Consider the following 144,179-nt stretch of genomic DNA (forward strand, 5'->3'; position numbering starts at 1 on the left):
AAAATGAAGAAATAGGCCTCATTAAAGAAATGAATCTCGTGGGGCCTTACATAGTTCGGCAAATTTCTTCCTGGTTTATAAATACTTAAAAAACTTTTGCCAAAGTCATGAGATCGACGTGACTAGCATGCAGAAACAAACAAACAAAAAATGACATAACACATAAAACATTGGGGAGTAGTGCAACCTTGTGTAAAAAAAGGGAAAAATATTTTTTTAATGAAAATTAAAACTGAAAATAATAAAAATAAAGGCCAATTCAAAATATTAATAAATACTATAAGAGTATATAAATAATATTAAAATGTTCAAGGTATTCAAGATATAAGGAGATATTACTGCTTTTTCCAGTCTACACAAAGTAACACCAAAATGTATTAAAAACAGCTAAATGACAGAGTTTTACAAAGTTTAAATGGGTGAGGGAGACCCCTTCAGTCTTTGGGTTCAGTGAGGCGTAGAGCACACCAAGGTTTGAATGGCAGGACGTGACCAGCTCATCTCTATCTTGTGGGCTCCTCAACACACTCTTAATGACAGTCTGACTCTCGATTGCACAGATACATGGCAGCTGACAGCAGAATCTGATCCCCGGGTACGACTGAGCTTTCACTGACAGACTAATGGAAGCTTTCTCGTAGCCAGAGACGGAGCCTCAATGATATCTAGAGGAGCTGAGGGCCACATCAAAGAGAACAATCCTGCCTGTGATCTGCTAGTGTCCTCCAGTTCTACATGAGAGCAGAGATGAGTGACAGCCGAGGTAAGAAGAGAGGAGGGGCTCTCGATCACTCCTCAACCCCATGACAAATTACAAATGGAGGAAGATATGCAGAGGGCAACATGAGAGCCACTGATCACAATAACAAGTTGGATCTTCTGTAACATCTAAATGAGGTGTAGCAGGTTTGATATTCTCAGTCAAGAGATTTGTCCTGAGGTATATTAAAGATATATTTTATTGATCCTGTTTTGTGAACAGCCATACAACAGCTGTGTAACCACTACACAGTTACGCACCAACTGCTTCCAGGACAGGTGCCTCACCACTGGTCTTACAAGTTAGACATCTAATTTTTATTTCTTCAAGATGGGTCATAATTTTATTTAAGTCAGTTACATAAAAAGGTAAATTGGTGTAATTTGAATCTGAAAAGTAAGACTGATTAGCCCTAATGGCTAGTTCTTAGTTGCTGCTATGTTTAAGCAACTGGCAGCTGGGCTAGTTCTCACAGTTGTTTTATGTAAGGTTTTAAAAGGTTAGTTCACCCAAAAATAAAAATTCTGTCATTAATTATACTCACCCTCATGTCGTTTCAAATCCGTAAGACAATCGTTCATCTTCGTAACACAAATAAAGATATTTTTGATGAAATCTGAGAGCTTTCTGTCCCTCCATTACAGCAACATCATTGCAACTTCCAAGGCCCAGAAAGGTAGTAAAAACATCGTTAAAATAGTCCATGTGAGTGGTTCAACCTTAATATTATGAAGCGACGAGAATACTTTTTGTGTGGAAAACCCCCCAAAATAACGACTTTATTCAACAATATCTTGTCTTCTCATGTTCTCCTACTCTGTTGTTGACGTAGTGTAACAGCGCAGCGCTTCCGGGTTCTACGTCAGAACGTAGGCTCACTATTGGCCAGAATCACACGCATCACACACATGACCAGCGTCAGCCAATAGTGAGCCTACGTTCTGACGTAGAACCCAGAAGCGCTGTGCTGTTACACTACGTCAACAGTGTAGGACATGGGTCGGCAACCCGCGGCTCTTAAGCGCAAACATGACAAACATTCTAAGTTTTTCAACGTTGTAAAAATGTGTATAAGAAATATTTAATTTCAACATTTCTGTCAACGAAGAATTTACCTCATAGACTGTGACACACGTGTCTGTCAGATCGGCGTGATGCCAGACCGGTGGCTGACAAACAAACAAACCGGCGGGTGTGTCATGGGCCATGGATCCCAAGGGGAAAAAGAGAAAGATAGCTGAGCACTCCCAACGCAATAGAGTGCGGCGCGGGACTAGATTTGGTGGGCGAGTGCGAGCGCGGGCGCGTGCGGTAATGCACTCACTCTACTAAAACAAAATAGAAACGATTTACAGGCCAGAATTTCTATTCATAACATGTTTGCAGCGTTGAGCGATGTAGCCAATCACAGACATATGTGTTGATTTCTTGAACGCAATGGCCAATCAGAAGCATTTAAGATAGACTCCCCTCACGCTCAAAACTGACTTTTTTGTTCAGTGCTGAATTCTGTATGCTGGTAAATCCTCCAATTATAACGAACAACGTGTGGATATTATGAAAGATTCATTGCAGTCAGCTTCATTGATAATAACAGAGATGTGTGAGATCGCGATGAACTGTCAGCTTTTTAGGAATTATTAAGAGAGCGCACTTTGCGCGGATTCAGTCATGGCAAACCATGGCCGCATAGTAAACTGCTTGCTTTTATGTTAAATTAACAGTGGTTTGTGTTTTAATGCTTTAATAACACATAATTTATCAGGAGGATGTATGGTGGCGACACGTAGGCTAACTTGAAAGTATTTGGAGGTACAGAAAAAAGTCTATTTGCGGGCGGGAGCGGGACAAAACATAAATGTTGCGGGCGGGAAATCGGGTTCGGGCTCATAATTATGTTAAATGTGTCGGGCCGGGCTTGATTTTTTGCGCCCGATCTAAGCTCTAATTTATAGACTACTTATCATTTTGATACTAATAAAGCTAATATACCACTTACAGCATGTGTTGCCTTCATTATAAGGCTTATATAAAGCTTTTAATTTTTTGTGGCTCCAGACAGATTTTTTATTTATTTTTTGGGTCCAATATGGCTCTTTCAACATTTTGGGTTGCCGACCCCTGGTGTAGGAGAATGACATGGAGGAGAAGAGATTGTTGAATAAAGACGTTATTTTAGTTTTTTTTTTTGCGCACTAAAAGTATCGCTTCATAACATTAAGGTTGAACTACTGTAGTCACATGGACTATTTTAACGATGTTTTACCACCTTTCTGGGCCTTGAAAGTTGCAATGACATTGCTGTCAATGGAGGGACAGAAAGCTCTCAGATTTCATCAAAAATATCTTCATTTGTGTCCCGAAGATGAACGAAGGGTCTTATGGGTTTGGAACGACATGAGGGTGAGTAATTAATGACAGAATGTAAGTCACAAATCATTCTCAAGCAATGCTCATGAATGGTGGTCACAGTGACTAAAAACTGTCAATAAGGAGAATTTTTGCTTATTCTGTCACTCAAACTAAAATTCCAGTCATTTTTTATAATGATGTAATATATACATAATGTCCTTTAAAGGACACGATTATTTTTTATAAAGGTCAGTTTGGGGTATGTCACGTGTGTTGTATTTGAAATCTAATACAAATTCATAAATTAACATTGGCCAAAACAATTGTTTAAAATATTCCCTTTGAATCCTAACCTTTACATTTTTTGTTTTATTAATTTGCTTCATAATTAAAAAAGTTCAATCCATTAACTAGTCTACAAACTTTTTAAATTCAGGCATGTTGTGGAAGATGACATTTTACAATTCATATTGGTGTTCGTATTTGTAACTGTGCACTGTTAAAATGCTGCCATTGTGGCCAGGTCTCTCTTGAAAAAGAGGTTTTAAATATCAATGAGATCATCTGGTTAAATAAAGGTTAAATAAAAAAAAATATTGTAATATTTTGTATTACTGTAAATAAACGGCGGATTCCTATTGTGACAACTTACCCCATACAGTGGCAACATATAAACATCACGAAATGTTATTTCTGTACACAATATTTTGTGGTGTGTCTAAATAATAACAGTTATATTCAGTGGAATAAAGACAGGGAACTTACATTTAAGTTTATTCTCAGTGAACGAAGGTAGGTTAGGCTAAGGATTGGGAAAAAGATTTAGCCTAACTGACATTAAAAGTATCTGAACGTAAATAAGAAGTCACACTAACTGTATTGGCGGTCTGTGTGGCGTTCCGTTCATGAGTTTGGGGTTGGTGAAGACAGAGAAAACCTCGAGCGTTTGTTTGTCCCAGAGTTTAACAGCTTCCAACTTCAAAGCAGAGCTCGAGGCAACCTTACCGTTGAGTGAATTCTTTCCCCAGCAAGCAGAAACCAGAAAGTAAAGTAAACCCCACTGACTGCGACGCGGAACGACTAGAACGCCCATTCGCGTTGGACCGGCGCTCTCAAACAAGGTCTCTGATTGGTCGACTGGTTGCCGACGTCAGGATTTCTCATTTGAGTCGAATCTTTTAATAAATCAGTTGCAGTGGTTCACAATCTAATTGATTCTTTAAATTGGTCCAAGTGGTTTTTGTTTTTAAAACTCATTTGTAAACAAAAGAACAAAAAATATATTTTTTTATAGTGATATAAAAAGTATGTTTCACAACTATAGCTATAAAAGTAAAATTGTTTGCCAAGAGAAAAAGACAAAACTGATGAAAGATACATTTAGTAACCTTTTATTGATTCCACATCAATATCTGATAAATGAGTGTCAGTGTAGCTGAAACCCTGTTTTGTTATCCATAATTTTAAGCTTGATATCTTGGAACAAACATTAGCAACCATTTCATATCCATGTTGTGGCACTTCCTTCAAAGCAACTGAAGTTCATTTATTGTCCTCTGATCTCATTTCCAGATGCTCCATACACTGCTGAGGTAAAGTTCATAGCACTTTTCATAAACTTTAGAAACACTATGAACAAGAACCTGAAGACAAACACGACTTTAAGAGGTCACTGTGTGCATTACAGTAACTCACCACCATAGAGCTACATGGAAAAACAACATCCAAGGACATACAAAAACACTAGACCTTGTTAAGTTATAGGCTTTGAGTAGCCTACTTTACATTAGTAGATCTTCTAAAGAGGAAAAACTAATTAGTTCAATGATGAGCAAAGTTCATTTGCCAGGGGAAATCCTCATATGGAACCTAAGATGAATTTCTGTCAATGTATTTGTGTTTTTAATTAGTCAGTTACACAATCCCACAAGAGAGTGCAATAAAGTGCTCACAACACTTATTATCGAGTTGTCAGCCTTTACAGTAAACTGAACAAGATTTCATCATATTAACATTTTCATGTACTGATGTAGTTACAAGTGATAAGAAACCAAGCTGAGCACACAGACTCAAAATCTTACCAGAGACAATTAACACCAGACAGTAGGCAACGTTTTATATTAGCAAAGGATTGTAAATAGCTATGGCATGATAGCATGGTTTACATGGTTTAATATTCGTTGAAACAATATTTGTGGTTCTTTAAAAAGCCAATGGTATCTCTCTCAATGATATCATATAAAGGTGACTCAATGAGGTTTTTAAAAATCCATCATCATATTTGAATGATATCAATAAATAATGATAAAATGATATAAAAATAAACAAAATTAAATTATGCAGTATAATTGAGCACATAAATATCTAATTAAAAATCAGCTGTAAAATCTCTCCACATTTGCTTTCTTAAATGCATGTAAACGATAAAATCTCTACACATTCGCTTTCTTAAACACATCTGATCTTTTCATATGTGAAGCTCTTATGTCTCTGACTTTGGCTTTCTTTAAATGATTGCATTTCATGCCCTTTAAAACAGGTCAGGTTAAGTAACAATAATATTACTTACAACAACAAAGATATCTTCAAATGATTCCTGGTTTTACCACTAATGTGGTATTACTACTGATATTTAACAGTTGTTGTTTGCTCCAGAGCACCTTATGGTATAAATTACAGTAAAGAATATTTTCAAAGCACCGATATATCTGTATAAAAACATATACACAAAATGACCTGGCTCTAATGTGAGGAAATTAAAATAATCTAAAAAGGACAATATGCAAATAAAATAAACTCAATTCCAATCCTTAATGTATACAAAAATAAATTAATATAAAAATTAACATCCAGTAATAAGCGTTAATATAAATCATGACGAATTAAGCTTGAAGCAACTTGTGTGTTCCTAAACTACATTCCAGTCATGTCACTGCTTGTTCTCAATGGCCATTAAGACTGAAAGAATTAGTGCCAATTAAAAGACCCACACATGCTCTGTTACTCCTGAGGTTGTAAAAACTTCCAGTGCTGATTTTTGTGACAACTTTTCATCTTTCAAGTCTTCCTACTATGGAAACTATCCTGGCATCTGTGATGAAAGATGAGCTGAATTACTATAATCAGAATGTAATTCCAACACTGAAGACTTTTTCAAATACAAAGCGACTCAGGGCAGAAAATAACCAAAGAAGAGAGAAAACGTCACGATGAAATAGCACTTCATATCTGTTTAAAAGACAGTATCCTTTTGGGTCTGGGTTTGTTTATTCACTGATGAGTCCACAGATCTCCATTCAGGGCTGATGAATAAACGGAGGGAAGAAGGGAGTTGACTTAAACAGGATGAATGCGTGGAGGTCATGGTAAGGACAGTAAGTAAACTTGAAAAGTCTTCGTAAAAGATGACAGTAGTTGTTTTCCCCCTCAGCAAATAGAAAAGACTGCATTGGAAAAAGACGTCTTGTTGCCACACATAGCCGGAATGAAAAGATGTGCAGACAGGTATCCAACTGGTCTTTTTTTGTCCCCTGTTGGAAGTGAGTGGAAAAGTTAGACACACCATGTTGCAAGGAATCCTGTCAGGAAAAATAAATTAGTAAACATTTCAGCACCCTAAACATTATATTGCCAACAAACAGCTTTTCTTGCCACCCAGAACATGAAGAAAGTTATCTTCATGATGACTATAGGTAAAAAAGTGACCTACCCTGAAATAGATGCATAAACTCTGACAACATTTCAATGAATGCCAGATGGCACTAGAGTCTGTCCACTGTTCACTGACTTTCCCAAGCATTCTGGCGCAGATCTTTTGTAGCTATTATATCCATGTCGCTCCATCTTAGTCAAACAGTTGGCACAGTAACTAATGTTACACCACAACTTTTCAACTAGTCACTAGCGCTTCCCAGATGCATCAGATGCTGCTGAAACCTAATTAGCAGCATTTTTCAGCACTGACCCATTCATTTCAACATTAAGCCAAGCAGAATCACACCAGCTTGTGCCAAAGTCAAATTAAGAAGAAAAAACATTAATCTGAAGGAACATGACATGACTCCATAACTTAAATGAAGCAAAACATATTGTTGTAGCAGGAAAAGCAACAAAAGACAGTTTAAAACAAACATACGTGGTGTGCTTTTCACTTGTTCCTGTGATGGTACTGCAGCAGCTGCTGCTGGTGCTGCGATTGGTGTTGGTGGTGTCGTCGTGGGCTTGGGACGCCTCCTCTGACACTGTGGCCCGGTGAGGCAGAAGCCACTGAGTGATGATGTCCAGCACGAATAGGTTTAGCTACAAAAGTGAAAAAGTGTGGTTCAAAATTAAACTTACAGATAGAAATAAATGTATATGAATTTGAAAATCTCAAGTAAAGTGAAATAATTTACTTCATAATATATGGGAGACATACAGCAATGCATAAGAGTATTTGGTCATCATGTAACATGGTGGTGCTATTGAGTATGTGGCTCTCTCTACTGGAAATAATGCAACATTGAAATCTGAAGAAGAAATGGGTCTGACCGATCTGTGCAGTGTGGTTCCTCCTGGCCTGATTCTTGGCTTGGATGACCTCCTTGATGCGGTCCACCTCCTGCTGGTACTTCTTACGGTCTCTCATGGCACTTTCTTTGGCCTCTCTCAGAGCAGACTCCAGGATCTTCACACGCTCAGCAGTTGCACGGAGGCGTTTCTCCAGTTTGGGCAGCTCACATCTTAAGTCTGCATTATCACGTACCAGCTACAGATACATATAAATTAAAGAATATAGATAACTATGTACAGAACTACTAATTATATTATATTATATTATATTACATTTCAATATACCTGCTTGTGGACTTTAGTGAGCTGTTCCAGGTTGTTCTCCAGGAAAATTATTTTTTGTTTTTGTGCCAGACTTCCCCCAGATTCATCAGCGTCCAACTCCATACTCTACCAAAAAAAAAACGTTTTTTTGATACACTTGCCAGTTACACTTTATTCATTTGAACCACAGGTAAATAGGGTAAACATTTGAACTAATACTGTAGATATCACCATACTTTCCAAGTTGATTTAACCACAGTACATTAAGAAGAGGGCTTTGTATTGCAATTTTTCTGAAAGGTTATGTTTAAATATGCAATTAGTAAATTAAATTTGCACTCATGCATTTCTTGAACAAAAAACTGAACTTCATTTTTTTTTATTAAATGTATTTTGGATAAGTCTGAAAGAACATGTTTTGGAAGCAAAATCTCAAAATTGGCCAGTGCATAAAAAAACAATGATTTTGCCTGTAGTACCTTGCCTTAATGTTTTTCCTTGATATTGTCTAGTTTTGTATCATTGATAAAAACAGTTGTAACTGTTGGTCAGAGAATACTATCACAAAGTCAAGATGAAAAAAGAAAATTCATAAATGAAGGGAACAATATTTGGATTGAATAGTTTATGGAAGTAAAATAATCCCAAATGTTTTTGAAACAAAAAGCCTGTTGAATTGTACTACTTGACAAAAATATGCATTGCATTAACCCTGCTTGTATTTTAATGCATTGTATTTTAGGGCTTGCATTTTTATAGGCTGAAATTTAGCATGGTTGAATATTTAAGCTGTGAATATTTCAAATCAAATCATTTCAAACACATTTTCATTAGTAAAATTTCAATAATCCATATTCACCTTTCATATTTCATATCCCAAATATTCAAACTGATTAAAAATACAACCTATAATATTCAACAGGCGGTTTTCGGTCCATTTTATTTCGCTTTGCAAATTCGCTTCCACAAATTCAGTGGTTCAAATTCGACAGTAAATTCAACATTGACATCCAGGAGCTGCAGGAAAAGCAGTAGATTACCGAGCATAATCTCCATCTGCTGTTAGTCGACCACACCAGCAGGGGGTGCAAGCGCGTGTTGTTGACGAAGACCAGAGCAACAGTTAGTGCAAGCCATTCATTCATAAAAACTTATTTACAAAAATGTAAGTGTATTTGTGATTATTATGACGTCTGTTTTATGTGAAATTCAGTGTGTTCACGATTACTTTTCCTGTGTAGCCTACATGCATCTTTCTCTACCATGAACGATAATGTTATTCCCCCGATGCGGATGTACAGATCCAGTGTTACATTTGACATATTTCTCTTGGTTGTTTAGTTGCCTTAACCTTATATTGCAGCGATGTGCTGCATGCAGTACTAGGGTTTGGTTTCCCTCAATATGTCAGGATTCCCCTGCTGGACATATAAAACGCTTAACGTAGCTTAATGGACATAAAAGACCAAACTCGCAGGCTAGCAGATGGACTCAGAATATGAATTTAACTCGCAAAGTTTAATGCTGAGCGTTTCCCAGTGATATACTGGCATAAATTTGGTTTGACATTGGACATTCGCACATTTAGGGACCGTCTCTAAAGTTACATACGAAATTGGTATACACGTTTGTAACATAAATACCATTTGAAAAGAACGACTTACAGTCATAAAACCAACTGTAAAGTGTTCATGTAGGTGTCAGGCTCAGGCATAATGCGCAATTTATTCAAATAGATTGAAGTTTGCTATTGAAGTAAATGTGCGAATGTCAACCCAATTTTACATTTAGTCTTTTAGCTGGCACTTTTATCCAAAGCGACTAGTTAAACTAACAATATAGAACAACAATATGAAAGTGCTACTTCCCAGTTTAATCTAATGCAGTACATGTACAATACATACTTTCCAAATAAGGTGCGAGTTTGGTCTTTTATATCACTGTAGTCCATTAAGCTACATTAAGCGCTTGTCCTGACGGAATTCGGGGAATCTTTGAGTATGATGATGTATTGAGGGAAACAGATTATAATCCCGTTCACTGTAGAAAAGGCTGATAACATAAGGCTACACAGGGAAAGTAACAATGAATGAAACATAAAAACAGCTTTTGTGCCTTTATCATCTTTTCCGCATATATACTGACCCAGATAATCGTCACAAAAAACATAATGCATGCTGAGTTTTTATGAATGAATGGCTTGCGCTAACTGTTGCTCTGGTCTTCGTCAACAACACGCGCTTGCACCCCCTGCTGGTGAGGTCGACTAACAGCAGATGGAGATTATGCTCGGTAATCTACTGCTTTTCCTGCAGCTCCTGAATGTCAACGTTGAATTTACTGTCGAATTTGAACCACTGAATTTGTGGAAGCGAATTTGCAAAGCGAAATAAAATGGACCGAAAACCGCCTGTTGAATATTATAGGTTGTATTTTTAATCAGTTTGAATATTTGGGATATGAAATATGAAAGGTGAATATGGATTATTGAAATTTTACTAATGAAAATGTGTTTGAAATGTTTTGATTTGAAATATTCACAGCTTAAATATTCAACCATGCTAAATTTCAGCCTATAAAAATGCAAGCCCTAAAAATACAATGCATTAAAATACAAGCAGGGTTAATGCAATGCATATTTTTTTCAAGTAGTACAATTCAACAGGCTTTTTGTTTCAAAAACATTTGGGATTATTTTACTTCCATAATAGTTTGGATACTCACTCGTCCAATGCGACTATTGATGTCCTGGATAAACAGCTTACGCAGGTTTTGGAGAGTCTGGAGCTCTTTGACCTTGTGGAAGAGAGGACAGCATGAACGGTGATCTAAACAACTACTCCATATAATAAAAACAGCTATGCATGTTCAAAGTGAACTACTTGGAGAGACAAACTCAGGGAATGCTGGGTATTTAAATCTTACCACAGTCTCTTCCAGACCTTTGAGGTCTTCTTTGACTTGCTCTCTCTTCTCATTCAGCACGCTAATAAAAAAAAAAAAAAGTTTGATCAAAATGCATCTTTTCTAAATTGCACAGAGCTACAAATGCCTGACAGACATACACTGAAGTATTTGTCATTTTAACTGCTCAGAGATTGGTTAAAGGTGCAGTAAGCAATTTCTGAGAAATTCTGTTGAAAGTGGATCGGACCGAGCAGCACAACAAACTTGCAGCCAATCAGGAAGAAAGACTGTAGAAAGAGAGATGGCTGAGAGACATTACAAAAGAGAAAAGGTCAGAGGACTATCACTGGGAAAATAAGGGCTATGACCAGGCAAGAGCTTTAGGACCCGTGTTAATATTAGAAAAGCTTTCCAGCACTGAAGAGACTGTAGAAGATTTTATTTTTTAGAAAATAAGTAATTTAATATAGTATAGCTATATGTTTGTACACTATTATTTTCCACTTTGGTTTGACTTTCTAAAGCCTGCAGAAGGCCTGGAATGTTGCTCACAGCAGACAATTCTATTCTAGCGTCACATGGTGAAAAACCTTTACCTAAGAATATCTATAGTGTGTGTTACCATTTTTGGAAAAGGATGTATGGTATATATTTGTGAACGGGGCAAATATCTGGAGCTGTCTTTTGCAGAAGATGCTCGGCTTTGTTGTAAAATAAAGTAAAAAAATTCTGGCATCAACGATCTCTGAGAAGAGATTTTTTACAAAAGAGAGAAACCACAACAAGACCTAAGCAAGAAGGCCTGAAAACGGACATAGAGGTTGCGTTGTTTCTGCTCCATATGCGTGTAACAGTTTTGAGTGTGTGCTGCTGGTGACTAACAACAAACAACTCATTTTGGGGGTGTATCATGGAAGGGAGGGGTGTGTTTGTTTGGGTTGATTTCAAATACCAACAGTGTTTCTCAGAAATCGCTTACTGCATCTTTAATCTCTCCTAAACAATACTCACACAAGCTTCTGCAGTCTCTCGTCCTTCTTCAGTTCCTCCTGTTTGAGCTTTTCATAGTCAGACAGGAGCTGCTTCTTTTCAAGTTGAAGAGCCTGGTTCACACTGACATCAGATAACAGGATATTACTGAATAAACTGAGCAATTTTCAATTTTTGATGAGTGTTAGACCAATGCCAGTCACAAGCAGATGAATTGAAAAAAAGCCTTTTTCACAAAAAATATTTTAATATTAATAATATTCAACTATTGAAGTTACCACGAGTAGTCAGAAAATAAAGTGAGATTAAGCTCTTACTCCTTAAACTCATCCAAGAACCTCTGTTTCTCTTCAATTTCATCTCGCAGACGCGAGAGCTGCTTCTGATGAGCCTCTCTGTGGCTTTCCATCTGCTGTTCTAGGGCTTGCTACATGCAGATACACAGAGAATATACATATTTATGCTCGTATAAAAGGCACTTATTTGGCACTGTCTACAGGTATGTGAGTCTTCTAGGGCAATTTTGTGTAGAGTGTTAATCATTTAACAAAGGATTTCAATAATACAATATTTTCTTATTCTATGCAGCAAATTGAAAAAAAAATGGCCTTTTCTACATAGCTAAATAGTATCTATATAGCTTAAAATATCCTTAAATACTTTCTTCTATCCTATCCTATCCTATCCCACTCATTGTTTGGTTCCTCAATGACAACCAATGGTGCGATTTTAGGCGCCTAAGTCTATCTGACAAATGTGTTTGTGTACATCACCTTCATCTCCTCAGCGTCCTGCATCCTGCTCATGTGTTCCTTTTCCTTATCCAGGACTGAAACCTCATGCATCGTTTCTGTAAAAAAGATTATTTTAAACATACAGTGAAATCACTGTCAAAGGAACAAGTTGTGCTTTTTCTGGATCTACGGTAAATGAAACAATTTTACTTTGTAAAACAATGCATTGTTTAGTACACACAGACCCTGTGCGTGGAGTTTAGCGAGCTCCTCCGATAGTGAGTCGTGGCTTTCCTCCAGCTGTCTCTTCTTCTGTTCCATGTTCTGCATGTAGTCTGTGAGGGATTTGATCTTTGCCTGATGCTAGGTGCATTAAAAGCAAGCACACACTCTGAATCGACACATAGCCTACATACCAATTAAACGTATACACATACATTTAAAGCAATAATAATGTATCCTTTAAAAACTTTGTAATGAGTTCATCCAAAGGGACATTATACAAGATAAAAGTTCAAAGGGAGGAATCCCATATACAGGGTTCTGATCTAGAACCCCCACTAGGTGGAGCCATGCGTACCTGAGAGATCAGGAGCTGGCAGGAAGCGAGCTCCTTCTCGTTGGCCTGCATTTTGCGCACTGTGTCGGTCTGTGTGCTCTCAAGCTGTTTACTGCGGTTGACCAGAGACTTCACTTCTGACTTCATCTTACTGATGAAGAGCCGTGCCATGGTGAATTCCTCCTCCATTCCTCCGTTCATCTCTGTCATCTTAATAAAGAGAGAAACCAAACAAGCGGCATAGATCTCAGTCTGTTTCCATTCATTTGTTATTTGAATTAGCTTTGCCATGAAAAGAGACAGTATTGCTGCATCTTTGCATCTTGCACCTACTTATGCTACGCCCTAAAAGTATGTACTCTTTTTGTGAAGAAAAAGTAGATACCTTTGAGTGTGTAGCAGAAAAGTAGACAAGCTTTAGGACATACTATCACGTCATACAATTGCGTCTTTAACGGTTGCATCATGTCACAGTAAACTGGCCTCTCAATCATCTTGTCACAGTTCAAATCCTCCATATTTAATTAAATTAAATTTCCTACCATATCTGAGAGAAATACAGAAGCACGCTGACAGTCGCAGGTCTTTCATGCGAAGATTCTCCTCATATTAATGTATAATGATGCATTTAAAAGTGAATGGCCAAACGGATCTTTATAAAAGTCCACATTGTTATTGCAGATGGAATATAACACGGATAACATTAAATAAATATTTTTTTATCCGGTTAAACTTTGATTAGTCACTTAAACCTTTATCTGAACCTCTCACCGTCAGTCACGCATATCCGCCATGTTTTGTAGTTTTTTTAAACACTTTTTACTTGTGTCTGTAGTTCCACCTTCAAAGCGCAATGGGTCGTGGGTAATATTATCCACACTTCGAAAATCCACCAGAAATAGTAGACCATCCGGGGACTTCTGGCATGCTCTTTTTAACATACTATGCTTTGGGACTAGGGTTGGGTACCGAAACTCGGTGCCAATAGGGAACCGGTTCCGACGTAAACGGTAGTAACCAGACCGAATAAGAACGAAAATTTCGGTGCCTGATTTCGGTGCCTAACTTCATTAGGCACACACCACACACACACACACACACACACACACACACAAGGTCTCTCGCTCTCTCGCTCTCTCTCTCTCCGCCGTGCGTGTGCTACACAGTTTGGAGCACAGTTTCTTCTGTCTCGCATGCGCGCTCTTTCTCACAAGGTTTGGCTGCATTTCACGTGTAAAATTACGTGTCAGAACGCCCTCTGGGTGTACCGATCTGCCGATAGTCTGAATCCCATATAGAATCTATGGCGTTCCGATAGGCTCAAATATGTAACTTTGTAGCACGCACTCGTCTCAATGAACGTGACGTCTGCGTCTGCCGAACGTGACGTCTGCGTCTGCAGAACGTCTCGTCTGCGTCTGCCACATCACTCGTTCGTGTGCAGAACGTCACGTCTGCGTCAAGGGGGTTTCCATGGCTGCGTTTCCCAAAAGCATTGTAAGCCTAAGTTGATCGTAAAAACGATCGCGACTGATCTTAATATTATGGTCTGTTTCCCAAAAGCATCGTAACTTAAGTAGCACTTGAAAATCTTCGTAGAACTACGAGTGCTCTGGAGTAATCGTAAATCCCCAAGTTCATCGTAAGAAGACAGAGTTATGAGATCACCTGTAGGACAACCGGCAGATTACACTTTTATCTAGATTTAACAGACTACACTACGTGAGTATAATATACTATAATAAATATGTTTTGATTGTACTTTATTGTACACTTTGTTGTACTCGTGTTTTGTTTAAATTAATATAGGAAATAATTAAAAAGAGAAGAAAAATAGAAATACACATCTAAATTAAACGAATGAACAAAAAAATCATAAAATAAGAAATCTGGGAAATATGCTTTAAAGACTGGGCAAAATAGGGATGAATTCAAAAAATTCTGTCAACGACTTGCTGACGTGCACGAAAACCAGCCATGTATTGGGCATTTCTTGCGGACCTCCTTCCCTGATCTTTGAACACGGTTGCAGTTAGTTTGCAATGTCCTCCCAGATGTTTTGTTTTTCCTTATTTGTATCCTTTAAATCTGTTAAAAATAAAACCCCTCTATATATCTTATCTAAAAGGACATTAATTTGATCTTTTTGAAAGGTATCTTCTCTTGTTTTTTTGTTTTTGTTCAGCCATTTTGTCAGCCTGTAGGCCCTATTGGTGCTTTATATCTATATAGACTTGTCTTGATTTAATCCACAACAAATGACGATTATTAGGTTAAACGTTCAGAATACGATTCCATATAAGGTTATATTTCAGCACTTCGCGAATGGACAGCGATGCTTAAGTAGCACGTAGAACGCGTTCTCGCGCTTTCATGTTAAGTGCATTTTTGGGAAACGCGCGTGGAATTGCGGCGAGCGTTCGTAACCTTGCACGTAGAGAGCGCTCTTAAGAGCTAAGATACATCGTTATCGGGAAACCCGGCCCAGCACATTCCACACACTTATTCGTTCTTTATTATTTTCCCCCACCGATCTTCAATTCTAGCAATGAAGTGCACATTACCTTGCTTATACATAGCTTTTTATAATATAGTTAGTAGGCTAAATATTAATTTACACAAATTATCATGTTAAAATTTGTGTTTGCCATTTTTTCTTGTCAACATGTCCACATAGCCTATAGCCTACTTAATCATAAAAACATTAACCATAAAAACTAAAAAGCATGTAGGCCTATGTACTATTCACCACTAGGAGTCTCGTGACCAACACAAAATAACTTAGCCTAGTTGTAAACATTTGGGCTGATTTAACTAACAAAATAAAATGTGTTATTTGTAATGTTTAATTTTAAAGTTGTAATATTTGGTTTTTAGAGTTTCACCGAAGTTTGATTGACGCCTACTGCAGCAAGATTTCTGCGTGCGCTTGCCCATTAATTAATATAAGAAAAATCTTTAGTCTATGGCTACTCTAATCAATACATTTATTTTACATTATTTACTTATTTATTGGATATTAGTAATTAGTATCCAGTTATTTAGATTACATTAGTTGAGTTAACATGCAGCTAATTAGTAAATGAACGAATAAAATAATAAAATAAAGATTACATTAAGATGCTATGCTAACCACATATTTCTAGCATTGCTTGTTCCTACACGAAAAGGATTGTATTGTATCTTCTGTTATAAAGATGATTGACATTTCGTTAATTAAAAATAATAAGCACAAAATATATAGTAAAAATATTAAATGTAATGTTCTTTATGCCTTTTGACTAGGCTACTTTTTGTATTTTGTATAATTATATCTCTATGTAATGAAGATAGCCTATTAACAAAAAAATATTATTAATATTTTTATTATATATATAGGCTAATATAAAACTTTTGTATTCAATTATAGGCTATGGAACATTTGGAATAAAAATACGCTGAAAACCCAAACAATAGCATGTGACAAACGAAACACGTCTTGTTTATTATGCTGCTGCTACAAAAACTGAATAGGCTAAATAAATAAATAAATAAACAAACAAACGACGTCCAATAGGACATAGCCTAAACTGTTTTGTGTTCATAGCCTTGAGTTTGCAGATTGTAGTAGCCTATTATTCAGGATATCCGACATTATGTTTTTGTAACCATTTTAGTAGCCTATAGCCTAATAGTTTTATATAGGCCTATTTATAAAAAATATTATTTTTTAATTCTATTCTTCTATTTAAAGGATCTACAGAAACAGTGGTTGTGCGATCGAGTTGTCTGTTTTCTAGTTTACCAAAGTGCTGGCCTTTTAAAATTATATAGGCCTATATAAAAAAAATCCTATATATAAATCACAGACGCAGACGTGACGTTATAAGACAGACGCAAGTGTCAGGTTCATTGAGACGAGTGCATGTTGCAAAGTCATATTAAAGAACCGATCGCAACCGCTGGCACACTGCACTGAGCTGTGCTGAGTAGAGTGTTAAACCCGTGTTAGAGAAAAAAACAATTTATAACTTCACTGCTACACGTGAATGACACGTAAACGTCTGACAATACACTTCACTGCCACACGTGATTTACGTGACGTCTGCGTCACGTCTGCGTGACGTCTGCGTCACGTCTGCGTCTTAAATTGAATGGAATAAATAGCAGAATAAAAAAAAAATTAAGACGTTGAGTGAGACGTTCATTGTAACGAGTGCATGTTGCAAAGTTATATTAAAGAGCCGATCGGAACGCCATAAGAATCAAGCCAATTCATTGGCTGATGGCGCGGGCGCCGCATCGACGCAGTTACGTCGTCATACTATGTTGGCGCGCGCGCGCCATCTGCTCCTCAGATTTCTCTGCCGAAAAAGGAAGCTGGTCGGCAGCGCGAGGAGCTTGGCAGCGTCCCGTTCCCTATTGAGAGATATGTTACACCAACCAGAGATGTTCTCTTTCATAGGTTCACTCAACGCTGCGTAGCTAAGAAGCAGTGGATTTGTATTTGTAGGCTGCTGTATCACGTGCCGTTTGAACTGACGCGCTACAGCGATCTGTCGCATTTCAAAGAGCCAAAACGTTATTTATTGTGTGAATCTCGTAAAAATATTGACAGAATCTGACAGCTGTGGATTTGTTCCATATCAAAAGTAACCTTCTCTGTCTTGTCTGTCCTCTTTGTCCGCGATTTTTCTGTGTGAAAAGGGTCATTTGCGTGAGTCTCACGGTCAATGCGTGAGAGTTGGCAGCTCTGCCTGCTAGTAATCTCTATTAATCTCCAGTATTATTACATTGTTTGATACAATATTGTTTCATTTGATATTATGTAAATATGAATTTTTATTTTATATTGGTTTTATTATTACCATATGTTACTTGTATTTATATTGTTTAAAGATTTAAGTTAATATTGTGTCCAGTTTGGCCCTGTAAATTAAAGGGTATTATTTTTTGATAAAGTGTGTGCGGTTTCATTTTCTTAAGTACCGATTTAAGAACCGTTTAAGCACCGGAACCGTTTAAAAAATACCGAGTAGGTACTGGAATCGGATAAAACCCAAACGATACCCAACCCTATTTGGGACACACTTATTTTAATCTCACATACTGTTTAGGATGGATAGTTTGGACATTGAGACGCAGAGTAAGACTCTTACATTGTTACAAAAAAAATTCAATTTCAAATCAATGCTGTTCTTTTGAACTTTCTATTCATCAAATAATCTCAAAAAAATATAATGGTATTTTTTTTAATATTGTTCAAATAAATGCATCCTTGGTGAGCATGAGACTTCTTTCGGAAACATAAAAAATCATAATAAATGCTTTTTGTAAATATCCATGTTGTGATGTCTGTCTGTGTTCCCCCTGTCTTTGTGCACTTGGTTCAGTCCTGTTCCCTGTTTTCCCGCTCCCCGTTATCTCTATTAGTCTTCCCAGGTGTTTCCCGTTAACCACGCCCCCTTGTTATCCTGTTTAGATCGTTTGCCCTTGTATTTAAGCCCTGTGTTTCAGTCCAGTCCTTGTGAGTTCTTGATGTTGTAACATGGATATTGGTTGTTCTGTCCCTGAGTCCTATTTCCTGCTGTGAGTTTGTAGTTTAGTTAATAAAGTGTGCTGCATTTGGATCCTGCTTCCTCCCTTGCTTCAACCACCTTCATGACAGAAGAACTCACCGAAATGAGTCCAGCAGCCACAAGCAACCAGGCCCTGAAGAAGTTCCTTTCCTCAATGTTCCAAGATAGCCAGGGCATTGAAAGGTATGTGAAGGATTTCTGGGCGTGCTGCCATTTAGCATCTTTGGATGATGCCCAGCTCATGGATCTGTTCCGGAGCGGGCTGGACGAGAAGATCGCTCAGATGATGCCGGAGGTCTATACCGGCTGGACGCTAAAAAGGTATATCAACCTGGCCCTTTTCCTGAGCGATTCTTCATTTACTGTGGCCGTGGAGGAGGAGCTCCGTGAGCCTGCAGTATTCCCTCAGCCTGTCCTTCTCGTTACGTCAGCCTTTAAGCTTGCCAACACGTCGGTCTATGGGCGTCCAGGACTGATGTCCACCATGGCACAGCCGCCGCTGATGTCAGTGCGGAGGGCCAAAGAGACCGTCCAGCCAGAGACCGTCCAGCCAGAGACCGTCCAGCCAGAGACCGTCCAGCCAGAGACCGTCCAGCCAGAGACCGTCCAGCCAGAGACCGTCCAGCCAGAGACCGTCCAGCCAGAGACCGTCCAGCCAGAGACCGTCCAGCCAGAGACCGTCCAGCCAGAGACCGTCCAGCCAGAGACCGTCCAGCCAGAGACCGTCCAGCCAGAGACCGTCCAGCCAGAGACCGTCCAGCCAGAGACCGTCCAGCCAGAGACCGTCCAGCCAGAGACCGTCCAGCCAGAGACCGTCCAGCCAGAGACCGTCCAGCCAGAGACCGTCCAGCCAGAGACCGTCCAGCCAGAGACCGTCCAGCCAGAGACCGTCCAGCCAGAGACCGTCCAGCCAGAGACCGTCCAGCCAGAGACCGTCCACGTCACGTCTGCCCAGCCAGAGCCCGTTCACGTCACGTCTGCCCAGCCAGAGACCGTTCACGTCACGTCTGCCCAGCCAGAGCCCGTTCACGTCACGTCTGCCCAGCCAGAGACCGTTCACGTCACGTCTGCCCAGCCAGAGACCGTTCACGTCACGTCTGCCCAGCCAGAGACCGTTCACGTCACGTCTGCCCAGCCAGAGACCGTTCACGTCACGTCTGCCCAGCCAGAGACCGTTCACGTCACGTCTGCCCAGCCAGAGACCGTTCACGTCACGTCTGCCCAGCCAGAGACCGTTCACGTCACGTCTGCCCAGCCAGAGACCGTTCACGTCACGTCTGCCCAGCCAGAGACCGTTCACGTCACGTCTGCCCAGCCAGAGACCGTTCACGTCACGTCTGCCCAGCCAGAGACCGTTCACGTCACGTCTGCCCAGCCAGAGACCGTTCACGTCACGTCTGCCCAGCCAGAGACCGTTCACGTCACGTCTGCCCAGCCAGAGACCGTTCACGTCACGTCTGCCCAGCCAGAGACCGTTCACGTCACGTCTGCCCAGCCAGAGCCCGTTCACGTCACGTCTGCCCAGCCAGAGACCGTTCACGTCACGTCTGCCCAGCCAGAGACCGTTCACGTCACGTCTGCCCAGCCAGAGCCCGTTCACGTCACGTCTGCCCAGCCAGAGACCGTTCACGTCACGTCTGCCCAGCCAGAGACCGTTCACGTCACGTCTGCCCAGCCAGAGACCGTTCACGTCACGTCTGCCCAGCCAGAGCCCGCTGATCCTGCGCCAGAGCCCGCTGATCCTGCGCCAGAGCCCGCTGATCCTGCGCCAGAGCCCGCTGATCCTGCGCCAGAGCCCGCTGATCCTGCGCCAGAGCCCGCTGATCCTGCGCCAGAGCCCGCTGATCCTGCGCCAGAGCCCGCTGATCCTGCGCCAGAGCCCGCTGATCCTGCGCCAGAGCCCGCTGATCCTGCGCCAGAGCCCGCTGATCCTGCGCCAGAGCCCGCTGATCCTGCGCCAGAGCCCGCTGATCCTGCGCCAGAGCCCGCTGATCCTGCGCCAGAGCCCGCTGATCCTGCGCCAGAGCCCGCTGATCCTGCGCCAGAGCCCGCTGATCCTGCGCCAGAGCCCGCTGATCCTGCGCCAGAGCCCGCTGATCCTGCGCCAGAGCCCGCTGATCCTGCGCCAGAGCCCGCTGATCCTGCGCCAGAGCCCGCTGATCCTGCGCCAGAGCCCGCTGATCCTGCGCCAGAGCCCGCTGATCCTGCGCCAGAGCCCGCTGATCCTGCGCCAGAGCCCGCTGATCCTGCGCCAGAGCCCGCTGATCCTGCGCCAGAGCCCGCTGATCCTGCGCCAGAGCCCGCTGATCCTGCGCCAGAGCCCGCTGATCCTGCGCCAGAGCCCGCTGATCCTGCGCCAGAGCCCGCTGATCCTGCGCCAGAGCCCGCTGATCCTGCGCCAGAGCCCGCTGATCCTGCGCCAGAGCCCGCTGATCCTGCGCCAGAGCCCGCTGATCCTGCGCCAGAGCCCGCTGATCCTGCGCCAGAGCCCGCTGATCCTGCGCCAGAGCCCGCTGATCCTGCGCCAGAGCCCGCTGATCCTGCGCCAGAGCCCGCTGATCCTGCGCCAGAGCCCGCTGATCCTGCGCCAGAGCCCGCTGATCCTGCGCCAGAGCCCGCTGATCCTGCGCCAGAGCCCGCTGATCCTGCGCCAGAGCCCGCTGATCCTGCGCCAGAGCCCGCTGATCCTGCGCCAGAGCCCGCTGATCCTGCGCCAGAGCCCGCTGATGACCCCATGGCTGCCCCTAAGAAAATTTTGGGGGGGGGCAGTAGGACCCTGGATGGGACTGTGAAGGCCGCACCGCCATGGCCGCCCGAAGGGTCTTCTCCGCCATGGCCGGCCGAAGGGTCCGCTCCACCATGGCCGCCCGAAGGGTCTTCACCGCCGTGGCCGCCCGAAGGGTCTTCACCGCCGTGGCCGCCCGAAGGGTCTTCACCGCCGTGGCCGCCCGAAGGGTCTTCACCGCCGTGGCCGCCCGAAGGGTCTTCACCGCCGTGGCCGCCCGAAGGGTCTTCACCGCCGTGGCCGCCCGAGGGGTCTTCACCGCCGTGGCCGCCCGAGGGGTCTTCTCCGCCGTGGCCGCCCGAAGGGTCTTCTCCGCCGTGGCCGCCCGAGGGGTCTTCACCGCCGTGGCCGCCCGAGGGGTCTTATCCACCCTGGAAGCCTGAGGGTCCGACAGCTCCGCCCTGGATGCCCGAGGGTCCACAGCCTGCTCCGCCCTGGTCACGCCCTCAGCCTGCTCCGCCGTTGCCTCGCCCTCAGCCTGCTCCGTCGTGGAAACGCCCACAGCCTGCTCCGCCCTGGCAGTCTGTTCGTCCTGCTCCGCCCACGTTCCATGGCCCAGGTCCGCCCACGTTCCATGGCTCATGCCCGTCATTGCAAGGCCCTGGTCCCGTTCCCTGCGCGGACCTGGCCCTCCATCCCTCCCCCGGGACCGCCTCCGCTCCACCACCCTCCCGAACTGTCTAGTTTCCTGTTTTGTTGGGCGTCGGGAGCCGCCCATAGAGGGGGGGCTATGTTGTGATGTCTGTCTGTGTTCCCCCTGTCTTTGTGCACTTGGTTCAGTCCTGTTCCCTGTTTTCCCGCTCCCCGTTATCTCTATTAGTCTTCCCAGGTGTTTCCCGTTAACCACGCCCCCTTGTTATCCTGTTTAGATCGTTTGCCCTTGTATTTAAGCCCTGTGTTTCAGTCCAGTCCTTGTGAGTTCTTGATGTTGTAACATGGATATTGGTTGTTCTGTCCCTGAGTCCTATTTCCTGCTGTGAGTTTGTAGTTTAGTTAATAAAGTGTGCTGCATTTGGATCCTGCTTCCTCCCTTGCTTCAACCACCTTCATGACAATCCACATATTCACATGTGTTTGTTGTAGGCCTACTGTATGTTTTTGTGAGGTGTGTATTCTTGACGATGATGAAAATTTAGGTGCAATTTACAAATTATATAAAAAATTATATGCACTCAGAATAATAAAAAAGAAAGTTAAAATAATAATATTAATAATAATAAAAAATAAAAATATGAATAAAAATTGATATATTTTGTAAGTAAACTTGTTGTGCAGTTAAACTTTATGAAGGAGTGTATTCTTACCTTGTGGTCATTCAAGGCAATAACACTGCCAATCTCATTGAGGTCCCGGAGCAGTAGACTGAGGATCTCTGCTGATCTCTTCTTGTGATGTCCACTGAGTTCCTGCAGGGCAGACAGATCCCTCTCCACACCAGTCAGAGCGGCCTAGAAGACAACTTCTTCAGTTACATGAGCTTTTCATGATATTTATTTTCTCTCTTTCCCTTCTGTTCATTTGTACTTACGCTCTTTTGCACAAGCTCCTCTGAGATCTGTTGGTTTGTCTTGCCTCTCTCCTCCACCTCATGGCTTTTCTGGTCGTAATTCACCGCTAGCTCCTCTAAGGCCTGGAGCACCTCCTTCACCTCGCCTTTTGCTGCCTCGTTCTCATGCTGCAAACGGCTCAGATCTTCCTGGATCTTCTCATAGTCACGCCGTGTGGATGCCATTAACTGTGTGGATGCAGAATGGGGAAGTCGCACATTTATGTTAGTCAGAGGACTGTCGAATTCCTGCTTCTTTGTGGATGCCATTAATATACACTACTATTAAAGAGATAGGAGTCTTAATTAATACTTTTATTCAACAAAGATGAATTAAACTGATCAAAGGTGACAGAAACATTTGTAACAATACAAAATCTTTACTATATCAAATAAATGCTGTTCTTTTGATCTTTTCTTGTCATTATAGAATCCTGAAAAAAAATGTATCACGGTTTCCACAAAAATATTAAGCAGCACAACTTTTTCAACATTGATAATAATTAGAAATGTTTTTTGAGCACTAAATCTGCATATTAGAATGATTTCTGAAGGATCATGTGACTGAAGACTGGAGTAATGATGCTGAAAATTCAGCTTTGCATCACAGGAACACATTACATTTTAAAATATAGAACAGTTATGTTTTATAATTTTAATGTTTTACTGTATTTTATCAAATAAATGCAGCATTGGTGAGCAGAATAGACTCCAATAGACTGACCCCAAACTTTTGAATGGTATGTGTACAATCAGTGATAGGAAAACTATCGTGTTGAAAAATGTGAGGTCACTGCTACAGTATGCTGTTCAGTAAGATTTCATTAGAATCATCAGCAAAACTGATACAGAAGCAGAAATATGGGAATACAAAGATATGTCCAAATGTTTCAAAAGAGGGGAAAACCCCAACAGAGATGCTGCAGAACTGCTTCCATGGGAACAACATTTATTTCCACCTGAATAATTAGGAACAATTTTGCTTTGCAGCTGCTTGAGAGATGCTCTTTGTACCGGACGGGAATTTCTAAGTATAGGCAGTGAGATGATAGAGCTCAACAGGGAACATCAATTATTTTCAACTAATAATTACCTCAAGCACTTGTTTTGATAAACATTCCATCGCCTATGCATGTTTAAATAAGTAAAGCTGTTCCATGGTTCCTTCAGACCCATTGCAGGCAAGGCATCATGGGAAGACATCATAAATTGTAGAGGGCATGAGTGTTCATCTCTATACTGAGCCGGACTCACCTCATCCTGATCCACCATCTGCTGCTTTAGGTTCTCTGCCAGCTGACTGTGCTGGTTGATCTCATCATCCTGTGGTGAAAGAGGGAAAGAGAGAGGAAGGACTGAATTGTGAGGCTTGCACTTACTGATGCACATTTCTAACTGCGTGTGAGAGGTATTTATCACCTTGTCGTCTAGCTGCTGATATAGGTCATTGATCAGCTCCTCATATCGGGTTTTCTCTGAATCAGGAAGAGGCTCAGGAGGCGGAGCCGGAGTGTCAATTACGGGAGCGGCTTCAGAATTCTTTGATTCTTTACTGTTGTGCTGTTCATTAACAGGTACATTCTCACCTGAAGATAAAGAAGTGAAATATGTCAAAACAAAATAAATAAAATAAAATTAAAAATAAGGCTCTGGTTCCTTAACTAATAAAATGAACAAGGCTTTCAGGAAACAGTCCCGTAGACCTGATGATAAAAAACACTGACTGGACGTAAATGAAAGAACAGCTGCACAAAGAGTCAGAGCCACATTCATTCTGAGGGCTTTATAAGTCTGAGATGGGAGAGCAATCTTGAACTCAGCATCAGTGTTTTATTGGGCAGTAGAGGTGGAGGGGAGCTGATAACACTGACAAAGAAAAAAAAACTTATTCATGGGGATGAGAGAGAGTGAGACATACTGAGAGAATGACAAAAACATCTCAGGATTCAGAGAAGGAGAAATAAAGAAAAGCTTTGGACTGAGGTCTGAGGCTGAATATGTAACTGAAAATATTAAAGGAAAGTGAATATAATTAGCCATATACATTAGTGCTTTGTAGCAAACATGCATTCACTTAATGACAGGCCTTCTGTTTAGAGTCATTATGTGTTTACCCTTCCACAATCTGAGTAATTAGTGCTAATTGGTATTTATCATTGTCAATTACTGTGGATGTTTGTCATCAGTACACATATGGTTTACATGAAAGACAATTTGTGTCAAGCTCTCATCAATATAACAATATATTAATACTATTGAATAACTTTATTTCCTCTTTGGAAACATCATTATTTTACTCCAAAACAAAAATCGGCTATGACCTTAATAAGTCTTAAGCAAACAGAGGAGGAAGAAATAACTGGCTCCCCTCATTGTAGGGTCCATTTCAGAACTCAAATCGAAAAAACAAAGCTTTTGTTAAGACAGTTACATCAAAAATCGACTGGCCTCTGCAGAAAACCAAATGATACGCATCTTCTCAACCATTACAGTATTTTCAAATAAACTGCTTCAAAGGTCAAACATCATTCCAATGAAATGTTTCTCATCGTCCTAATTAACAATAAAATATCATAATAAACTATTAAACATTAAACTCAATAAAAATATCTTTCTAATCAGTTAAATATTTGTCAGTCTGTAACAGCATAGTGATGTTTTATCATTCGCAGTGGCTGTGTGCGTTCTCCGTTTTCTCTATTTACCTTTTCGCCATCGCTTGAGCTCATTTTCTAGCCGCTGGATGATGATTTTCAGACCTCTGGTCTTCTCTTTCTCTTTCTCATATTTCTTCTTCCATTCCTCAGCTGTGAGCTCCATGTTAACAGAAACAGTGTTTTTGATGGTTTTAGCCCTGCGTGAAAGAGAGTTATTTAATAAAAATTAAGTAAATTATTTGTATATATGCGCATGCTTGTTTCATATTTACCGCAGCACTGAATTTCAGACTTTCTTAAATTTAGGAGAATATTATAGGGCATAAAATGGCTTCACCTCTGGCCGAACATGAGAGTGGATTTGGTCTCAGCCTCATTAAATACAGAGGGAGAGCAACAGATGACGATGGTTGTTCTGCAGTTCCCACCCAAAGAGTCCTGAAGGATCCTGGTCATTTTACTATCTCTGTAGGGCACATGGGTTTTCTGTAATGAGAAAGATAAGGCAAGACATAAGTAATTTATATCGCAAATGTATTGCTTTGTACTGTGAGAGGTGTATACATGGCCTAGATTATGTACACAAGATGTACACAAATAGCATTTCAGAGAGAAGAGAGGAAGAGAAAGGAAAAAAAGAAAACGTCTGGGTAGATGAGACCGGTTTAGCACTTACGGTTCCTTCGGCCAGGGCTGAGATGACGTTCCCCAGAGCAGAGAGACTTATTGATATTTTTAGCCTCGTCCAACACAGATCCTTCTGCTCCAGTTTTACTGACCTGTGTGTGTGTGTGTTGTTTGTGTGAGAGAGAGAGAGAGAGAGAGAGAGAGAGAGAGAGAGAGAGAGAGAGAGACACACACACACACAGAGAGGTGAAGAGAGAGTGTGGAGATATTATATCATTCTCAAACCTATTTGTAGGTTTATTATGACTCTGTACTATAATTCTAAGGCTGAGAACAAGAGTGTGATCATATATTGTAACGCTAGCCAAAGGCTGATGTAAAAAAAATGGATGCTGCATTAATTGTGGTAAAAATATTTTTAACGCGTTAAACTGAAACATTTTGACAGCACTAATATATATATATATTAGGGGTGGAACGGTCCACAGAAGTCACGGTTCGGTTCATACCTCGGTTCAGACATCACGGTTCGGTACGATTTCGGTACAATGGAGCGAAAAGCAAAACAAAAATGCAGAAGGCATTGTATTTTTTAAATAAGTTTTTTTTATAAAGGCATAGAACCAGTTTATTTGTATTGCACTGACAATAGTTTTATATAATTAGTTTATTAATTAAATTAATAAAAAGACAAAAAGACCTTGCGATATGTTTGGTAAGTGTACCTGAATTAATTTAAAATTATTTTGCTATATCTCAGATCAAAATATTTGTTTTTCCTTAATTTTAATTAATATTATTAATTGACAATGTAACATTATTCTCTTCTGAATTATAAATAATTGATTTCTGTATAAAATAATACTACCATTAAAAACACATTCGATTTTCTTTTTTTAATCAATGTAGAATGTGTAAGATTAGTGCTCCGAGGACAAGAAATGGAAACCAATGCAATATGACGAATGTCCAAAAGATGGAACACACAGACTGTTTTGAAATGGAGTTGGAAAAATATGTTTTGCTTTTAAAACAGTGTGTGTGTGTGATTTTGGTTGGGTGACAGTTGTAGGTTACAGTTTGACAAGAGTTTACAGTGTGACAAAAGCACAATGTTGTGTTTTATTGCGAGTGTACACAAATATAAGTAAACACTTTGCAGGTTTAATGATCTGAACAAAATGACGGAGTATGTTTTTTACGTTTCCACTGTTCGATCGAGCGCCTCTCTCTCTCTCACACACACACACACAGTTAGATCGCGCCCGCGCGCCCCTCTCTCTCTCTCTCTCTCTCGCACACACACACACACACACACACACTCCAGCATTGCAATCTTGACATCGCAGCCTGTTCATTATGCGGTCACGGTCACACCAAACGCGAATAGAGCGTCAAATTCGCGTCTAGTTCGACGCTAGTCCAAAGCGAATAGGACGCGCGTATAAAGCCAACGTTTGAAGTGAACGCGCGTTCAGAGCTAAGCCGATGGTACAGATTATGTGTCCCTAAAGAACCCGCGTATTTAACAGTAGTTCCTCATTACATTAATTAATTTGCACGCGAGTTTTATTTATTTTTATACCGTGTATTCTCCGTGTAAATTCGTGCACCGAACCGTGACGCCCGTACCGTTTCGGTTCGATACGAATACATGTACCGTTCCACCCCTAATATATATATATATATATATATATATATAAAATTGTGGTACTGCTTTTCTAGATATAGCTAGAGATACTAGATTTTGCCAAACAAAAACAAAGGCAAAAACAGAAAGAAAAAATAAATCAATAAAAACATGCCTTTTCACTTCCTGCTAGATCCACCAGGTAGAGTTTTCCACACAATTTCTTCTCTGTCTCCACATTCTCCTGCTTAATATTGATGAGGAAAATGCTGTGACTGCGGGAGCTGTGCTCATTCATGTCTGTAACACAATGTAACATCAGAGGACAAGGTCAAGACAACAGTGTACTGTACATTAGTTATGTTTGATTCAGAATGTGATGTATTATATTCAGGGAAATTAGGTTAAATAGTCACTCACTTGTGACAGCCACATGACGATTGGATTTACCCTCGTCGATCACATCCATGACATCCTCTGGACTGGACACAAAACGCTCTGTGCAACCCTGGCAACAGAACAGCATCAAAAGACACACCACATCAAGGAAGTGTTTTCTTCATGCCTGTGACTGAAAAACAGTGTATTGTGCATCTGTCCTACCTTGACAAAGGGCACCCTGTTCTTATCCTCATGTACAGCCAGGTTGGTTTTGGAAACTTTAGGATTAGACAACAAAAATTTAATTTACACCATGAAAAAACCACATTAATATTATTTTTCAAAAGAATCTTAATACGATGAAGAAGAAAGTGATTGTTTTTATCTCACCATCAAGCAAGTCTCTGATTTTGTCCAGGTAGATTTCAAAATAAGACACCTGTGATAAATGGGTGGCTGTTATTTTTTTTATATAATTTTTTTTTTTTTTTACAAAATCTAAAAAGTGAAAAACTTTGAAACTTTAATAAAAACTTTTAAAAAACTTTGAAAGTAATGATTCAGTTCTACATTAATGGACATGATATCAAACAACAGTCCAATACTATATTAACATACCCTATAACTGAATATACTGTATATCACTTTATGTCAGAGATACATTCCACTAATATATATTTTTTCTAAACAACTAAGCTTAATATTTTTTTTCTCTAATTGTTAATATGTGCATTTTATTAAAATCTATGTAATAGTTGATGGATTCACATGTGAACATACACAAGCAGATTTAATGTTGAATAATTTCAGCTCCCTAATGGACCCTTTCCATATTTTAGGGGTTCTCAGAAGCAGAAGTCATCATAGTTGGGTAAACTTCTATAGTGGTAAATGGAAATTTCAATTACAATATCTGCAGTCCCATTTGATCCAATAGCAAATGATAAAAAGCCACGATAGCGTTTCTATGACTTTTTAAAAGAGGAAAAGAATATAGAGACCGTCACTCATTTGCCATCACTCCCTCAGCCGTTGTGTTAGAAACACTCACACAGCAGCGCTAACTACTTTTCTGAAATGTAATGCCAAAGTAATAATATAACAAAGTATAGTCTTATAACTGTAGATTATATTTTTTACAAATGAAAATATAATAACCGTAGAAACGTGTCATCACAGTTTGTGTAAATGGTCCATACCTTGATATGGAACTCCAGGTTCTCATCCATAGAGTAGATGTGGTCAAAGATGTCCTGGGAAATGCGAGGGATGATGCCCATCAGCTGGGGGTTGTGGAGCTGTCCCTGTGTGCATGTTGTAGAGGACAATCAGAGCAAATATTTGTTAAGATGGCACTTATTTCTGCCAGTTAGTGTAACTTATGTAAGAACTAAGCACTGTATTGAAGAATTTCCTTCTCCATCTACTTTACAATAGAGGGTATGCGCATGACGTCACTGTCGGCCGGAGTGACTGCGGTTAAGCCCACTGAGTGGCAAAAAGACTGAGCGGCAGCATTGGTATTCAGCGGGAATGCCGCGAAAAACACACAAAACACATCTAAACGGGAAAAGAGCTTTGAGATTTGGCTGTACAGGTGAAACTCGAAAAATTTAAATATCGTGCAAAAGTTCATTTATTTCAGTAATTCAACTTAAAAGGTGAAACTAATATATTATATCATTACATGCAAAGTGCAATTCATAGAAACAACTGGACTCCAGGCAGCGAAAGGTGTATTGCAGTTATCATTTTGTGTCAATATGCTGAATTTAGGGGTAAAATCATACCCCATATATTGTTTTGTTATATATTGTATTGACAACTCGTCAATTAAATATTTTCCATCGTATATTCTGCATAATTGGATGTTTTTACATAAACACTGACAAAAAACTATTGAAGTTTCTGGGCTGAATTTATGATATATATTACATTGATATAAGTGATCACCCGGATTTAGACCTATCTATATTGTATTTATATAAAGCGTTCACAGGCAAATTTGCTTGATGTATTTCCCCGGTGTTGAAATCAGGCACATATAAATGTCAGGAAACACGATTCCTGGCTGCGTGTCAATATCCATGTATCACTGGATCTTTGGTAAGTTGTAAGGAACACTATATCAAGTCCAACCTTTAATTTAAACTGATAATCAATCATTTTACTTGCATTTTCGCAGTTTCCCTTATTAAATCCAGTCACGCAGCAAGCTCCTTTGCCACTCAGTCCGGCGGGAAAGTGACGTCAATGCATACCCTCTATAGAAGTTATGAAGCCCCGCCCCTTTTCAGCGCTGCACTCATTGTGTTCTGTCTTCCGGTTTGTAGTTCCACAGCATGAAGGTAAGATCTTATGGATTTATGAATGAACCGCTCGTTTTAAAATGTTCCCGGTCTACTGACATTTGTCATTAATTTTCAGAAACATTTTTCAAATAACTGAATTTATTGACTTTATATTCAAAACCTTTGCTGCAAGCACAGGCTGTTTCCAAGGCAACACCTGCAGTTAAGAGGCATTTTGTTGCTGTTGCAGCTGTTTGGCATTTCAATCATTTCATGAAAGATGCTGAGAGATATTCGTCTAGAGCATTTTGTGACTGAGCATAGTGACACTCTGTGCTGAAAGGTTACTTTGTTATTGAAAAATAGAAATATGTGAACTTGATACAAATCGTTATATGATATATTTGTTCTGCCTTACCTCCATAGTGTGAGTCTTCCCAGATGCGGTTTGGCCATAAGCAAAGATAGTCCCATTATAGCCATCCAGCACATCTGAAATGCAAGATTCGTGTTTCAACTTTCAAACATTTTCATTTTTTTCCAGGTCTGTAAAATGTAACCTTTCATACTTGTTCATGCAACTATACGCATATACAACCTTTAACAATCTGTTTGGCACAGGCATCATATACTTGTTCCTGTGACGTGTTCGGAGGAAGGACTCGGTCAAAGATATAAGGCTTGCCCTAAAAAGACAAACAGATAAGTCAAGATGCAAGTAATGAACAGGAGCAAGTAAAATGGTTCAAAGGGTATCTCTGAGAGAAAATATCTTTAATATGTTGTTTTAAGCTTTAAAAAACCAACAGTAAAAAATACCAAACTTGTAAATGAAAATGTACTGTATGTGTTTGTGAATGTGGAGTAAATCAGACCCCCTTTTTTTGCTGATACTGACAATTGAAAAATTCATAACACAGTATGGAGGAATATTGTCTTGAATAGAAACTAGGGCTACATTCACACAGTGCTTACGAATAATAACTCTATTAGACGGCTACTGATAAAAGCTGGATGTTTATCAGTAAGACTGAAATTGTAAAGTTTCTCTATTAAGTTTCTATTATTTTAGCCAAATGCAGATAAACAAGTTTGATTTCATTATATATCATATTCATTTATGCATTATTGCAGAGACTTCAGTCAACCTCTTTCTTTTGCTGACGCTGCACAGATTCTACTAACGGCTATTTATGAAGTTCCCCAGAGGATTTCATGGGTATACATTGTTAAAGAGAAAATAAGAAGGACCTTGTGATGAATACAGCCCATCCCCCAACTGCCAGTCAATCTTATTGAGCCACAACAAATCCCTCTCTCTTGTTTTGATTCTCTGAGCTGAAGCCTGAACCTGCTGAAGGATCTGGATACTTTGAAACTGCTGTGCAATGAGAAATAATTCTCCAAAGAAAGAACCATGTGCAGTGGAATATTTTTTAACAATTATGTAAACTATAAATTAAAAATGCTAAGCTAGGAAACCGGAGAGTGTTGGAAATGTGTTTGCAAGCATTCATTACTACAAAAGCTGGTAACACTTTAGTTCAGCGTCCAATTCTCATTATTAACTAGTTTCTTATTAGCATGCATAACTAGGATATTGGCTGTTTATTAGTACTTACAAAGCACATATTAACGCCTTATTCTGAATGACCATATTCTACATCCCCAATCCTAATTCCTACCAAATACCTAAACCGTAACAACTAACTAACTATTAATAAGCAGCAATAAGGTGTTTATTGAGGGAAAAGTCATATAATAGTTAATTAATAGTGAGAATTGGACCCTAATCATAAGTGTGACCCAAAAGCTTTTGCAATTCTGTTCGAATTGTAGTACAGAAATTCTTTCTCCTCTGCCATTCTTTTTTTCCATATATGTTTTTGTGTATTTTTTTTAAGATAATCTATCCTTTTTTGTCTAACCATTATGGTTAAATTTTTGTATAAAAAAGTAATATAAAAATAGTAAGCTGCATACTGTCTTTTACTGTACATATAGTGCAAAATCAGCTAACCAAGATATTTTTAGCATTAGCATTCTGACTCATATTAATTGTCTTTAACTACTAACATTTAAATTAATAATTTGATACATTGCATTCATTGAGTACATATTACATTGTACAAAAATACCTGCTTGTAATTACAGCTGTAATTAACTTCTGTAATTGCACTGTTGACTCTTCCCTCAGACTTAAACCCACCCTTAAACCTAACCACACCACCAAACCTGTCCTAACCTTACCCGTATCACACCTCAATAGCAGCGTTTTGCAATACAACATGAACACAATAAACACACATACCTAACATTTAAGTACCTAACACATTTAAGACCCCCTAATATTAAAGTGTGACCGTGTTATTTTTACATATGTACATAGATATCATGGGGAGCTCATGTACTGCTGACAGCAGCTTTTCCACATCCTCCTCCACCCATATGCACACATCTACTATCTCGTATGAGGAGAGAGAGAGAGAGAGAGAGAGAGAGAGAGAGAGAGAGAGAGAGAGAGAGAGAGAGAGAGAGAGAGAGAGAGAGAGAGAGAGAGAGAGAGAGAGAGAGAGAGAGAGAGAGAGATGCCTTACTAAAACATCAATAAATCTAACATACGGACCAGCTGACCTAAAACAGATGAAATGAAATATCCCTGACATGCATTTACCCTGTTGATAATCTAAGACATCACATGCAGACAGCAGTTCTGCAGCGTTCACACAGACGCATGATTTCTCTGTCTGTCTGTTTGATTAAGCAGGTAAGGGTCAAGCATCCCCACTGAGACACAAATGAGAGCTGTTGCTCAAACCCAGACCGTCACCACGGAAACAACATCCCACTCAGAAAGAAAAGCACTGATTGGCCGACAGTCAGCACCTGTCTCCTGGCCAATAGTGGAGGAGAATAACATGATTCCTATACAATCATCTCTTCCTTCCATCTCTCTCCTTTCTTTCAGCACATAGGCAATCTTTTCTGAGACAAATACTCTTATGCAAATTTAATTCATCTTTGTAATACAGAATAATTGTGATAAAAAATAATTACCGTAAAACTGCTATCAAAAGGCAGATATGTTTTTAAAAGTATTTTATATTTAGTGAATGGCAAATATCTCAGATGAAACTGCAGAAGTAGACAAGGACATGTACGTTAAATCTTGCATTTGACTTTCATATGTGCCGTAGTCTGAACACTATATCCTTTATAAATATAAACACAGGCTGTATATAAAAGCACATGTGTTCAGGACAATGCATTCTTTAAGTCAATAATTTATGCACACTATCTAGGGACCATCAAGGCTTTTCCAAGAGTGCTCAGGATTTTACCAGCTTCAATCAAAAACCTATACTTCCTGCTTGAAAGGATAATGCATCTTTTCCTGTCCATTTCAAATGGGTTTGTAGAATAGAAATAGCAGACTACAGTATTCAAATAAATGATGTGCATATCACAAATAAATCTAATAATGCAGTAAATGTAAGGGTGGTGATGTCAAAATATAAAAAAGAAATAGAAATACAGGCAACTAGAAGGGTTTATACAAGCAACATGAATGTGACTATGTGCGTGACAAACAAGATTGTCCCAATCCTCAGTGGACTTGCTTAAATATTCCACTAAATCAGCCTAAACGTTCCCTGCCAGCCCTGGCCCCTCAAATGGCACCTCTGTCACTACGGCAACGTAAATTACTCGCAGGAGCCCTGGGCCTCTCTGTGGCCTTGCACATATAATAAGACGTTTCCACCCACACCAGACAACCCTCATAATGCAAAAACATCAAATCCAGCCTGATACTGACATGCTGCAAATGATTAGTGATTTCTCACTGTCACAAACTGTCCTATAAATCTCCCTGCAATCGTTTTGTGGTGGACAGTCATTCAAGGAGTTTACACGCAAACACAAACCGTGCAATCTCTTTACTTACTTTTGTTTATTTTAAATAATTAATACATATGTAAAGAAATAATTATGCTGTAAGATAAATTCTTTTCTTCAAAATAGTTGCAAAGTTGCTGAATTTTTTGATGAATTAGTGAGTTAAAAACAATACATTTTAGTAACAAATAATAATAATATTACGCCATCGATTACAAATTATTATAATTAAATACTCAATTATTCTTCACAATTAAAGTCTATATTATATCAATACATTTTAATCAATAATTCAGAGGTGGATTAAAAATACATTTCATTTCACGATGCGGACGATAATAATATTTAAGATTCTTAATTGACCAAAATTTTTGCATCATATAAAGTTATTTTGCAGAATTAGTTTCATAAATTAATTTTTATTTCCAGTTCATCAAGACGAACGATAGATAGATAGACATTTCTTTTTATTTCCAGTTCATCAAGAGATATATATATATATATATATATATATATAGATAGATAGATAGATAGATAGATAGATAGATAGATAGATAGATAGATAGATAGATAGATAGATAGATAGATATTTCTTTTTATTTCCAGTTCATCCAAACTGTTGGGGGAGGAGGTGTGAAATTCACCCTTCCCCCACAAATGAATTTGATTTTATTGACCGTTTACAATCTGTTGCGTTAAAGCTAAGATTAGACTTTCTGTGACACCACACAGACAGGTTCACTACTAAACAACAGTCACTAATAATGAGATGCAGGTAGTTAAACGTTGACAGTAATAAATGTACATATATTAACCAGATCTCCATTCAAAACCACACTTGTATCCTAAAGCTGAATGTCTGGCATTAGGACCATCAGGCTGTGCATAGCCTGCAGGGCACCATTAAAGATAATTTACATCAGAAGCAGGAGTCTAATACCTGCTACGCTCGATTTTCTGTGCAGATTAGCCATGGTAATGCTGATTACCATTTCAATGGGTCGGATAATATGGGCTATTGTGTTTGCACAAGGGATTTCTGGAGGTTTACTGTAAAACATAAAAACCATCAGTATCTTACTGCGTCGACACTCCAGCTTATTTATAGTATGCCACACACCCACACAAACACTTTTTTTCAGGTATCAAATGCTCTTTCATTTAATCACTGCCATATTGTGTTATTAAAAGATAAATGAAGCAAGGCTCTGACCCATAATACTATCATTTTACGGGTGGAAATTAGCTCTTGAGCTAAAACCTGGTACTATGCATCTCTCCCCTTGAGGTTAATGTAAATTGTACGCTGTCCCTGTTTCTCTAAATAAAAATAAATAAATAAATAATAATAATAATAATCATTTTCCTAAAAAACCCCAAATAAAACAAGTCCTAAATTGAAAGCATTGCACGTGGCTGACAAGCACTCTACCTCTCCATTCAAAACAAAGTAGAATGCAAGTTCAATCAACAAACAACTTGCCATTCTAAATTATTAGTACATAAACCTGTCACATCTGATGGCCACTAAGAAAATTATGATATTAAAGTAACCAAAGTTATTGTGGTGAGACATGAAAACAACGAGTGAGAATTTTTTTTGTGAATTCTGTCCTCCAAACTAACATTTCACACTGTTACATCTATTGAGTGAAGTGTAATTTAAAGTACATTCAGACAAGAGTCAACTAATGAAGATGAATTGTGATCTCTGGACAATGTTTTTTTTGGCAAATTGCCACATGGTATTTTATATAATGTGCCATTTATTAAATATATTATTTGTTATATTTGTTAATAATGTTTGACATTTTTGTACATAACCTTTCAAATGTTTGTTTTGTGTCTCATACTGTATCTGTTTTCATACTAAAACAATTTTGCTAAAGTAAAACAAAAGAAAGCATGTTCGATGCTATAATGCTTATAAAAGCATAATAACTTAAAATGCGACAATTTAAAAAAAAGAGTTTGCTTTTCAAATGAAATTTTTGACTGTCTAAAAAAAACAAAAACAAACTAAGAACGTTGTACGAGCAAGCCCTGAAGATCAGGGCTTACCTTTTGATATGAAAGAGCCATCGGATGATTCACCCAGACAGATATGAAATGATCACACAAATGAGTCACAATAGAGTGATAGGCTATATTTATCTAAAGTTACATCATATAGCTATCTCCTGCACAAATAAAGAAAATAAGATCGTAAGAAAAAAGATACAGGGACTTTCTGTCCGCCTTAATAACATCTTAAAGACATCTTACCGATATCACCACAGTGTCTTCTCCTTTGAATTTCGGTATGTATTTGTCACCTCTGGTGATTTCCGATTCGTTAAGTGGCCTGAATCGGCACATCACCTTCACACAACATTCAGCTGCATCCACCATCGTGTATGATACCGATTTTATCTAACGAAACTTTCTCTCCGGTCAGCAGATCTAGTCATCCACCCAGCAGTCTGCAGAGGAATGCATCAATCAAACAATCAAAATGTCTCGATGCTTGCCAGCCGTTCAGCCCGTACGGTCCCTTCCTATTGGCTGGGCGAAAGAAGCGTTGAAACTGAAAACAATCTCAGATAAAACTCCTGGACACCGTTTTAAAACACCGTGTAACATATCATATAATCACTTAACAACAGTTTTGTTGTCGTTGGCGGTGGCTGTTAGTAGCTGAAGTCGATCGTTGGAAGAGCATCAGCACTGGACAGTTCCACCTCCTGCGGCTCCACGCGCTCTGACTGACGGCGAGCCGCTCCTTCCACGCGCGGTGCTGTCCAACAGCGCCTCTCAGCAGAGCTGCCCGTGACTGCAACAGCGACAGGGAGAGTTCATTAAAAGTGCCCCAGGCCAGTAGCCTACTCTTTTGCTAATTAAAAAGTGCCAAAAATAAAGAAATAAATAGCAGGGGAATTATCATATAATTTATGTAGCTACACTCATTTAGCCTATGCATCATCACAAGGTGCTTTTTTTAAAATACCGTAACATTACATGTACCCCACATCTACATTTGGTAATGTTCACTTGAATTGTAATTTCTGTAAATTCAGTTTTGAGTCAGTTGATCATATTTTCTTTAAATTACCCCTTGTCAAAGAATTTTGGTCTGACCTTTCAAAATTCCTTGCCTCAAAATCAAAATTGAACGCCGATCCAAGCCTGCTGTTCGCGCTCACCTTATCACAACTTATAGCTCGTTTACATCTCACCAGCGCACTTGGATCGGCGTTCGTAGATCGACTGGTAAAGACTGTATTTCAAAGATGGCTCCTGTCTGTATACGCGAAGTTGACTGTATGTTTAAAATATCTTCTTATTAAACTGTCTGGACACTGACAAAGTTCTCAATGCTTCGGTTTGAAGGTAGGGACCCTCATTATGCTACCGTGTTAGTGTGGGGCTATTTTGAGCCTTGTTAGTGGTATTAACAAGCGATTTTTATTTGTCATTACACTATGCCCAATATAGCGTTATACTAGCTTTATAGGCTAAACTGTTTTTAGAGATAAAACTATTTACATTCGATAATCATGAAAACAAATCTCAGATAACGGTTGACTAATGTGTAATTAGACCAAAGGTTCATTTTGCGCCGGAGTTCTCCTTTAACATTGTGTGACATAATCTGTTATTTAATTCACTGTAATCATAAAATAGAATACATATGTAATTATTTTATTGGCAAAATATTTAATTCATAAATGGCAAAATATTTAATTCATAAATGTACATGTTCTTTAGCAACCCCAATTAAATAATTTCCTTTGTGACTTTAATCACCTAATTATATGACACTAAAAACAATTAGGCTAACAACAAAAAAGTGTCAAAACTGTTAAATTGTATGACGAACTGTTGAATGTTGCGTAACTTGATCTACTGTCACATTGAATTGTGTATTATTGTATGTGTATTACCCACTATTTCTTTTTTATTGTCTTCCATTTTCTTTTTTCTCTTTATTTCTCTTTTGTAATGCTGTCATCCATTGTTGCTGTAGGCCTACTTAAGTGTTCAAGGTCCTGTTACCCATGTACTTACTATGTACTTATTATAGTAATTATAATTACTGGGTAATAACTAGGTACTAACCCTGAACCTACCCCTAACCCATGTACTTACCTTATATTAGCCAGTACTTTCTAGGTAAGTACACTGTAAGTACACGTAAGTACTGTAGGCTACTGTAAAAGGAAGCGTTACCGAAACTTTTGTTTATATCTGTATTATCTGATTTGTTCATAAATCATTACAAAAGTAACATTAGGCCTACATGTTGTCACAGTTATGTTCAGTTTGTCTTAGTTATCATGGACTTTTCATTCACATCATGTGTTCCTTTATTTGATTTTCCCGACAATCCGTTTTTCTACTGTTATTAGTTCATTCTGTTCAGGTGCAAGATTTGAGTCACTAAGTTCTTCCCTCACAGTCCTTCAGTGTTCGGTCTACGTTACATTTAGTGTGTGTTGCCTTGCCTGTCTGATTATTATGTGATTATCCTCATTAAACTTCGTATTGGAATTTTATTCTTCATCTTCTTCTGCCTTCCTGCACCCGTGACACATGTAAACAAAACAAGCGGACCAAACAATGCAACAGTAAAACAATATACATCGACCAATCAAAAAAAAAATGTATATAAGTGGAATGGAAACAATTAATTATCCAACAAGTATTTCCTGCTGGAGTGATAAAAAACAACAACTTTTTTGCATTCAATAATAGCGTGTGAAATTGAGAAATCATCCGCAGTGACCACTAGAGGTCGTTGTGTTGTGTCTGGCTGTTCAAGTCTTGTATGTTATGTGATGTCTGATACTTAATGTTTAACCTAAAAATGTTCCCACTAAATCTAAAATGTGATGGTGTTCCAGTGAGTACTGTAAAAGGTATAGCAACGATTCAGTTAGATCAGTGAAGTGGATCACAGTATATGATCCTTTAATGCAGTAGAATTAAAGAGCGGTGTATTTCTGCCTATAAACGCTGTTGGTCTCAGTGAAGGTCAATCAATGCAACTGTGTCTCCACAGAATGATTCCCAGGACAGCTTCTGCTGAACACACACGCAAAGAGGCTACAAGAGACAGTTTATATGCTGACTGGGAAATACGTTTTTTTTGGAACAGGTGTACAATATTGGAATAATACAATATGTCTTTAAGAATTATGAAATACAAATACAAAATACACACTTCCCCTTAGAAACCAAAACAAAGGTCTCACGGTGAGTTCATTGTTTTCATGCCAAAGCTCTCCTTGGCAGAGTCTCCTTGGCAACAGGCTGTAAACTCAAATCTGCTTCAGGCAAAGACGCAATGAAGACAAAGGACTGACCCTTAAAACACAAGGACGTAAACATTGGAACTAATTTGACTTCATTTAACTCAAACATTTCAATCCAGAGAGGCACGGATGAGTGACACTGGTGAGTCTTGCTGGTTTTAATGTACGTAAGCAGCAACAACAAAACATTGTTTTATGGTCTCTTATTTAATAAGTACTTTAACATAAAATTATTTGTCTTGGGAAGTTCTATGATGCATAACTTTATGCATTATAAATTGTTCTTTTTGGCTCACAAGAGCTTCTCTTTTTCTTATGCATAAATACATGATCATTCGTTTTTGTTTATTAGTCAATTATGAGCTGCTTTGGGGTGTTAATAAGTAAGCAAGAAAAAAAAAACGATTTGGTATGTATCATAGGTTAAAAAATACTTAAAATAGTATTGTACTGCACTATTAAGACAGAACTGCACCATTTTTTTTTACTGCATCACTTTTACATGTTGTGAATACTGAGGATGGTATTCATTACTAGTGCACCAGAACTGCAGCTAATTTCTGTGTTTGTGCATCTGCCAGAACACTAGAGCATGAATAAACATGAAAGAAGCAGCTTTGTGGAGCAGCTGTTGAAGGAAGAGCTTGAGGCTGTGACTCTGGGGCTGGAGCAGGGGATCTACTCCTGGGAAGAAATTGACCTGTCTCATGATTCACAAGGCTGCACTCCCCTTATCAGTGCCTGCAGGAGGGGTCTTACTAGGGTATGAGACGTTAGGGTGATATGATGAAAACTAGGCAGAAACTATAGCTGACTTCTGTGTAGTAAATCTAATGAGGTGTATTGTATTGATTGTGATAAAATGGGCATTATATTTCACTTAGTAGCGTTTCTACCACTTCCTGTTTTCTTTATTTAATAGCTGTATTAAAGATTACACAATTAGTTTTAAGGATACTAATATACAGTCCAGCATCACTGGGGGCACTGCATTGTTTGTATTGTTCCTTTTGTTTGTGTCTGTGCATTGGTTATGAGGATTTTGCAGTGACTCTTTGTGTAGGTTACTAAGTGGTGACAAATGACATGTTTTGATGAGTGGGTGAATAATTCACTCAATCAATTCATTCAGGAATGAAAAAGACTATGATTTCACCCTCTACTCTATACCTTTATTTATTTGATGGGACAGCCATGTAGCGGTGTTCAAAACATCTGGAAGTTATCGAGTGCGCTCTCATAATGTACCTCAACCAGGGGTCGGCAACCTATAAGGGATAATCACTGAAATGAGACAATAGCTAATGAAATGTATGTAGGCCTATTTCATTTAGTTAAAGTCCCTCGAACTTGCATTCAGATGTACATTTTGAGATAACTATTCATCATAGTCACACAGCCTTTTTTTATAAGTTAGGTGATATAATACTATTAAAGTGTGAGATTTTAACCTGTGCTGGTGCGCAGATTCGACAAACCATTCATGTGACCAGAGGTGCGCACTTCAGTAATTATCCATAAGGTTACCGACCGCTGCGCTGAGAATACATGCACTGTGAGAGTCAAGGTGAATAAATTCCCAGATCTTGACAGAAGAGCACTTCCACTGCACTCATGGTACGTTTACACGACAATAATGAAACGTTTTTCTTTGCGTTTTTCGCTTACAGACGCCATTTTCAGAGCGATTCCCATTCACGTGGATCCGTGAAAATGACTAAAAATGCTGTATTATGCATGCCAGGGCAGTAGCTGGTGATGTCACTTTGTAAAAACACTACACGGCTACTGAACACGTAATACGCATGTGCATGACGTCACTTTTTTCACAAACTCGCGTTTTTGTAGTTTACACAGACGATATCGGTATCGTTTTCAATCGTTTGGCCTCCAAAACCCTGTTGTCGTGTAAATGAACGGCCAAAATGAATAAAAAGTTTTCAGTTTTCCCTCACTCATTTAGTGGGCTATATTAGTGGAGTAATATAGGGAATGGTGCAACGGGGGCAATTTTGAATAGCCAAGTGTTTATGAGTGTGTCATTGAACCATTTACTCAACCAATTAGTTCAAAATTACTGACTCATTCACAGCGCAATGGCAATTTTGATGTTGCTTCTTTTTGAACGATTTTCACTAGTGGAACAAACATATTAAAGTAACTGCTAATGCTGTGTCAAAAATGGAGGTTACTCAATATTAACTTATTGTTTATTTAAAGGGGTCATATAATGCCATTTTTGTACAAGCTAATATGATTCTTTAGGGTCTAAATTAAAAGTTTGTAATATACTTTAATTAAAAATTCTCATTAGTATTGTAAGAAAACACTTATTTACCTGGTCAAAAACAGCTCTGTTTTCAGCACGCCGTTTCAGTGCATATGACTTTTAATGATAATGAGTTTTGCTCACCCCGCCTCTCTGTTCTGCGCATACACCGTTTGTAACACAATAACACAATAACCATAACGCGTTGTTCATTATAAACGTGGGATTATGAATTATATTGAGAACGTTGTACATAGAAAACATGCTGTAATGTACCCTGAGTGTAAACCGACGCATTCATCGTGAAGCGTGCAGCTGGCGATTTGCAAAGATTAATATAAATATTAATATAAAGATTAATAAAACGTTACACTCACTTTAGTTCTTCTGAAGGTTCAGCAGGAACACGAATAGGTTCCGATCCTTTATTCAGGAGCAGCTGCTTAGCAAAACCAGCTTTACACTGATCCTCGTTTATAAAGCAGTCCACTGAGAAATGATTCGGCAAACATGAGAGCATTGACGTTGCTCGTGGGGAATATTCCCTTCGAAAACAGAACTCAGCCACTGCGTCTTCAGCGGTTCGGATTTAGGAACATTAAAATGACTGCTGTGTTATTGCACCCAAGAACAGAACACCACAATCGCTTAGACGCCATTCTGCTCATAGACAGTGCTCCAGCATTTCAACAATGACCGCGCCGATCCGCGCGGACTATGATTGACAGGACGAGCGAGGGCGGGTCTGTGTTGAATCGCTGCTGTCAATCAACCATCGCGGGAGGGGCGTCCGACCGTGTGACGTCACACGGTCGAACGGCTTGATTTGAGGCAGGGGAAAACATATAAGGAGATTAAAACAAAAACACTGGATGGATTTTGATCATTATATGATGGTTGTGTACAGGCACTGCCAACACACATTTCAGTACAATCAACTTGTAAAAGTGCATGTACCATTATATGACCCCTTTAATTGTTGTAATATCACACTTGCAATCGTGATGTTGGTCTTAATATCACCACCATCATATGTGCATTGCTTAAACTACATACACATACATTTTGAACACAGGTGATGCATTTCCTTCTGGAAAGAGGAGCTGATGCAACACTGTGTAACCATAGCAACCAGACAGCTCTTCATGTTAGTCAACCAGCACTCCAGGGGGAGCTGTTGATGGCTATGATGAGAGACGGACCGCACCAGAGGCAGCTCTCACTAGCAGCCTGGTGGGGAGATCTCTACTGTCTACAGGACCTGATGGTGAGCAGCTCAGACTTTAACTTACACTTGCCATTTGACTGTTTGAAATGTGATATCAACCCTAGGTTCAGACAAAGCAGGCCAGACTCCACAGGGAGATCTCTGATGGATCAGTATTGGCCATCTGTCATGATATATTTTTACACTCACCTCAGGCAATGGCTGGAAGGAATTACAACAAACGAGTCTTATATTGTTTATGTGTTGCAGGCCCGGACAGACTTGATGGACTTAAATAAACAGAACAGAGATGGTCTGACCCCACTGATGCTGGCTGTAAGGGATGTGGATCTGTTTGAAGGACTGCAGATGCCGTGGGACTATCAACCCGTGGAAGTGGTGAAAGAACTTGTGTCTCTTCAGGTGTAAGGAATTTCAATTTGATTAAGTTTACTTCTTGGATCTGTAATATATAAAAATCAAATACAAAGGTAAGGTATTTGATTTCGTAGGCCTCTCATGAAAAATCGTCACTGATCCACATGTTCTGATTTCCAGTGACACAAGGATGCTTGATCGGAGAGGTCACACTGCTCTGTGGCACGTCTCTCAGATCAAGAGCACCAAGAAGGAAGATCTCTTTAGAATAATGGAGTCTTCAATGCAAACAGGTAAAACGCTGCATGCTTTAACACTTTTCTTTTCATAAATTGTGGAAGAGATTACATGGTGCATCAAATGTCCTATCAATGTTTTGTATTTTTATTTATTTGTAGTACAATTATTTACAAACCGGTTTATGTTCTCAATGCATTTACTCATTTTAGTGTTTGTATTGTATTTTGGAGATACAATATTCTCGTGTCTGGACGCGTCTTATTGGTCAACGAGTCCTTCTGTACACTCCAGCTGCCGTCCTACACGTGGCTGTTGCACACCAGTTTCAGATAAGATGAAGGTCAGGTGCTTTAACACGACTTACTCATTAATGCAGTGAACATTGCCAGTGTCCACCACAGAAATCCATGTGAACTGTGTGAACAAAAGCGGACAAATATAATTACAGCATAAACTGCATAAAATAATAAATATGTCTCAGTGGGAATGTAAAGGCAAAACCAATTAAATGTAGTTTATTTGCTCTGAAATGTTTTAATTAAGCCCTTCATGGCGTTCCACTTGGCTGAGCCTTGGTCACAGCAGGCATCACAGCTGGCTAATGATGGTGTTTGTTAGTTGATTGAACGGACCACCTCCAGATGGTCAGTAGTCAACAGGTGAATTAGTCATGTGTGATTCTGTGAGAGGTTATTGTATGGGACGGTCAACCTCACAGCTTTTATGCAGTTTTGTTTCTTGCTGCATACCAGCTGTGTCATTTTAAACCTTTCCTTTACTGAACTTTAAAGTCACCATGAAATCAAAATTGACAATTCAAATTTTTCAGGAAATATTGCTGTATTTATTATAAATGATTTATCTATAAACTTTTTTTTTTTAATTCACGTGCCCTCATAAACTAACTCTTTCCCTGCCAGCAATTATTTTTAAGTTGCCAGTCACCTGACCACCAGCATTTTTGATCATTTTCACAAAACTTTCATGGCCCCCAGAATATTTTGTTGTATGAATATTTGAACATGCAATATAGTCAAACGAATTAACAGAGCATATCTAGCTTAATGCTTTCTTTTTTATCAACACTTGAATGTCGAGAAAATCACGTTTTTGTCAAAGACTACAACGTGCATAAGCAATGCTTTTATTGGTTGTCTCGGTTTCTTTTTTAACGTGCTTTGATCTGGAGATTTTATACTTTTTCAGAAGACCGTATAACAGTAAAAACATGGATTGCTGGAAAATTCCATCAATGGCCGGGAAGCGTTGTGTCATAAACAATGGAAAATTCCATCAATGGCGGGAAAAGAGTTCATCAAAATAACTTCCCCTCTTGCAACGATATCTCTTCTCTTCCCTAATGATGTTTTTCGGCTTGAGGGCGGGACAACCTGTCACTCACATAAGATCACAGTAATAGCAAACCACAATGATCCAATCAATTCCCGATACACAAAATCGAGTCCAGTCCTATATTTTTTTCTTGTTCAAGAAGCCGTTTCACTCAGATATACATCAGAATAGGGAAGAAAAGACTATTGCAACTTCTGTTTAATGCCGACTTAATTTTTTTGCAGAAAGAATCAGCTGAGATTATCATTGCTCAAAAGAACAATGCAGACATCCACCAAGGTGAGTTCCTAGAATAGACTTAACAAACATTAATTATGCTCATCCTAGAAAACAGAATGTCAGAGGTACTGTACACCTGCTGAATCATTCCAGAAGGACAGTGATTCTCTGTTCACTGGGCTTTCAAACACCCCCTTTGGCAGCAACCACCACCCTGAAACACACACTCACACACACTGCAGCCTCAGACTCTCAGCCCATCCCTCAGAGGATCCATGACAATAGGAGGGGTGTGTCTGACTCTGCTTTTTGGGCTCCTCTGTTTCGACTGACTCAGACTACACAGAGTCATCAGCAGAGAACCTCTGACACTCGCAGATAAGGATTATGTAAGACTCAGAGGAACTGTAAAACATTTGGTTTCAGTGAGGCTTGGGCTACTTTAGAGAGGACAGACTTTATGAAAGGTAATTATTTTGTATACACACACACACACACAAAGTTTGGGGTCGGTAAGATGTATTAAATGTTTTTAACAGAAGTACTCACAAGGTTGCATTTATTTGATCCAAAATACAGTATACACAGTAATATAAGGAAACATATTACAATTTAAAATAGCTGTTTTCAATTTAATATATTTAAAATGTAATTTATTCCTGCGATGTCAAAGCTAAATTTTCTGTAGCTATTATTCCAAACTATTCTTATTGTATACTGTGTATATATAGATATATATTTAATAGTTTTCTGATAACTACATGAAAAGTGATGTCTATGTGTATATGATAAAAGGATGAATGCTTCTAGGGACATTTTGACAAACACATTTCATTTAATAATATTCATGTACGATGATATATAGATCTTAAAATGTTGGTGGATTTAATTTGAATGAATTTGTATTGGTTTTAGTGTTGCCTGTGGATAGTGGATCTAGTTTTTTGTGAGTTTTTATACTAGCTCTACAGTATAACCATTAGGAATGAGTGTATTTGGATGTCTCTGCAGATAACAGGATTTGCTTTGAGGGCTGTATGGAGCCAAAGATGGACATCAGACAAGACAAAGATGAGAGGAAACGAAGCAGGTTAGCCATCTGACTGCATACACACTCCTTCATCACTTCCTCAAACTAAATTAGCATTCAGATAAACAAGAGAGCCAATCATGAGTCAACAAATCAGACTTAAACACCAACACCAGCAGCTGTGTATACATAAACTGCACAAACAAACTGCCCTCACAAACAATCTGCCTGCATGAAACCCCATGTCCGTTCAGTGGCTCCCTCTCATTTCTACACAAAGGCCGTACAGAGGAGTACGGTTACAGGATCAAGCCGTCGTCAACATAAGACTATGATTCCAGGGTGTGCCATTATCCACAGAGAGAGAGAGAGAGAGAGAGAGAGAGAGAGGGGGGGGGGGGGGGGGGGGGGGTTAGCTCTGCCCATTTAGCTCTGCCCTTACTTTTCAGAATAATTCAGCACATTTCTCAAAAGAGGATATAGCTAATTTTTAAATGCTTTGAAAAATATGAACATGCTAATGTAAATTTTTCACTCAGTCGGACTTCATCCTTACCCAGCCTATGGAACAGTAGAAAAGACTGGGGCAAAATAAGGCCTTTGCATCCATCACTCAGTTTGACTTCCTCCTCAATACCCGTTCTCCCTGCTGCTCATGCCACTCAGCTCAGCAAATCTGCACCAATGCTGATGAACCCTCTTCTTGATGCAAGTGTGCTGCTGAAAGCACGGGCTAACATTCATAACAGTAAGTATAGACAGTTGTTAATTGCGAAAAAAAAAAATCTTGTATTAAAAAATTACAGAAGCAGATAAATAGATATACAGAAGGACACATACAGAATGCATAAATGCACTTCCTGGAATGCAGTTTGACAGATTACATTGGAAAAAACAAGCACAGTAAAACATTAAAACTGTACTTACATGCATCAGCTGAAATGCAAGTTGGTCCATGAGTTAAGGCTAATAGCTTGTTTGCAGTCATGTGATTCTGATGACGAGTGAAATTCAGATGGAGGGCAGGAAGTGAAAAGCAGAATGGAGCAAGATGGAGGAAAGTCCGTACTGTGCTGGTTAAGAAAGGTATAAATAGAAAATCACAACATATGTTGGACGTGATCCTTATGTTATGAAGAAGAGATATTTTTCTACTGAATTGAAAGACTTATCTGCCATCGTCCCGCCATGTTGAGTTCTGGATCTGATTTGTTTATATTGCGCTGCCTTTCTTCTAGTGAGTTTAGGGCAGTATTTTGATTTTCTGTCGTGATTGTAAAAAATGTCGCCATTTAGGTCATCCACTCTGAATCGAGAATTGCCAATGAAACTCATATCATCTCTCCGGGAGAAAACTGAACAATGTAATACGCTTTTATCCGCCTTTAAAAACACTAAAGGAAGCAGGTTGAGGAGGTGACGGGAAGACACCGGATAGTGTTTTTGAAAGTTTTGTATTTTGTTTGGTTTAATAATTAACATTAGATTTGCGACTGTCAATCGGCTTGTGAATTAACATGCACGCAGCCACTTCAAAAAGGTTCACAAGCTTCTGTGGATTTGATTTTGGTTGTCATTTGTTGAAATAAATGCAAAAAAAAAAATAGTGTCTGTCCGCTGAATGTAACCCTCTCCGATTATCCTCCGTGGCCATATGGGAAAGTGAATTTTTACAATGACAACAATAAAACTTCAGTTGCATTTCACCTTTCCAACAAAGAAATTGATCGACTTCTGTCAGCTTGTTGAACACATTTATAAGCAGCAGCGCGTGACTGTTTTCACGGTAACCAATCAACATTTCTACAGAACTTCAGTGAAAACATCAAATGATCATGCAATGCGATAAAATAGCTTCTCTTCCCTGCAAACAATACAATGAAGATTGTGAATATTTAACCAAGTCAATAACAAAACAAAAGGTAAGCAGGTATCCATATTTATTTCAGTATCAGCAGATGCAAAATGCCATTAAAAGGGACAACTTTTAAAGTTAAGAAACGATAAAAGTTAAGTACACGATAAAAGCTTGTGGTTTCTCGGTTTGAGCAACCATAAACGATGCAAAACAGGCATTTTGAGTTTGCGATAGTGCTTCCTATGTAGAAAATTGCTTCCTGCCCTCCATCTGCATTTCACACCACAGCAACGCAGTGACGTGATGTCATGTGCAAACAAGCTATACACACGGCGCCGACAGATGTCAACCAACACATTCAGCAAATTTAGTCGTTTACTCCTGTCGGCGTCTGTTGCAGTTTGTTCTCATTGACTGTGCATTTTCAATCGGCATTTGTTGGTAGGTCGTAGAATGTCTGAGCAGTGATGAATTTTGCCAGCATCTGCCTTTAGTAAAACTGCATGCAATCCAGAAGGTAGCTATATCATGGAGCACTATGGAGTTCACAATGGAGATGTGTTCATAGCCAGAATCAATAGAGCCCTGGTGTAGCTCCTCAAATAGTCCAGATTACCTTGAATGTTACATAGTTTCACTGCTTTCCCAGGGCTCAAGAAATTCTACATTGCTCTCTATATTGCTGATAAGACTGGAGGAGTTTCCAAAGAACATCTGCAGATAATGCACTGCGTATATGATGAACAAGAAGGGAAGTAGTGCCAGTGTTAGTCATTTCTGTATTATTAGGGTAGTTTGTGATCCAGGAGACATTTACTTGTATTGCCTGGAGATTGTCCTACAATTAGAAAAACAGAATGAATTGAAAGAAGCTGGAGAAGTCACAATCTCAGAGAACAGAATCCTGACAGAAGTAGGAGTAGGTAAAGCATGAAGAACAGCCTCTCCATAATTTTCATAATAAGTGAGAGCAACTGGTTTGTAGTCGTTTGTGGTTCTGGGGCAGCCCATCTTTTGCAAAACATCCTTCAGATTTTGTGACAGGATGATCCAGCTGCTGTGCATCTTCAACCCCCAATGTCTGATTTCAGCAGACCCCAGAATCTTGATCAGCTGCAATAGCCTGAGAAGAATGAGTGTGGTAACTTTTTCGTCAGGCGACAGTATTGGTGCAGATGAGGAGTAGAATTATAGCATGCTAGTGCTGGGGTAATGTTATGGACATTACCACTGAGCTGCTCTGAAACTACTCCTCGTCTGCACTAATACTTTGTATGATCTATAAGGGGGAGGCTTGCAGGATGTTCAAGAAGTATTTTTCAAACAAAAAGTATGTTGCCTACCTTGTGGTTGGTGTGTGACCAAAAATGAGGACATGTACTTGCTTATTAATGGGGCTGAAGGTAACTCTACTTTTAAGTTGTGTCTGTGTGCAAATTTGATTGCCATGAATGAAAAATACTGTTGAGAAGGTTGTCACATGAAGGGAAAGCATATAATAAAACTTTTTAATTAACTACAGGGCTTAGAGCTGTTGACACAGGGGATGACAATAACAGGAAAAAGGTGAGGGAAATCTTATAAAAATAAATACAAATAATAAAAGTAAAAAATCTTGACTTTAATAGCATTTTGATTATTGTGATGTGATTACCAGACGCCACCTACTCTATGTTCAAGGACACCCAAACATCTCACTCCTCTGGACATTAGATACACAGATGGTTCTGTACGTTCAAGCCTCGAGCACCCACTGATCTTAAAACAAAGCAGCATCTTGCCCATCTCATCACAATCTGGACGAAGATTGGAAAGGAACTCTAGCCAGTCTTCCCGAAGATCCAGAGGCACCAGAGCGGGCAGTGAAGAGAGCAACTCCTGCAGCAGTAGTAGCCAAGAGGAGGATGAGACTGTGCCTCAAGATGCACACAAGATACTTGTGGGATTAGAGAAGTCACTAAATTTGGAATTAGGGACCTATTTGGATTTTCAGGATTTAGTCAGTTCTGTAATTAGCAATACCACAAAAGATAAAAACAATATAATTTCAGACAACAATAAAGGCTATACAGCTATCGAATCATTGACTGTTAGGGAGATCGAGGCTAATACGAGATCTTCCAAGTCTTCCAAAACAATTGAAAACTCAAAGGATCTTCACAGAAAGTGTCCAACTTTGGACTGCTGCTCTGTTTCTGAAGGACACAAAAGCATAGTCAGGGAAATACATCCTTTAGTCGGAGAATCCTGTTTTATCGCAGATGAGAAGCACTTTACCACTGTGGATATTACTGAAGTAGAGCAAACTACAGATGAAAAGAACAAACCAGTTAAGACAACTAAAGGAAATGACAGGAAAGGCAAAACATCTATTCAGACAAACCAGTCATTCAATGTTCTGGCACACAGAAATCAAAGTACTGTTAAAAGTACAAGGAACAGGATAAATTCACCAATTCAATCAAAGCTGCAACTTAGAGAAAGTAAACCCACAAGCCTAGTAACTGCAGGAGAGACTACTAACAAATATTTGCCAAGAGCAACTACAATAGCTCGCAAAAAAACAGCAGATGTAGGCCCAACAACAAAAAGGATCTCTGAACCTTTTCAGCACACGAGGTCAAGTGATGAGAAGAAAGTAAACAATAACAGTCAAAAGCAAATTCACAGAGATCCGAGAAGTGCAAGAGCTGCCAAAAAGCCTGCATCAGGAGTAGCACAGCGAGCAAGGTCTGCTGTCGATTATGTCACTTACAATGACATGTTTCTGAAGATCAGTCAGGGAGATGAAGGTCCAGCAATCTATGAAATGTTTGCAACTCCAATTTATGAAAATCTCAGAGTAGACTGTTTAGCGGAGAAAGCAAGACAGGTTCATACAGCGCTTCAAGTTAAAAGACAGATAAATGGAAAACCGAGGGGCCAAAATACAGTGGAGGTTAACCGAAGGAAACAAGCGCAATCTGAGAGATCCAGTCGAGCTAAGTGCAGGCATCTCAAGCGGAGCGATAATGTTACCAAAGGGATGAAGAAACACCCACCTCCTTCAGAGAATAAATGCCATGTCATTATAACTTCTACTTGTGGAACTGTCCAGAAGAAATCTGAAATGCCCATCATTACGGGTGATGGGAGGGAAATTTCAGGCGTTGAAAGACAATGTACTTCCGTACTGTCAGTGATTGAAGAAGTACTTTCCAACACTGTGCCCAAAACAAATCTCATTACGGACATAACACATCAAGTACAGACTCAAATGGATGCAGGTGTTAAAAGTGAACCTGAAATATCATGTGAGAGCAGATTGCCCACGCAGCCACTGATCAATACATGGACAAGTGACGGAGCAGTATCACCTGTGCACCAGAGGTTTCTAGATGAAGCCAGTGATGGACCTCTCACTGATGACCTGCTGCGGTCTTTGGCAGAGGAGTTGATCTCACTTGAGAAAAGAGATGTTGAAACACTCAAGACTGAAAATGGAGATGGCACAGAGTTTAAACATAACTTGCCTTCAAAATTTAAGACATTTCTAAATAAGGTAACATTCTAACATATTTCACTTGTACATAGTGTCAGGGTAGCCAGCAATGCTCCTGGAGAGATCCTTTTCTGCTGACTTCAGCTCCAACCAGCTTCAATACACCTGCCTGCAATTTCAAGTAACCCTGAACACCTTGATTTGCTGGTATGGGTGCATTTTATTGGGGTTGGAGTTGAACTCTGCAGGATGGTAGCTCTCCAAAAGCAGGGATGACTACCCCATTCCTTAAGTTGATATTCTATGGCTCATCACATTGAGTTTCTTTCATCCATCAGGGTGTTTCCTCAGGTGAACTACACAACACTCTCGGATCTTGCTCACATGATGCTATTACATGGACAAAAGGAGAGGTTCTGGGTAAAGGAGCTTATGGGACAGTAGGTGTTTAAAAGATAAACATTTCAAAGCACCATTTTTAGCTTTAAAATAAAAATGATTTTCAAAATGTTCTCCAAGCACAATCTGATATAAAGGTTTTATGTTTCTCATTTTGTTCTATATTTTAATTTATAGGTGTATTGTGGGCTAACCAGTCAAGGTCAGCTGATTGCAGTAAAACAGGTGGCACTGGATGCTTCAACTTCAGAGATGGCAGAAAAAGAATATGATCGCCTGGAAAGAGAGGTGGAGCTTCTTAAGAACCTTCATCACACTAACATAATTGGTTTCTTGGGAACAGCTCTCTGTGAGAATACTGTAAGCATATTCATGGAGTATGTTCCAGGTGGCTCCATCTCAAATATCCTGAGTCGGTTTGGACCATTGCCAGAGAAGGTCTTTGTTCTATACACTCAACAGATTCTGGAAGGTGTTGCCTATCTTCATGCCAACAGGGTCATCCATAGGGATCTGAAGGGGAACAACATCATGCTTATGCCCACCGGAGTGATCAAGTTAATCGACTTTGGTTGTGCTCGTCGTCTTAGCTGTCTTCAGACCTCAAATGGAAGTAAGAGTGACCTTTTGAAGTCTGTGCATGGTACTCCATACTGGATGGCACCAGAGGTGATAAGTGAGACAGGTCATGGACGGAAATCAGACATCTGGAGCATTGGCTGCACTGTGTTTGAAATGGCCACAGGAAAACCACCCCTTGCACACATGAACAAGATGGCAGCCCTTTTTTACATTGGAGCTAGAAAGGGCTTAATGCCTTCTCTGTCTGATGACTACTCTACACATGCAAAGCACTTTGTCCAGGCTTGCCTAACCAGGTACATTGTTCTTTTACTCAAAAATGAAGAAATATTTGCTCTGGTTCTTTTTGTAAAGTTTTTAAATCCACTGTAAATATTCAGCCTGTTTTCCACATATTTCTTGTGTGCTTTGTAACAGTGGGAAATATTTTCTGTTTGCAGAGATCCAAGGCAACGACCGTCAGCAGAGGAACTGTTAAGACATCCATTCATCTCTCATCACAGCCAAACCTGCAATAGACCAGTGAACTGAAAACTTATTCACCAAATCAAAAAGTAACTTTTTAAAACAATGATACAAAGCAAATTGACCATGTGACCCAACATTTGACATGGGGAAAATATAATTTACTAAAACACATTAAAGAACTGTAAATAGTCATTTGACAAACGTGGCAATAAGCTTTTAACACAAATGATCAAATACACAAAGACTGAGGTTAAGGTAGTGGAAACCATATCATTTATTAAATCTAAATAAAATGGGGGTGGGTGGGGGGGGGGGGAGGGGGGAAGTGCCAGAGTTTGCACTTGCCTTATCCAACTGCAATTCAGTGATCAAAAGTAAAATGATGGTTTGTACAATGCTGGCCTCGTTTACCAATAGCCTCACACCGAAAAAATCTAAATCAAAAGATCAAAACCATTCATCCATATTCAGAAATAATGTTGGAGGGCCTGTGAAAGCCCAGATCTCTTTGGGTCAGCACTGTGATAATGAAATCAATCTCTTTTTACCCACCTGTTGTTTCTTGTTATTTGTTATTGACTTACAGAGTTGCACACATAGGCTACTGCTTCAAGCCAAGAAATATATAAAAATGCACTTCACAGCGAAGGTTATGTAAACTTCATAGAACTACACTTTTTGAGGCACAACCTTTGGCATCCAGCTTAAGGTCATCTTGAAGGTCAAAAAAGGTACAAATTGCATGGCCTCTGACAACATGCCAGGTAATTGGCAGGGTGTATATTGCCCTTCTGGAACAGGGAACACCAGTTCAAACATCACTGGAAGGCTGTGCTAGAAATGCCAACGATAGATTCTAACACTGAATCTAACATAGATTCCCCCCACCCCCATATATTTATATATATATATATATACACATTTTACAAGCAGCTCCAAACCTGAGAAGTTATGGTACAGCTTTTATCATACAAGAATGTATGTACATTTTTCTCCACATTCTGTAAACTCGTCCCTTTCATTTTAAACATGCAGCTCATATAGAGGGTATCAGATGAGGGGAAGGTAACAAAAAACATTCAAGGAACTATGGAACTTAAATCTTGATTCTGCATTCCTTCTAACTAACAAATGAGAGGAGCGTCAGTCGTTTTAGAGGCTGCTTTTAGTCTTATAAATTTTCACTGTGGCAAAACTTTCATTACTTATTTTTATCACGTAAAGATTTTTTTAAAACTATAATGGCCCTGAATTTCACATACTGGCTTAAGCATTCATACTGACTGTTCATGAGGGAATACTGAGAAAAAAGCAGCAGTTACACAGAGATGGCGAGACTTAACCGAACTGCCAGAAGATCGGGAAGCATTTTTATTTTCTTTCTCTTACTCTTCACATTCCTGTTTTTTCCTCTTCTTAATAATGAAATCTATGCTTGATTTTTCTTTTATATTTTATCCTCTTTTCCTATCAGTTCAAGAGTCCATTCCATGGGCACTTAACAGCGAATCAATCATGTCAAAAGTATCTTTGTAGTCTGTGTGTTGGCCATTAGCTAGGCCGGCGCCCTCAGGGCCATGGCTCTCCACTGGTTTCCTGTCCAGTTTCACTAGGGTGTTGAGATGTCCGTAGCCCACCTGGTATGTGACGGGGAGGGGGGAAGGGAAGGTTAAGAACAGAGTTGTGAGATGACACACACAGCTGAACAGATGAACAATGAGAGGAACTACCTGCACCGCCTTTGGAGCTTTTGTTCTTTTTGGAGTGGTGATTGTGGCTGGCGTCGGGGTTCACCCTCTTGCGTGAGGAGCTGGAAGCTGAGCTAGCACCATCAGCAACAGAACCTAATGGGCTCCTAAGGGCCGAACTAGCTGCGGGTGCCTCGAGGATGCTCCTGCCATTGCCGCTATGTGTGTGAGTGTGCGAGTGGCCGTGTTTGTGATGGTGACGATGGGCTGAGTGGTCTCTGTGTTTCTCCTTGCTCACAAGCGGGCTGGAATGTTTGCTCTTTGCAGCACCCTCGTCTGAGGAGCTGTGCCGCTCAGAGGACACCTTTATTTTCATTTTTAGCTCCTCCTTACTTGATCCCCCTTTCTCAGTTTGTGAGGGGACTGGAAGACGCAGTTTTAAAGAGCTGCCTTTCTCACGTTTGTCCAGGAGCTTGTCCTGCCCAGGGACAGGCAGTTTCATCTTCAGGGGCGAGGCAGTGGTGACTCCTGTTCCCTGCTGCCCGAGAGATAGTTGGGGTAAATGTTTGCGGTAATCTGTCTGTGTTGGAGCAACATAGACCTCAGTCTCCACACTCTGCTGCTCTTGCCTGCGTTTCTGCACCGCCAGTTCAGCAGCGTGTTTCTCCCTGTACTTGTCCAGAGACATTTTCTGTGTGGGTGCTGCAGGTGGAGGATAGGTTGTTGCCTGGTGCTTGGCACCACCACTGGCCTTGTGTTCGTGTTTGGCAGGGTTGATCTCTGTACTTTTGTCAGGCCGATGTGGGTGCATAGATGTGTGTGGGGGAAGTTGTTTGACAGAATACAGGTCTGAGCGTGCTTGGTCCTGAGGCCAGTCACTGGGGGCGGTGTAAGTATAAGAGGTTCCCTGCATGCTGGCAATAGAATCAAGAGAAAGACTGCTGCTTGAGTTGCCTGGCAGGGTCACTGGGAAAGACGTGGAGGCTTTGGAGAATGCTGTATTTGTAGAGACCCCAGGAAGGGCATCCATCAAGGAGAGGTCCTGGGTTAACGAGGGTCCCGCTAAAGAGCTGCTATCTGAGCCCTGACCATCTGATTTGGGCTTCTTAGCCGCTTGTGTAGCCTAGAAATAAATATAGCAACTGTGTGTAATTTAACTACATTTAACAATGTAAAGACACCAAATGGATGATTTAGTCTAACTGCTCACCCTCCAGTTACGAATCCTCTTTAACCTGCTAGGTGTCTTCTCCAGTATCTGCAGAAACTCGTGGGTCAGTTCTACAACAAAATTCAAATGAATATAAATCATGGGTGACTTACAAATAGGACAAAATTAGCCTTATATGGTAATTTAGGGGAATGTCCATTTACCATCAAGAAGTTCAAGTGTAACTAAGTTGTCCACATACTCCCACCAGTGCTTTCCATCAGTGGAAACGGGGATCTCCCAGTTGGACCACTTGCAAGCCAGGTGAATGCAAACACAGGCGATGACTGTGGGCTTGTACTGCAAGCAGAAGGTGGTGAGGTGCAGACTGCAAGAGCAGCACGTCATGGAGGCAGAAAAAAGACAACAAAGAAAGAGCACAACATGATCAATTGCTGAAGAGATGGAATGCAATGTTGAACATCTAGAAAGTATTAAGGTTAAGAAAGCATTATAGGCACTAAGATGTTCCCCAATTCTGAGCAACATACTTCCAAAATTTGCTTGCACAGTTCGGAAACTACTTAATATAGCGGCATGCAATTTAGTCACATTTTACAACTTAGACATTAAAATAAAAGCATGTTTTTCTTCAAATCTACTGTTCATATTTTGTGCTCTACAAAAAGGTACAATCTGAATGGCAAAAGACAACATGAGTAGGGATGCTCTGATCAAGATTTGTTTTCCATACAATACTGATTGTAAGTTGAAAAAACAAAAACAAGTAGGCTTACTCAACATATCCATACAAGGATACACAGAAAGGCTTATGAGGAAATGGTCTACGAGGCCTACTGTCAGACTGCAGTCAGCCAATTCTGATCAGCAGTTGATCGATTGTAGCATACCTACATTTGAAGTTTAGAATAGCAGTAAAAAGTCTAAAGTTTTTATAAAATAAATTCTACTATGAGGAATTAAAACTGTGCTAGCAAAAAAATAATAGGTTTGTTACTCATAATCAAGGGTAAACTTGATACTACTGACATAAAATTGTACATTCAATAACAGGTGTAAAGGCCTGCAGTCAACAGAATCATAGGGAACAGTGAAGCAAACAAGCATATGGTTACCATCCATATTTACCACATAAGAAATGTAAACCTGTGTAATGAAAGGCATTAAGCTGTTTGGCCTCATTAAGTGCTTATTCTTTAATCTCTGTGAATTTGCCTAGTCACTTGTTCTGCTATACTGATGCCAGAAAAAAAACTGCATCAATAGTTCCTGAAGAAGCCACGAAGAATCATACATTTCTCAACCAACATGCTAACAATCTTTTTAAAAAATGTGTTTTACTGTCTTTTGAAAATGAATAACAATAAACTGAAGCTTCAGTCAAAGCTAGATGGTAACCTTGTGCTACAGAACAGAATCAATGTTTGGACATGGGGTAAGAGGAGCTTTTAAATCCTAATGCAACAAATACAAACAAATTATGACTGCAACATTCATAAAATGCATTAGCTATCTGTGATAAAAACAATGCAGCCGCTATTTTTATCTTAAAAGAATAAAAAAAATGCAAGGAAAAAAACAAGGGAATAAAAATGATCAGATCATCCATCAACTGTCATTGGCCATATGAAACTGGGGCTGATTTATCAATTCAGTTAAAAGTCCTCGTCCTTTGGGTAACATGCTCTTGTTTGAGAACGTCCCTTTTATATGCAAACCACGTGTTAAGCATATGCTGCTCTAGTCCCATGTTCAGACATCGCATATAGTGCTGCAGTATCCCTATACAAAAAATGGGCAAATACTAATGACAACTAAACTAACTTAATGAAGACAATAAATAAACAATGAGGGGGAACACACAAAATCAAATTCTTCTATTTGATTAAATTAAAGACTACACCCTTTAAGGACCTTGTGTTACACACCTGATATAGACAATTTTTATAGATTATAGGGCGTATACAAATACATAGCCACTGAAACAATTATTTAAATTTACAAATTCAAACAGGTCCTTAATGGGTTTGCTTGCGTTAAAACATAAGCATCACAATGGAAGCACAACAGATGTCTTCATCTCACAAATCAATTCAGGCATTGAATGACAAAAAAATAAATAAAAAATACTTCTAAATAGTTTGAATACGAAAGACCAAAACATGGTTTAATTATCACTTTGAAAATAACAAAATCATAAGAAAAAAACAAAGGGGTCTGGGTACTTACCGTGAGAACTTCTATGTAATGTTTACATCTGTGTAATCTTTAGCTGCTATTCAGGCTACCAAAGTGTCTTTTTTAGACAAATGCACTTCTGTAACCGAGCAAACGTGAGGTTCAAGAGCACCACTACACTTCACATTGTGCATTCAACCCCTCTGTGCCAACAATGATCCCTCGTACAATACACCGCACTGCAACCGGGGCCGGTGCCGCCGGACCCCCTCCCCACCCCGATCTGAGGGCATGTTTGAGAGGGGGGGCGTCCCAGTAGCCACCGGTGCAAGGAGGGTGTTGGACACTGGTAGGGTAACCTGCAGTAAAGGAAGCTATAGTGTGCAGTCACAGTGCAACAAATGAGGTTCTGGATAACAACCTGTTGGTAGCCATGAAATAGGAAGTCTGTGCCAGATCCTTGCTTGCTGTGAAAGTAAACAGAGAGAAAGAGAAAGGCAAAAGAGTGAGTAAAACTCTATATGCAAGTAAAAATGTGACCTAATTACACTCAAATCAGTGAGGTTTACCTCTCCATGAACTGCATGCTTAGCCATAGTTCAAAAGCCAATAGTTCAGATTAATAGTTTAAGACAGCACTGTTTTATTTCTAATGGTGATTGCAGAGAGCATATGAAGTAAAGTCTATACCTCGGACTAGCTGGGAACATTTCACAACATCAGTGTGTGGATGTTCAATTGTTATTTCAAAGCCTGCAATATAAAGCACATGAATTTAATTCCTAACTGAATCACACAATTTTCAACACCTGTGGATCATGAAAGAATCATGCATTAGTTAGAACAAAGCCTTTAAAACAATGCAGAATCATTGATAGCCATGTGTCCTGTTGCAAAATAATCTGAATCAGAAGATCCAAGATTAACTGAAAATCAATTTGACTTCATTGCAACAAAGCTTAAGATCATCATTCTGTCTTTAAATTTAGCCATGATGATACAACTTTTCAGTCAAAAACTGAGTTTTTTTTTATTCAAACTTTTTTTCAAAGGTGAACCACTGTCAGCAAGCCTCTATGTTCACTCTTATATTCAGTTCAAAGGAACCTCCTTCCATAGACTTACCTAAAGTCTGCAGCACTATGGTTTCAAGTATCACCAGCTCTTGAGCTTGCTGGAGGTATGCCTGAAGTTCAATAGACAATCATTACATGAGGCTTGTAATGTGTCTTTCTGTATCTTCATCCAATAAACAGAATTCTCTGCATTCTTCCAATTACAGGCACCACTAATTTTTTGCCCAACAATTTAACACTTTTTATAAATTAAGACCCTCAAGATTATATTTTCCTCATTCAAGGGAGACTTCTGTCCTAGCACTGACACACTGGATGTCTAATGTCAGTGTCTCACTAGTCCATTTTCAGTTGTAAGCCTCATTTACATTATTGCTGGAGAATCAAAGGGAGTCTGTGAGTTTCACATGAACGGGAATGTAGAGAAATATTAGAGGCATTTGTTTAATCTGTCCTCCTTAAATGGCTAGTTAGAGTAGTTAAAGGTATAGTTCATCCAAAAATTTAAATTGTGTCAATTTACCCGTTGTCATTCCAAGCTTGTAAATATGGTCAAAAGAAAGCTCAAAAGTGCTTGCATGACAGGCAAGATCAAACCTCATTAATTCTCGCGCTTCTCTTGTGCTACCAAACTTCAAGTGAATAAAAGTAGGGCTGGGCGATAAAACGGTATCGGTATTTATCAACGGTACACCATTGTCAGGAACAATATAAAAAATGTTCGATATAGCGCTCGATATTTTCATTAAAATGCGCCCGCATCGCCTGTAGATCTTAGGGGCCGTTTACATATCGCATCTACAAACGCGTTGAATATGGAGGCATATGGGTAGCAATATTCAATTTGAAATGTAATATGCAAAATGACAATGCAATATGTAAAATGGCAATGCATTTCTGTATTTAAATGTACATTTTCCATTACATTTGTGCAACGTTGGTGCAAAATGAAAATTAAATATATAATTTACATTTCCCATTTCATACACCAGTTTTAATATGTAAATTGAATACATATGTTAACGCTTTATAAAGTTTCTAAATTAAAATGTATTACAGAAATGATTAGATATGTTTAACATGTTCAAGCAAAAACTGTAGCAAAATGATCATTTAAATGTTATTTTTCTTAATTGTATTTACACTCACAGTTAAGACACTTGTGATTGCATTTTCATTAAATAGCCTGCAATGAATGTAGCAAAATTCAATGTGCAAATTGAAAATGCATTCTGAGCCGATCACATCCCCGCCCCCTGTAAGGTGTTGAACTTAATGTTCAATAAAGTGACTCATGATGTATGACCATCTCCCATTTCTATTTTTAGCATATTGCATATTGCAATAAGCATATTGATCAGATTTTGATTGGTCACGAAATCTGACGGGTCAAATTCACAGAAGACTATAGCCTTTTTTGGGTGAAGGTGGAGCAGGTCGGGGGCTGGTGACGACATCGTCTATAATTCAGTGTCTAATATTAAAAAAAAACGAAGCAGCACAAACAAATTTTTTACCGGCACAAAACAGCACAAACGAAGCACAAACAAATGAGACAATTTTGCGTGAATTTGGAGCATGTGGGGGGCTGAGTGACCTCAGAATGACCAATAAATACTATTTTAATATCTAAGAAACCGAAGCAGCACAAAGTAAACGTTTACCGGCACAAACGATTGAGCCTATTTTGGGTGAATTTGGAGTGGGTCGGGGGCTGGTGACGTCATCATCTATAATTCGGTCTAATATTTTAAGAACCGAAGCAGAACAAACTAAACTTTTACCGGCACAAATGAGGCACAAACAAACGAGACTATTTTGGGTGAATGTGGAGCAGGTCGGGGGGCTGGTGACGCCATTACCTGTAATTAAATGTCTAATATCTTAAAAACCAAATTAGCACAAACAAAACTTTAACCGGCGCAAACCAACAAGATTTTATTTGGAGTATGTGGGGTGCTGGGTGACCTCAGAATGACCTATAAATATTATTTTAATATCTAAAAAACCGAAGCAGCACAAACAAAAACAAATTTCCAGCACAAAGTAAAAACGATTGAACCTATTTTGCTGACATTTTGCATTGGGTGGGGGCGGGGCCAACTTCACACAGTGATTGACAGGGTGGGTGGGGGCGGGGCCAACTTCACACAGTGATTGACAGGGTGGGTGGGGGCGGGGCCAACTTCACGCAGTGATTGACAGGGTGGGTGGGGGCGGGGCCAACTTCACGCAGTGATTGACAGGGTGGGTGGGGCGGGGCCAACTTCACGCAGTGATTGACAGGGACGGTGAGGGCAGGGCCAACTTCACGCAGTGATTGACAGGGTGGGTGGGGCGGGGCCAACTTCACGCAGTGATTGACAGGGTGGGTGGGGGCGGGGCCAACTTCACGCAGTGATTGACAGGGTGGGTGAGGGCAGGGCCAACTTCACGCAGTGATTGACAGGGTGGGTGGGGCGGGGCCAACTTCACGCAGTGATTGACAGGGTGGGTGGGGGCGGGGCCAACTTCCAGCAGTGATTGACAGGGTGGGAACGTGATTGGCAGGGAATGCATTTTCAATTTGCACATTGAATTTTGCTACATTCATTGCGGGACATTTAATGAAAATGCAATTGCAAGTGTCTTCACTCTGAGTGTAAATGCAATTACGAAAAATAACATTTAAATGATAATTTTGCTACAGTTTTTGATTGAACATGTTAAACATCTAATCATTTCTGTAATAGGTTTTCATTTTGCAACTTATAAAGTGTTAAAATATGTACTCAATTTACATATTAAGAAAAAAAGAGATCATGTCCCTATCGCTGTGTTTGACCGGTGTTTGTGTGGGCTATGCCACCCAATGGAATCAGCAGTGGAGAGTGTGAGGTGAACGCGTTTTGGAGTTTAGTGGAGCAGCTCGACCCGCGACCGGAAAATCTGACGTGCCTCACGCAGCATATCCTGGTTTTAGCGCATGCTGCCTGAACCCGAATAGCTTACTCTCATTTCAGGCAGGATCAGGGCCTCTTGAAGCCAGCACACACACGAGTATGTTTACAATTGAGTTATTTCATTCATCACTTCTGAATTTAAAAAACGTTTCTATATAATTGCTAGCCTACTTGCCGTTAGACTCTAGGCTTGGAGTCCCTTTTATGACGTCACGCCCAGCCTAGTGGAAGGGAGGGGGAGTGTAAAAAGTACCAACTTTTCATATTATATTCAGCATTTTGGTATAAAAAAAACATACAAAACAATGGTGGGTGGTTCTTATCTTTATGTTTAGTAAGCACATTGCATTATCTTCGTGAAAAATGTAACCTGCAATTTACACTTTACACAAGTCCACAGATCAGCAACATTCACCATGGATTTAATGTAGTAACACTAACTGTAACCAAGTTTGGCAGGAATAGTAAAATGCTTTCAAGTACGTCACACATCTTTTTCCAGCACTTCAAAACTCAAATATAAAAGTTATTTTTAATGTGATGACCAAAACATTATTTGTTTATCCTTCAAAGATTACCCCCATTTATAAAACTAAAAGTTTCAAGATGTAGGAAATCTCACACTTATTTAAAAATAATGTTTCTTTTAATACCTTTTTTTTTTTTTAAATCAAGGAAATTTCTCTGGCATTTCTTTCTTTTTGCTGTATCGAAAACGTACCGAACCGTGACACCATTGTGTCCTATCAAACCGAACCGAGAATTTTGTGAACCATTACACTCCTACTCATTACAGATGTTGATCTACCTCAAAGTTTGCCTTGCTTGTTCTACGTTTACACTTTTACATTGCACACATTTTGTAACATTTTATTTAAGTTCAAGAGTTTCTTTAACATCTACTTTTTATCTTAATATAAGACATAAAGATGATATTTTTGTTTACATTTATTTTGTTTTTGACTGCTAAAACTAATATAATTTGTTGTTTGCCTTAATAATGTGGATAAATAAAAAAACAGTGGTTTAAATTCAAACTTTTCTACATGTCTTAATAAAAAGGTTATAAAAAATATCAATAATTATCGATACCTAACGATATGAAACATATCGTGATCATATCGCACAGCCCTAAATAAAAGCATACATTAATTTGGTTTATCAGGGTGTAGCGTGAGTAAACGTTGACAGAATTTTCACTTTTGTTGAACTAACCTTCACTTTTGTTAATTAATGGATGTGACATACATCTGATAAAAAAAATGAATACAAATAAAAAACATTTGGCAGATGAGAAACCCATGATCAAAGTCGAGTTGTGTAGAGTTGACTAGTGAGACGCCTGATTCTGTAGCGACAGAATCTAAACACTCTTATATGGAGGCAAGTGTACCGGAAATGATTCAGTATGATGAAAAGGTGGAGGAAATAAAATCAATAATAATACCCATGACTTACATTACTCTTAGTATCCAGTGGAGGCTCTTGTGGGTTTAAACACGCATGCGCTACTTTGATGACATGTTCGAGTTTCCGTGGTTGCTCTTCAACTTTTGCAGCCAGAAATAAAGTTGTTGGGGAGATGGTCTGTAGAGGAAAGAAAAGACATGGTCACATTGAAATATGCAAGTCTACTTTAAAGGGTTATTTCCCCCTAAAATGAAAATCATATCCTCAATTACTCACCCTCATTTTATTCCAAGCCTATAAAACTTTTGTTAATTTCAAAATCCAAATGAAGACACTTTTAATGAAACCTGAGAGATTTCGGTTTCACCATTAAAAGTCCATTCACTCAAAACGTTGATGCTTTAAAAAGTTTATAAAGATATTGTAAAAGAAATCCATATGAATCGAGCGGATTCGTTTTCTGAAGAGACACAAATGCTTTATATGAACCGATTTAATTAGGCTTTCATTCATAAAAACACTGATCAACACACATAAAGCACATCAAGTATGGTTAACAGAAGCTCAAACATGTTTGCTTGACTTGCGGGAACCAATGAGGCTGGTTCTCGCATGTTTTAGATGAATGGACTCAATGGAGGGACAGAAATCTCAACAGGTTTCATTATAATGATCTTTATTTGTGTTTTAACGAGTTCGTTTGCCCATAAAATCTTTAAGATATTAGGTTAAACTAATTTGGCTTGCTGTCCGCTGGAGAGGGGCTCGATGAAGCAGCTTCAACTCGAGCTCTGATATACCCCCCAGTGGCTAAATGTAGGACCTGTTAATTAAAGGGCAAGGTACCTAAGATGAAGGTGGAGTTTGGGGAGGTGGAGGGATACTGGAACAGCTGATACTAGGGAGAGGTAAGCGGCTGCTTATATACTCTGTTTGTTGATTGAAAGATTGGATGGGCTCGCTCCTCCCTAACTTACGTTTAGGAACTTCATTTAAAGATGAATGAAAGACTTACGGATTTCGATCGACATGATCAACATGAGTGTGAGTAACTGATGACAAAATGTTACTTTTAGGGTGCACTAATCCTTTAAGACATCAGCATCACCAGTGTGATTTCAAGAAACTAAATAAAAAAAATGTCATCACAGCTGTGTAGACCAGATATTACCAGTGTCTCTCACATGTTCATCGTGACTGATGCAGTTAACACAGAATGCTATGTTTCCATTCCACTTTAATTTTAAAAACTGTATTAACGGTTGCAATGCCAGCACTGTGGAAACATTCTTACACTCCAGATGAAATTAAACACAGAAGCTCATTAATATTCAAATGGTTAAAAAGGCTACATGCAATGGATGCAGGCAGTGTGGATGGAAACACTTACATTTCTGTGGAATTTGGTGAAAGAGTGGTACATATAAAATCTGTGCATGTAAACAATGGCAGTATTTATTGTGAGTTGAGAACTGATTTTTAGAGTTAAGGAAAACGTAGGATTACGTAACTTCAGCTATTTATTTACAACTACGTATTCGTGTTTCGTATCGATACAAGGTGGTCGCAAAGCCAACATATACATTTTAACAAACACCGAAACAATCACATAATTCATATTTTGACAGGTTTAACGTTAGTAGTGCAGAGCGGCTTTAATATTACGGTAACCGGCCTGCTCGCGTGCCATTGACATACGCGTGATGCGTGATGTCGCACGCATTAGCAAATAGAACATAAACACAAATCGAGTTACAACTAACGTTAGCTTATAATCATGTTACGATAAGACAGGCGTAGTTATAGTAAACTAGCCAACATGTAAATATACAAATTGTACGTCAGTAATTTGTAGAACGTTAACATTAATTAGCACCAGCCTGCGCAAGACATATGCGCGAGCTGCTAACATAACGAGGATTATCTCTAATAATTTCAGCCGAGGTCACAACTATTATATATATTCACGATAAACAGAAATGCCAGATATTACAGGTGTGAAACAAGTAAAACAAACAGTCGCAGCGAGAGACACAAATGGGCCTGCTGTTGAACAACGCGTAACGTTAAGGATACACATTTAGTCTCTGGCCCATGTCCTGAATAAGATTCGCGGCTTGCTGTCGATAAGACAGCTCTCTGTCTGGCTCCACTCCGCAGCGACGGGACGGGGTGGTTTCGAGCTGTTCCCGGGTGAAAAACCATTTGGACGATGATCCCCGGCACGCCGCCATTACCGTCCAGCAAACGAACAGAGAGCGAGCGTCACGTATTTTCACATACGTCACGTCCTTGACGTAGCCTACGTCTCACAAAGCGTTGCTTCTTCTTCTTCTATTCGAGTTTTATGGCGGTTGGCACACAATGAAATGGTGCATTACTGCCACCTACTGGTATGGAGTGTGGTACTGAATGACTATTACTTATATATATATATATATATATATAAATATATAAAAAAAAAAAAAAAAATAATAATAATAATAATAATTTAAATCCTCTCAATCATATTAATTATTCTAAAATAATGAAAAACAATTCCATAACACTTTTCTTTAGAATTTTTCCTAAGAATTTCTACTAAATCATACCGTACTCTTTCCTTTTTCAAATTTTGGATCATTTCCCTCCTTTTTCCCTCATATTTTTTACAGTCTATCATGACATGTTCTATTGTCTCTTGTTGTTCACAGTATTCACATCTGCCGGTGTTATGTTTACCTATTTTAAATAAAGTGCTATTTAGTCCTGTATGTCCAAACCTAAGTCTAGATATAATTGTCTCATCTCTCCTTTTCCTTCCTGTACATCTCATTTCCCCCACTTTCCTCTGAATTTTGTAAAACCATCGTCCTTTTCTCTCCTCTTCCCATTGCTTTTGCCACCTTTTCTTCAAACTCTGTTTAATAATGCTCTTCATTTCCATCTTACTGATGTTAACTTCTACATCAATGTCTTCTCTTTTTGTGGCCTCCTTTGCAGCCTTATCTGCCTTTTCGTTTCCTTTAATTCCAATATGTGCTGGTACCCACACAAATATAACTGTAATACCCATCATTTGAATTCTATATAATGCTTGATGAATTTCTATCAATATATCGGCTCTACTATCTGAATGACTGCTCTGTAAACTGACTAATGATGATGCAGAATCTGAACAAATAATAGTTCTCAATGGTCTTACTTCCTCTATCCACTGAACTGCTAACAGAATTGCTAACATTTCTCCTGTGTATACTGATACATTATCACTTATCCTCTTCGCTGTTGAAATATGAAACTCTGGAACAAAAAAAGCTACTCCTACCCTATTATCTAAACTCTTTGATGCATCTGTATAAATCTGAATATAACTATAATAATTATCAATATATTCCTGTAGGCTACAGCATACGAGTCAAAAATTAACCCCATGTCTTTGTTCTTCTTTCCTAATAATACTAGATCTACTTTTACTTCTGGTAATATCCAAGGTGGTACTATTGGTAACGGTACTGTAGGACTGATTTTTAATTCCGTTAATTTTAACTCTGTTGCTTTTTGTATAACTGTCCACCCAAAGCTTTTTGTCTCCCTCTTCTCCTTTTCCCAACAAGATTTTAAAGTGATTTGTGCTGGGTGATCTTCATTATGGCCCTTTATATTAACCCAATAATTCAGAGATAGCTCTATTCGTCTCAACTCGAGTGGCATTTCTCCCATTTCCACCTGCAGTGCTGCCGTTGGTGTTGTTTTAAAAGCCCCTGTACATAATCTCAAAGCCTGAAACTGAATGGTATCTAGTTTTTTAAGAGATGTGCTTGATGCCGATCCATACACCACACATCCATAATCTAATACTGATCTAATTAATCCACAATAAATTGCCTTCAGTGCTGTTCTGTCAGCTCCCCAATCACCAAACACCTCATAACATTTAACACCTTCCTAAATTTTTCAATTACTTTCTGGATATGTACATCCCATGTTATTCCCTCATCAAACCATATCCCCAAAAACTTAAAACACTTCACTCTTTCCAATTCTTGATTATATAACTTTAGTTTTGCCTCAGAACATATTCTTTTCTTTGTAAATAACATTATCTTTGTCTTATCTACTGAAAACTTAAACCCCCATTTATATGACCACTCTTCTATTTTCGTAATACACAAAGCGTTGCTGCTGGGAACTGTAGTTTATTAGGCACAGCAACGTCATTAGTTCTATAGTTTATATTTATAGTATGAATGATGATGTCATGACTCATAGGTGTACACAAACTGGGTGGTTAAAGAAATAATTTGAAAGACAAAAATGTTTTATCAAAAGTCTTTTTAGTGATTTATTCAAAGCAAACACCAGACTCCTTTTTTTAAACGGTATGCATTTTGTGACAAACATTCATATGTAGGTATAGTATTACAGTTTTTCTTAATCCTTTGGCACATTTTTTTAAACAGTTTTAACATTCTCTAAACTGTAAGTGCTACAACTGTTACAACTGTTTGCTGGAATATCACAACTCACAATATCACACAATTGCATGTTTGCAAAATGTATGACTCGCCCAAAACGTTTAATTCACGCTTCTAAACCTAGTTATTGTGTCAACAAATTGGCCAATGGCACCAAAATAAAAAGTGTTTTTGTCATTGTGTGAGCCATGCAGGCCATTTGCCAATTTAGCAAACATTACAAACATTATGTTATAAATATTTTTGAAATATTAACATGTCTGACAGATTACGATCACTGAATGAATCATTTTACATGTGATGGCTCACACGATGAAAGAATGTTAAACACAATAAGCAGAATTTCACTGAGAATCAACTCATCAGTTTTGATCAACAAGCCATGTGCATTTAGTCATTGTGCAAATTGTAGACAATTACTTACTCTTTTGCGCACATGTGCCAAAACACATGCAATTTGTTTAAATCAATAAGAAATTCAAATCTGACATGAACAAGAAACTAATTGTTCAGAGATCTGAGATCAGTATGAACCACAAAATATTACCTTTTGTGGTCCAACATAATTTATTTAATACATTTTATGTTTCATAATTTAATAATAATTATAAAAGTAACCGATACTTTTAACAAATTATTTTTAAATTATGAAACATAAAATGTATTAAATAAATTATGTTGGACCACAAAAGGTAATATTTTGTGGTTCATACTGATCTCAGATCTCTGAACAATTAGTTTCTTGTTCATGTCAGATTTGAACCACAAAATATTACCTTTTGTGGTCCAACATAATTTATTTAATACATTTTATGTTTCATAATTTAATAATAATTATAAAAGTAACCGATACTTTTAACAAATTATTTTTAAAATAGGAAAGAAAACAAGAAAATATTTTTTCTAGAGAACTGTATACATCCTGTAATGTATTCTCAAAACTAGAATCTGTAAACATTATAAAAAAAGACGGAAGGGTGTCATAGCCTAATTAAAATCAAATCAATAAAAAATAAAGCAAATCAAGTAAGATTTAATTCATATGCGGAGTTTCACTTTTGTGCTGGGGGATTTATTATTTAATAAATGATAATAATAATAGGCCTAATAATAATGTAATTTAATAATTAAAGGATTAAGGGGATTTAAGGGAATAAATAAGCAAGAATGGTAAAAGTTCTAGGTCTAATTAGTTATCAAGTAATCAATTTAAACTATTGGAAAATAATATTTTATTTTAAATTGTGCACACATTCACTCTTATTCGTGTGTCTATGTCTTTTCAGAAACTCTTGTTGCGTTGTGACCGTGACAGTAAGACAGACCCGCCTTCTTTGATTTGATTGCCCATCTCGATCACTTTGACATTGACGTGCGCTGTTAGACGCTGAGGCAGAGCAGTCTAACAAATTTATCCAGCCTAAAATTTTTTAAAACTTTTACAACTTTCTGTCATCCTAACAACAAACAGCTTTGATAAGACAAATACAATGAGAAAATATGAATTCTATTTTTTTCATATAGCTCAGACAAAATCATTTGCACTCCCCAACTCTGCCTATGGTTTAATTCTCATTATCCAGCTCTCTGGTCGAATCACTTCTGTTCTGATAGACATCAATACAACTGATCAGTCACTCAAACTGTTTTCTTGACAGTCCTAAAAATTCCAGAGCATTCCCAGCAAGCAGTTTATCCTAAACAAAAGAGTAAAATAAAGATATGCTGTAAAAAGACAAGCATTTGGATATTAGTATGCTACATGCACTTAATATTTATTAACTTGATCACAGTATTATTACCCAAACTTTTACCCAATATTTTGGCAGCAACATAGAAGTTAATGTATTTGCAATTTGAAATAAAACCTAGTGTGTTCAGATAGATAGATAGATAGATAGACAGACAGACAGAAGTTTCTTATACCTTTAGCAAACTATCAAACTCATCCATGGATTCAATCAATGCGCCTGGCTCCAGTTCCCCCAGTGGAAATGGGTAATCTGTTCCTAACATCACTTTATCCTGCAAAAAGCAGAATCCTTTATTAATACTAAAATAGCACATAAAACGGAGTTGCATCATATGTATTTTGCTGCATAGTTTTTATTACTAGAATACAAAGGTCCTGCACATGAAATATCTAGCAGTGCCATTTCATCAGTTAGAGTTCACTAACTTCATTTAGGCCATTGTTGTAACTCAACAGTACGGTGTTGCCGGGGGATTTAGCATTGCTGCTGGTACAGTATAAGAATTAAAATAACTACCTTTCCTATGACTTCCATGAGTAACTTCAGTGAAAGTGGGTCATGCACTAGAGAGTCAGTGTAAAAAGATCCTATGTATTTGCGTGGGTTGATTTTGTTGTCGACGGCACAAAGATCAGGGCGCACTTTAAAGCCATGCTCAATTCGGCCAATGGTGTATGGAAAAGCACCACCTGGAACACAAATGTGAAAATATGAACTATAACACCACATCCACATCACAAAAAAAATAAAATAAATAAATATTGTATTTTCTTTATAGTTCAAGGTTATCATTTCAGCTGATTTGCTGTACATGATATCATGATTATCTAAACATAGAATTCATATTTTTTACCTCCGTGAGCAAAGCAGACCTTAAGTTTGGGAAATCTTTCAAAAACACCTCCAAAAATCATGGAACAAACTGCCATTGTAGTTTCTGCTGGCATACCTGACAGAAATAAGTAAAGTGGGGTCAAACAACGACTGGGGTATATTCGTCTTCAATAAAACTGATTCAATAAAAATTATCACAATCTGCTATTAAATATATAAAAAACTGTAGAATGTCATGTCAAGACACTCAATGAAACCCACCAACTAACCAAGGCAGCCAGTATTTTGCCATTCTGCCATCTGTCTGCATGTCCCACGGATGCACAAATATCGAGCAGTTGAGTTCCTCAGCGGCCTTTCATAAGAGGCAAAATACTTTTAAAATGCCCTACACACACTGAGACAAAACTGAATGACTACTTGACAAAAAAACAAAAACAAACAAAAAAAAAGACACCAAATACTTTAGTGTGCATGTAGCATGTTCTACTAAAGGCAAATGCACTTACAGCATAGATAGGATATAGCTCTGGGGCATTGAGGTCCCATGTGTTTATATGGGAGCCAATTTGCACTCCAGGAAAGCCTAGCTGATTCACGCACCGACTCATCTCTTGTACAGCTAGATCAGGGGCCTGCATGGGCAGAGTACCCAGCCCAACAAAACGCTTTGGGTATCGCTTCACTGTAGCAGCCAGATCATCGTTCAGAATCCCACACAGGTCCAGTGTGTCATGGGGTTTGGCCTTAAGAAATGCAGAGGACCATTAGACTGAAATAATAGACAAGCATCAAAAAGAATTTATAGTAGTACTGTAAAATAGGCAAATGGGGTTTTATGGGGAGAAAAGTGTAATTGAAACCGAGAGTTTGGTTACAGTAATTTTTACACTGATTCTTACCCAGTAGCTGAACATCACAGGCACAGTGGATAGCGCCTGTACTGTCACTCCTGAAAAAAATGAAAACAAATATCTGTATTAAATAAAACAAAAAAGTAAAAAAGTAGAAATAAACGTGAATAAGAATTAAAAGATATTTCTACACACACACACACACACACACACACACACACACACACACACACACACACACACACACACACACACACACACACACACACACACACACACACACACACACACACACACACACACACACACACACACACACACACACACACACACACACACACACACACACACACACACACACACACACACACACACACACACACACACACACACACACACACACACAGACAGATAGATAGATAGATAGATAGATAGATAGATAGATAGATAGATAGATAGATAGATAGATAGATAGATAGATAGATGATAGATAGATAGATAGATAGATAGATAGATAGATAGATAGATAGATAGATAGATAGATAGATAGATAGATAGATAGATAGATAGATAGATAAATAGACAGATAGATAGATAGAACCGAATTTTAACACTGCTTCACTCTTTACCATGTTTGTCCATATCCAGAATCCGAGCATCTGCATCCCAGCAGTTCTCCTGAATCACTCTGAACAATTTTCCATCCTTCATCATTTTAGCTTCTCCCTGGTACACAAAACCCCATGGTCTTTCTTTTAAGAATAAATTTTCCATTTGACATTTCAGTGAATTTCTGACACATTGCTGCATGACAGTTAGTTTTTTCAGCCACTTGGTGGCAGTGGAGAGCAAAGTCAAATTCACACAGTAATACAATGCAAAGGACTTTGGAATGAGAGGAGGTGCAAAGTTTCTGGCATGACAAGCACTTTTTACATCAGGAATTAATGTTTATTTGCAGATCAAAGAATATGGATTTTCTTTGAATATGAAGTGTCATTCATTCAACCAAATACAGTTTATTTAAAAAGTTGTATTATTTTTATAATACTCTATATTGTTGTTTGTTTATTAGTTTATAAGGCACAGTTGAAATGGTAAGATCTATGTGTGTGTTTATGTGCAGCAGCCGCATTGTTGTGCTCAAGATGATCCGGTTTTATTCTGCTACTTTACTGAAGCTAAACCCCATGTGGAGCTCTACAGCTGCTCTTACAGGGAGCCCAGGGAAGGCCTGCTGTCCTCTTTTTCCACACAAACACCCCTGACTGATAATCTCAAAAATAAGTATTTTTTAAAGAAAAGGTTTTAAAAGAAAAGCAGTATTGCCTGATTAGGAATTCAAGCAAAAACTGGACCGCTTAATGAGCATTTCCCCCCCATTATGTCTGTTTATTCAGTTTTAAAATAGTTCTTCCTATTGCAACGAAGAACAGAATAAGTCTGAGTCGACCAGAAACAACCAGAGACACCAGCAGAAATGCAGTACAGAACAATCCAATTACTCTAAAGGCCTGCAGGTACATAAAGAGGCTGGCAGAAGTTTTAACATCCTCCTGCTCTGAGTGGAGGATCAGATCCGTCTCTGCTGCCCACTCATTCCTCATGGGGGTCGTATCATACTCACACACTCACACTTTCTCTCAGGAAGAGCTCATGCCAGCTGGATCTATGGCCAAGCATGCAGAACCTTTTCCATCCAGCTGGTGTTCTTCCACTATCATCAGACTAAACTGCAAATTGAGCTGATTTTCTCTGTGAGCAATGATCATTTATAAAAGAGTGGACGTTCCAGTGCAGATTTTAAACTTACTTTGCAGTGATGGTGGAGTTGAATGAATCCATCATATCCATACCTCTGTGAAACATGAAATGTCAATATTTAAGTTAATTTTATAATGTAATTTTATGCTATAAAAATATTACACTTTTGCTATGGCAATAAATGATTGAATAAATAAATCAACTTGGCTTTAATTTGCTTGTTAAGACATGAGCAATGATTAATAGAATTCTTCAGCTCAGTCAGACAAACAAGCAATAAAGGTCAGGGTTAGTGATCATACCCTTTCATTAATGTTTAACAGATGCATACAGATTATGAGATTATGAGTCTTGTCGTGTCACTTTTAGTATTGAAAAAACATTTTTAACATTAACATATAATCTAAAAATTGGAAAAGCAGATTTCCTTTATATTTGGGCAGACACACTTTCTATAGGCCTACCGGTATATTAAATAACTTTAATGTACAGCTGACGTAAACATATCAAAATCCAGCAGGGGCAATTATAGAGGCTTGTCTAAAGAAGTTACTGGCAAGTGAAATAACTGAAAAAATGACAAATATGTAATAAGCCACTTAATCCTGGTTAACACATGATGACCCATAACTAAAGATAACTTCAACACCTTATGCAACCTACCTGTTTCAGATCGGGCCATTCCTTTGGTAAAATATGATTATGAATATCGATCTTCATTCTGCTGACATTAAGAGCTCAATTCTTAAGTCACAAGTTTTGACAGCCTTGCAAACTGAATGTTCACTCCTCGTGCAGTTGTGAATGTTCAGCAGTGTGTGAAGCAGAAAACAAACATTCCCACCCCTGAGTCCAGTCTTTTGAAATGGCCCAATGAAAACCCCTGGAAGAGAGACACCAACCAGCACCATTAGCTTTTTATAACTTGTGAATACACACTGTACCTGTATACATGTTATGTATTGTCTGAACAAATTCATGTTTGTAACTTATGCAATATATGGCAAAACTTTAAATAAAATAAAAAAGGTTAAAACAAATTAACACACATAAAAAATAAGGTTTAAATATTTATAAGGAGAGGCTGCTGTCTGGAATAACCATTCCATGTCTGTTTCGACATTTTATCTAGTAACTTTACATCCTGCACAACAGTGTCCTCTAGCGGTTACTGAAGGTAGTACGTCAGAAGGTACTGGCATTTATCTCGTATTCTTGCTGTTGAAAAAACAGCACATTTACCTGTTTTAGGGAAGAAGAAAATCCCGCATCCATTTAATCCAGTAGGTGTTCGCTCTACAAACTGCAACGAGGACATCCTGAGGGGTTTGGGCCAAGTCTGTAAAAAAAAAGTGGGCAGGGAGGGAAAGTTAAAGTAGCCTAGGTACTGTCGCTCAACGCTCACCCTTCCTTGTTCCAAACAGTGGCGTAGCGTCTGGGCATGCAGGGTATGCACGTGCAAATGGGCCCTGGCCGATAGGGGGCCCGCCCATGGGGAACTTTTAATTAAAACGAGTTAATTCATTTTTAAAGTGTAGCCACAATAAATATATTTTTTGTATGCATGTCATGTGTAATAATTTCTAGTTTCTCCATAATGTCTAATTTCTCCGTCATTTCTTGTGTGCATTTATTATGCGTTTATTATTTTTTGCACCCCGCGGCTGCAGTAGAACTGTACCGTCATTTTTTACGGCATCGCCGCGTCAAATTAAAAAAAGAAAACACAGTGTGAGAGAGGACTAGACGCTAGCTAATTGAACATTAAAGGACGGAAAAATACAAACATAAAAGTGGGGCCTTAAAGAGAAAAAAGAAGGTGGAGAAGTTAGTTGCGACACAAAAACTACTTAAAATAGACCGGTTTAGTTCTCTTTCTTACCATCCCTACTGTTGCTTCAGAGGAGCCCTCATTTTCAAAACTGAAGCTAAACAGACTATCGGCACTGGCAATTATTTCCATCGAGAATGCACAAAGCCATGAATTAAACACTATGACATCGTGCTCGTGGATGAATTTGCCGAAAGAAAGGCCCGGAGAATGCAACTAAATGAGTAAGTAGTTTTATGTTTTTTACATTTCGGGCCGCGGTGCCAAGATCAGTAGTTTATTATTGACATTGGCTGAGCCTTGGTTGGTTTTAGACTTGTTTTCGTTCCGGTCTGGTTGTGAAAAGTTGTTGGGTAGAGTGTTTTTTATGGTATTGTTTGGTATGGTATTTTCTTATTACACTACAGTGAACGTCTAACATGACATCATGACTTTGCGTAAACATACACGCCACTTTCAAGTCAAGTGGCGTGTTATCTATACGCATTTTGAGCTATCCGTGTGTATGCCCACGCCGAAACTAACGTTAACCGTCATCTTTTGCGTGTATGTCTACGCCGTTAAACGTCCGAGTGATTCCGCATGTATGTACACGCCGTTAAATGTCCGAGCGAAACGAAGCAAAATGTATATTTACATCTGTGGAGCAATATTTTTTCCCTAGGATGGTAGGGGAAGACTCATAAATAGTATTAACCTCAGTGACGGGTAGGTTTAGGGACGGGGTTGGGGTAGGTCATATATTTATATATACAGTAATGTAACGTTAAGTCAAGGCGTTGATAAACACGCTGAAAAGCGATTATGCGTGTTGATAGCACGCCAAAAATGGAAATACGAATTGGCGTGTCATACATACGCCGTACTTCGGGGGCAGGGTTAGGGGGGCCCGTACAATTTATTTTTGCATATGGGCCCGGGACTGACTTGCTACGCCACTGGTTCCAAACCTGTATTTATTCTGTTGAACACAAAAGAAGATATTTTGAATAATGTTCGTTGGTAACCAGGCAGTTGAAGCCAGGCAACCACTGACTTCCATAGCAGGAAAAGAATAGGCTATAGGAAGTCAATGGGTTCCGCCAACTGTCTGGTTATTTTCTTTTGTGTTCAACAGAAGAAAGCAACTCATTGTTTGGAACAACATCGGGGGGTGAGTAAATTATGACAGAATATTCTTTTTTTATTTTTTATCATTCAAATTAAATTGTCACTTATATGTAGACATTAAGCAATTGCAGAAATATCAGATTGAATCACATTTAAAACAAGTGCTTGTGTGATTTCTTAGCCTACAAACACAACTAGCCTACTATAGCCTGCCTACAAACAAACATGTTCCAAACTTGAATGAATAGAATAACAAAACTTAAAAAAGATAAGATTATATGAAGTTTTTAATTAGGCTATTATGGATTAAGGATGACTATGGCAGCTACTGACTTTGACATAGCCTATAAAACTATAAAAACGTTTCTCAAATCTGTGTCAATCGAAGGAGGAACTACAACTGAACTGCTACGATCAGATGACGTGCAAATAAGAAAAGTCAATGTTGAATCTAGAGAGCGAGGCAGCATCTTAACCAAACTATCCCCATGCCAAATTACAGTTGGGTGGCTGCAGTTCTTGCGCTCGGATTGGAGTTGTTCTCGGTGGGAGGGTGGGGTGGGGGTCCGTTGCTGATGCTGGGCAGATTGCGTTTATCTCCGCATCTCTGCTCCGTTACCCTTAATGCTGCCACTGGATGGCTGCGCGTCGCAGTTCGACGTGAGATCATTTATTGAGGGCTTCATCTGATTTAAAAAAAGCTAACAAACATGACAGACAGTACGACTTCTGATCTATGCTCTGTTCCTAATCCGACTATTGTGGACCCGTCGGCTGTGCGAAACGGACAATGCGCCGCTGCCCAGGATCCGAACCTACCCAAAAGAGGGAGCCAGGGCGATCCTTTCAATATGGACCGGGACCAGGAGATGAAAATCACAGATAGCGTTGAGGGACAAGGTAAACAGACATCCTCTCTCTAACAGATCAAGCTGTACTTTTGTAGAGTTGTTTCAGAAATGTATTTAAAAGACAATGGTATTCTTTAAAGTAGAATTTATTTGGGATGTGATGTGAATAAGACTAAGGAGGCTCGCAAAGGTTGCGGTCAAAAGGAGCACGCAGGCGCTATTGAAGCTATTAATAATTCAGGTGAGCACAAAAAAAAACAAAAAAAAAAAAACACTGTAGGCTATAAATTAAAAAACGGACCCGAGATTAAAAATCCTTTCTGGGTTTGCACGTTTAAGAGTAGGATAGGCTATAGTTTAGCAACATATTTAAACTAGCTTTTAAATGAATAGATGGACATGTTCTGTCTATTTCAATGGAGCAGCAATGCGATTTTATTTTATTACAATTCGAAATTTGACATTTACAACAGAATGTGTCATTTAGCACTTTATGTGAAGTTTATTTGACGGCCTCACACCTGTTTTATAACTTCATTTTTGTGCGTTTTGACAGTAAAGTGGTTATATTATTTGAATGGTTGTTTGTGTCAAAACATAAAATTCAAGGCGATTCAAATGAATGAATGAATTGTATCTGTATTTTTTTGTATTACATTTCCATTCTAGTTTTCTTTAGCAGTTTCTAGAATTCTAGACTAGAATTAGTTGACTTTAGCAGTGGACTTATGAAGTGCTTTTGTTAACCTGCATATTATTGCTACAGACTCAAACCACTTTTTCATGATTTGGGAGGAACAAATGTTATAGTTTATGATCTGGCCATCTATGTTGGTTATGGTCCTGCTATAGGCTAATGACTGGAAACTTTGTTTCTACTTCTGCTCAAACCGAATCTACGGCTGACTCACACCTCAAGTGGAGATGTTCAGACAGAGGTGCATCTTATCTCATATCAGCACTTCCACTCTTAGAAGCAGCATTACTCTGCACCTGCAGGATCTGAGTGTTGCTGTATGCTGTAGCACCCCCCTGTGCAATCAGTTTGAGCCACTGAATTATGCATAAGACCCTTCAATTCTCCACTGGTGAAATTGTGAGGGCATTAGAAGAAGTCTTAGAAAAAGACTGATGGGGATGGAATTCATGGATGGACTGGATGTATAGGGAATCCATGCTGGTCTAGTATTGTGGTGATCTATTTCACAATACAACAACCTGTGGTTGTTCACTTTACATGCCACTCGAACACTCTCTTCCTGTCTAAGCTGGAATGCAGACCAAGCTTTGTCATTTAGTCAAATATCTGTTTGCTCATGACTTGCAGTTACTTGAACTGGCAGTGGCAGCCATCAGGATGGACAGCTTTAGGATAGAGCTCGCTTTGGCTGCCTTCAGTAAATTCTTCACACACATAAAGCAAGTATAGACTTTAAGCCACCATGCCAGTTGGCAGTGAGAATGGTTGGCACTACTGTCTTATACTTTTGAAGAACATATTAAAAACATTTCTACTTTAACTGCAGTTACATAAAATGGGGTCACAGTTGTTTAAACTAAAATAATATGGATTAAAAACAGTTTCTTCATATTTATTAATTGAATTTGAACATGCAGCCCAGTTGTCAGAAATGATGCATGTTGTTAAGGGAAGCATATCCTGTTTTTCTAAGTTACATCATTGATTTTGAAATGGCTTAATTCCACTTACCGGTACATATTTTCCTAAAAGTTTAATAAAAAGCAAATCTTTTAGCCGATGTCCTTTAAGCCATTAAGAGGAATGTTTCTCTCTCTTTCATGCAAACCCTATTAAGCATGGAAGAATTGATGGGTCATGTGGATGTCCTGCTTCCACATGATTAGCAGACGGATGGAGTGGGGGCAAGCCCTTTACATTGAGTTTCAGCTCATTTTATGTGCCTAGTCTAGAGTTTGCATGGGAAAGTACAAACTGAACAAATGTACTGTGTGTAAAGGTTTGTGATCTGGACAAACTTGACTGGAGTGTGTTTTGGTTTGGAAATGAAATAGTTTGGAACTTATGGGTTACATTTGTGTGAGTGCAACACATGCTCCCGATCCTACTGATGAAATAAATCATGTGAGTGGCCACATTCCCCAGCTCTGTTTTTCAGCTTTTACAATCACACTGACTGACCACCTATTGACTCTGTGCTCATAACCCTCAGCATGTGACTTCCACAGGCCTGACAGATCAGTTTGGTGTACATGGAGGAAGATATACACACAGCCTCCCACTGTCACGATGACATAGCTGCCATTCATTTTGAACAGATGACAAAGGCATATTTGAGTTTTACCTCTTTGGCAAACACAGCACATTATAAACATTGATTGGACGCTTAACAATAGACAGTCAACAGGTTCTGCCGCTTCTGTTTACTTAGTCTTATTCATAATTACAGTCACGGATTAAATTTCTGACCTGTGGTGTTGTATATATCTCTAATAATGACCTGATAAAGACTCTGTTGAGGGACACAGATGTATTGTCTCACACATACTGTGGAGTACCTCAGCTAAACATTTAACTATCAGCTTGTAAGGTATGCTGTTGTTTGTGGAAGTCTGTTTCTGCATTGGAGCCAAAAAATAAAAAAGGTTATTGTGAGACCAAGTTTAAAATGAAGAAATAATGTCAATTTCTTTCTCTTAATTTGGACTTTATCTCACACAGTCATATTGAGAGATATAAAGTTATATTACTGTTCAGAAGTTTTGGTTGTTTTTTAAAACAACCAAAGTTTTGGTTGTCTTTTTTTTTTAAAGAGAGTCAAGACATTAAGGCCCGGTTTCACAGATATGGCTTAGATTAAGTCAGGATTAGGCCATTTATAGCTTTTAAAAACATGCCTTAGAAAGAAAAAAAAACATTACTGGTGTGCAACTTGAGATAAAAAAAAAGTTGCTCCCAGTTAAAACAGCGCAAACTTCACTTTAAGTCTGGGACTAAGCCTTGGCTGTGAAACTGGAGGTTATTACAATATATTAAAAAAGATTTTACAAAAGATAAACTTCCTATTCGCAAAAAATGTAAGCAGCACAACTGTTTTCAACATTAAAAGAAGAAATGTTTCTTGAGCAGCAAATCATCATATTAGTCATACAATCATACAAATATTACTATTTTTACTGTAGTTTTGATCAAATAAGCAAAAGACTGTTAAACGTAGTGTACATTCCCCGATATGAAGTCATAAGTACCTTTTAATATTTTACTCAGAGGTGGAAACAGGCTTTCATCGCTGTCTCATCTTCCAGTAGCTAAAGATCTCGCAGGGCTGCTAGCAAACAGCATTTTTATCATTTGTGACTTGTTACATGATAAACTGAATTTATTAGTGGCATCTAAATGTTGTTAAAACCATGTTGCTCGGTTAATTAAACACAGAGTCATTGCCCCACAGTGCAGATTCATTTCTGCTCTTTAATGTCTCTACCTTCTCCCTCTCAATGCCTGTCAGTGAGTAAATAATCAGCTCTTGTAGTTTGTTCCCCCATAGAGTACTTAATGTAATTGTATAATGGTCTTTAACCAGTTTTTTTCTTTACTTTTTTGACAGGTCTCTTGGAGAGCAGCATGCGCCTGAAGCCTCATGAAGCTCAGAGTTACAGGAAGAAAGCTCTGTGGGTGTCCTGGATCTCCATTGTGGTGACGCTCATCCTGGCTGTGGCCGCTTTCAGTGAGTTCATGGTGATGCTTTTCCTGGCTGTGGCAGCCAGTCTTCAGGATGTTCAGCTAGTTTTGGTTAGAACCAGTCTTAATCACCCACAGACCGCCCACAGTCTGTTCACCGATTGTCTGGTGTATATTTCACACAATACTGGAAAACACTACTTCCTCAGTCTGGCAAGTTCCAGGCTGATTGGCTGACTGGCTGACGTAATTATGATTACTCTGATTACAGATTTTCTGTTCAGCTGTTCGCAGTTATGTCCCAAAATTATTATAAAAATGCCACTATTGGTGTAATAAATTTCAGATAAACCTGGCCCTAAACGGAACAGTAGGCTACATGAAAATCTTCCTGTCTAAGTGGGCCGCTTTTGGCCAAAATAAGCTGCAATGTGGACTGGACCTTATGCTGTTGAGTCAAAGCCCTGGCTATGTGAGACTAGCTTGAACTGGCAGTGGCATCCATCAGGATGGGCAGCTAGTTGAGACTAGAGCTGGCAGAGCAGTCTTCAGTAAAAGTATAGGATAGAACTGGCCAACTGCAAATTTTTGGCATTGCTGAGTTATAGTTCTTAAATCCTTTAGGCTTAATAGTTGGGATGTGTTTTGGTAATTACAGGAAAATTGTATTCCATTATATTGATGATGTTAGTGGTCGCATGTGAAGTAGATTGTATTATATCTTAAGTAAACAAACAAACAAATAAATAATATAAAATAGTAAATTTATACTAAAACAATTCCATAATATAAAATAAAGTAACCGAGTAACTGTACAGCATACAAAGTGTCTGGTAAACCTACCTTATCGGCAAACATAAAAAAATGTAATCCACCAAAAATTATTCAGAACTGTATCAAATGTATGAACATATTTTATTTTGCCAATATAGACTGTTTTGCCTGCTAATGTTTCAGCGGTCTTGCAGATGACTTTTTTATTACTTTTGTATGACTTTATGCTGCTTTGAAACTATTTATTATGAAACATTAAAAATTATAAATTTGTACAATATTGAAAAGGTTTCTCATATTCTGATATTAGATTGAAAAAAAGCTAATATTCTTCAAATGATATTTTTATGAATAATAATAATAAAAAAAAACATTTGTTTGGGGGATTTAGTGCAATGCAAGCCAATTATTAATGCTTTATTTAATTATTAAAGGGTTAGTTCACCCCAAAATGAAAATACTGTCATCATTTACTCACCCTCACGGTGTTCCAAACCTGTATGAGTTTTTTTTCTCTCTGTTGAACACAACAGAAGATATTTTGAAGAATGTTGGTAACCAGACAGTTGACTGTAGCCGTTGACTTCCACAGTACTTCTTTTTCCTACTATGGACATCAATGGCTACCCTCAACTTTCTGGTTACCAACATTGTTCAAAGTATCTGCTTTTTAGTTCGACAGGAGAAATAAACTCATACAGGTTTGGAACACCATGAGGGTGAGTAAATTATGACATAATTTTTCTTTTTGGGTGAACTAACCCTTTAATGATTTAATTATAATATCATGTATACTATTTCACACACACTAGCTGCCTTTTTAATTTAGGTCCGTCTCAGTGGGTTCAATATATTTGGGGCACTTTGGCATTTCTTGACATTAGCCTCTTAACTGCTCATAAGATCGAGGCGACATGCAGTCCAGGAATGTTGCTCATTTTAAAGGAGGTGTAACGTGCTGCAGAATCAGATACTCATTAAAAATGTCAAAATTCAGACATCTATACAGTGATCTGAAGATTTGCAAGCAACCTTGTTTCTTTGATGCTTTTTCTGTCTTCACACCCTTGATTTAGAGAGCACTATGGATGTATTTTCCATGCATATGATCATTAGAATGAATGTGCTTTATTCATCATATTTATGCAATGCTTTTAGAAACACAATATAGAGTGTATGAAGATAAAGCACATGCACAAAGAGGAAGCGAAGGAGAAGGTTGACAGGATGTTTCAGGATTTGCTTGCCAGATGACGATGACTCCCCCATCTGAGTCTTGATTTCTGCCAAGGTCTCTTCCTCATTCTACCTAACCATCTTAATTCATTCTTTCTTGCCATTTTTGCCTTTGTCTCAAGTCTTGTGAAAAGCTTAGGTAAAATTGAATTTAAAAGGAAGAATTGTCGGAAGACATGAGCTCAGAGAAATGAAGATTAATGCTACTGCCCTGAAATGAAGGAGAAAAGCAATTTCTCATCCCCATAGCTTTTGTAATGTATACGCTTTGAAATGCAGTCATATACATTCACCTACACCTTACAAACAGACACACATGACACCCTACTGACACATGCACATCATTATGCCATTGCCATCCCCATCTATATTTGTAATCTTTATTTCGTAATGTGATGTTTAACGGAGAAGAGGAAGTTGGCATTTGGCCCATACCAAGCAGACAGTCTGTTTATCACGAGTTGTCCATAGTGATAAAGCGTATGGTTGTTGGACATTTAACATGACAATAGTCACTGTGTTGTCGGAGACTGTGAACTTTCCAAAAGCTGTTTTAAATTCAATATCGACTGTGTCTACAGTTTGTACCAGTCGATTTTCTCTGCCTCCGTAGCCTTAATTTGCGCAAAACCCATGGCTCATCTGTCCACGTGCAGTCTGAATGTCTCATGCTGAAACAGCATGTTTAACTTGTCCTCTGTGTTTTGTAAGATAACGATGTGGCATGTGGCAGCAGTCACTACACTGTCACTCTTATATCGCACAGTCACACTCTCACTGTAAAAAATCGTTCTTCACTGAACAGACATCATGACTCTTGTGATGCCAGTGGTTTGGGGCTTGTGACCTTATTCTTTCAGAAGAAGAACACCCAGCTTTGTTTTTGCGGTTTAGCCTGAATACATAAATTTTTGCAGATATTTCATGCGAGTGAATTGGGAAATCATATGATATGCTGAATATCTAAATGATAAAATAAAATAAAAATAAAACATATGTTCAGGCAATGCATCTTATTTGAAAGCTCAGAGATTTATTGAGTCTTACAGCAGGAACTGTTTGCTCGCTCTTCTAACTTTACATTCAGTGCTAGTCAGGATATTCTCTAGTGGAATATTTCAGCAAATGGTAAAGTGATAGTCAATTCAAAAATAAAAAATTGTGTAATTACTCACCCTCATGTATTTTCTTCCGTATGGGTTCTATAAAGTACCTTAAAGGGGTTTTTTATTAGATTTAACCTTTTATGGGTACCCAACTTGGGATCATTTTATGGATTTCATTTAAATTAATATATTTTTTTATTTTGTATAAAATGTTATGAATTAAACAGCTTGTGAACATACTTTATCACTAGAAAGAAAAGGAAATAACCCATTAAACATGAAAGTATTACGTAATAATATCATATCATCAAATATCAAAGATGTCCATATTAAAACATTCACTATATTCAAGGTCTTCTGAAACCACACAATAGCTTTGTGTGACGAACAGACTGAAATTTCAAAGTTGTTATTCACTGAAAATCTTCTAGGCTAGTGAGCCGTATCGACCAGTGTGGATCATTGTGTTAGTGAATTGACCTTGAGAACTGGATCTGTCTGATTTGTAAAGAAATCATTCAGAATATTTTAGTGAATTGGATCAATAATTCATTAAAAGACTCAAAAGAAAGATATTTTTCATATTGCAACTTCTCTTATGAACATGATGGCGAGTAAATGATGACAAGTTTGAATTTTTGGGTAAACCTTTTAAGGAAAGGATTAGGTAAAACAAAAGTTTATCTTAAATCATCAATTACACGGCCTCTGTAATTAACACTATTTGAAACATCTTTTCATGACTGTTTTAATTGATCCTTTAAGTTAAAAACCATCTACACTGCAGAAACATAAAGCCCCTTGTTCTGCTTAAATGTCTAATTTGTTCTCATATATTTTAATGAGAGCTGGAAAAACTCTTATCTAGGGCAGTATTTCTGTGAAAAAGATTTAAGTCTTCCTTTGTACTTATTTTAGATTCAGAGTAATTATATATATATAATGTTCCCCATAAGGAAATTAGTCTTTAGTCTTGTTCAGTTAAGCTGAATTGACTAGGAAAATACATTATGTCTGCCAGCCTTTACTTGTATGTATGACATATAAAAATGATTAAAGCTAAACAATGCTTTTCATTGACACTTAGATAGAAATGATCAACTTGTAACAGATGTCACGACTTTAAAATTATTTGAGATGTGCGTTTTTTATATTTGCGCAGTTGTTTTGATCAGATGCTGTGTAAAAGATTTGCGTCGTCAATGAAACGCTTCTGCCTACAACATTGGCCAGGTAGCTTTACTTCCATAAGATGGATGTTATTTCAGTGTTAAGCCAGATTTACCTATAATTCCATGTCTTATTAGTTCCACCACCTAATTACTTTTTTTCAATTTAACGCACCGTCATCAAAAGAGCTTGATATTTTTTCCTGCTTCATCAGTCATTGTCATGTAGTAGTGGTTTGGTATCTCTCTCCAGCAGTGAATTCACAATAAGTGCCTGTTATCGTTGTTCCATCCTGGTAGACATGATTTTCTAGCTCTAGATTTTTTCCCTCTTATATTCGATGTCACTTTTATATGATTTCTAGAATATTAAATATTTGACAACATCTCAAGTCATTTTGCTAGAGATGTTGTCTTGTTGCTTGAGAAGGTCTTAAAAAAGATCTTAAAAAGAGCTTAAAAAAGCCTTACTTTGCAGATGTTTCAATAAGAATTTTTTTTAGCCCAACAAAAAATATAGCCGCAGATAGTAAAACTGCATAGAATATAAGTCTTATTTTATTTTACATTTTCTTTTATATATAATTTGAGGGTGCAATGCAGCACTTTACTGTGACTTTTATGTTAATGTAATATGTGTACTGTTCTGTCTGTTAATGTTTTCATTCATTCAGGCCACTGTGGAAAGTCCAGCCATTTGATATTTTTTTTTATTTTTTTTATAATTTATTATCATTCTTATTATTCTCTTATGTTATTACTGGCATAAAGCAATAAGCATGGGCAATCCTTATTGATTGATTTCTGAGTTAATTCACGAACAATACAGAGAGTAGAACAAGTGCTTGTTGAAAAGCTTGATAAGAGTTAGCAAAATGAAATAAAGATAAACCCTTAATGAAGGGTTAGTATTGTTATTCTTCATGCTGGTGATGAAATACAATCTGCATTTGAAATAATGAAATACAAGCATTTGGTAATTATTAAGGGCATAGCAACATTTAGCAGTATGCCAGTATCTAATTTAAATCAAATTTTTTCACTGGCTGAATGCCAAATGAGCTCAGAGAATATTTGCCTTTTATGCAAATTATCATCTCTCTTGTTCTTTCAGTGTCACCTTCCTCATATTGCAGTAGCTCACTACATTCACACATTACATTGGCTGTAAAAACAGAAAGCAATTTTTAAAGGAATAGATCACTCAAAATCTATGTTGTTACAAACTAGTATTTTGCTTCTATTGAAGTAGACATTTTTAATGCATCGTTCCAAGAGGGAAGATATAAGGACAAAAATAAAATAAAATAAATAACAACACACAAGGTTGCTATTCTTATAAATACATTTGTATTTATATAAATGTCTAGGTTAAGCAGCAAACATGGGGATATTCAGATGTATTATAATGATATATGTCACCTGAATTGACACCTGAACTGGGTTTATAGTAAAAAAATTAGACAACATTGGAGTCACAGGATCAATGTGGCACTCATGGGAATTCAGTGTTCTAGTATAAGTCATGATATGTGGAATAATAACTAGACAGTTTCATTTTAATTAAGCCCTTCCAATGTGAACCCATGCTGCTTGGTACCAAAATAATACTGAATGTGAGAATAGATAATGGTGAGTCATTAGGTTGCAACTTCAGCCTTTTTAATGAACTAATGTGTTGTACTGTATCACCATGCTTTTCAACATGAGGTGCAGTGTCTTATTCCATTTCAATTTTGTTACCTATAGAGATCAGATATTGTCTCGGTATAACCCTCGTTCCCTGAAGGAGGTAATGGAGGCGTACGTCCTGACCGACGAATAGGAATCTCGCTAGAGAGGGCAATCTACTTCGAGTGAAACTAAACGAGCCAATGCACATTGGCGTGCAATCATTTGCATCAGCTGTTCAGCCACGCAACGCGGTTATATAATGAGCAGAAGGTGCGATTGCACTTCAGCTTTTTGCTGAGGAGCCGAGCCGATGAGCTGGCTGCCCCGGCGGGTCACAGCAGATGTGGCGACGGGACGTACGTCTTAGTTCCCTCCTACAGGGAACGAGGGTTACCATACTCAACAGGTTTTCCACTCTGGAGGAATAAGGATGCACAGTAGGGTGCAGCAATCCGACAGAGCGGGGCCTCTCAGTGCTTCTACCTGTTTAGGGTGAGAACATGGGAGGAGACCGGCTCTACACGTAGGCTATAATATCTAGCGAACGTGTTAGGTGTCGCCCAGCCCACAGCTCTACAGATATCTGTTAGCGAGGAGCCATGTGCCAGCGCCCAGGAGGATGCAACGCCTCTCGTGGAGTGAGCATTCAACCTGAGCGGGCAGGGCTCGGTAAGCCAAGGCGATGGCATCCACTATCTAGTGGACCATCCTCTGCTTAGAGACAGCCTTTCCCTTCTGCTGGCCTCCGTAACAGACAAAGAGCTAGTCTGAGGCCCTGAGACTTTGAGTTCTGTCCACGTACAGACGCAGAGCGCGAACGGGACAGAGCAAATCCAGGGCTGGGTCTGCCTCCTCCAGGGGCAGCGCTTGCAGGTTCACCACTTGGTCCCTGAAGGGAGTGGTAGGAACCTTAGGCACATAGCCAGGCCGGGGTCTCAGTAAAACATGGTTGTCACCCGGCCCGAACTCTAGGCACGATTTGTCGACGGAAAATGCCTGCAGGTCCCCTACCCTCTTGATAGAGGCCAGTGCAACCAGCAGCAAAGTCTTCATGGAGAGAAGCTTTAACCCCCTGGGGTCGTCGGTCACGCCGGCGTAACCAGCTCGCTTTTTTTCTTATCAGTGCCAAAGTGACTCAAAATACTCTGTTGATTTTGATCTTACATATAAGTGTTATACATCATTCGATCCTGTTAAGTGTCAAATTTTTTGTGCATACTCACAATAAAAACAAAGTGTTGTGCTTTTTGCCAAATAAAGAAAAATAAACATGATGCGCGTTCTGCCATCTCTCTCAATGTGAAGTCCATTCTGAAACGCGTCTGAAAATGAACTGTAACTCAGCGAATACTCAGTCACACAGGCATACAGGCATACAGGGATGAAGCTTGAATTCTCTTCTTTTAAATGAAGTAATTTATATAAAAAACAAATATTCTCAGTTTATGTAATCTGTATGAAAAGAGAGAGATGTCAGTCGTTCTCATTTCAGCTCATTATAGCTCATTAAGTGCAAATGTGACCACGCCCACGGAGAGTGCGTGCTATTCAAACGCAAATAATCTGAGGCAAGATGCAAACGTGTCAACGCCCACATCAACATCAACTCGATAAAACACATCAAGTTTAATCAGACTCATGTACTTTACAACGCTGTGAGGAATAATACTGTGCCGGTTTAGTTTCATTTCGAGGAGCAACGGATCCAGCTGAGGTGGAATAGTAAGTTCTTTATTCTTAAGTGCTTTGTTCTCATCGAGATATGCAATAGTGTCTGTAAACCGCAAAAAGACTGTTTAAATATGAATGTGTGTGAATTAATGAACTGCACAAATGCGTGCTGTTGTTTACTACATAACAGCTTGCATCTGTGCCATATAAGCAACGTATTAAACTGCAAATTAACATTTTTATGCTAATATATCATAAAAACGATATGTAACTGACGAAATATGAATGTTTAGACAAGATTTCGTTGATTAGTTTTGGATAGATTATAAAGTTTTTACTGTAAAAAAGACTAATGTCACATCAAATAAGCTTTTGTTCGTCAATTTCTGCTCATATGTTAAATATGTATAGTATGGGATGTTTTGTCAAAAATAAAGTATATTGAAAATTAATTATTTTTTAAACTATTTTTATAGTGTTTGTTCCAATATTCAAACTAATGAATCCTTAACTTTGAAATGCGTTAATATTGTTACATTAAATTGCTGTTGATTTACATGTGAAAACTTTTTAATAAAATAGCAAAAAATATATTTACAAGGTAGATGTAAGCAACATCTTAATAGATCAATATAAGCCTTCTCATTAAATTATTTATTATTGTTTTTTATTCGTGACACATTTGGGGAGAGGATATATTCCAAAACTTTCTGAAAATACAGTATGAGAATTAACTGCATAGTTACTAGAAATGTTTACCTTAGATATTATACAATTTGCATGCATTCAAAATAAGTCCTCACATTCTTTCTTGTGTTACCCAGTGACACACCTGAATGAAAGGCTCATTATTCGGGTCATTATGCGGGTCATTGTCTTCTCAGGTGTGAATCAGAGCATTATTCACAATCATTCACGCCCCCACGCATATTGCCCTTCCAAACAAAACGTATCTTACAAAGTTTAAATCAATGTATTGTTTTATGTGAATGATTAGGCAACATCCATTAGTCAAAAATCTTGTGGACACATATTTAGTATGTGTTTTTGTGGCCTTATTTCAGAAACTTTCATTTTTTGTTTTTTTCAATAACCATGCATAAATATTATTCTCTCAAAAATACAAACATGTACATACATGTTGCTCACATATTATGGTACCCCTGTTTGTGCTAAATAGAGTTTAATTACACTTTTGCCATTAATATGTTGATAAGCAACTGAAAAAAAGCACAAATGTCAGGACATGTCAAAACATCTCAAGGACCCCAAAAACACCTTAAGTCTTCTGATTGCAAAGGCTCAAAGGGAGCATCCTGGAGTGCTCAAAGGGAAAGGTCCCAAGAGGGTATGGGGTATCTCGCCCCCCTAAGGAACCTGATGACCAGGTCGTGCTTTCCTACTGTTATGTGGGATGTGGTCGTGATATGCTAAAATAGCGGCAGCATGTACTTTGAGGGTGGAGGGAGACAGCCTTCGCTCCAACCCTTGCTGCAGGAAGGAAAGCACGGACCCTATCGAACATCTTCGGGCGTCCTCTCGGCGAGAAGAACACCACTCGATGAACAGGTTCCACTTAAAGACGTACGCACATCTCGTGGACGGCGCCCGTGCAGAAGTGATGGTGTTAAGTACCTCTGGGGGTAAGTCACCTAGAACCTCTCCGTCCCGTCCAGGGACCACACATGGAGTTTCCAGAGGTCCGGACGCGGGTGCCATAGGGTGCCCCGTCTCTGAGTCAGAAGGTCCTTCCTCAGAGGAATGTGGGAGGGAGGGACTGTCATGAGAAGCATGAGTTCTGGGAACCAGGTCCGTCCTCCCTGACTTTGCACAGGGTCTGTGCAAGTAGGCTCACTGGGGGAAACGCATATTTGCCTAGGCACCGGGGCCAGCTGTGTGCCAGTGCATCCGTGCCGAGTATTCCCTCAGTCAGGGAGTGGCAGTGGGAGGTCTCTGAGGAGGCTAATAGGCCTACCTAAGCCTACCTGAACTCTCTCCATATCAGCTGAACCGCCTGGGGGAGGAGTCACCATTCTCCCGGGAGCACAGCTCGTCGGCCACACGGTTGAGCACACAGTGGACATACATGGCGCGAAGCGACCTCAGATGCTTCTGACTCCAGAGGAGGAGATGGCAGACGAGTTGCGACATGCAACGGGAGCGTAGACCACCTTGTCGGTTGATGTACGCAACGGTCGCAGTGTTGTCCGTGTGGACCAGCACATCCCTGCCCTGTAGCGGCCTTTTTAAGCGGCTCAGAGCGAGACATACTGCTAGCAACACTGAACACCACAGAATGCCTGGACACCTGTTCCAAGGGCACTCCTGCCCGCAGGAACGAGGGGTCTGACCATGGGCTGAAGGTCGGATTGTCACCCGGTGAGTGCCGTGATGCCACGCCCATCTCGTGACTCTGCCGTGAAGCCAGTGCTGAAGCGGTCTCATATGGAGCAGCCCGAGCGGTGTTACCGCTGCTGCCACTGCCATATGCCCCAGGAGCCTCTGAAAGAATTTCAGTGGGACCGCTGTGCTGCCTTTGAACGTATTCAGGCAGTTCAGCACCGACCGAGCGCTTTCATCTGTTAGGCGTGCTGTTTGTGCGACCGAATCGAACTCCATACCGAGAAAAGAGATCCTCTGAGGGGGGAGAGTTTGCTCTTTTCCCAGTTGACCTGAAGACCCAACTGGCTGAGGTGCCTGAGCACGAGGTCTCTGTGTTCGCATAACTGATCTCGAGAGTGTATTAGTATGAGCCAGTCGTCGAGATAGTTGAGGATGCGAACGCCCTGTTCTCTCATGGGAACAAGGGCCCCCTCCGTGACTTTCGTCAGGGACAGCCCGAAGGGCAGGACCTTGTACTGATATGCTCAACACTCGAACGCAAAGTGCAGAAACGGCCTGTGTCGAGGAAGAATCGAGACATGAAAGTACGCGTCCTTCAGATCGATCCCTGCAAACCAACCTCGGGGACGGATGTATTCGAAAATGCTTTTCTGCGTGAGCATTTAGAACGGTTGCTTGTGGAGATTCAAAACTCGCAGGTCCAAGATCGGTCGTAACCCACCGCCTTTCTTGGGTATAATGAAGTAGAGACTGTAGTACCCTGACCTCACATCGGCTGGAGGGACCTGCTCTATCGCGTCCTTCGCCAGTAGGACTGCGATCTCTGCCCACAAGACATGGGCATCGGCTGCTCTCACTGTAGTGGAGTGGATGGCCCGAAACTTGGGGGGACGCCGGGCGATCTGAATCGCAAAGCCGAGCCTGATGGTCCGAATGAGACAGCGAGACGGACTGGTGAGCGCTAACCAGGCTCGCAGAGACCGTACAAGCGGGCTCGGGAGGTTCTCTCTGGGAGGAGGTCTGTAGCGGGGTCTGAGTGTGCTGTGCAACACTTACCTGGTTCCACGGGGCAGGAGGCGGCTTAGATGCGTTCTCAAACTGCACGCCGCTGCCCGCTGGCGATAGAAGAGGCGGATGAGAGTGGTGAGGATTCTCTCCTCCCACTGCTCTCTGGGCACTCTTCAGACCCAGAAATGGAAGAAACTGCTCTTTTATTGAAAATTTGGGTACCGCTGGTTTTAAGGCCAGCGGCGGAACACAAATGAAAGGAAACAAAAGATTTTCCACCCGACCCTCTTCCGGGGAGGGAGCGGTGTGGTCACCATCTCCTGGAGAGCAGTCCCATCCATCTCCGGGTCGCCCGTCCTAGGGCCGCTTACCCTTGGCTTTGCCGCCCCTCTTGGCGGGGGCCTGGATGGGGGGTGGCCTGCCTGCGACTGGCTCCTCGGTGCGCTTAGGCGGAGGCTGCGGCGCGGGAGCAGGGGCAGACGCAGGAGGACGCCTGCGGCGACCAGCAGACTGAGGGGCCGCAGGCGATGGGGTGGAGGCAGCAGCTGATCGTTGCAGCAGGATGTGTCTGATCGCCTCAGTCTGCTTTTGTACAGCCGAGAACTGCTGGGCGAAGTTCTCGATTGTGTCGCCGAAGAGGCCGGTCTGGGACAGGGGGAGTTAAGAAACCTGACTTTGTCGGTCTCCCTCATGTCAGCCAGACACAGCCAGAGATGGCGTTCCTGGACCACCATAGTGGACATCGCACGTCCCACTGACCGAACGGTGACCTTCGTCGCACGAAGCACGAAGTCCGTTGCGGCACAAAGTTTTTGGAGATTTTGTGGATCGTGACCACCCTCGTGCAGGTCCTTCAGTGCCTTGGCCTGATGGACCTGCAACAACGCCATTGTGTGTATGGCATCCTTAAAAAGACGCGCTCTACCCGTGTAAGGTCTTTTAGGGACTGCTCTCCTTGGTGCTGAAGCACGCAGGGGAACGGTCACTGCGAACAGGAACGTGCACCTGTCGTGCACTGTCTCTCTTGCTGGCGATCTTACCAGCCGTGAAAACAGCCTTTCAGCGCTCTCACGGTGCACCTTACCAGCTGTAAAAACAGCTTTTTGGTTTTTGCTCTTAACAGACGGTCCCGTTGAGAGCTCGCTTGTCTTGTAAACACTCTGTTGTAGAGAACACAGCATCGAAGTACTCGGCTCCGAAGCAAAAAGCTGAAGTGCAATCGCACCCGCTGCTCATTATATACCCGCGCTGCGTGGCTGAACAGCTGATGCAAATGATTGCATGACAATGTGCATTGGCTCGTTTAGTTTCACTCTAAGTAGATTGGGCTCTCTAGCGAGATTCCTATTCGTCAGTCACGACGTACGCCGAGAGTGACCGACTGATAGGGAACTTATGATAACTTTACATTACAAATGAGATTGTTTAATTGAACTGTCATTTAGCCAGCTGAGTCCAAGTTCTCCGGATACATACAGCGCTTGTCAGAGTTAATTAGGGGTTATGAAAATAGTGTGTGTGAAATATAATATTGCCCATTAGAACAACTTCAATAAGAGCTTGTTGGGTCTTGGTTGAGTGCTGTTTCTTTACGCTGCTGTCTTCATCAGCCTCGTCCTGACATGCACTACAGCTATTAGTTTCACAGTATAATGGATTATACAAGCACGGAGTGCCAAAAGACAGAGAAGATTTATTCACTGCAGTTGAACTTTATTCCCAGCTGTCTGTCTTTATTCCTGTCCTGCTGACAGGCATCTTAAATCAAGTTCAACCAAGCATTCAGGAGAACGTTTTCACTTCAGATACATTGCGAGTACTGTAATGCTATCCATGTTGGTCTCTTCAGTTCCTCACATATAATCCCAGTTCTTTATAAATCATTAGGCACACCCTTTCACTTGTGAATCATCACTGAGATGTGACATCACCTTTAAAAGGACCGTGGTTGGTGACATTTTCAGTGCAGCAACACATTTCATCTAAAGTCACACCCCGTTTTCACCGAATGTTCTTCTCACCTTATCAACATGTTGTGCTGCCTGAAACTATTTTGACCACGTTGATGATAATGATGAAACATAAGATGATGATGATGATGATTTATTGTTTTGTCCTAGTTTTTTCATCCCCGCTGTTGTAAACTGAGTTCATAATGCTATTGTCCCTCTGCAAGACCTGCTTAAAGCATCAAGAAAGGGTTGGCTAAATGAGATGCATTTGTAGCCCTGTAACCTGAGCAGAGCACTGCAGATGTCTGCCATTCTGCTCCATTAGGAACCTGTCTAAACACATTAAGTCTCGGTGTTGAGTTCTCCTTCCAGTCCATTTAGGTGGGACCGGCATCACAAAATTGTTTTCTGATAATGGAACCAGTGTCCTGATAGCAGATATGCTGCAGGTGTTTATGGGACACATTATTAGTCACTGTGAAACTGTACCTGAATGACCCGGGAAGCTTTTTCTTTCTTTCTTCCTTTCCTCCTTTGTGTCTATTTGTGTCATGATTCTGCCATCTAGTTCTTGTTGTTGTTTAATTCTTGAGGCAGGATCATGACAGAACCCTGTTTTGTGTGCAAGCACGTGGCCTTTGGTTTGGACCATGTGCTTGTGTTGTCTCGTCCTCTGGCCCCGCCCCCTTGTTATCCTTGTTTTGTCATTATTGCTTTATCTGTGTCACCTGTTGTTATCATTAGTCTCTCTATTTTATCCCCTTGTGTTTGCTGTCTTGTGCCGGTTCATTGTGATTCTCAGTGTGTGTATCATGTGATACTTTACCTGTGTGTTGACCCTCTCGTGAGTATCTAGTGAAGAACTCTGTCTTGTACAATCCTGATCTTGTTGCTGTTATTAGTTATTTGTCTAGTTACCTGTCAAGTCTTAGTCTAGTGTTGTTAGTCTTTGTTTTTGCCCTTCAGTCTTGTTTTACCCCATCGTGGGTTTTGTTTTCCCTTTTTGTCAAATAAACCTTGTGTGTTTTCGCAAACTGTCTGCAATTGGGTTCATCCTTACAAAACCCTCACAATTTGTCTCACAAACATAATTTGTCTCCTGAATTTATTTACAAAAATTGCTATACATATTTTTTTGTTATATTTGTTAATTTATTTATGTAAATAAGAAAATGTATTTAATCATTTGGACGGAATGGTAAATCATTGCTCGAGACACATGGGAACTTCATTCTCTAGAGAATGTCAATGCCTATTGAATGATGTTTGTTGATGGAATCCAGAGACTGTGGTGGTCCATTTGCGAAATGTTTATAATATCATGGCTTTTAAATTAATTTATCTGCCTGCTGTTATGATGCTTTTTTTTTTAGTTCAGAGTTGTTTTACTTGTGCACATGCACTGGAGCAATAACGTTGAGTTATGCATATAAATACTGTTCCCAGAAGGAGGGAAACGAGGTACAACACATGATTATGGGATATCGCGCTGTTGCGCCATCTGCTGAAGACACCTTTATTCACGTCTGAAAGGCCAATGACGCATGACGACGTGGGCGGGGCCACCTGCCCACAGCATATAAATGCAGTCGAATGCATCATTTCCTTTGTTCAGTCCAGCTCTTCACCGAGCCTCCGACTGCGCGGGGTTCAGAGGTGTTTTACCTCGTTTCCCTCCTTCTGGGAACAGTAGTTATATGCAGGGGTGCACATAACTGGTGCGCAGGTGTGGTAAAAATAAATGATGCACACCAGAAAACGTGGAGGGAAGCGCTTTTAAGTGGCAACATTTGGGGACAGGGACACGTTTACTTACTGGAGAAGGATCATCAATCCGATAAGTGTGTTCATTAATTATTAGGGGTGCAACGGATCGCAGTTGATCTGTCATCCGTACCGACCAGGCCCCCACAGTTCGGCATGCATGTGATTCGCAGATTAACTGCTAAATTTAACCATCATAGAGTGCAAGTTTATCATTTGGACGTGTTTTGTCTTGCCAATTTACACATTCAAACGATTTTAAACGCAGAAAAAGAGGGGAAAATCGGGACTGGCGCGCTGTTATATGTGCGCACAGCCTCACACACCCGAAGCACGCACACGCAGAGAGAGAGGCAGAGAGAGGCAGAGAGAGGCGTTTCAGACGAGATGGTCCTCACTGCAGAACACGAAATCCAGGGGGAGGAGTTGGATCCAGATCCAACTCCTCCCACCTTACATATACCTAAACCTACCCATCTCCGCCCCCTGATCCCTAACCCCACCCCTAATCCTACCCATCTCCACCCCCTGATATCTAACCCCACCCCTAATCCTACCCATCTCCACCCCCTGATATCTAACCCCACCCCTAATCCTACCCATCTCCACCCCCTGATATCTAACCCCACCCCTAATCCTACCCATCTCCACCCCTTGGATCTGGATCCAACTCCGCCCTCTGGATCTCGTGTACTGCAATGAGGTGCTACTGTTTCAGACAGCGCTCGAACACTGAATTGATTCCTCTTTCGCGTTTACTTGCGCTTGAACGGACACATGGACAAGTATACTTTCGGTTATGTCATAAGTGAAAACGGTTGTGTGTCAGTATATTCCGTCTGTGCATTCGGTCTTAAAGTGACAGCAGCCTAATATTCCTGCTGTTGTCTGTGTCATTAATGTTGACACTGAGCCTGATAGCTGTGAAAGCTCTTAAGCTCTGATGACACAGCAGAGCCAGCACCTCTTCTGTACATCTTTCAGATATTTGCGGCGCTATAGGGACCTAACACTATAGGCAATCCCTTCGACAGAGACCTCAGAACATTTTCTGTGCCCCGGATGGATTGTAGCTAGTGGTGCACGATATATCGGCCGATATGGTCAATTTTTTACACATCGGTATCGTTCCGATGTCAAAATAGGGCCGATGTCAACAGTCCAATAATCATTCCTGTGTATTTGACGTGTGTGTAGATGTGAGTGTGGGGGCGGGGATGTTTGTTTTTGCACGTGCGCATACATTACGAGCGCAGGTCCTGTCAGTTTAAACATCAAGCGCAAGAAGACTGGAACTTGCGCGCTGTTTTTTGTCAGCCTTAATAAGGCGTATTTTTGTCCCGCCAAAGCCTTATTTGACCGGTGAGTGATGTAAATGAGTGATGTAGATGAGTGATGTAGATGACTGACTGCTGCGCTTGTTTAACTGAGAGAACAAGCAGAGAGAGTGAAAGCCCCAGTCGCGCGCGCACTCTCACCATCTTCAAACTGTCTTGCTCTCTCTCCCTCCCTCGCGCATATTAATGAATTGAGTTGACTGAATATCTTTGAGAATACACGATGGTAAAAGGTCGGAAGACCGAAGTTTTTTTCCCCTGAACTACCACTGGTTGTGAATTGTGCTAAAATAACGTTGCCTTATCTTCTTTGAAAAGCTTTCCACACATTCAGATGACATAAACCACACTTTCAATAAACAAAAAAAAAAATCTATCTAGTGATGAAATGTTTTCTGTGTTGAGACAAATCTTGTGCGATGTCCTAAACTGCCTGGATAATCACACAACGTGTACCGTGGTCCGTTAATGACACGTCCGATTCGCGAACGAATGACTCATTTGAACCGATTCACTTTAATGAATGGTTAAAACAACTGATCAATTGGATTGTTTTAACCATTTAACAAATGGTTAAAACAACTGAACTCAAGAGACATAAATCGGAAACACTTTACAATAAGGTTCCATTTATTAAAGTCTAGTTAACTACATTAGTTAACATTCTATTAATATTAGTTTCTATGCGGATTTACTCCATGACAAAACCACCCCAGTCATTCTAGAATGATTCATTCTTTCCAAATAGAGCTATTTAAGTCATCTGGTGAAATTGTTTTTATATCGCAATATATATCGATATTGACATCGGTTAATATCGGTATCGGCCATAACAGCAATATTAATATCGGTTATCGGTATCGGCCACAATTTTCACATCGGTGCAACACTAATTGTGGCAATATGCATCAGGCAAATCTACTGATGTATGCCAACCCCGATGATGCAGAGGGCATAACAGGTGACATACTGGTGACGGCAACCCCTCTTTTTTTGGAAGGATGAAGTAAGGACTGAAAAACCTCTTCCCTTGTGGCACCACCTGAATTGCCTTTTTGCTGAGGAGAACATTAATTTCCCCTCAAAGTACTGGGAAAGCCCTCTCGGACAACGAAGTTGCAATTACTCCACCGAAACAGAGAGGGGTGTGGAAGAAACCGCAGCCAATAGGCCCACTGGAATCGTGTGAAGAAGCCACGGTGATAGTGCTCATGCTCGCCACCGCTCAAGACAGACAGCATGGATCCCCAGGCATCACCTGGGGAACCCCTGCGTCTTTTTGCAAGCATCGTTGTATATTTGCATATCAATGCATTTTCCTCCTCTGTCAGCACACGGCCCCGACTGTGAGGTTAACGGTTCTAATGCATTTTGATTGTTTCGACAAATTAACACATGAGAGCAGGCCAATCAACCGACAAACTTTGCTGTAGCTCTCCAATACTGATCCATGCAAGGGCCATCACTTCACTTCCACCTACCACCTTGGGGGAGCCGTGATCTGCCCTGCTTGAAAAAAATTAAATCGTCAGAGCATTCCTCGTCCACATCCAATCATCCCCCTAAGTCAAAGTTTCACTCAGACTCAGGGTAGAGGAACTTTGTCATGACCAAATTATCCGTGGCCTCCAAAAACAGCGATCACTGCATCTGGATCTGCACCCGAAGACAGGAGCGGTCCGTGTTTGGCCACTGCCCCGCCGAGCACGCACTGCACGGCGCTCGAGTGTGGAACGATAGTGCTGTCGACAGTGCACACATGTATTGGGGTTGGAGAGATCCAGCCTAGCGCCAAACACAATTCCAAACACACCGGACAGTAGGGGTGGAACGGTACATGTATTCGTATTGAACCGAAACCGTACGGGCGTCACGGTTCGGTGCACGAATTTACACGGAGAATACACGGTATAAAAATAAATAAAACTCTCGTGCAAATTAATTAATTTAATGCGGAACTACTGTTAGATACGCGGGTTCTTTAGGGACACATAATCTGTACCATCGGCTTAGCTCTGAACGCGCGTTCACTTCAAACGTTGGCTTTACACGCGCGTCCTATTCGCTTTGGACTAGCGTCAAACTAGACACCATAGACGCGAATTTGACGCTCTATTCGCGTTTGGTGTGACTGCATAATGGGCTGCGATGTCAAGATTGCATTTGCAATGCTGGAGTGTGTGTGTGTGCGCGCGAGAGAGAGAGATGCGCGGGCGCGATCGAACAGTGGAAACATAAAAAACATACTCCGTCATTTTGTTCATACAGATCATTAAACCTGCAAAGTGTTTACTTATATTTGTGTACACTCGCAATAAAACACAGCATTGTGCTTTTGTCACACTGTAAACTCTTGTCAAACTGTAACCTACTACTGTCACCCAACCACACACACACACACACACACACACACACACACACACACACACACACACACACACACACACACACACACACACACACACACACACACACACACACACACACACACACACACACACACACACACACACACACACACACACACACACACACACACACTGTTTTAAAAGCAAAACATATTTATCCAACTCCATTTCAAAACAGTCTGTGGGTCCCATCTTTTGGACATTCGTCATATTGCATTGGTTTTCATTTCTTGTCCTCGGAGCACTAATCTTACACATTCTACATTGATTAAAAAAGAAAATCGAATGTGTTTTTAATGGTAGTATTATTTTATACAGAAATCAATTATTTATAATTCAGATGAGAATAATGTTACATTGTTAATTAATAATATTAATTAAAATTAAGGAAAACAAATATATTGATCTGAAATATAGCAAATTAATTTTAAATTAATTCAGGTACAATTACCAAACATATCGCAAGGTCTTTTTGTCTTTTTATTAATTTAATTAATAAACTAATTATATAAAACTATTGTCAGTGCACTACAAATAAACTGGTTCTATGCCTTTATTAATAAACTTATTTAAAAAATACAATGCCTTCTGCATTTTTGTTTTGCTTTTCCCTCCATTGTACCGAAATCGTACCAAACCGTGATGTCTGAACCGAGGTATGAACCGAACCGTGACTTCTGTGTACCGTTCCACCCCTACCGGACAGTGCTCGTGAGTATTCCATAAACACCCACATGGCATAGGACAGGGGCGAGAACCTATGTTCAGATATTTCTCATGAAAAAGTCTATTAGCCATTTGTTAGTTGTACTAAACTCGAGCTAAAAACTGTTCTTTTATGCCTTTTCCTTCAACAAGAGTCACCAACGTGGGTTTTCTTGTGAATGTGGAGAGTTTGGACATTTTGTTTGAGAAAAATGTCGTCAACGCTAAACTTGTGCTAAAAGCTTTTTTCTTTTCTGCCTTAGTTTCAACAAGAATCACCACCGTGGGCTTTTCTTCTTGCGAAAATAAGGCGTGAGAATAAGACGGTATTACTGGTATTGTCAGCATTCAGTTCCATCAGTCAGCGCATATATTCCTGCTATATATTTGTCTGGTCTATGTGTTCTCATTGTCTAGCTCAAAGGTAGGAAACATCACCTAGTGGACTCCTGCTGTCCATGGTCCTGAATTCCCCCTGGCTAGTGCAGTTTAGTAAGCCTAGACTGAGGTTCAATAATTTTGTTTCAAGTAATGCTTCACATAGAAATGTATGCAGTTGAAAAAGCTGTTTTTTTTAATTACAGTGGCCTATAAAAAAAACCTTGTTGCCCTAAAAATTTTTTTGGTTAAATATAACTAAATACATGATTTAGGAATGCATGAAAGGACACCATATTTAACACTAGGACATTACAGTCTATTTCACCTGAACTCCTGTACTGCTGATGTTAAAATATGGACAGGAACAGCTGCTTCTCTGGAAGCCTGTTGTCATGACCTCAGACATGTGTTCATGTAGCCTACAGCACATTCACGTGCTGAGCAGGTGCTCCTAAAGCATGTCAGCTTATCAGGTCAGCTTTCAACCTTCAATGTTAAAATACTTTTTTTCTGTCTTTAATATATTGGTAAGCTAATTATAAAATGATTCCCTAGAAAAGTGTGTTGTAAACTACTCGTTTTAGCATTCCTTTCAGATTTACTCAACCAATTACATGAGTTTGGTTGGCCAATGGCAGACATGTTCATGTAATCTGCAATTTTTACAATTCTATTTGATGATGTTATTTGGTTTATTACACATTTCAGTGTAGAGCCCTAAAGCCCTTCAAAATCACCATACAGAATTACGTTAAAATGTTTCACTGTTTTAAAAAAAAAGATTAATTTTAAAATGTACTTTTAGTGATTAAATATTTATCTACCGATATAGTTATAGTTTCCACTGTGCCATAGTCTAATAGGCTGCTCTAAAATACACCATATAAGCTTTTGAGTAATATGAAGTCATTATACCAACAAACAGATCCTATCTGTTTAAACAAGGTAGTTAAACTAATCTTTTTTTTTTTTTTTTACATCCGGAGACTGAAACTTTAATCAGAAACCATTAGTGTCTAAGAGTGTATCAGTTGTCTGCCATCCAAAAATGTTATTGCAAAAATGATTTCAGTCCAGTTAGATGTTTTGTCTACTCTCTCGGTATCTCTCCGTTAGCAGTGACCATTAAATTAATTCGTTCATTCATTCTTATTTCAGACACATTCAATAAAAATCACAAGCTTCTGCTGTCGAGCATTTACTAATTAAACATAATATTTTCATCTTTCTTTTTTCCAAAAATATTTAAATTCTATCATTAATATTTACTGTGTGTATTAAGTGACGTTGATTATTATTTTCAGTCCTGCAGAATTCATTCAGTTATGCAGTCAGCCACACACTATTGGGGTGTTTACGTGAGTGTGACAACTGACTGGGGATCAGATATGTCTGTGGACATGCAAATCCTGTCACATGATTCACACACACGACATTAAATCTAAATGCCTTGAAACACATATACAAACCATAAAATTGCCTCAGAAACACCCCCAGTCTGGCATATATAAGCGTATAAAGCAGGTGCAGCGCTCTTCCTGTTAATAAACGGCAGCCAAGCAAATCTGCTCGACCGGCCATATTGGCTGGGAGTCTCAGGTCTCAAGGGGCTCCTGGAAGCCGAGCTCAGACGTGAGCTGCATGTGCTGTGAGTGTGACCTCAATAAATCAACCTAGATTAGGGCTCTGGAGCCTGGATGCGGTACCACAGAGGAGTCGGGTCGGGCGTGTGACGGGTCCCACAAGAGGGAATACCTGGAATCTGTGAATAATGCTGAGAATAAGGGGAATACTTTCTTGATAAAGGGTATACAAGAGATTTATCTCCAACTTGTTCAACTAAACAATAATCAGTAATCACAGAAAACGTAGCATTTTCATCGAAATGTCACATTTTATACTATTACATAAAATTATTTAAATGTTAATCTAATAATATCAATCTTAATATTGTCAAGAGTTTTATATCCAATGGCAAAAAAAACAAACATTTTATTTAATAACATAATTATTATTTTTATTATTATTAATTGAGATTATATTATATTGAGATTAATATACATCAGTTCATAATTATTCACATTGATTAATGACTTGAAAATCTAAAGTGTCAGATGCTGACAGATACACTTGCAATTTTTTTCATGTTTGATATGCTAAAAGAATGTGTGTAAGGCAAAGTGTAAATTCTTGTTGTGTGTAAACATCAATTTTAAAGTCACACTTTTCCGCCAGCCCCCAGCTGAACACTAAACTAAATATACACAGTCAAGTCACTGGGGCAATAAGTCACTGACATACTGCTTCACTATATTCGCTCTGTTTATTTGTCCTTTGACTAAAGGTCTTAGCAGTACAAATATTCTATTGAAGATTACAGCTTACTTTATGAATGTGCAAAGTGCCTTAATCCTTCTTGAATAATATTGCTAATACTGCAAATGTGTTTGCAAATGCTGTTTCCCCCTCAGATTCCATTAGTACTTTTTTCTTTCTAATAAGAGAGTGGAGATCTGTGATTGGTTGGTTATTTTTGTTTGTGGTAAGAGAGTTTCCAGAAATCAGGTTATATGAAACATAATTCAAATAATAGCAAGATGTTAGACCCTCAGTGTACACTTTTAAGCTTCTTCAATGCTAGTCTCACCCACAGAGCACATGACTTTAACTTGTTTTTAAGACCTTAAGGCACCATATAATGAGCATATTTCATATAAAGCCTAAACTCCACCGTTTTTCAAATCCAGTTCTCTTAATTTGATGGCAACGCCGGTGAGTCGCACTGAGGGGTGGGAGTGCAGTAAACTCCACTCTGCATGTGGCAAATTGTCCAGCACTGTAGGTTGTTAATTATTAAAGACAACATATTGCTTCAGAGCTGAGAGCATTGTTGTGATAGCCAGTGTCCCCAAACGTGACTGCTATGAGGTCGAGGAATTTATATTCATTTGCATTGGAATTGTTAATTATGTTCTTTGCAGAAATGACCAGACTGAGGTAAATGGTGATTATTCACGTAGGCCTGTGTGGGATGGCTCAGTCACTATCCTGACTCCTGACTCAAAGTGGAGCATGTTATATATTGATATTCCTTTAGGTCCATTGATTCTTTCAAAGTGACGCTTTCTCGGGCGCTCCTAAAATTGATTTCAAATAGATTACAGTCGAATTAGTAAGACACTGGCAATTGATTTATCCAGTCTGTTAGAAATGTACTGGATTTCCACTCAGAAAATGCCTTTCATAACAAATTAGTTGCACTACACCACAAATAAGTCATTAAAAAGGGAATCACAGGATTACCTGTGACATCTTAAGTCACAAACTACAGTAAACAATTAAGCTATTAGCAATATATTTGTGACAGCTTTTAAACAGTTCTGCCTTTTTAAATCTGATCAGAAAAGCAGCAAATCCTACTTTCTATTTCACTGACGTCTCTGCCTCCTTTTGAAATTCATAGCACACACAGTCTTACAAGAGGAATGACATCCTCAGTCAGCTCCGGTCCTCTGAGACGGGGATTAGTGTGATGAAAAGCAGGAGTGGTGGCCATTATAAGCCCGAAGCACTGAGAGAGGGGTTCTCCCACCATTCCTCGTTCATTACGGAAGGAAATTTAAAATCTCATTGTCATTCTGTTGTCAGGAGTATGTCCATTATGTTTTGGTTTAGCTTTCATTCTGTTCCCTGTTATGGTTTGCTTGAGTTCATTCTGCTAGTTTGTTTCCATGGTTAATCATTAGCTCCACTCCTGTTCTCAGTTCTGTTAATTACTCTGTGCATTTAAGCCATTTGTTTCCTCAGTTCATGGTTCAGGGCACGTTTACTTGACAACAATGTACAAAAAAACGTAAAGGTTTTTTACTTGTACAGATGTACAACATTATCAAAACAATCCCTGTTGATGCGGAATGCGAAAAACGACTAAACGACTAAAAACACAAAACACTGTATTATTCATGCAGTAGTTGGTGATGTCACGCATATGGATGCTTGCGCACATAGGCATTCTTTTAAAGAGCACTTGCACCAAACGCACATGCCTAAACACATAATACACGTGCATTTCATCACTATTTTCACAGAGTCGTGTTTTTGTAGTTTACACGGAGACGTTATCGGTCTCATTTACAAAAACTTTGAAATCCGTTTTCAAATGTTTGCATTTTCAAGCTTCCAAAAAAAAGTCGTGTAAAAAAAGCATAAAAAGTTTTGTAAACGGCCCCTCAGTCTTTTATGTTGAAGTGGTTGTGCTATTATATTTTCCAAGTGACCCTCCTGTGTGTTACGTTTTTTGGATTTATTCATTAAAGAGTTTTTGTTGACATCTCCTTCATCATTGTGCACTTTACTACAGCCACACGTTATAGAAGGCTGAACCCAGATAAGATTTGTTGCGTAATTTTTTTTTCTTTCTTCTTTCAATATGGACTTACCTGCCGTCTAGTTGCTCAAAGGTTGACTTCAACCTTTTCTTTGAAAAGAATCAAAAGAATGATGTGACTGACTGAATGAATGATGACTGTTTTTTCCCCATACAAAGTTATTATTTGACCTTAGAAGACATTTTAACATCAAGTTGTATGGACCACTTTTGAAAAGAGTGGCCAGGATTTTTTTTCAAAAATTCACCTTTTGTGTTCCATGGTAGAAAGAAAGTCATACATGAAGGTAAGTGATGAAGGTAAGTGATGACAGAATACATTTTTTTAGCTGAACTATCCCTTTAAGCTTAGTCTTGCTCACTATCTAAAGCAGGTAGACCATCAAAGACTGTATATATACCAAAATGGTGCTCTTGTATTGCTATAAATCGGAGAAACTGCAACACGCAATGTGCCAGCTCTATTAATGCAAGTTGGTGACATTTCACAGCCAAAAAAGATCCATTGTATATTGTCAATAGTGTATTGATGAATTACTGTAAGCACAACTCAGACAGAAGTCACTTTCAAACCAAGCAGCTTTCTGATGGTCAACACGGCAAATCAACTGACCAATCTTTGCTGATTTGAAATATGTTATTTAAATGTTAGTTTGTCAAGCATTTTTGGAGATTTCGCTGTTCTCCGTTCAAGTAAACTGGAGTTGGTCTTGCATGCCTGAAATAGCTGCCCGGAGGCGTTGTAAATATGGCCTCTGAGTGAACTGAGTTTCCTTGAAAGGGACTTTGGAGCATATACACCTGAGTCTGGAAGAGATTGAATGTGAAATAGTGATTGAGTGCAAATCAGAGATGTGCCAGCCATCTCCCTCTCTCTCCTCTGTCTCATCCTCTACAGCGTTTCTCCTGTTAATAGATGTCTTGTATCTTGTTAGCAAACCCCCTACAGGGAGTTTTCGCTTTGTGTTCTGACTTAGAATCTTAAGTCAAACCTGCATTTGTCAAAGATCTGGACAAACCTTTATAAGATACACTAAACAAATGTATAAAGGCCAGAGAATACATCGATTTTTATGTGTACGTGTAGTACCAACCCGATCTCACGACCAATTCGTCCGAATTTGACGAGTGATTAAAAGATGGCTAATTCGTAACAATTCGTACGACCTCACTCGTACGAATTAGTACGATTTTTGCTAAAACGTACATATTTGACGAGTTGCCCAATTCGTATGAATTCGTACGAATGACCTACCCCTGACCCCGCCCCTAAACCTACCCATCACGTGGGTTTAGACAAATCGTACAAATTTGTACGAATGAGGTCGTACGAATTCGTACGAATTAGCCATCTTTTAATCACTCGTCAAATTCGGACGAATTGGTCGTGAGATAGCGTTGGTAGTACATGTGCCACTGGATTTTTTTTTTTATGCCAATGCGCATTGAATTAGTTTTGCACTAATTAGTTCCACAAGGTGGCAACACTGGCCTGGACTGTTGTTTCAGCCCGTTCTCATCCCAAGGCGTCATATACTGACTCTTTTGCCAAAGCGTCTATATCCAACGCACATGGCACCCTTTAGCGTCAATATGAGACGCAGATATATGGCGCCTCCTAGTGGTCTAACCCTAACACTACCCCAGACCTAAACCTACCCATAACCGAAGCGTGTTATATTGACGCTAAAGGGTGCCATGTGCGTCGGATGTAGACGCTTTGGCAAAAGCGTCAGTATATGACGCCTTGGCATGAGAATGCGTTGGTTGTTTCACAGTAGAAAACGAAACAACAAAATACCGTAGACTGCAACAACAACAGACGGCCGCCGCATTGACAAGTGCTTGTGTGAGGGGGTTATGAGATTGCTGCAACTTCAGTTTAAAAGAATGCAAAGACATTATTATATTTATCATAAGTCATTTATTATAAGTCATAACTTCTGGAGAAAAATAGTGCAGACACTGGACAAAGATGAAACTTTCTAGAGCGCATGTGTCGGCCTAGCCTGGTAATACCAGACTCTGCTACTTCACTTTGCTTCGTACACAGAGTCTGGGATAGCATAATAGAGAAGTGTTTTCTCTCTCGCTAGGGGGCGCGTACTGAAGTTTAAAATCATTGGTTACCCGTAAACCAATCAGATAAGTTTGTTTATGACGTATGTTATGCGCCGACACAGCCATCAAACCACAGACATCATGCATCGAACTCAAATCTATGATCGAACTTCCACTGTAAACACTTGATGATGCGAGCGAAATACCCTGGTGAACATGGCTGTAAACGACTTTTTTGATCTGTGAGTGATGTAATAGAATGACTGCTGCGCTTGACAGGGCACAAACGAGCAGAGAGAGAGAGAGAGAGAGAGAGAGAGAGAGAGAGAGAGAGAGAGAGAGAGAGAGAGAGAGAGAGAGAGAGAGAGAGAGAGAGAGAGAGAGAGAGAGAGAGAGAGAGAGAGAGAGAGAGAGAGAGAGAGAGAGAGAGAGAGAGAGAGAGAGAGAGAGAGAGAGAGAGAGAGAGAGAGAGAGAGAGAGAGAGAGAGAGAGAGAGCGAGCCCCGGCCGCGCGCGCGCACTCCCACGTCTACAAACAACACGAGCGCTGTCTTGCTCTCTCTCCCTCGCGCATATTCATAAAAATCAATCGACAAGATAGTAAGAGGTCGGAAGACCGCGGTTTCACGTGGAGCATTTGGAGATTTTTAGAGATTATAGACTCTAGGAACAACATCTCAATGAACAACATCTCAACTATAAAGGCCTGTCTCATATAAGTTAGACGCCTATCTCAAGTACAAGCCGGTGCAGTTCGACGATTTGGGCAAATAAAAGCCCGGGCTATTATTTGAAGTTTTACGGTATTTAAGACCTGGAAAAGAAAAGAGACACTGACCTGTCAAAAGGCTCCCCAGTTTCTCGCTGACGATCGGTAATAGTTGATAAATTAAACTTTTCCCAAAGGGAGTAGGGCCACAACATCACCTCCATTCAAAATGTTTAATACACACTCTTCGTGTTCGGGCTTCAGTTTGCTAATGCCGGGAATATTCTCCACAACAGAGCGAATTGCATCCGCGTCTCCAGATCAGCGGTCGTTTTCGATTTCCCTGACCTAATCTTAAACACGGCGCTTACCGACTACGTCACGGCTTTCAGCCCGCCCTCTGTTCGTTGATTGGCCAGGCTGTTTTCAGGCCGGTGGAAAACAGAAAGATAGGCTGCTATCTCAGACTGACTACAGGAGCGAAATGAAATTAGCGGAAGTAGGAAGTCTGACGTAGTCAGGCTAGTGTCGGCCGCCTGTGTGCGTGCATGCTATTAAATGGAGTATACTTTGATAGGCTAGGCATTTGACTGTACACATAGCTAGCGAACACATAAAAAAACGAAGTATACTTTGGGATTAATGACACCTGAACACCACACTCATAAGTGCTTGTTGAAGTAATTACAAAACCATCAGCAAAAAAGACATAATTCTGTGATTTTTTTTCTCTCTCTCTTGTTAATATTAATACTATTTTTGATGTAATGCAGGACTAGAGACATTTACACTTTTTTGGACCTACTTTATATTTCTTCTGCTGCAACTACACTCACGGGGTTCTTTGATCATCACATTCCTGCTTATGTGCTCAGTTTTGGCGGAATATTTCAAATGCAAATAGGCTAGTAAGAATGTGAATGTTATCTTTTCCAGATCCTGTACTTTTTTTGTCTGCTCATATTGGCAATTTTACAGATGCCAACAGCAAACAATTGCACATGTTTGAAATTAAGCTTGTAAGGTTGTTGTTCTTTCTAGTATTATGACACTTCAGCCATAGATTTGGACCCTTTGTTGATCAGCTAAATGCAAAAATTCAAGGAATCTTGAGCTACTTGTTTTGCTGTGCAACTACATTCGTATAAATAAAGTTTCCAAAAGCTGGGAGGGGTAAGGGGGTTTACAGCGATGACATGGAACCAAACATTTTTGCTTCCCCAAAGATCCTTTCAATGAACAGTTCTTTACAGGAACCATTTTTCCCTAGTGTAAAGAACTCCACTCCACCAAAGAATATGCACTGTGGAATGGAAAGGTTTCATGGATTGTTACGGTTCTTCATGGAACCAGTAGATGCCAATAAACAACCTTTATTTTTAAGAGTGTTTTTTCTTGTTTTTGCCACATTTTTATTGATTGAGAGTTAGGAAAGGAAGAGAAAAAAATGGGATGGGAGCATATATCTGGGCCAAACTATTGAGTGGTGAGCGACCCGGCTGGGTCTCATGTACTGACCACAATGCCACCACTCTGATGTTGTTGGTGTTGGATATTATGTATTATAATACACTGACTACATCAACATCTGTTATGGGCTCTGAAAAAGTCCCCAGTTGTTTTTATCAGTTGTTTTAATGAACCAAAAATCTCTACATGTTTTCCATACGTAACAACAGATCTGGAGCAGAATTGTTGTTTTGTTTCAAGGGTAGTGTAAGATATCATGCGGTGAGCAGCCCCTCTGTTGCTATGACACGTGGTGGTCGAGTCTGTCTTCAAAGTTAGAGATCAATAGAACAGTGAGAGTTCTTCACTCAAGAGGGGGGCAGCAAATAGAGCCTCTCAAATGCAAGCTCACGGTTGGTAAAATGGAGAGCCTCACATCTCTGCAGTCAGAGAGCTTTGTCAAAAAAAGTCAAAACACAGTGGGCAACCTTTTTCAATTCACATTTTAATAGATGCAAATAGTGGGGTGACTTGGCCTCGCATTATTATACCGCTAAATCTAACAAAGGATTTGACAAGTACACTTTCAACTGATAACAACAGCAGACACTGTACAACAGATCTGTACTTTGAATGACCCGTCAGTTTGGGCTCAGAGCTGAACATGTACAGAAGGCATTTTCTCTTTTTGTAAAATTCACTGATGTTACACAAAAGTAACAATCCTCTCACCAGCCTTTCCAAAAGCAATTTGTCTGTTGTATTCTAGCTTATTATATTATATTATATTATATTATATTATATTATATAAAACGGTTAGTTCCAATCCTTGATTCTGATTGGTCAATAGCTGTGCTTTATTCATGATAAAACACGGCTATGACCGCTTCACCCAATGGTTCTATTTATCACTGCGCAACACTGCGGTTCCTATGTTGTTTTTATTTGAGCTTTCATGCATAATATGAAATACTCCGCTTCGCGTCGTGCCTAACAACGCCCTTCAGCCGTTACTTATTCACGATACAGCATAGCCTCTCGTACCTTATTGCTTACATATTATATTATATTATATTATATTATATTATATTATATTATATTATATTATGATATCTTGTATTACTATTTTATTATTATTTAGGTTACACTTTATTTTAAGGTGTCCTTGTTACAGTGTAATTATACATTTAAGTACAGAGAAATATGAATGAACTACTTGTACTTAGGTTTAAGATTTGGTTTAAGGTTAATTGCATGTAATTATGCATGGTTTAGAGTTATTACTATAGTAACTACACATAACATGTAACAAAGACATTGTAAAATACAATTTTGTTGCTATTATGTTACCATTATTATGCCATGTGTTACCATTATTTATTTATCTATTTATTTATTTTTGAGTGATATAAATTTTGTGGGACTCATTGTTTTCCTTTACAAAAAAATTCTGTGGTGGTACCATGGTATAGAATAGAACTAAATTGTGTTACACTTTATTTTAAGGTGATGTAGCTACATTGTACTTCTCAAATAAAGGGTTAGGGTTCGGTTTAGTGTTAGTTACTTGTAATTATGCATCATTTACTGTTATTACTAGTAAGTAATTGTTACTAAATTGAATAGAATGGATAATTCCATGTAATGGTAAGTAATACCACGCTACTTTTTAATTTTAATGTGGTGTTGCCAAAAATTAGTTCAGAATAAGCTAAAGTTCAGAAACAACATCAGCTCCTTTACACTAGTTAAAATGTACTGTGTAATCTTTATGGTTTGATTTACAGATATATCTTTCTCTCTTCTTCTTCTCTGTTCTTTTGCTCTTCCCATAGCTGTATCCTTCATGAGACACAGTGCATCAGCTTTTGGATTTGCCGTAAGTATAATTTTCAGTGTTATTACATATATGCATATATTTGTCATGAAAAATAATTACCCCTACATCTCAGGGATCATATTAGAGTTACATCAATGTCAATGCAGGAATGAATTACATTTTATTCTTTAGGCAAAGATGTCTGGAAGTGTGTGCTATTGTGTTGTTGTATATAATGTTCAGTTACCATTCAATGAATAAATATTATTAAATACCGTTAACATGCTTGTGCTAAAGGCAGCTCTGGAAATGTTTTATAAGACTAAATATATCACTGGATTTCAGTTTGTGACATAGTGAGATGCTTTGAGCATCATTTCTATAGCACTGAAGAATCACTGTTGTTTTTCAGTTTGATGCGACGTTAGATGTTCTTTCCTCCATTATAGTGCTGTGGCGCTATAGCAACGCTGCAGCAGTGCACTCTGCCCATAGAGAATACATGTAAGTAAACAAAAGATGAGCTGTCTGTGGTATGTAGGGCACTGCATGGTACAAAAGACCTGCAGCAAATCACTAAAAAGAATGAATAATACTTTCTCTGTGACCAACATTCATAAAATATATTCCAAACATATTACAATATAAGTCAACAATTCACTGGCAGGGCTGTTCCTTGTAAAGCTAGTACATTTAGAATTGTGGTGGAACATCTTACTTAGAACATCAACACAATGCCCTTAGATTAAATTCCACCAACATCCAATGCAATATTTTTAAAGTCTGAACATGGTTGCTTGTCAAGTCTGTTGAGTGATCTGCCTTGTTTCTGGCTTTCACCTTGACTGTCTCAATTTGAGACGTATTATGTTGATAAAGGTTTGTGCTGCTGGTTTCATCCTAGGTCTGGTTGGAGCTTGTGAATCTCATTTTTCTGGTCGATGTGTCAGAGTGGGAGATTTATATCGCAATACTATAGAGAAGAATTGCAGGTCTCTGTAGGTGTACCAGTGGCCGCTTGTCACACAGGGAATATGAACATGCATTGTGGACAGTTTTCATATTTTTCAGAATGGATTAGGGCTTCAACCTTGAACCAACATTAGCTACACATATACAAAGAATAGGTTTGATATATGCTACCGTTCAAACATTTGGGGTCAATAAGATTTTATAATGTTTCTGAAAGAAGTCTCTTATGCTCACCAAAGCTGTATTGTGAAATGTTATTATAATTTAAAAGAACTGTTATAACTGATCAATTAGATATATTATCTAACTGTTATCTATGATGGCAAAGCTGAATTTTCAGCATCATTACTCCAATCTTCAGTGTCACATGACCCTTCAGAAATCATTCTAATATGCTGATTTGGCACTCAACCAACATTTCTTCTTATTATCAATGTTGAAAACAGTTGTGCTGCTTAATATTTGTGTGAAAACTGTGACACATTTTTTGCAGGATTTTTTGATAAATAGAAAGCTCAAAAGCACATTTATTTGAAACAGAATGTTTTTCAACCTTATTTCTATACTGTCACTTTTGATCAATTTAATGTATCTTTGCTGAATAATTTCTTTAAAAAAATCTTACTGACTGGTGAACAGTGAGATTCTAAATATTATTCTAAATATAGACATTTCATGCATCGTATAAGTTATACTCAAAACATATAAAATAATAAAATTGTATTAATTGAATAATTTTATCGACATAACTTTTCTGCTTTTCTCCATCCACAGAGCATGTGTGATCCTGGGAGTAATTTTCATCTTGTCGTCTATGTGTATTTTGGGGAAGGCCATCCATGATCTGGCCACCAAACTTCTTCCTGAAGTGGTGAGTTCAGTGCCAGGGTGTCATATTTATATGCGCACACAGCAGCCATTGTACGTCCACAAGACCGAAAGGGCATATGAAGTGTGCCATTTGGGACAGGGCCATTATTTCATCTCAAAGGTCAGATGTGGCTTTTCCCAGCAGTCACAGCACAGGTCTTTGTCCGTTAATTAATCAAAGACTGGCACCATTCCAAAGAGCTGTGGAATAATAATTTCAGAGGCGGTGATTCATGTTTTTGCGAGTTAATCTCTATCCCTATTTTCATCTCTTTTACACCACTGATAAATCTCTGAGCACTGATACATACCATTATGTGACATTACTGAACAAGATTTTCTTGATCTTCTACCAACAAAATTTTAATCAATGACCACGTCTAGAGACTTTTTTACTTATCTCTGCATCACAAAATACTCTCTGTTTATGTTGAATGAGGAAACATGTAAGGTAGGAAGAAAAAATTGTGAGATAATGTAGAGTGGAAAAAATGGCTATACTGCTTGAAGCTAAAAACGATTAATTTTTAATGACAATCAATCACTGTTGTCCATTGACGGCCTAAAGCTATCACCTCTCTTATCAAAGAAAATCTAAATGCAAATGAGTATTTTCACTCAGTGTTTATTTCTCTGGCTGGGAAATTGCAGTTCCCACCCTTTTCATCTTCCCAGACTATGAAATGCTAATGAGTGTGAGGAAACAGCAGTAATCTGGTGTCAGACATAGACGAAGACGACAAGAATAATAGGTGTCAGGGATCTGTTATGGTTCACTCCAGCAGCACAGCATGAGGGTCAAGATTAGTTTTTATCACTGTCCTCTGCAGTTTATTTGATAAATCTGTAATGTGTGAAAAATCATATTAAATGTGTCTATTTTTAGAGGAACAATGTTGCCAATTTCCTGGAATGAGTAACTTACATCCAGGGTTGCTATTGTTATCTAAATCATTTTTGCTAATAAAACAAATAAAATAAAAAATATATAAATATTTGATGAAAAACTTAAACTTGACATTTCACCGAACTCAAATAAAATAAGTTTAAGTTCTAAAATTACAAAAAAATAAAACTGAAATAAAAAAGATTAAAGCTAAAAATACTAAAATAACAGTGCTTCCACTGAATGTAAATACTAACAGACTATCTGCATGTCTAGTAATAAAAAAATAAAATAAAAAAAAAATAAAAAAAAATATATATATATATTTAAATGGCTACATCAGTTCTAGTTTGATCAAATTGTAGACTTTAGTAATGTAAGAATGTACAAATAATAATAGTAGGCTAGATTATTTATATTGAAGTGTGTGTGTTCAGTCATGAAACTTTAGAGGGCGCATGTTGATAGGTACAAGCTGATTGGCCTTTGCTGATCCTGGAGCCAATGAAATGGTTGACTCAACATTTAAATTCTCTGTGAACTGGAAGTAGCAACTGATTTTACTTCAGTGTTGTGTGACATATTTCCAAGTGAAACGGAATATTGAATAGAGAGCAGGGTTTTATTTTAGCACACCTCCTCTCCATCTCTCGCTCATAGCAGACTAAAAGTCCTTGCACACTGAGTCCGAAATTTTCGTATGTGTTTTTTTGTATTCGCAGAAAATCAAACCTGATCCGAATTTTTTAATAACAGACGAAAGTTTTGGAGGCAGTGGGTAAACGTGATTAACACAACGTGAGGTCATATTTATTTTTTAACATGCAAAAGAATTTCGGTCTCAGTATGCAATTTTGGGGTCAATTTTGATTTCATGAGGACTTTAAATAGTGTGGTTCAGGGGTTTGCTGTAGGGTAGTCCGGCAGACCAAATGCATTAGCATTGCCATATTCAATAACATGCTAAAATTGTCATATTATAAAGTCACCACTGAATGTGTGAATGCCACCTCTTCCCTGAAAAGCTGAGTTTTCAAGCCTTGTTTTGCCCCATAAGTGCTAATGAAACATCACCGCTGTAGCTTTAGTGATGGATTTGTGCTGGCCTTAAGCCATCTTTTCTTTTGGTTCTCTCATTGCATTAGGATGGATGAATCGGAAATGGGCTTCCACCTTCTTTAATGTGCTGTCCTTTTTTCATTCTATCAGCCCTCAGCTCCTTTCTCAAATTCGTTAGACCTGGCCTCTCCATCTCAGCACCCTTCACTGGCAAATAGCCATCACACTGAATCTCTGAGGTGGCCTTATTGAAATCTGTGTGGTCCAGTTCATCCAAATTGCCAGTCTTAACTAGCCGGTCTACAGCTTAAAAGATGAAAGTCTGAATTTAAACACATTCATTGTCTGTCAGAAGTTACTCAGAGATGAAGGTCTCTGAACAAACTGTCTTATTAGAAATGTAGGAGAAGTGCTTCTGGATGTTGTGTGGGTGGAAAGCTGACATTCTTACTTTGGAGAGAAAAGAGAAAAAACAAGAGAGACAGAAACAGCTGTAGTTCAGATGATACTTCAGGCATTGCACCTGAAAATGTCCCAAGGACTGATAAGAGACATTTTATTATTTATAATAGCCATTTTTACCTTTTGTTTTCCTTTTTCTTGATGCTTTCCCTTATGAAAAGAAAATATATTTCCCATATACAGTATGAATGATCAATATATTAAATGGTTTAACATGTTTAAAAAATACAGAATAATATATTGTTAATATATTACAAATATATTGAATAATACTTAAGGAATTGTCGCTTTATTGAAAAATATGTGACAATATATTTACTAATATATCATAATGTATGTAATTTTATATTCATTAATAATCTTCGTAATATATAGTATTATAATATGTATATGTGATCAGATATGGTACTGCATGTGTAATACACTCACCTAAAGGATTATTAGGAACACCTGTTCAATTTCTCATTAATGCAATTATCTAATCAACCAATCACATGGCAGTTGCTTCAATGCATTTAGGGGTGTGGTCCTGGTCAAGACAATCTCCTGAACTCCAAACTGAATGTCAGAATGGGAAAGAAAGGTGATTTAAGCAATTTTGAGCGTGGCATGGCTGTTGGTGCCAGACGGGCCGGTCTGAGTATTTCACAATCTGCTCAGTTACTGGGATTTTCACGCACAACCATTTCTAGGGTTTACAAAGAATGGTGTGAAAAGGGAAAAACATCCAGTATGCGGCAGTCCTGTGGGCGAAAATGCCTTGTTGATGCTAGAGGTCAGAGGAGAATGGGCCGACTGATTCAAGCTGATAGAAGAGAAACTTTGACTGAAATAACCACTCGTTACAACCAAGGTATGCAGCGAAGCATTTGTGAAGCCACAACACGCACAACCTTGAGGCGGATGGGCTACAACAGCAGAAGACCCCACCGGGTACCACTCATCTCCACTACAAATAGGAAAAAGAGGCTACAATTTGCAAGAGCTCACCAAAATTGGACAGTTGAAGACTGGAAAAATGTTGCCTGGTCTGATGAGTCTCGATTTCTGTTGAGACATTCAGATGGTAGAGTCAGAATTTGGCGTAAACAGAATGAGAACATGGAACCATCATGCCTTGTTACCACTGTGCAGGCTGGTGGTGGTGGTGTAATGGTGAGGGGGATATTTTCTTGGCACACTTTAGGCCCCTTAGTGCCAATTGGGCATCGTTTAAATGCCACGGCCTACCTGAGCATTGTTTCTGACCATGTCCATCCCTTTATGGCCACCATGTACCCATCCTCTGATGGCTACTTCCAGCAGGATAATGCACCATGTCACAAAGCTCGAATCATTTCAAATTGGTTTCTTGAACATGACAATGAGTTCACTGTACTAAAATGGCCCCCACAGTCACCAGATCTCAACCCAATAGAGCATCTTTGGGATGTGGTGGAACGGGAGCTTCGTGCCCTGGATGTGCATCCCACAAATCTCCATCAACTGCAAGATGCTATCCTATCAATATGGGCCAACATTTCCAAAGAATGCTTTCAGCACCTTGTTGAATCAATGCCACGTAGAATTAAGGCAGTTCTGAAGGCGAAAGGGGGTCAAACACAGTATTAGTATGGTGTTCCTAATAATCCTTTAGGTGAGTGTATATTGCAGATATATTTACTCATGCAACATACACACATAGAGAAATATATAATGTAATATATTTCTTATATTTTTTTAAATTATTTACATTATAAATGTTTCATATTTTCAAGCTAGTTAACAAAAGCACAAGCACACCTGCTTGTATAAAAGTAATTAGTCAAGAGACTATCACTGTGCTGAGGAGTGCATAGCCATTCCTTTTACAATATAGCAATTAATGGTGTTTGGCCATTAAGATATATATTCTGGTTTAGCTTTGTATATTTATAGCCTTCATGTTTAAATCAGTTTTTGTGAGTCTTCATGGTATGTAGTCCAGTCTAATCCTTGTCATTTCATGCTTTTTCAATTCCTTATTAAATATTAAATTGGCTACTTTTCGCTTGTGCTTAAAACAAACTGCACTTCGCCTCAAGAGCCCCATGTTACAGATGCACAACTGAAAGACCTATTTATACTTTTATCCCTCTTTTATTCCACTGGCCTTTTTTAACATCTCATGGAGTTTTAACATCTCCATATTGGCATTGCCTGTGCATTCACTCCCAGTTTATAATTCAGCCATATGGACTCTGTATCATTTCTACTGTGAACACCTCTTCTTTCTGTCTCTTTTACTGTCTGTCTCTGCCAGGATGACTTCCTGTTCAGCGTTTCCATCGTCAGTGGCTTCATGTGTGCCATTCTTGCTGTTGCCAAGTTCATGCTGGGAAGGGTTTTGACCAGCAGAGCCCTAATCACTGATGGTACGACACACACACACACACACACACGAACACATATCATGTCAGGTTATTAGCTCCTGGTGCCTCCTTGTCTCTGTCTATGAACATAGCAAATAGCCCAGTGACTCTATCAATGCTATTTATATACAATTACAATACTTTGAAATGATTAGCTTTTAGTTTTATATTTTCAGATTTCATTTTAATTTTTGTTTAAGTTTTAGTCGTTATGTGTTTTTGTCATTTTTATTCGATTTTAGTTAACTTTCGTTTATTTTTATTTCAGTTTTAGTATTAGTCATTTTAGTACTTAAACGTATCTATTTTGGTTAGTTGGCAAGGTAACATTTCTAATTTCTTCTAATATTTATTTCTTATATGAATGTGTCATGAAGATAAAATTCATTATAACATAAAATTGTTTCTTCTTTCTATTTCTTTCTGAAGGCTTCAATTCCATGGTTGGAGGTGTCATGGGCTTTTCCATCCTCATTAGTGCTGAGGTGTTTAGGCATTATCCCAACATTTGGTACCTCGATGGGACCATTGGGGTCCTGATTGGACTCATCATTCTAGCTTATGGAGTCAAGTAAGTGTATTTATTGCGATCGTCTATTTATATACAGAACATACCGATAGTTTCTATTTTCTCCATAACTTCAAGACATTAGTCATCCGCACTATAATGTCTCTAATGTGGATAATTCCATTGTTCCTTTCTCCTGCAGGCTGTTGATTGACATGGTACCACGAGTAAGACAAACTCGAAACTACGAGCGCTTTGAGTAAAGCTGGTTCAGAGAGAAAAAGGCATTGTTTGGATCCATCCATTCCTCTCTGCTCCTGCTGCTCTCTCAACACACACAATACCCAAATACATCCAGGAATAAAGTCTGCTGGCAGCCATTTCAGCATCACGTACTTGTAGAGCCACCACTCCGACCAGCTCCTGATGTCCTCTTTCACTCAACACAACATTTAAGAAGGAAAGAGGAAGGACAACGAGCTGGTCAATGTGCACTCCAGGCACTCCAAGATATCATCCTGGATAGTGATTGGTTTTACGTAAATATAGACTGTAAAAAAAAAAAAGGACAGCGTGTCTCCGCTTCCTTCCACAGTAGAAAAATGAAGCCAAAATATCCCAGTAATGGTCGTTGCAGATTACGTCGTTCGGTGCCCGAGTCTGCGCAGGATCTAGTGATCCTGAGGTGGAGCCGTGGCATCAAGGTCCCGCCAACACTCCCACTCCCGCAGACTCAATCGCAATGGTACGCCTTGATTTCAAAAACGAACTCAAATCAAACTTATTGGAAAACAAACACTTTAACATACATCTGCGTGATGACAACGTTCTAAAATGACAGAGACCATCTTTGGAAAAAAACATATTTGAAATGTAATTGGATTTTTTTGTTTGGTTTGCGTCCCATTAGATTAGATTGAGACATATACTGCAGCCAGCCACCAGGGGGCGATCAAAATCCTTTGGCTTCACTTTTCAGGACTTGCTTTTCACACTTGGTTTTAAACAGAGATCAGCATTTATAATATCATCATGCTTTGGTCACATCCATGAAATTCTTTTATGTCACATTTTATGTTCTTTGTTTCTTTCTATAACCATTCGTTTTTAAATTATGAAGGAAAAATATTCATTTATACTAAAAATTAGGGTAACGCTTCCTTTTACAGTCCTGTTACCCATGTACTTACTATGTACTTATTATAGTAATTAGAATTACTGGGTAATAACTAGGTACTAACCCTGAACCTACCCCTAAACCTACCCCTAACCCATGTACTTACCTTATATTAGCCAGTACTTTCTAGGTAAGTACACTGTAAGTACACGTAAGTACTGTACTGTAAAAGGAAGCGTTACCAAAATTAGATGTCATTTCATCATCCCACCTGTTACCCCAAAACTATTTAATTATAGGTCACACTTTGTTAGGTGTGTTTATATTTTACTGTAGACTATTGTAAATAACCTCTCAGGCTAGAGATCAGCCACATTTCCAGTGTAGAGGTAAAACACATTTCAGTGAAGAAAGCACACAGGAATTTCCGGAGGTAGGCACAAATATACTGTAGGCTAAAGACCTCTCAGAACCACAGTTCAGGGTCAGCAAGATAATTATATGAAATATTGATATTGGAAAAAATAGCTTCATTGTTAACAGGAAAACTCCACAATGCATCAGTGATCTGTCACAGACATTGAATCCTTATGTTATGAGTCAACAGTCAAAACGACTAACCACCGCAAACCCCCTCAAAATGAGAACTGTAAAGGTGTTTAAAAGGTTGTAGCAGCTTGAACATCCTGACCGTTGAACCATTTATACCACTAAAAACAATAAAAAAGACAAACTAAATGACAGAAATATTCCTAAATCTATTTACTTGTCTTACTGTAACGTTTTCGCTTGATATTGCGTGCTTTGCAATTCAATGCAAAAAAATCTCCGTTCATGTATTTAGCAACACTTCTCATAATTAAATCAATTAATCTGACGTTTGCTGTGCGACGATTCACTAAGTTTAACCAGTGATTTTCTTGGCTTGCACTGCTGTGTCTGTTTGCCACTTGCAATAGAATTCATCAGATATTCCTTTGGTGCCAAGACAGAATGAGATTAGAATGGCCTGAAGTATCGCCTGATGTAGAAATGATTGATTTGGACTCCGGCAGACAGAATGAATGATTGTTGAATTATGGAGGGTTTGTGAGGGAGGGCTTATTCTGCAATGGAAAAACAAAGCACATTTTAGTTTCTTATGCACTGTTTGACAATACTAATGTATAATATAATGGGGTTTTACCTTTCATTTATTTCTTCTCCACAGAGACTGAAGCATAAATACAAATGTTTGTCATTTGTGACCTACTAAAAGTATGGGCTCAGAAACAATTTTTAGTACATTTTTATTCAGCAAGAATGCATTCAATTAATCAAAAGTGACAGTAAATACTTTTATAATGTTACAAAAAATGTCTCTTTCAAATAAATGCGGTTCTTTTGAACTTTTTACTCATCAAAGAATTCTGGAAAAAAACAGCATAACTGTTTACAACATTGATAAGAAAAGTTTCTTGAGCAGCAAATCAGCATTAGAATGATTTCTGAAGGATCATGTCACTCTAAAGACTGGAGTAATGATCACACGTATTATTGATATTTTTTAAACGTATTTAAATATATAAAAAAGTTATTTTAACTTGCAATAAAATTTCACAACATTACTGTTTTTATTGTATTTTGATCGAACATAAGAGAGCATAAGAGACTTCTTTCAAAAACATAAAAATGTTCCGTCAAACCACAAATATTTGAATGTTAGTGTATTTTTAAATCTTTTCATTTTATTCATATATTAAAAACAAATATAAAAATGCCCTCTAATTTGAATTAACATAATTTTGCCATTCACACATTTTACATGACCTGCTTGCTAAGCACAGAACTTTTGTTTTTTTAAATCTAATGTTACAATGCAGTAATTTGTCACTGACCATCCCAAGTACATTAACTCGAATTCATGTTACAGACAAACAAAGTATTTGACATGTTTAAGCAAATGAGCTTCTGTTCTGTGGGAGATGTTTTTACTGTTTTTGATTTTTTCACACACAGGGTTCCTATCTTTTACTTAATTAATGTTGAGCATCAGCATTTTTTTGTCTCATATAGTTGGGATGTAAATGTAACTGAATGTAACTGACTGATCGGTTCGGTTCACAGCTCACCTACTGCACACCTACTGCACACCTACTGATGTATCGTACCAATATTACCAGACAATCACGAGTCAACAAATAACTGAAGCACAGACTCCAAAAGCCTTTTGTGTACTGCTCAATGTGATCTCATCTGAAGAGGGAAACTTTAAAGCAGAACATCTCATATTTGTGTTCTTTTTATCATCATGACAAAGTTATTGTTTTTATTTATTACTGATTTTCACTTAAAGGAACACTCCGACTTTTGGGGACTTTAGCCTATTCACCTTATCCCCCAGAGTTAGATAAGTCCATACATACCTTTTCATCTCCGTGCGTGCTATAAGTCTGTTTGACGCACCCACCGCTAGCCTAGCTTAGCACAAAGACTGGATGTAAATGGTTGCAGCTAGCATACTAATCCAAATAAGTGACAACATAACGCAAACATTTTCCTATTTACATGTTGTGATTTGTATAGTCACAGAGTGTACAAAAAACAAAGTCACATGAGAGACTGGGAATATAGTTCCCAGTATTTATATGGTTAAAATATGTCTGTCTCTCATGTGACTTTGTTTTTTGTACACTCTGTGACTATACAAATCACAACATGTAAATAGGAAAATGTTTGCGTTATTTTGTCACTTATTTGGATTAGTATGCTAGCTGCAACCATTTACATCCAGTCTTTGTGCTAAGCTTGGCTAGCGGTGGGTGCGTCAAACAGACTTATAGCACGCACGGAGATGATCGAGAAAGGTATGTATGGACTTATCTAACTCTGGGGGATAAGGTGAATAGGCTAAAGTCCCAAAAAGTCGGAGTGTTCCTTTAAGTGGCGTGTTTGTGCCATAATGCAATAGCATCATGCTCATTCCATATAGGTACCGATGGACATCCTTATGATATAACTTGAATTTTTATTTCTGCATAATCCTATATAAACTGTACTGACTTGACTGTATATGTGTATAAACTGCCCATGGTAACCGATATTTCAATGTGCCGAATTAATACTGTATTATGTTTACAAAATTTGGTATTGAGTATTTATAATATTCAGATGTCGGGTCACAACTGCCAGAATAGGCAGGTCGTTTATTATGAGTCATTTGCTTTATTCGTTCTTTCTCATCAGGTATATTGTGCTAGTTTGTAAATCTAAGCATGTGTTAGGCTGTAACGTACCATCAGCTGACACGTAGGTAGGAGAACAGCGCTGTCTGTTCATAGACTTCAGTGGCTAGTCGCTTGTATCATCAGGGTCACACAATGGGATAAATACTTACATTTGCTTAGTATAGGTTGTGATGGTTGTTCAAATCATAAATCAGTCTATATTCCAAAGACAAACTGACAGCTAGACCCTGTTTTAGTTTGGCTGAGGCCTTCTTTGTACTAATGCTGTATAGTTTAGTCTTAAGCAATAGGCTCACTGCTCAGTTAATACTGCAACGCTTTGCATGAAAAAACACCACATACCCACAAAATGCTGCACAAACTCACACTGACACACAAGCACACGCATGCACAAGCAAATGCACACAACACATTTATAATGTCTGCACATAGATGAGAGGTTCTGAATGTATTTATTCCAATAATAATACTGATCTATATTTCTGTAGAAGATGTGAAATAGCTTGACCTATGGGTTGTACAAAAATAAAAACTCTTACCAACCAGATTGTGTGTAATTAGTTTATAGATTGTGTACTGACTAATGTCACACGTTACAAATACATGACAAATCAACTCAAACTCAAAGTAACTGTTGTGCTTTCATAAACGTTAATGAATATATGGAAAACCTCTATGAATTCGCTTTTATAGACATGCATGATGAAGCAAAGACATCCTTAAAGTTACAGTATGTGCATAAAAACTACAAACATTTTGAATAATTAAGATTGTGTATGTTTTTGAAAGTCTCTTTTGCTCACTGCATTCGTATGACCAAATATACAGTGAAAACAGAAGGCCTATAATTGTGAAATATTATTACAATTTAAAAGAACTGTTTTAATAGGCCTTTTTTTTTTTTTTTTTTTTTTTTTTTTTTTTTTTTTTTTTTTTTGGTCCTGTGGCAGCTTTCCTGTGAAGTATTCTTAGCCCAAACTTTTGAAATCATCATATTAGAATGATTTCTGAAGGATCATGTGACACTGAAGACTGGAGGAATGATTCTGAAAATTCAGCTTTGACATGATGACATCACAGCAATAAATTACAATTTAAAATATATTAAAATAGAAAACGGTTATTTTAAATTGTAATCAAATAATATTTCACAATATTACTGTTTTAATGTAGGCTATATTTGCTGAAATAAAATGCAGCTTATAAGAGTCTCCTTTCAAAAACATAAAAGCTATTATTATTTAAAAAATTTGAAGGTTAGTGTACAAAAATGTATACACTCACTGAACATAAACATTCACTGGAGTAAAAAAAAAGAAAAGTGACAAGCCCGTGTCTCCCCTATCACAACAACGCAAGCAACGCTGAAATTTTTATTTCTCTCTTTCTATGAATGCAGTCTTTATTTATTTCAGTGTGAGCGAGGTGTTATGCACTTTTCATTTATGACCACTAGATGGGGATACGTGTTAACACGTAGTTACATAGCCTACATGACAATTCAACAGGACACAACTCTTATTTGTGTCATTTTTTTCTGACCAAATTTTATACAGACAAGCATAGGCCTATCTTAAAGATTTCCAAAAAAATAAAATGTTTTTATAAACGTTGTTCTTTCACTTAAATAAAGCTATAGAGCTACACCTGGGCCTAGCTTACCAATTACAAATGGGACGGGTAATTGCACAACTTTATGTTGAATGAAGTAATAACTACCTACACATTGTCGGTTTTGTAAATAAGGACTTGTTTGTGGCGATTTAATGTTTAGTAGGCATCTTTTAAGTTGCATTAAACGTGCTAGTGAAGTGTATGTGTGTAATACTTTATACAACCAGTAGGGGGCAGAACTAGAAATATGACAGATTTGTTTCTCACATGTGACCTCTGCAGGAAAACAATGGTAGGCCTAATACCACGCATTCTCATCCCAAGGCGTCATATAGCCTACTGATGCTTTTACCAAAGCGTCTACATCCAACGCACATGGCACCCTTTAGCGTCAATATAACACGCTTCGGTTATGGGTAGGTTTAGGTCTGGGGTAGGGTTAGGGTTAGACCACTAGAAGGCGCCTTCTGGCCCATATATATCTGCGTCTCATATTGACGCTAAAGGGTGCCATGTGCGTTGGATGTAGACGCTTTGGCAAAAGCGTCAGTATATGACGCCTTGGGATGAGAACGGGCTCTAATACCATGGTACCTTTTTGATGGTGAAAGATAGTCAAGTGAAGCAGGGATCTTTACAAAAACCTTGACTGTTGATTATGTAAGTTTGTACCGTAACTACATTAAGTTGCTTAACATTACATCTATCAATAATACTTCACAGGTAGATCTGTTGTTTATGTCAGTCACATGTAGGCCTATAAGCAGTTCTTAGTAATGTTTTAATTACAGAATCTGTGTAATTTCAGCTTTATCTAATAATCAGAATTTGTGGAAACTACCATATGCCTTTAGCACTTGGATTTCAGAGCACTTCCACAAGAATCTCTTGACTGCGAGACACTAAAAGTCAGTGTCAGACTGTGCTGAATGAACAGATTTCACATGCAGGCGTAGAGTCAAACTCAAGCTTGGAGCCATGGTGACAGACAGACCACAACAGCCGAATCTCATGGGCAATTGGAAGTGGTGTTCAGAGAGGAGTCAAGCTTTCAAAAGTTGCCTCAAAGCCAGAGGGAATGTTTGGAATCTCCTGATCCATTCCACCCCCGCAAGTGTAAATCCCAGACTGACATGTTTGGGATGACAGTTACAGCTGTTCAGTGTTGTTTTTGGACTCTGGATCTATATATGCAAAATGGAGTTTAACTAGCAGATTCCATCACTCTCACATGTCAAAGACACATATACACTTACTTAGATACGTAGGCCTATATATAGGATAGATAGATAGATAGATAGATAGATAGATAGATAGATAGATAGATAGATAGATAGATAGATAGATAGATAGATAGACATTTTTAATGTCTAAATAAAAAAAAAGGATAATATTGTGTCTATAATATAACACATTAACTTCTTATCTATTGAACTGTTGAATACTGTTAGATATTGCGCTCTTCAATATGAGCCAACATCTCATACAGGGGCATTTTTGCCCCAATATCTTGAATTTTAGCTGCATTCTAACTGACAATAGCGAAGTTCTTTTTTGTTCATCGCTTTTGAGTAAAAAGAAGTTCGAAATACCTGAGCAGCGGTAAAGTCTACTGTTAGCGAACGCCCGATGCCACCCTTGCTGCTGAGCGGTGTTTAGATGAATATGTTATGTGTTCCTTATATTTTTATGCTTTATTAGTGAGTATCTGTGTGCATTAGTTAGGCTTAGTTTTTACCAATTTAATTAAGTTGATCCAACTTAAATAAATTGAGTAGGACCAACTTAAAAAAAAAAAATAGTTATACCAACTTAAATAAATTAACCAGAATTGAACTCTTTTTTGGCAATTTAATAAATTGAGGTAGATAAAAATTGGTCAACATTGAGTTGAACCAACTTAATTAAATTGGCCAAAAATGAGTTGGTCCAACTCAATTTAAGTTGATCCGACTCAATTTGTGCCAATTTAATTGAGTTATATCTACTTAAATAAAATTTGAGTTGGACCAACTTAAAAAAATGAGTTTGCCTAATATTTAGTTGGACCAACATAAATTAATTGAGTTCAATTTATTTAAGTTGGTCCAACTCAATGTTTGCCAATTTAATTGAGTTGGATCAACTTATAAAACATTTTTTAACTCAAATAAATTGGCCAAAATTGAGTTGGACCAACATAAATTAATTGAGGGCCAATTTATTTAATTGAGTTGTCCCAACTCAATTGGATTAAGTTGGTCCAACTAATTTTCCCCAATTTAATTGAGTTGATCCATCTTAAATAAATTGAGCAGTGACAAAATGTTAAAAAAGCGTGTTACTTTAGCTCATTATAATTACTTAAACTGAACAAGAGGCAAAACATATTTTTTGAGTGAATGTGTAGAAGGCGCTCCTCTTTCCTAAATCTAACTTGAGTTGATCAAACTTAAAGCTGCAGTCCGTAACTTTTGGCGCTCTATCGTTTAATAAACAGAACTGCATAAACTTGTGAACTTGCAGAAGAACATTGTAGCCGGTGTGGTAAAGAGATGAGTCCCAGCGAAGAGATGAGCCTGATCTAAAGCTGTTCTCGCAATACCTTGTTGTAGCTAACGTGAGCTGTTTTAGCTCTGGTAAATCCCGCTGCTATGAAGGCCTACAGCTAAATCCCTCTGCTTCAAGATGAGATAAAAACAGTTTGTATAAACATTTTAAGCAGGTATAGCAGTTGTCATGCCATCAAGTAATACATTTATTTGTATAGTGCTTTTCACAGTAGGTACACACAGCTTTACAGAAATACAGACAGCTATATTGAACTGAATTGTACTAATATTTCAAATCTCAAGTTGTTGAATGATTTATTTTGATATAAGCAAAATATAATTTCATTTGACATGCCAAGGATTTATTTATGGCTGTAATTAAATTATATATAATTATTAAACAATATTCACTGGTGTTTGTCTTTTTCTTTTATCCATATATCCAATATCCAGGTAAATCTGTTATACATATAAATCAGAAAGATCTCTCTATCTCTTAAAAAGATTTTTATAGTAAGGGTCTTGTGGAATAGGATTCGGCTTGCTAGATCATCGGATAGCTGTATGCTATGCTACTATGTAAGCTAACTAAAAAAACAATAAGAACGAGAAATATTTCATTTAACAATCTATAGTTTCAGTTATATACTGAAACATATAAGTTAAAATACATCAATGGTCGTTTTAACCTAAGCGATTACCCATAAAACGTGCTTTGAACCAATCAGATTGCTTGGATCCAAAGCTTGGACTCATCTCTCCGCTGTGACTCAGCCATTCACCACACCGGAGCTACTTCTCTCTGTTTATGTCTATGACGAGGCACGCAGGTACTGGGCTACTCCGCAGTGGTACGACCCGAACCAGTCTAAAATAATCCAAATATAAACACTTATTATGTGTGTGGTAGTGAATAAGACTACTAATAAACAAAATAGATTGTTTGGAAAATGGATTCATGATGTTCTCGCTCATTATATAATTTTTTATACATTTTAGCACAAAAAAAGTTATGGACTACAGCTTTAACACTATTTAAATATTTTATGTTAGACTCATTAAATATAAATACGTTCACTAGAAAAAAAAAACGTTCTCAATACGCAAAAAAAAAAGAATGTTTTAACATTCAGAAAACTTTCAGAAATAACGTTTTCATAACATTTTTACATAAACTAAGAATTTTTTTTTTTATTAATACATTAAAAATCTGGCCATTTTGAATGTTTAAAAAACATTCAATAATGTTTTCATAACTTGACAGGAATGTTAGCAAAACATTCTAAGAGCATATTTTTGTTAGGTGGGATGTTCGTCACCAACTGTACATATGTAAGATGACCTACGTAAGTTCGGGGCGGGTGTGTTAAAATGCATTAAATCTTTTTTACAGTACATGCCTTAGGATCTGACTAATGAGAAGGCAGTTCACATTTCTCATTCCAACATGGTCCCAGGCTGGTCAGGGTGCTCCAGTAACTCAGAACACGTTCGATACTCTCCTCCCCTCTGAGGTGGATGAACCTGAAAGCAGGGGTGAAGCTTTGTTCACTGAATGGAACAGCATTCCAGAGGTGATGTGAGCATACCACAACACACGATCATGTGAGCTACGGCTCACAGCTGCAGACCTTCATCTTCTCTGACCTTGGTTTGGCCTCCATGGCCAGAGAGAGTGTTAACTTCTAAATGCAGGCTCTTTTATGAATTACAACTGTGTTTAATTCTCAATTGTATTTATTCTTAATGTATTGCATTGATATGGTTCATGGTATTATTGATATGTGAAAAAAAAAAAAATTGGTTGGGGGTAGACTTTTCTAAGGATTTTTAGTATTTCTGCTAAAGTTCATCTCTGAACTATTTTGGTGTTATTAGACATTAACCTATCCTTTGTTGTAATTTGTTTAGAAAACACTAAACTCAGTTATCAGAGGTGGACAGTAACAAAGTACATTAACTTGAGTACACTTTTTGAGTATCTGTACTTGACTTGAGTATTATTTTGTGTGGAAACTTTTTACTTTAACTTCACTACATTTGAAAGGCAAATATCATACTTTTTACTCCACTACAATTCTGCCAAGGTCTTTGAGTAGATAATAACTCCAGTCAGGGGATGATTTTGGTTGCAGGGGTTGCATTTTCAGGTCTTCACAGCTTTTTGTGTTTTGGAAGAATATTCAGTAAGCATTTGTGTTTCTGTTTTACCACAGTGACATGCGTAGATACTTTGCAGCCACATGCTCTGTTATGAGGTGTTGTGTACTTTGTCAGAAGTAGGTCAACTTGTCCATCTTCCACCAAACAATCAAATGATGCAGTTTCCTTGATGAAAGTCAGGTATCATGGGGCTAGACCCCAGACAAAAGACAGCACTGCATTGCTTCAAAGGACCGGAGAATCAACACTAATGGAAACTGATGTTGCACTGTACCAGATTTAAACATTTTAATGTATACAGTGGGTCAAACACATGAAAACCCCCCTACAAATGCTTCCATCAGCACACACACACACTGACACTGACTGATTGAGACCTCAGGATTTGCTGCTTATGCAATGTCTGTATCAGCCAATGGGGAGCAGGAGGGTTGGCAGCTGTTGCCATGACAACAGGCATACGCTTGACATATGGAGGGGGAGGGTGAAAACAGGCATCTAATAAATGCCAATGAGTGGTTGATGGAGACGTCTGCAACATATTGGCAGATGGACTCAATTTACCATAGGGAACATTCACATATATAAACTTGTGAAATTATTTAACTGGAAGATATTAAAAGCTTTTTTGAGAATGATCAGAATTGCTTTAGGAGATTTCTGTTCAACTTTACTGACAAATAAATTAACCTGAAAGCAAGGGGAACCACTACTGATGTTTAAACAACATCAAAAAACAGTTGCATCCGAATATGCATATTTCCACATGCATGTAAAAAGAGTAGAATGTCTGAATTCACTGTATTTATAAAACAGTTGCCAAATAGGATGACCTAATACATCCGAAAAGATTCTGAAGTATGCATCTAACGGACACTTTACTGTCCCATGAGGCCATGGGAGAGGAGTTGGCAGTGAAATGACGCAAATAAAAGTGTCACATACATTCATACGGAACACATTCATAATATGTAAAACATAGTTTTCTTTTTCAATGGAAGTACCTACTCAGAGCCCTTTTCACCTTATTTGCAACCTTATTTTTTAACATAATTAGTCAATTGACTGTGCCTGGCTTCTGATTTCATCTGCTTCTGGTTATTTTTAGCTGTACAAAACAGCTTGTTATGCTGCTTGATATTGCAAACAAGAATTTCCTACCATGTTATTTTAATATATTGTCATAATTATAAACACATGTAGTCGAAATAGTTTTACCGTTCACTTCACTCTGATATTCTTCAAGTTATTTACAATGCTAATGAATCGGAAGTCTTGCACATTCACAGAAAATAGCTTACTTCCGCTTTGCAAAATAAGGTGGATATTCTATTATTCAACAGTTAGTTCCAGTGGCAGGGATTTTTCAATGATTCATTTTGCAGGGTATAATGTTCCACCAGTCTGTGGTGACAAGGTGGTCATTGAATCGTTTGATTCTTTGCAAATGATTAATTGAATCGCTCACTCAACCGATTCGTTCAAGAACACTGATTCATTCCTGAACGAAACACCACTACTGTTGTGTTGCTCGGAGACGCTGAGATTCTGTAGTGGCTTTGTTTGGAACTGTTTTCGCTATATAAAAAGTAACTGGCAACATTGTGTCTAAATGTAAGTTGCTCAATAGCCTACTAATTTCTTGTTTATTGAACTGCTGTATAAAAGCAATAGGCTATCACACTCATAATGGTTCTGCTTATCAGCACGGCTGATTTCGCTCTTGTCGTGTGATAATGGTTAATTGTACCTCTTCTGAAGTTGTTCTGTTTCCATGTTTTAGATAAAAATTCCAGCATCATCAAATTGAATTTACAGAATTAGCAAAATGCAACAGTGCCATAAAATGTTGCATTTGCCACTGGAATAAAGGCACGAGAGATGGGGTGGTCATGAACATACCGGTAGGTCTACAGACCTCGCCGTACGTACACAGCACCTCTGGGAATGATAAAGTGCCCCTATTATGCTATTTTAAAGTTTTCTAATGTTGTGTTGGAGTCTCCTACAACAGGTGTACATGCATCAAAGGTCAAAAAACTGTTTCATTTGATCATAATATACATTTGCACATCACCACATTTTCAATGATTCTCAAACGACTCGTCAGATGAATCAATCTCTCTAAATCCCTCCTTTCAGCAAGCTGCCCTGCTCTGATTGGCCAGACAGCTCAGTCTGTTGTGATTGGTTTTCCGCGCACGTGTCAAAAACAAAAACGCCCATTGCCAAAACAAAGTCAGCTCTGCTTGTCCTGAGGCTTCCTAAGTTCACCGTAAACACAGTAACGAACAATGACGTCGATTTTATCATATCAATCCGAGTGTGAGTCCGATGATGAAACACTGGAAGAACTAGTTATTCAACCCGAACCTCCATCGCATCCCAAGGACGACTCGAGCAGGACGTTTCTCAGTGATACACTACTCAGTTTGAGGTACATTATGAGATGTTGCAACTGTAATTCCTCACCATCAGCATTAACAAGTGCATGTCCATCAACAAACCGATTATTTTACTTGTAAGTTACTCATTTATTCACCGAGTATGTTTCTAATTTATTGCGCTGAACATGTGGAAACTGTATCAATAGCAGTGCATATAAGCCGAGCTCTAGCGTGAATGACTGATGTAACAAACGTTGGTAAAACAAATCTTGCTCCATGCTTAATCTTCCTCAAAGTAGTGAGAACGACAGACAATCTGCATTATAGACAGTTTTAGGTAATGGTGGCCCACAACTGATTAGCAGAAGTATTTCAGTAAGACAGTAATAATGTGAGTTAACCAGTTAGCAGGAGACCTACACAATATCAAACTCAAAACTAAGTATTTTGAACACCATCTTTCAAGAGCAAGCGTTTTGCGAATGCTGCATTGAACTCCGAGATTTGAGAAGCAGTCGTCAGTAAAATAAAGGGAACACAGCTAAAGTCTTTAGTGGTAAAGATGAATTTTAACCACTGATTCTTCACATGCTCGTCCTTGGGCAGTGAACCCAAGACTTTGTAGAGCATAGCGTCTTCTCGACATGATGCTACATATTGCTGTCTGCGCGTGCAATAAGTGGGCGGGCAATATGCTAATGTTTCGTCTTGACGTCATGACTCGTTTGAAAAACGATTCATTTAATTGACTCAGAGTCGACTCTTACTTTTGAAAGACAATACATTTATATACGATGCACTTTCGGATTTAAAACTTTGCAGGATGTTTTCATTCACTTAGAGCTATGTTACACACTACATGAAAGGTCATTTTCAAAAATCCATAATAGGGGCACTTTAATGTGTAAACTTTATCATTGAGTAAATGTTTCAGAGCAAGACGCTGAAAGAGGCAAGATGCGAGGGCAGTGGTCAAATACGCCAGTCTAGCACGTTTACATAAACAATGGAAAAGCAGTGCTGTGGAATACAAAAGCGCATTCTTTGTGAATGGACCTTAGAATGTTTGGTTTCCAAAGCACTGTTTACAAACAAAAGAGATTCAAGCTATTAAATCTATGGCAAACACCTACAGATTCCAGTCTGACCTCAACAGATATAAATCCTTGAGCATAATGAATGAACAGAGAACAGGAGTGTCTGGATTTGTGCCTAGATTACAGTATATACGCAATAATTACACAACACACTTCTGTGTGTTACGACATCATCGACATGCCATTGAAATAACTGTGTCAAGGGTGCAATGGACAGAGAAAATAATTGACTAGAAAGGATTAGCTGTCCAAACTTTTTCGTATTTATATTAGACCAACCATTTGGCACCATCCTTCCATAGAACCATGTTTTCAGTTCACTCATGAGAATTTAAGTTCTATGAGTTCAAGCTAACAAAGAATCAAAGGTCAAAGAATAGTTTATCTACTCTTCTGGGGATTTGTAGAACAGCTTGTGTGGATCTATCAGTTAGTATTACTTAGTTTAACTTTAAAGTTTGTCTGTCTTTTCCATCTCCTTCAAAACATTGACTTTAAAATGCAATGTTGGGCTTTTCAGGTTTATCAGATAAGCTTATCTGTAAATATATCTGCTATTTTTAGATAGCCAGCATAGTCGTAAATCAGACATTGTCTTTCATCCTTTGCTTTAGAATGGTTTGCAGTAAAAGAGAAGTTGCAGGGTTCATGTGATTATGGTTGGATCTCCTGCTGCAACATGATCTTCTCATGAACCACATTCTCATAAACATGTGATTTACAAATCCCTATACTTATCTTTCATGTAAATCTGACAACATATTTAATATAAAGCCATATTTTTTAATGAATACATATTTTTAACAAAAGAAAACATTGCGATTTCTAATAAATATGCATAAATATTTCTAAAGACAGCAATAATGGTGTAGTAGAAGCAGTGCAATATTACAATAGCATTTTTTTTTTTTTTGCTAAAAAATGATAAGTGCATCAAAACATTTACTGATAAAACTGATGGAACTGCTAATTATAAATACAATTTTGAGTGTCCAAATAATAATTTTTCATGTAACTTTAACAGAATTTTATGTAGGGCTATCACTATTCCTCGATTAAATTTCAGTACTCGGTTTTAAAAAACCCTCTATTGCAATTTACCGGTGTCTATTAACTGGCGCATTCCATGGACGAGAATCCATGAAACTTATTATTGGACCATTTTCTAAGGCTGCACGGTATATTAAAGGCATTTAAAAATCATAATATACCATTAGTGCTATGTCAAATCACAAACGCTGTGATTTGATTAAATAAAGGCATGTGCTGCGCGAGTTTCAGAGTGAAGTACGATGCTTTAAATATTCACATGCATGCAGGTTACGTGTTTTTTGACACTTTTCTGTTAATTGTTCAATTTTACCCTCAATCTGTGAATCCTTTGTAATGTTCCCTACAAACAAAAACCTTAATTTCTCTGTCCCTCTTCTGTGTAACAATCAGATATCCATTTATGTTGTCTTTTAGCCTGGGAAAACCCAGACAACTTCCGGCAAATTTAGATTTGCTCTGAAAGTTAGTCTGGCAAAGAGCTCATTCAAGCCCATTTCCAATCTGTCGAAATCGAGGCACCAATCAGAAACGTTGGGGCGGGCTTTACAGGATGACGACAGCGCTGGGATTTTGAAGCAGATTTTGTAGCCTACATTACAAAGATGGATGCCGCCGTCGAACATCACTCGTTTGAATCAGCTATCGCGTCTGTTTTAAGCGATTTGAACGTTTCCTTTTTGTTAAAAACCGAGCAAAGAACAACACTCGGAGAAACATTCTCCGCCGCTCTGCATACGTCATCTCCTTCATCGCTCTGATTGGTTTTAGGTCTATCCGCGACGTCCGTTGGTGACGCCCCTCTGGAAATGATTTGTCTGACGCTTTGCCAAAACATAACTCAGTTACAACTGAGAATGGTCTGGTTTTAACCAGGCTAGTTGTCTTTGTATCTTATTAGCAAACCTCATTTCAGTAACTCAAAATTATTGTAAATAACTGTAAACGAAACATTCTTGTTAGTTGATAAGCTGTTATCTGATTAAAAATGGCAAATCTTTTCAGAGATCACACCGGCAAGATAACGGACATCATAAATCCCGATAATGCACTTAGTTACTGTTTTTGGCTATAAATGAAATGCCAACTGCAGGTGTGTTTGCCTGGCAGGTTTGTTTGTCGAATGTAAACAACACATGTGTTCGTGAAAGTCAAGCTCTTATTATTGCTACACCCTGTAATTGAGAAACACCCAGAGCGCTTGTTCAGACTGGATAATGTTTGACTCAGAACACAAACACTACATGAGCAAGCAAAGACATGTCTGAGTGCTCTCCCTATCTCTGTATACCGAGGACATGATACCCCACAAATAATATTTCTTATGGTCAAAGTATGTAATGTGCACTATATATAGCCTGCAATTTAAGGCATATTTTGTGCCGTTTCATTGAGAAAATGTAGCCCAGTGCAAACCAAAACAGAGAAAAGCTAATTAACCAAGCAACCCAGAAGACTGGCAGTCAAAGCTTGTCTGGATTTACGTTCTCCAGCTGGGGACCCCTTTATGACCACCTCTGACCCTCCTGTCCCACAAAGACCGGGGCTGTAGTCTCAGTTAGGCTGTCCATGTGTGGGAATTGCTTCCTTAGAGGGAGTGGTTGAAAAAAAGAGGAGAACAAAGAGAAGAACAAAGAACTCTTTGTTGTAGTTCCCAAAACTGCCCATCATTTAATCTAATGTAGCAAGATAATGTTTCTCCGATGTCTAATGTGTTTTTTTCAGGAATAATGTTGCAGATTTTAGTTTATAGGATGAGCATTTCCTGACTTTTCCAAGCTTAGTCATTATAACAAGTGCTCCCTATCATTATAACAAGGACAGAAATATTACTTAACTCTTCAGTCTTCAAGTTATTGGGTTGTTCATACAAGCTTTCTACATACAGTTTTGAGACTTTATAAAAATAACATAAAGATGAGTTCCTGTTGCATTACTTGGCAAAATGTCCCATCTTCCTCAGTGCTTCCACCCCCACCACCTCCCAGCTTTCATCAGGGTGAAGTTGTTCTTCTATTACTGACTAATAGTGTCTCAGCCCTGAATCAACCTTTGTACAAGGAGTCTCTTTCTCTCTGTCTACTCTTGTTGTTTTTGTAGTGCAAAGAAAGACCATTCTACCTGCTTTAGTAGGAACAATGAATGACTCGTTCCCTTTCTCCATGAGGAATGTTTACTCGTGAGGGCCAGTAAAGGTAACTTAAATTTAGGGCTTCAGTAGGCAACTTAGTCAGCAGCTTTAGATTTTTATTTATGATGCTGGAGAAATGTTTTTCATCCATTTGATCATGCATTGAATTTAAATGTTCTTCCATAATATTCATCAACCAATATTTTTGGTTTGATTATAATTTGTGTATATCATCTGTCTGAATATGTATAAATTCACTGTTAAACAATTTAACACTCGCATAATGTCCAAATCTTTAAAGTACAAAGATGACTCACAATACTTGCTCCAGTGATGAACCAGTGACTCATGCTATTGATTTAGCAATGCTAGCCGCCTAGCGCTCTCACGATTTTCCACAGAATTTTGCTAAATAAATTTCAGAGTCATCAAAAAGTGTGGATGAATGGTCAGCATTTGACTAATGGCAGTTATGATGCCAAATGAATTACATTCCCACCCACAATTCTGTCACAGCTAAATATAACAAATGATGCTCAATGCTCAAATATTGGAAAAGCCTTTAGAAATCATTATTTCTGAGCCAAATCCGTTATTTAAATGAAATAACAAAAATAATGTTCATTCAAGGTCAAAGGTACAATGTATGTAAAATGTGCTTGTTCTAATGATCTAATATGTTTGGATCTTAACACACTGTAGATTGTCAGTCTGCTATATTCAGAGCCGATCCGCCCTATACGCTCACTACGCAAGCTGCGTAGGGCCCCGCAAATTACTCAAGGCCCCGCCTCCCCCTCGTGTCATAGCGCGTCAATTAATGTTTACAACATCAATGACAAAATGAAGCGAAACTATCCTTCTGGTCACAAAAAGAGGGGGGAAAAACATGAGTGAATTGCGGAAACAACAATCAGGTAAACTTGTGTTCTCTCCTCTCCAAGTTTGATGTCAGCAAAGTAAAGTTAAGTTTATGTGCATTTCTATTGTGTTTTTTAAAGTGCAACGGCTCGGAAAAGATAACCGCGTCGCGTGTGTTATCATACGTTCATATGCGCGTGCACGAAATGAAACGCGCATTTTTCAAGCAGAAATATATGTGGAGAGAGACCAGACATACTGTAGCCTACAATATTTGGGCCTGAATGATGACACTCCTCATCAAATTACACATTATACATACTTTTAAAACAAGACACTGATTATCTAGTCTCAGTCAATGTGTAGTTAAAAACTCTAAACAACTGCTTATGCAAGATGGAAAGCAATGTATTGACAATTTGACATTGATTGACTATTGATTTATAGGCTATATTGAATTTAAAATGTTGATTAGCTGGACATACTGGTCAATATGGATGCACATCCCTCAGTAAATAATAACCATAAATCAAGAATTGCTTCAACATGCATACTAAAACAAACCTTTAACATATGGCAAGCCATTTTAGCTTTTATTCATTCACAGTTTATGCATTTTTTATATCAAGAATTCATTTTTTTTTTTTACTATTTGCAATGTGAATTCTTGATTATTTTTTACTAGTAGGGCCCCTTAGTTACATTTTTATCTACCAATGTCTATTTCTGATATCAGGAATTACATGTTCACTTGTACAAAAGTTAATTCTTGATTTCAATGATGTCATCACTCACGGGGATTATTGATATCTGCAACACAATATTCACTTGTTATCTTAATATTCTATAGAAAATACTCTATTCAATAAATATCATTCTGTTCTATATTATTGTACTTATTCTTTGACTGTTTGGTTTAAAGGAGGGAGGATTGTATTGGGAGAACTGAAGTGTCAGGTGTGACTGTGGCAATGGCAAATGGTTTACATAGCTCACGGCTTCACGGGTCAGGTAGAGGGCCCCTTAGCAGAATTTAGCTTAGGGCCCCAGGGAGGTCAGGATCGGCACTGGCTATATTATTGTAATGTTGTATAAACTGTGTCTTTATTGGTCTGAAACATAATCTTTGATGCAGAACGATACATTGTTAATCATTACAGTGAAAAAATGCAATCTGTCCAGCTTGAAGCAGAGGGCCAACTGCAGACTGTGACCAACAAAAACAGGGGAAACCACAAGAGAGCCAATAGATCCCTGTAAAGATATAATCTGCATGTGCTCATGCAAGCAAGATGGCATGACAGATGTTGCCCACAGAAGACCTTTCCTGGCAGGACGTCACTTGAAGCATGGCAGACAACGCAAACATTTTTGGAGAAGAAAGTAGTCAGTGTTAACAGAAGCATATGAAGCATTAATACAACAAAGTTCTGTATTAAGCGGCTCCATCAAGCCTGAAAGATTTGAATAGGAATTTAATGTTGACATCACACAAAGATGTCCAAAGAAGCCAGAGTCACATGAAAGACAATGGAAATGTTACTTATTTAAGCCTGTACAACCGGTATTTAGTTTGTAATACAAAGTTATTTTCGTAACAAGATTACAATGAAAATAGATTTTTTTTTTTCTAAATTAATTTTGTTGTACATGGACAAAGTGTTATCTGTGGCTTCAGAGGAAGTAGAGTTTCGCATTCAAGGCGTTCTTGTGAATAGTTTCCCCACTGAAACCCTACGATTCTCTCAAGACAGCTGGAGTGTGACCAGATGGACCGGTTGCCATGTCAACCTCTTGATTCCCTCTCACTCTTGTGAAAGTGGGCTGGTCATAAACAAAGCTGAATGTCATTACGAGATCCTTCTGCCTCTCTCTCACATTTCAGTAGTTGGGAATCATGTTGGGCAATATGAATGAATGCCACTCACGGATCAATCACTTGCATGGGGCACATATTTGAAAACTGATTTTTTAAATAATCATTTATATACACTATACCGTTTAAAAGTTTGGGGTCAGTAAGATTGAAATTAATACTTTTATTCAGCAAGGATGCATTAAATTGATCATATCTGACAGGAAAGACATTCATATTGTTAAAAAAAGTTTTCCATTTCCATGCTGTTCTTTTAAACTTTCTGAAATTTTTTATCACACAGTACAGCTTCCACAAAATATTAAGCAACACAACTGTTTTCAACATTGATAATAATAAGAAATGTTTCTTGAGCAAATGATCATTTTAAGGATCATGTGACACTGAAGACTGGAGTAATGATGCTGAAAATCCAGCTTTGCCGGCACAAAGCATCGGTGATAAATGCAGCATTGGTTAGCATTTAAGTCTTTAAAAAACATATAGTAGTTAAACATAGTAATGTGTCAGCTTAGAATTCTTAGCCAGGAGCAGCTTTTAAAGGTGTGAGTGCTGACTTTACACCTTCACACGTGAGTCACTCATATTGAGAAATATCAGCACATCCTGTAGCTGCAATGAGCTGATCATTTATTTTGGATGGTGTTACAAAGAAAGAGGTGAGAGTTCTGTGGAGGATACAATGTCTACAGATAGTGTTCTTATAGCCTGAGCGATTTTAAATATTTTATGCAGTGGATGAAGAAATCATCAGATCTTCTTTAAAACTTCTTTAGAAACTTCTTTAAAACTTCTAACATCTTTAGATCCCCTTTAAAACAATCAAAGGTTTCTGTATCAAAATGCCTTGCTCTGCTTTTCACTCAATTGTCACCATGCTGTGGGGTCATGTGGAAGAGTTTAGACAGAGATCATGAGACTGATCCAGCGTAGTCATTAATCATGTATTTATTATAACTGAGTTTATGGAGATGTGATGCTTTATGGCTCAATGCCAGTCTGGGACTGGTCACCAAACATTTAGTTCACAGAGTCGTGTTTGAGGTTTAACCAGGAATAATAATAATCATCATCATCAATTTTAGATGCTAAATATATATATATATATATATATATATTCCACCAGTTATATTATGGATCATAGTATGACAAGCATCAGTCAGCTAATGCAAAATTGGAAAACCTCCTGACATTTTATGGACCTCTATTTCCATCCCAGCTAAGACAAATATGTTCTAAGAACATTTTGCTAATCTTCTTGTTAAGTTATGAAAATGTAATTACTAAATGTACACTAAACATTCAAAACGTCCAGTTTAAAAAAAAAAGTTTTTTAAAAGAATGATTATTATTAAATAACAGATAACTTTGAACAAATGTTCTGTTAAAGTTACTGGAAGGATATTTGTTCATAACTTTGAGAGAACCTTGCCAGAATGCCAAAGTTCTGAGAACAGTCCCTGTTTACTGGGATTTATATTTATTTGGTGTGATAGTGAACAGGTTTTAAAATCTTTTGCATTGCGCCTGTTAAGAAAAGGGAGACAGAACTGTGAGCAGATAGTGTTAGTCTAACACAAGCTCTTCTCAGAAGGACACTGCTCAGCAGTTCAGCCCACACACTATCAAGCATGTAGTCAGCACTTTTGCTGGAGAAAAGCAATGACTATAACAGGTACCCCGTTGTAACATCCAAGGTAAAAAAAAAAAAAGGATGCCATCTAGTCGAGAAGACTAGTAATAATATTCATGTTAATCAGATATTGGTTGTGTCCGAACTCGAAATCTAGAACACAGTTCCAGTAGTGGGATTGAATGTGAGATTGAATAAGTGCACTCAATAACGTCCACAGTGGTTTCGGACAACCAAATGGCTGTTCCCTCAAATAGTGCCTATTTAAAGTCTCTATGAAAAGATTTTTGGCTTTTAGTATGAATATGTTAGCCTTACTGTTATCTAGCTAGTGTGCTCCAAAACAATGACAACATTCTCGTTTAGAAGACCAAACCCAACATTGAAAATGAAAATCAGGTTGATGTCAGAATCCAACGTCAGATTGACGTCAATCTCCAACGTTGGACAGACGTTGTATTGTGGTTGAACATCAGAAAGGTTGGACAGAAACCAACATCAGTCGGGTTCTGACGGCAACCCGACTTTCATTTCCAACCAAAATGCAACCCCTGCAACCAAAATAATCCCCTGACTGACGTTACTACTTTCTACTCAAAGACCTTGACAGAATTGTAGTGGAGTAAAAAGTAAGTTGAGTTTGTTTTAGCAGAAAAATCCTGCACGTTTTTAAATCACGACTTAAGACGCACTTTTATTCATTGGCATTTAAACCTGCTTGAGAGTTGTATCTTGCAAAATATAGTTTTCTAGTTTGTTTATTGTTTTAAATTTTCTTGCTCGTTGTTGTTTCCCATGTTTTTACAACTGTGTCTGAAATTATGTTAATGTCCAGCACTTTGGTCAACCTCGGTTGTTTTTAAATGTGCTTTACAAATAAAGTTGGTATGGTATGGTATGGTATGGAAGTAGTTATACTTTTGCCCCCTTGTAGATTAAATTTTGTGTACATATGTTTTTTTCTATATATTTCATACTATCAGTGAGCTTTGTTTAGCTAGCCAAAAAAACTGTCAATTTTATGTTTTAGCCACAGATGGCAACAGAGAGCAAAGTCTCAATTATCTCTAATTCAGTGACCACTGATCAGGGAGTCGGCCATTTTGAGGGCTGTCTCAATCGCAAAATCAATGAGGATGTTGAAATAGAGTCACCATCAGTGACCCAATGTGTAGTGAGCCAGGGTTGTCCTTACCAGTGCCTGAATTCGTGTACACGATATACTGGTTCACAACCTCGGAAGCTAAGGAGCTGATTGAGATGCTCATCTGTTTGATCAGGGTTGCAGCTGAACTTTGCAGGAAGGTAGATCTCCAGTATAGGCTAGTATATGCTAATTCACACTGCAGACCAATGCCAACAGTCACCAGATTATAGCACGTCACTTCTCAGACATTCTAATTCTGATTCAGGATGTTCAATTGGCAAAAACAAGCTCTGACAGAGGCCAACAGACTACAGGGGTTGCACACTGATCCAACAAAAGTGTCTGTGAATGGCCTTTAGTCAGTATTGAACACTGATGTTTTAAATATAGCTGAATGCAAACATACATTCCATTTCTGTTGTGAAAACAGACCAATAAAAATATACTATTGTTTTTTTATACTGTCTTAAATTAAAACTTAATGTCAAAACTTTTAAAGAAGTGTGAAGTCCGCACACTGAAAATTACTGCTCCAAAATAATTTATTAAAAGGCAACGTTTTAAAGAAATACAAAACCGAAAGACAAATTAGAAACATCAAGAGTCAATCAGGGAAAATATACATTTATTTTGTAATGAGGGGTTAAAAGGTTTAAAAAATACAAAAAGGGCAACGTTTCGACCCTCGGGTCTTCATCAGGCACAATGATGTGGCATTTGGGATGTGCACACCATTTGTGTATTTTTTAAACCTTTAAACCACTCATTACAAATTAATGTATATTTTCCCTGATTGACTCTTGATGTTTCTAATTTGTCTTTCGGTTTTGTATTTCTTTAAAGCATAAGCTTTAACCTACCCCCCCCCATCTCTCTATCTTTCTCTCAAGCATTAGTGTGACTGCTGCACCCAAAGCCGGTTTGTTTACTCAACCATGCATGGAGTCGTAGAACTTTAACCTTTGACCTGTGACACTTCTCACAAAAAGTCTCCTCCGAGCAAATAGAGCTGCTTGGCCTACAACCCCCAAATAAGTGGCATTTTTGTGCAGATCTCTGACCACCCCCCTCTCCAACCCAAATCCAGATTTTATAGTTCCTAGAAGAAGATAAAAACTGGCACTGAACACTTTGTACATCATTAGGCATGTTGCTCTGAATGGCTGCGGTGAGCTCAGGGCAAGACAACCAGGAGAGCCTGTTAGTGAGAGGAAGTCATGCTCTTCGTTATATTCATTATGTTACATAACATGTTAAACTGGTTTACTTAAAATATGATACAGCCTCAGCTATAAACCAGAGAATGACAGGTTTTTTACTTTAAATATATGAAAGAATCTTGTACACGTCAAGGAGATTTAACAGCCAGGCAAACAGGTGTGCATCACCCCACCTAAAAAAAAAAACTTAAAAATGTAACAGTGGTGTTTGCGACGTTGCATGAACCTCACAGTAGGGCCTTTGACTGCCTGTCATATTGGAGGTGAGCCAGAATAAATTGGCAAAGTTTAACTTATTTATAGGCTATTATTATTATTATATATAGACTATATTATATATATATAACAACCTTCAGTTGAGAGATTTCCCGGTGCAAAATGTAGTGCTGACGTGTTAGAGAGATGTTACAATAACCCACACTTCTTGAGACACAACCTCTAAAATAACTTTCTAATGTTCTCATAATCAAGTCTGTCAAATGGCATATGTTCAAACACAATCATAGAATTTGGTTGCAACACGTTATTGTATGTGTCATCATGGAGAACTTTCCCAATTTTGCAATTTCCTTTGCATTTCAAAAACGGTCATGAAAATGATGTTACATGTGTGTCCTGAGTTTCCCCCCGTTCATTGTGTATTTGGTTTAGTCCTGTGTTCATTTTCCCGCTCCTCGTTTGTGTTCAGTTCCTTCACCTGTGTCTAGTTAATTTGCCCCAGCTGTGCCTTGTTTCCCCTATCTGTTCTCTGTGTATGTAAACCCTGTGTTCCCCTTCACTCCTTGTCGGTTCTTGTTTGTGTATGGTGTGTTGCTGTCTCCCGTGATCCTTGTTTTGTTATATTGAGGAAAGTATATTTGAATTGGACCCGTTGACTGCTGCCTCTTCATCTGCCTGCACCACACCCGTAACAGAAGAACCGACCTTAACATCGATGGATGCAGCAGTCCAAATCCTTCTCCTGTCTCAGGAGGATCAGTCCCTCGAGGCCCACACACAGAGGTATTTGGACTTGGTTCCTCTAGTTCATTTTTATGACACCAGCCTCTGTGTGTTCTTCCGGGCAGGCCTCAACGCTGAGACCAAAGCATGCCTGCCTGGAGATGGGCCTCGGGGGAACTTCGCTGCCTTTGTGGAGTGGGTATTGGCGAGCTGTGGCTCTCCCTTCACCATCGGTCCAGGGGAAGAGGAGGAGCTTATTGACTGGGACACAGAGCTTCCGCCACTGATCCCACCCAGCCAAGCCCGCACCGCTGGTTCCTTCCAGCCCAGCCAAGCCCGCACCGCTGGTTCCGTCCAGCCCAGCCAGGCCCTCACCGCTGGTTCCGTCCAGCCCAGCCAAGCCCGCACCGCTGGTTCCGTCCAGCCAAGCCCGCACCGCTGGTTCCGTCCAGCCCAGCCGAGCCTTCACAGCTGGTCACGTCCAGCCCTGCCGAGCCTGAGCTTCCCTGCAGCCCTGCCGAGCCTGAGCTTCCCTGCAGCCCTGCCGAGCCTGAGCTTCCCTGCACGCCTGCCGAGCCTGAGCTTCCCTGCACGCCTGCCGAGCCTGAGCTTCCCTGCACGCCTGCCGAGCCTGAGCTTCCCTGCACGCCTGCCGAGCCTGAGCTTCCCTGCACGCCTGCCGAGCCTGAGCTTCCCTGCACGCCTGCCGAGCCTGAGCTTCCCTGCACGCCTGCCGAGCCTGAGCTTCCCTGCACGCCTGCCGAGCCTGAGCTTCCCTGCACGCCTGCCGAGCCTGAGCTTCCCTGCACGCCTGCCGAGCCTGAGCTTCCCTGCACGCCTGCCGAGCCTGAGCTTCCCTGCACGCCTGCCGAGCCTGAGCTTCCCTGCACGCCTGCCGAGCCTGAGCTTCCCTGCACGCCTGCCGAGCCTGAGCTTCCCTGCACGCCTGCCGAGCCTGAGCTTCCCTGCACGCCTGCCGAGCCTGAGCTTCCCTGCACGCCTGCCGAGCCTGAGCTTCCCTGCACGCCTGCCGAGCCTGAGCTTCCTCCGCTGGTCCCGTCCAGCCCTTCAGAGCCTTCTCCACTGGTCCCGTCCAGCCCTTCAGAGCCTTCACCACTGGTTTCATCCAGCATAGCCGGGCCTTCACCGCTAGCCCAGCCAGAGACTTTCCACGTCCCAGAGCCTGTCCCAGAGCCTGTGATTCCCCCCAAGAAAGTTTTGGGGGGGGGGGGGATA

At 39.0% G+C, this 144,179-nt stretch overlaps 5 protein-coding genes across 8 annotated transcripts; 2 read left to right on the top strand and 3 right to left on the bottom strand.

The window, feature by feature from the left end:
• Window positions 1–6,369: 6,369 nt before the first annotated feature.
• On the bottom strand, window positions 6,370–37,228 carry kif5c (kinesin family member 5C). The gene is given in 27 exon segments (XM_056251907.1): window positions 6,370–6,642; window positions 7,248–7,411; window positions 7,643–7,859; window positions 7,949–8,053; window positions 10,652–10,723; window positions 10,853–10,913; window positions 11,846–11,947; window positions 12,142–12,251; window positions 12,598–12,674; window positions 12,804–12,921; window positions 13,139–13,327; window positions 22,765–22,908; window positions 22,989–23,195; window positions 24,261–24,329; window positions 24,426–24,592; window positions 25,712–25,860; window positions 26,001–26,149; window positions 26,340–26,385; window positions 26,387–26,442; window positions 28,096–28,220; window positions 28,341–28,428; window positions 28,524–28,579; window positions 28,692–28,740; window positions 29,501–29,605; window positions 31,011–31,084; window positions 31,191–31,278; window positions 36,755–37,228. Coding segments are annotated over 26 exon segments (2,901 nt in total). The 5' UTR covers window positions 36,881–37,228; the 3' UTR covers window positions 6,370–6,642; window positions 7,248–7,259.
• Window positions 37,229–39,728: 2,500 nt separating this feature from the next.
• map3k19 (mitogen-activated protein kinase kinase kinase 19) lies at window positions 39,729–53,570 on the top strand. Of its 3 annotated transcripts, XM_056251911.1 has the most exons (15): window positions 39,729–39,925; window positions 40,365–40,546; window positions 43,128–43,319; window positions 43,530–43,684; window positions 43,818–43,930; window positions 44,108–44,217; window positions 45,455–45,509; window positions 46,461–46,539; window positions 47,019–47,227; window positions 49,860–49,903; window positions 49,995–51,878; window positions 52,157–52,258; window positions 52,395–52,577; window positions 52,680–53,095; window positions 53,240–53,570. In XM_056251911.1, the coding sequence occupies exons 2-15, from the start codon at window positions 40,376–40,378 to the stop codon at window positions 53,328–53,330; spliced, it is 3,804 nt and encodes a 1,267-aa protein (XP_056107886.1). In that variant the 5' UTR covers window positions 39,729–39,925; window positions 40,365–40,375; the 3' UTR covers window positions 53,331–53,570. The 3 variants fall into 3 exon arrangements, with proteins under 3 accessions (XP_056107886.1, XP_056107885.1, XP_056107884.1); XM_056251910.1 differs by having other exon boundaries at window positions 39,733–39,950; window positions 52,395–53,095; XM_056251909.1 differs by having other exon boundaries at window positions 39,733–39,925; window positions 52,395–53,095.
• A 639-nt stretch (window positions 53,571–54,209) lies between these two features.
• Window positions 54,210–66,002, bottom strand: ccnt2a (cyclin T2a). Of its 2 annotated transcripts, none has more exons than XM_056251913.1 (10): window positions 65,809–66,002; window positions 65,123–65,204; window positions 63,781–63,909; window positions 59,430–59,490; window positions 58,995–59,057; window positions 58,726–58,771; window positions 56,330–56,493; window positions 56,166–56,236; window positions 55,004–56,078; window positions 54,210–54,904 (listed from the first exon to the last, which is right to left on the bottom strand). In XM_056251913.1, the coding sequence occupies exons 1-10, from the start codon at window positions 65,964–65,966 to the stop codon at window positions 54,837–54,839; spliced, it is 1,917 nt and encodes a 638-aa protein (XP_056107888.1). In that variant the 5' UTR covers window positions 65,967–66,002; the 3' UTR covers window positions 54,210–54,836. The 2 variants fall into 2 exon arrangements, with proteins under 2 accessions (XP_056107888.1, XP_056107887.1); XM_056251912.1 differs by having other exon boundaries at window positions 54,998–56,078.
• A 3,713-nt stretch (window positions 66,003–69,715) lies between these two features.
• Window positions 69,716–74,245, bottom strand: acmsd (aminocarboxymuconate semialdehyde decarboxylase). The gene is made up of 10 exons (XM_056251914.1): window positions 74,059–74,245; window positions 73,445–73,489; window positions 72,261–72,357; window positions 71,680–71,729; window positions 71,287–71,523; window positions 71,039–71,132; window positions 70,797–70,892; window positions 70,460–70,632; window positions 70,116–70,214; window positions 69,716–69,886 (listed from the first exon to the last, which is right to left on the bottom strand). The coding sequence occupies exons 1-10, from the start codon at window positions 74,113–74,115 to the stop codon at window positions 69,824–69,826; spliced, it is 1,011 nt and encodes a 336-aa protein (XP_056107889.1). The 5' UTR covers window positions 74,116–74,245; the 3' UTR covers window positions 69,716–69,823.
• Window positions 74,246–76,882: 2,637 nt separating this feature from the next.
• On the top strand, window positions 76,883–118,477 carry tmem163a (transmembrane protein 163a). The gene is made up of 8 exons (XM_056251915.1): window positions 76,883–77,236; window positions 80,775–80,894; window positions 110,817–110,860; window positions 111,213–111,304; window positions 112,547–112,643; window positions 117,331–117,442; window positions 117,869–118,010; window positions 118,150–118,477. Exons 1-8 carry the CDS (start codon window positions 77,047–77,049, stop codon window positions 118,208–118,210), a joined length of 858 nt encoding a protein of 285 aa, XP_056107890.1. The 5' UTR covers window positions 76,883–77,046; the 3' UTR covers window positions 118,211–118,477.
• The last annotated feature ends 25,702 nt before the right edge of the window (window positions 118,478–144,179 follow it).

This window comes from Rhinichthys klamathensis, unplaced genomic scaffold (assembly GCF_029890125.1).
Source record: "Rhinichthys klamathensis goyatoka isolate OS25496 unplaced genomic scaffold, OSU_Roscu_1.1 h1tg000090l_1, whole genome shotgun sequence".
NCBI lineage: Eukaryota > Metazoa > Chordata > Actinopteri > Cypriniformes > Leuciscidae > Rhinichthys > Rhinichthys klamathensis.

Bases quoted from the DNA above. Each gene is read 5' to 3' on its own strand.
- map3k19 (XM_056251910.1), top strand. From the start codon at position 40,376: ATGAATAAACATGAAAGAAGCAGCTTTGTGGAGCAGCTGTTGAAGGAA. The intron at 43,931-44,107 runs GTAAAACGCTGC...TGTATTTTGGAG, and splicing joins GGAGTCTTCAATGCAAACAG to ATACAATATTCTCGTGTCTG. The intron at 47,228-49,859 runs GTAAGTATAGAC...AATTAACTACAG, and splicing joins ACGGGCTAACATTCATAACA to GGCTTAGAGCTGTTGACACA.
- tmem163a (XM_056251915.1), top strand. From the start codon at position 77,047: ATGACAGACAGTACGACTTCTGATCTATGCTCTGTTCCTAATCCGACT. The intron at 77,237-80,774 runs GTAAACAGACAT...CTTTTTTGACAG, and splicing joins AGATAGCGTTGAGGGACAAG to GTCTCTTGGAGAGCAGCATG. The intron at 80,895-110,816 runs GTGAGTTCATGG...CTCTTCCCATAG, and splicing joins CCTGGCTGTGGCCGCTTTCA to CTGTATCCTTCATGAGACAC.
- ccnt2a (XM_056251912.1), bottom strand. From the start codon at position 65,966: ATGGCGGCGTGCCGGGGATCATCGTCCAAATGGTTTTTCACCCGGGAA. The intron at 56,079-56,165 runs GTGAGCAGTTAG...ATTTATTTCTAG, and splicing joins AGAGGATTCGTAACTGGAGG to GCTACACAAGCGGCTAAGAA. The intron at 54,905-54,997 runs GTAGTTCCTCTC...GTCACATACCAG, and splicing joins AAGCTCCAAAGGCGGTGCAG to GTGGGCTACGGACATCTCAA.
- acmsd (XM_056251914.1), bottom strand. From the start codon at position 74,115: ATGAAGATCGATATTCATAATCATATTTTACCAAAGGAATGGCCCGAT. The intron at 72,358-73,444 runs GTAAGTTTAAAA...TTTGTGTACCAG, and splicing joins AACTCCACCATCACTGCAAA to GGAGAAGCTAAAATGATGAA. The intron at 71,730-72,260 runs GTAAAGAGTGAA...CATTTTTTTCAG, and splicing joins TCTGGATATGGACAAACATG to GAGTGACAGTACAGGCGCTA.